Source organism: Lissotriton vulgaris, chromosome 9 (genome assembly GCF_964263255.1).
Source record: "Lissotriton vulgaris chromosome 9, aLisVul1.2, whole genome shotgun sequence".
NCBI classification, from domain to species: Eukaryota; Metazoa; Chordata; class Amphibia; order Caudata; family Salamandridae; genus Lissotriton; species Lissotriton vulgaris.
Genome location: NC_141697.1, coordinates 664246768 through 664390946, shown reverse-complemented (window position 1 = coordinate 664390946; position 144179 = coordinate 664246768). Strand labels below are relative to the sequence as shown.

The following is a 144179-nucleotide window of genomic DNA, read 5'->3' as shown; positions in this document are numbered from 1 at the left end:
CCACCTCTAAGGCAAGGGGTCACAAAGGCAGTGTCAGGTTCGCAAGGGCAAGCTAGGTGTCGCAATTGTGATCTCTATTGACCACAAAATACATTTATTTTAGGGGTGTTCTTCCACTAAGGGGGGGGATATCAAAGCCAGCAGACTTAAAGCGAATGAATCATGGGAATACTAATAACATAGCTTTATCAGGGATATCAGAGACAAGAAGGAAGTTAAATGGAATCCAAACGGAAAAAAATTAAGCATTTTGGGTTTCCCATCATAAGTTATATGGATCAAATCCTTCTAGCACTGGCTAGAAGCTAGTATTTATCCCTTTCTCGACTCCTTTATGGTAGAGGCTTTATGGGACAAAATCACACTTCCTGGGCCAAAATTAGAATAAACGGACTACATTAGGGGGCACAGATATCTGGGGGACACACACTAAGGCTGCCCCTCACACCTCTACTTTAACACCCACCCTGAAGCCCCTGCTACAAAAACAAGCATTGGTAAAGCCAATTTGCAATGTATTTTTGACATCTCGTACACCAGTGTGGCATCTGTTGAGCATGGCTGAAAGTTAGTGGAATAGAGTGTCCTAGAGTGGAGTGGGGGGGGGCAGAGTGGGGGGAGTAGTGTAGTAGACTGGATTTGTTGGAATTGAGTTTTGTAGAGTGAAGTAGGGAGAGTAGAGAATCAGAGTTGGGTAGAAAGGAGTAGAGTTCAGTCATTCAGTGGCAGAGCGTGTTGTAGAGTACAGTGGCATAGAGTGGAGTGGTGTAAAGTGGAGTGGCATAGAGTGGAGGAATGGAATAAGGTGGAGTGGGTCGGAGTGAATTAAGGGAGAGGGGTGGATTGGATTGGGGGGATTAGGTTGGGGTACAGTGGGTTGGATTGAGTGGAGTGGGGTGAATTGGAGTAGGTGAACTGGATGGGGCGGATTGGATTTAAATGTGGTTGACTACAATGGAGTGAGGTGTATTGGATTAAGGGAGTTGAAGTGAAATGGATTAGATTAGTTTGGGGTGGGGTGAATTAGGGTGGAGTGGAGAGGGGTTTATTGGACTGGAATTGAGGAGGTGGATTGAAGTGTGGTGGATTGGATTGGAGTGGGGTGGATCGGACTGGGGTGGATTACAGTGCGGTGGGATGGATGGATTGGGGTAGAGTGGGGTAGACTGACCTGGGTTGGGGTAAATTGCATTGGGGTAGAGAGGGGTGGATTGGAGTAGAGTAGGGGGGACCGGAGTACAGTGAGGTTGATTGGACTGTAGTGGAGTAGGGTGGATTGGGTGGATTAGACTGGAGTGGGGTAGATTGGAATAGGGTGTGATAGACTGTAGTGGGGTGCACTGGAGTGGAGCAGAATGGATCAGAGTGGGGAAGATTGGAGTAGGGTAAATTGGATTGGGGTAGATTAGATTGGAGTGAGGTTGATTGGATTGAGTGGGGTGGGTTGTATTTGGGTGGATGGGTGGGGTGAACTGGATTGGGCTGGGATGGTGTGGATTGGATTGAGATGGATGGGGTAGGGTGGACTGGAGTGTGGTGGGGTGGATTGGAGTGGGATATATTGGATTTGGCTGGATTGGATTGTGCAGTGCGGACTGGAATGGAGTGGGATGTATTGGATTGGGCGGGGTGGATTAGATTGGGGTGAGGGGGGTGGACTGGAGTAGGGCAGATTGCAGTGGGGCGAATTGTTTTGGATTGGGCGGATTGTTTTGGGTTGGAGTGGAGCAAATTGGAGTGGGTCAGATAGTTTTCAATTGGAGTGGGGTGGATTGGATTGGAGTGGGTAGATTGAATCAGGTTGCATTAGATTGGTGTGGGGTAGATTGGATTGGAGTGGTGTGGATTATTGTGACTGGAGTGGTGTGAATTGGATTGGGGTGGATGGGATTGGAATGTGGTGAATTGTAGGGGGCAGATTGGAGTGGGCAGACTGGAGTGTGGCAGACTGGAGTGGGGCAAATTGTTTTGGATTGGAGTGAGGAAGATTGGTGTGGGGCAGATTGTTTTGGTTTGGAGCTGGGCAGATTGAAGTGGGCAAAATATTGTGGATTGGAGTAGGCAGATTGCTTTTGATTGGAATTGCGCAGAATATTTTGTATTGGAGTGGGACAGCTTGTTTTGGATTAGAGTGGGGCAGATTGTTTTTCATTGAGTGGGGCACATTGTTTTGGGAGTGGAGTGGAGTAGATTGTTTTGGATTGGAGTGGGCAGATTGCCTAAGATTGGAGTGGGGCAGATTGCTTTGTATTAGAGTGGGGCAGATTGCTTTGCATTGGAGTGGGGTGGATTGGAATGGAACTGACTAGAATAGGGCAGATTGTTTTGGATTGGGGTATATTGAAGTGGGGTGGATTGGAGTGGGCAGATTAGTTTGGATTGGTGTAGGGTGGGGTGGATTGGGGTGGGGCAGATTAGAGTGTGGCACATAGGAGTGGGGTAGATTGTTTTGAATTTGAGTGGGGTGGACTTAAGTGGGGCAGATTGGAGTGGCCGGATTGTTTTAGATTGGAGTGGGGCAGATTGTTTTGGGATGGAGTGAGGCTGATTGGAGTGGGTCAGATAGGAGTGGATTGGAGTGGGGCAGACTGGAGTGGGCAGATTGTTTTCCCTTGCAGTGAGACTGATTGTAGTAGGGCAGATTGTTTTAGATTGTAGTGTGGTTGATTGGAGAGGGAGCGGTGAATTGGATTAGGTTGAGGTGGGCTGGATTGGAGCAGGGTCAATTAGATGGGGCTTGATTGAGGTGGATTGGATTGGTGTGGGGTAGATTGGAGTGGGGTGGGGTGGATTGGATTAGGGAGATTTGGAGTGGGGCGAATTAGAGTGGGGAGGATTAGAGTGGGGGGGATTAGAGTGGGGGGATTGGAGTGGGACGGATTGGAGAGGGGCGGATTGGAGTGGGGCGGATTGGAGTGGGGCGGATTGGAGTGGGGCGTATTGGAGTGGGGCGGTTTGGAGTAGGGTGGATTTGAGAGTCCTACAGTGGAGAAAGGTCGACTGAAGTGGGACAGATTGTTTTAGATTGAAGTGGGTCATATTGTTTTGAGTTGGAGTGAGGAAGATTGGAGTGGGGAAGATTATTTGGGATTGGAGTGGGACCGATTGTTTTGGGAGGGGGGTGAATTGGAGAGGGGCAGATTAGAGAGGGGCAGACTGTATTGGATTGGAATGGATTGGAGTAGGGTGAGATTATATTGGGACAGATTGGAGTGGGGCAAACTGTTTTGAACTGGAGAGGGAAAGAATAGAGTGGGGCAAATTGCTTTGGATTGGAGTGGGGTGTATTGGAGTAGGGTGGATCGGGTGGGATGAATTGGATTGAGTGGAGTAAATTAGATTTGGCTGAATTTGGGTGGATTGGTGTGGGGTGGATTTGATTGGTTTGGGGTGGATTGTGGTGGCTTGGAGTGGGGTGAATTGGATTGGGGTGAAGTACAGAGCAGCAAATTGGAGTGTGGTGGATTGGAGTGGAGAGGATGGTTTTAGATTGGGGTGGGGCCGATTGTTTTGGATTGGAGTTGGGCAGATTGGAGTGGGCAGACTAATCTAGATTGGAGTGGGGTAGATTGGGGTGGGGCATATTTGAGTGGGACAGATTGGAGTAGGGTAGAATACAGTGGGGCTGATTGGAATGGGGTGAATTGAAGTGGGCAGACTGTTTTGGATTGGAGTGAGCAGATTGGGTGGGTTGGATTAGAACGGGGCAGATTAGAATGCAGCAGAATATTTTGGATTGGTGTGGAACGGATTGGAGTGGGGTAGATTGGAGTGGGGAAGGTACCGATTTTGGTACCACTGTTTTAGTTGCCACAGAGAAGTGAACCGCAACCGACCCATCACCAACTCAGTCGCTGGCTCTGTGTCCTGACAGCACCGCAGACCACACCGTATGTATCTCGCACCGCAACCCTGGTCTCACCGACAACCGACGTCACCGCCACCGAGCCGCTGCTTGCACCGTGACCTTGGGGCACCACAGTCCGCACCGCCTCACTTCACTTCACCATCTTTGTCTCACGAGGCTGTCGCTGCTGCTGACGACACCAGTGACCGCACCGTGGTTGGGGGCAATGCTTGTAGAGTTTCACAATGCACCGCCTCATCCCACACAGCCGTCTGGGCCGACCAACGCCAGCTTCTGCAAACTGACTCTGTCGCCTGCACAGCAACCTGCCAGCACCGCATTGAGCACTGTCTCACACTGCACCGTTAGCCTTAGTCTCACGGACGCCGTCTGGATAATCGCCACCGAGCCGCTGCCTGCACCGAATCGAGAGGACACCGCGCCCTGCACTGCTTCCATTTTGCAATGCATTCTCGATGGTTGCCACGACCGGCTCGCACACCCGTGTAAGCCGCAAGGTGAAAGGTACTGTTGCCGTGTCTGTTCATGCTTTCCCTGGCCCGTATCGATGCGGTCGGCTGGAACTGTTAGGCTCTGTTCTTTTCAGCATTGCGATAGCCCAGATGGAGCTACAGACTCATATGAACTGTGCTTTTGAGGTATTTCTGCAGTTTAGAAGACATTGTGCAAAGTACCTATATTTCAAGTACTGTATTGAGGATTCTTTATAGTTTTTGGTCTTGTTTTGAGTATATAAAAATATTGGATATTTTTCTGAAACTGGTGTGGTGTCCTTTTTTGTAGTGCTTCCACGGTGTTACTGTTGGTTATGTGCAAATGCTTTACACACTGCCTCTAAGATAAGCCTGACTGCTTGTGCCAAGCTACCAAGGGGGTTAGCAGGGGTTATTTTTGGAGTGTAACTCCCCGATCCGGACTAGAAGGAAGGGTCCCTACTTGGACAAGGTGCAGGCGATTGCCAACTAGAGACCCCATTTCTAACAACTTGGAATATTGTAGTGTGCAGACTGCTCTGGATTGTAGTGGGGTAGATTTGGGTGGCCAGGTTGAAGAGGGTGTATTGTTTTAGATTGGAGTGGGGCAGATTATTTTGGATCGGAGTGGGGCAGAGTGTTTTGGATTGTAATGGGGCAAAGTGTTGTGGATTGGAGTGGGGAAATGTGCTTTGGATTGGAATGGGCAGATTGTTTTGGATTGGGGCACATTGTTTTGATCTGGAGAGTGTAGATTGGTTTGGATTAGAGTGTGTAAAATTGGAGTGGGGTGGATTACAGTGGGGCAGATTGGAGTAGGGCAGAATGAAGTGGGGCAGATTGGAGTGGGACAGATTATTATGGATTGTAGTGGGATTAATTTGGGAGGCCAGGTTGAAGTGGAGCACTTTGTTTTGGATTGAAGTAGGGCATATTGTTTTGGATTGGAAAGGGCAGATTGGTTTGGATTAGAATAGGGCAGGTTGGAGTGGGGTGGACTGAAGTGGGGCAGATTGGAGTGGGTAGATTGTTTTGGATTGGAGTGGGATAGACTGGAGTGGGGAAAATTGTTTTGGAATGGAGTGAGGCTGATTGGACTGGGCAGATAGGAGGGGATTGGAGTGGGGCAGACTGGAGCGGGCAGATTGTTTTCAATTACAGTGGGACTGATTGGAGAGGGGAAGATTGTTTTAGATTGTAGTGGTGTTGATTGGGGAGAGAGCAGGTAAATTGGATTATATTGAAGTGGACTGCATTGAAGCAGGGTAAAATAGATGGGGCTGGATTGAGATGGATTGGATTGGTGTGGGTTGAATTGGATTGGGGTGGGGTTGATTGGAGTAGAGAGAATTGGATTGGGGTGAGGTGGATTAAATTGGATTAGGGAGACTCGGAGTGGGGCAAATTGGAGTTGGGCGAATTGGATTGGAAGGATTTGAGGGGTACAGTGGTGTAAGGTGGATTTGAGTGGGACAGATTGCTTTAGATTGGAGTGAATCATATGTTTTTGGGTTGGAGTGAGGAAGATTGGAGTGGGAAAGATTATTTTGGATTGGAGTGGGGTAGATTGGTGTTGGCAGATTGTTTCGGATCAGTGTGGGGTGAATTGGAAAGGGGCTGATTAGAGAGGGGCAGACTGTATTGGATTGGAGTGGAGTGGACTGAAGTAGGGCAGATTTCATTGAGACAGATTGGAGTGGGGCAGACTGTTGAATTGGAGAGGGGCAGATTAGAGTGGGGCAGGTTGTTTTGGATTGTAGTGGGGCAGATTATTTTGGATTGCGCTGGGGCTATTTCGAGTGGGGCAGATTGTTTTCAATTTGATTGGGGCTGATTGTAGTGAGGCAGAATAGAGTGAGGCAGATTGTTTTTGATTGGGGTTGGATGGATTCGGATGAGGTGGATTGGATTGAGTGGATTAAATTAGATTTGGCGGATTGGAGTTGGGTGGATTGTGGTGGCTTGGAGTTGGGCGAATTAGATTGCGGGAGGTGGATTGGATTGGGGTGAACTACAGTGGGACAAATTGGAGTGTGGTGGATTGGAGTAGGGAGGATTGTCTTAGATTTGAGTGGGGCCGATTGTTTTGGATTGGGGTGGGGCAGATTGGAGTAGGCAGACTGTTTTGGTTTGGAGTGGGGCGGTTGGGGTGGGGCATATTTGAGTGGGACCGATTGGATTAGGGTGGACTGTTTTGGATTGGAGTGAGCATATTGGGTGTAGTGGATCAGAATGGAGCAGATTAGAATGCTGGAGATTGTTTTGGATTGGTGTAGGATGGATTGGAGTGGGTCAGATTGCAGTGGGGCAGATTGTTTTGTATTGAGTGGGACAGATTCTTTAGGATTGAGTGGTACATATTGTTTTTGTTGGACCCGGCCCATTAGGCAGGTTCACCCCTAGACTTTTTGCGTTTTCCTAGCCTATTTATGGAACCTGGTATTTGTGATTTTAGGCCTCTGCGCACTTTTTCACTGTGGTACAGTGTAAAGTGCTTGAGCTCTCTGTGGATGAATGGTGAGTGACCTGCCCTCCCATAGGAATGAATGGGGAATATGTATGCCCATGGTAGTTCCTGATGCGTGGGGAGTGCAGGGGCGAGTTTGGTATGAGAGAACTCGTGAGAATGAATGCCGCAAAATGATGTATGCGACATGGCTGTGTCTAGTCTAGAAGTCCTACTTTTGGAAGTTGGCATATTTGTGTAAGTTGGTGCTAGCGTGTGATTGGCTGGTGAGCCTGGCCCAGAGTGCATGGGCCTGCTTGTGGATTGACTGTCTGGTTTGAGGATGACAGGGGCTGGAGAGCCCAGGAGGTTGTCTGAGTCAGCCCATGGATGAAAGGCAGCATCTGCTGCCAGGGAAGTGGGAGGAGATGGCACCTGATAGTGAAGGGCTGTTCCTGTGTAACTACAAAGCTGGCTCCACCTCCCGCTGGGCGACTGACACCTCTGTCCCTGATACTGAAGGGGACTTCCCTCTAAACCAGTCCAGCTGGTTCTCACACTGCCTGCTTCAAAGGACTTCAAAGGTTTTGCACTGTATAAAAAGGGGTTGTATCCCCTTCCAAATTGTTCTTGTTCTCAACTTGAATCTGCCAGGGGCTGCTGCTGCTGGAGCTAAGGGGAATCCCTGGCTCTGCCCAGCCCCTGGGCACCTGATGGACTTTCCTGGACTCCTGGGGGACCCCTCTGCCTTGCTGGGCTGATGGGGGGGACTTTGCTTTGCCCCTGAGACTCTCTGAGACCTTTGTGCAGCATGGTGGAGCTGCACTCCTGGAAGGACCTTGGTACTTTGTGTCTAGCGCTTTGGGAGCGCTTTATTGCCCCATAGCGCTTTAGAGCGCTTTATTTTGATTATGGCGCTGAGGAGCGCTTTGCCCGCCTTGGCGAGTGCCCACCTCGCTTATTCTGGACTTTTATTTAATTTCGGCTGCCCACGCCGATATCTTTATTGCCTGCCAGCCTGCCTGACTGAAAACGGGCCGCCGCGCTGCCCGCGGTGACCCGGAAGTGCTTGGCCGGCCGGCCAATCGCAGCGCGGCCGGCCGGAAGTCCCGCCCCCGCAGCCCGAGAGGAGAGAAGCTGCCCGGGGGAGAGAAGAAGGACGAGTGATGGCGGCTGGTCTGCAGGGCTCCCGTGAGCGGAGGGAGCCCTGCAGCGAGAGGAGGCCGGCGAGAGGAGAAGCGACCGAGAACGGCGGAGCGGGCCGGCGGGGCTCCGTGGTGGAAGAGGAGCCCCGCGCTGGCCAGAAGAAGAGCCGCCGTCCGGAGGAGCCGCCCCGAGGCCCGGTGAGTCTGGGCTGGGGTCGGGCGGAGTGGAGCAGAGCAGGGGAGGGGCGCCGGGACACGTTGTCGGTGTCCGCCCCTCCCCCGCTGTAGCGCGAGCTCGCGCTCAAGAGAGAGAAGCCACGAAGGCTTCAAGGGCGGCCCCAGATGGCAGTGGGCCGCCCCAACGTTACACAGGGTGCGAGAAGGAAGCCATGAAGGCTTCATGGGCGGCCCCGGTTGGCAGTGGGTCGCCCCAACGTGCACAGAGCCCGGAGAGGCTCCCCGCCCCATTTTTTTGTATTTCGTGCCCTGAGAGGCGCTGGGGGCATTCTGTGAAGTAAATGGAGAGTCAGGGCGGCCCCGGATGGCAGTGGGTCGCCCCAACGCTGAGAGAGCCTGTGTGGCTCAGAGGGGCCATATGTTTTTAAGAGCCTGTGTGGCTCCAACGTTTGACCAGTGTTGGCCAGAGCCTGTGTGGCTCCAACGTGCACAGTGTATGTGTCCCAGAGCCTGTGTGGCTCCAGCATGGCGCAGTTTGCGCCCAAGGGTCAGTGAGGACCCTGTCGCAGTTTATTTTATTGCGATGCCCAGGTGCCCAGCACTTTGTGGGCACCTGCCACGTTTAGGCTTTTTGAACTTTAAGACTGGCGCTGCATGGCAGCGCAACCCTGACACTGAGACTCAGGGCGTCTGAGCCCCAACAAGGCCCTTGGCCTAGGGACTGCCACAGGTGGTGGCTTATGGGAGTCTGCGCAATGGTATGGTTATTGCACCTCTGAATGTGATCTTTGGCATCATGTGTTATTCCTGCACCTCTGAAGGTTCTTAGGCCTCATGTGATTTTTGCGCTATTGCTTTACTCTTGACACCTCTGAATGTGTTACTGCATCATGTGTCTTCCTTTCCATGCGCTGCACCTCTGAATGTTTAGTCATCATGTGTCTTCTTGCGCTGCACCCCTGAATGTGATTTTATTGCATCATGTGCTCTATTCTTAACACCTCTGAATGTTTAGTCATCATGTGTTTCTCCTTATTACTCCTCTGAATGTGTTCATACATCATGGGTAAGGTGTTCTGGTTTATACCCCTAAATGTGGTTATTCTTAGGTGGTTGTCTTTTCTACTCCTCTGAATGTAGGTTTATTGCATCATGAGTAATGTATTCTTTCTTAGACCCCTAATGCTGTGTGATACTTAGGTGGTTCTTCTTTCTTAGTACAGGTGGTCCTAGTAAGGTCCTGGTCCCTGTTACCAGTGGTTACTGGTTGTTATCTTTGTGATTACCATTTTATGTTTTATTATTTCTTATTCTAGAAAGTGATTTGATATTCTACATTTTATCTAGGAGTTCTATATCTGACTATGACAGTGGCCCTTGTGGCCCTGTCTTGTGTACATAATCCCTGTGAATATTGCCCGTGCCAGTTGGCACCATGTATATGTGTGATTTTATCTGATGTGTTTTTACAATACAAAAGTTATTTTTATAATAACCTTGTGTGGAGTCTCTTCTGTGGTGTGCCTAGTATGTTGTTGCTGTTGTGCGCTGGCGCAAATGCTTTACACATTGCCTCCGAGTTTAGCCTTACTGCTTGTGCCAAGCTACCAAGGGGGTGAGCAGAGGTTATCTTGGCGTGTGACTTCCTTGCCCTGACTAGAATGGTGGTTTCTGCCTGGCTTTGGCGTCAGCCTCAGCCTACCAGAAATAGCCAGTTCTAACATTGTTGGTCAGCGGTGCGGATTTTGGACTTGTGTTTGCGCAGTGCCATAGCGACAACTGGCTACATTACAAAACTCTACAATTGTTTTTTTCAGATAGTCACATGTTTGGGATTATTGTTTTTGATTTTTTTCCTCAAGAGTGTCATTTTCAAATGTGTTTCTGCACTTTATGTTTAGTGGCAGATGAGAGAAAGTGACAGGGCGGGACGCCATTAGAGGGGGGAGGTTCCCATAGATTAGGAATCCCTTGCTGGGTCCCGTGTCCAATCCCAAATCCTGTCCCTGTGTGGGTAGATGGAAGAGAGGGAGTGTGAGGAGAAATGACTAGCTCAGGAGGGTGGTTGTTCCCTGAGTGTAGTGTGTGTGTCTGGATTCCCCAGTGTGGTAGGATCCAGTGGTGGCAGCTTTAATGTGTCCAGTGTGTTAATTCCCATTCCCCGCTCCCAGAGTTTGGTACCTGTGTCACGTGTGGTCAGGTTGAGTGATCAGGGGTGGTAGTAACTGCCTTACCAGTCCGAGGGGGGGGAGTGTGCGATTGAGTGATGTGCTGAACTGGAGGAGTTGGTGTGAGTTTTCTTTTTGTTAAAGAGCTTGCGTGAGAGGTGTACCTCTGGTGGTGTGCAGGAGGTCCTGCAGAGGCACTGGACAGGAAGGTGGATGTCTGGCGGTGTGCTAGATGTCTTGCAGAGGCATTAGGGAGTGGTTCCAAAAGGAGTGGCTTGTGTATCTGATGATCCTGTAAAGGGGAAGAGGTTCATGTGTAACCCAGCGGGGTCCCAGTAGTATGGTAGGGGTGTAGGGGCTCACGCCCTGTCTCAGTGGAGGCGGAGTGAGTGTGGGACGGTGTGTCCCACGTTGGCCTGAAACCCTATCTCAGGGCCTGGAGGGTTCCTTAAGGGAGCGCCAGGTCAGGGGCCTAAGCTGTACATAGGTCATTTGAGGAGGATCTTCCTGTGTCTAGCGGACGGGGAGTGTCTGTAACCAGAACTCCGGCGGTCCTAGTGTTGGGCAGTACCGCTCCTAAGTGGAGGGTGCAGAAGTCCTGGCTCGCTGAGCATTTGACCGTCTAGAGTGCTTGACCATTTGTGGGGCCTCTGGAGGTCGTTCCCCGAGGAGGGGGGAAAGCCAGGTTGGGGTGTGGCCTGACCTGGAAGGAGTAATGGAGGATAATGTGTCGCTGATACGCCGCTGGCGTGTGCTCTGTCTAGCCTGAGACATACTGGAACTGGAAGGGGGTGCAGAGGGACGGTGTCCTTACTTCTGACCCCGGTGTAACCTGAGGGTTTAGATCTTAGGTTGGGAGATTAGGAAACTTCTAGGTCAAGAGGAATCTCTACCAAAGTGGATCAGCTGAAGAGACTGAGGGGGCTGCCCTTGCTGTGTGTTCTGGGGCTCACCTGCAGTTTGTTGTTTCCACCAAGGTAGAGGAAAGGGGGCTTTGCTGTGTGCTGTGTCCCCCCCACCTGCTTGAAGAGGAACTGTGCTGTGTGCTTTGTACCGCAGAAGTGAAATAGTTTCCAGGTGGTAGACCAGTGATGGAGTGAGGTCCTGATCTGGTAGGAGAATTGTGTTCTGGTGAAGTGCTTTTCTGTGAGGGTGCGGAAACCCAGAAGTAGAGGTAGGGTGGGGCATTCTTGCCCGTGACCTCTGGTCAGCCTGAGGGTATGGTCCCTAGGTTGTTGGATCAGTGGTGGTTGTAGCTACACTGAGAGAGAGAGTGGAGCATGGCTATTGTGTGCCAGGGGTTACTACCCCCCACTCTGTGGATTAGTTAGGACCTGTGATTTGGATGGCCTATGGCCTGGTCTTGGCTGTGGATGACTAGTGTGTACCAGTGGGGTACCCTAGTTGAGTCAGAGAGTTATTATTTGGAGGAAACCATGTAGGTTCAGAGTGGCGAAAAACTGGACGGTGTCCCTGCTGTGCAAGGCCGTGTCCGTGGTTTTGTCGCCCAAAGCAGTGAAGCCCATCAGTGGTGTGATTGGTCTACCCTGCGTTTTGGCTGGAAGGGGGTTGTGTTGGACCCGGCCCATTAGGCAGGTTCACCCCTAGACTTTTTGCGTTTTCCTAGCCTATTTATGGAACCTGGTATTTGTGATTTTAGGCCTCTGCGCACTTTTTCACTGTGGTACAGTGTAAAGTGCTTGAGCTCTCTGTGGATGAATGGTGAGTGACCTGCCCTCCCATAGGAATGAATGGGGAATATGTATGCCCATGGTAGTTCCTGATGCGTGGGGAGTGCAGGGGCGAGTTTGGTATGAGAGAACTCGTGAGAATGAATGCCGCAAAATGATGTATGCGACATGGCTGTGTCTAGTCTAGAAGTCCTACTTTTGGAAGTTGGCATATTTGTGTAAGTTGGTGCTAGCGTGTGATTGGCTGGTGAGCCTGGCCCAGAGTGCATGGGCCTGCTTGTGGATTGACTGTCTGGTTTGAGGATGACAGGGGCTGGAGAGCCCAGGAGGTTGTCTGAGTCAGCCCATGGATGAAAGGCAGCATCTGCTGCCAGGGAAGTGGGAGGAGATGGCACCTGATAGTGAAGGGCTGTTCCTGTGTAACTACAAAGCTGGCTCCACCTCCCGCTGGGCGACTGACACCTCTGTCCCTGATACTGAAGGGGACTTCCCTCTAAACCAGTCCAGCTGGTTCTCACACTGCCTGCTTCAAAGGACTTCAAAGGTTTTGCACTGTATAAAAAGGGGTTGTATCCCCTTCCAAATTGTTCTTGTTCTCAACTTGAATCTGCCAGGGGCTGCTGCTGCTGGAGCTAAGGGGAATCCCTGGCTCTGCCCAGCCCCTGGGCACCTGATGGACTTTCCTGGACTCCTGGGGGACCCCTCTGCCTTGCTGGGCTGATGGGGGGGACTTTGCTTTGCCCCTGAGACTCTCTGAGACCTTTGTGCATGGTGGAGCTGCACTCCTGGAAGGACCTTGGTACTTTGTGTCTAGCGCTTTGGGAGCGCTTTATTGCCCCATAGCGCTTTAGAGCGCTTTATTTTGATTATGGCGCTGAGGAGCGCTTTGCCCGCCTTGGCGAGTGCCCACCTCGCTTATTCTGGACTTTTATTTAATTTCGGCTGCCCACGCCGATATCTTTATTGCCTGCCAGCCTGCCTGACTGAAAACGGGCCGCCGCGCTGCCCGCGGTGACCCGGAAGTGCTTGGCCGGCCGGCCAATCGCAGCGCGGCCGGCCGGAAGTCCCGCCCCCGCAGCCCGAGAGGAGAGAAGCTGCCCGGGGGAGAGAAGAAGGACGAGTGATGGCGGCTGGTCTGCAGGGCTCCCGTGAGCGGAGGGAGCCCTGCAGCGAGAGGAGGCCGGCGAGAGGAGAAGCGACCGAGAACGGCGGAGCGGGCCGGCGGGGCTCCGTGGTGGAAGAGGAGCCCCGCGCTGGCCAGAAGAAGAGCCGCCGTCCGGAGGAGCCGCCCCGAGGCCCGGTGAGTCTGGGCTGGGGTCGGGCGGAGTGGAGCAGAGCAGGGGAGGGGCGCCGGGACACGTTGTCGGTGTCCGCCCCTCCCCCGCTGTAGCGCGAGCTCGCGCTCAAGAGAGAGAAGCCACGAAGGCTTCAAGGGCGGCCCCAGATGGCAGTGGGCCGCCCCAACGTTACACAGGGTGCGAGAAGGAAGCCATGAAGGCTTCATGGGCGGCCCCGGTTGGCAGTGGGTCGCCCCAACGTGCACAGAGCCCGGAGAGGCTCCCCGCCCCATTTTTTTGTATTTCGTGCCCTGAGAGGCGCTGGGGGCATTCTGTGAAGTAAATGGAGAGTCAGGGCGGCCCCGGATGGCAGTGGGTCGCCCCAACGCTGAGAGAGCCTGTGTGGCTCAGAGGGGCCATATGTTTTTAAGAGCCTGTGTGGCTCCAACGTTTGACCAGTGTTGGCCAGAGCCTGTGTGGCTCCAACGTGCACAGTGTATGTGTCCCAGAGCCTGTGTGGCTCCAGCATGGCGCAGTTTGCGCCCAAGGGTCAGTGAGGACCCTGTCGCAGTTTATTTTATTGCGATGCCCAGGTGCCCAGCACTTTGTGGGCACCTGCCACGTTTAGGCTTTTTGAACTTTAAGACTGGCGCTGCATGGCAGCGCAACCCTGACACTGAGACTCAGGGCGTCTGAGCCCCAACAAGGCCCTTGGCCTAGGGACTGCCACAGGTGGTGGCTTATGGGAGTCTGCGCAATGGTATGGTTATTGCACCTCTGAATGTGATCTTTGGCATCATGTGTTATTCCTGCACCTCTGAAGGTTCTTAGGCCTCATGTGATTTTTGCGCTATTGCTTTACTCTTGACACCTCTGAATGTGTTACTGCATCATGTGTCTTCCTTTCCATGCGCTGCACCTCTGAATGTTTAGTCATCATGTGTCTTCTTGCGCTGCACCCCTGAATGTGATTTTATTGCATCATGTGCTCTATTCTTAACACCTCTGAATGTTTAGTCATCATGTGTTTCTCCTTATTACTCCTCTGAATGTGTTCATACATCATGGGTAAGGTGTTCTGGTTTATACCCCTAAATGTGGTTATTCTTAGGTGGTTGTCTTTTCTACTCCTCTGAATGTAGGTTTATTGCATCATGAGTAATGTATTCTTTCTTAGACCCCTAATGCTGTGTGATACTTAGGTGGTTCTTCTTTCTTAGTACAGGTGGTCCTAGTAAGGTCCTGGTCCCTGTTACCAGTGGTTACTGGTTGTTATCTTTGTGATTACCATTTTATGTTTTATTATTTCTTATTCTAGAAAGTGATTTGATATTCTACATTTTATCTAGGAGTTCTATATCTGACTATGACAGTGGCCCTTGTGGCCCTGTCTTGTGTACATAATCCCTGTGAATATTGCCCGTGCCAGTTGGCACCATGTATATGTGTGATTTTATCTGATGTGTTTTTACAATACAAAAGTTATTTTTATAATAACCTTGTGTGGAGTCTCTTCTGTGGTGTGCCTAGTATGTTGTTGCTGTTGTGCGCTGGCGCAAATGCTTTACACATTGCCTCCGAGTTTAGCCTTACTGCTTGTGCCAAGCTACCAAGGGGGTGAGCAGAGGTTATCTTGGCGTGTGACTTCCTTGCCCTGACTAGAATGGTGGTTTCTGCCTGGCTTTGGCGTCAGCCTCAGCCTACCAGAAATAGCCAGTTCTAACAGTTTTGTATTGAGTGGGGCAGTTTATTTGGATTGGAGCAGGACAGATTCTTTTGGACTGGAGTGCGGCAGATTGGAGTGGAGTAGATTATTTTGGATTTTAGTACGACAGATTGGAGTGGGGCAGATTATTTTGGTTTGGAGTAGGGAATATTGTAGTGTGCAGACTGCTTTGGATTGGAGTGGGGTAGATTTGGCGGGCCACGGTTGAAGAGGGCTGATGGTTTTAGATTGGAGTGGGGCAGATTATTTTGGATTGGAGTGGGGCAGATTGTTTGGATTGGAATAGGGCAGATTTTTTTGGATTGGAATAGGGCAGATTGTTTTGGATTGGAGTAGGAACATTTGTTTTGGATTGGAGTGGGACACATTGTTTTGAATTGAAGAGAGCAGATTGGTTTGGATTAGAGTGTGGAAGATTGGGGTAGGGTGGATTACAGTGTTGCACATTGGAGAAGGGCAGAATGGAGCGGGCACATTTAAGTGGGACAGACTGTTTTCGATGGTAGTTGGATTGATTTGGGTGGCCAGGTTGAAGTAAAGCACATTTTTGTGGATTGGAGTAGGGTATATTGGTTTGGATTGGAGAGGGCAGATTGGTTTGGATTAGAATGGGGCATATTGTGGTGGGAAAGATTAGAGTGGAGCATATTGGAGTAGAGCAGATTGGAGAGGGGGGTGGACTGGAGTGGGGGCAGATTGGAGTGAGCAGATTGTTTTGTATTGGAGTGAGGCAGATTTAAGAGGGGCAAATTGTTTTGGATTGGAGTGGGGAAAATTGTTTTAGAATGGAATAGGGCAGATTGCTTTGGATTGCAGTGGGCACATTGTTTTGGATTGGAGTGGGGCACATTGTTTTGAATTAGAGAGGGCAAATTGGTTTGGATTAGAGTGTTGAAGATTGGGGTGGGGCAGATTACAGTGGGGTGGATTACAGTGGGGAAGATTGGAGTGGGGCAGACTGTTTTGGATTGTAGTGGGATTGATTTGCGTGGCCAGGATGAAGAGGGGCAGATTGTTTTGGATTGGAGTGGGGCACATTGTTTTGGATTGAAGAAGGGCATATTGTTTTGGATTGGAGAAGGCAGATTTGTTTGGATTAGAATGAGGCAGATTAGGGTGGGGCGGATAAGAGTAGGGCAGATTGGAGTAGGGCCGATTGTTTTAGATGGAGTGAGGTAAATTGGGAGAGTAGGGTGGAATGGGTGTGGTGGATTGCAGTGGAGTGGGGTAAATTAGATTGGGCGGGATTGTGGTGGATTGGATTGGTGTGGGGTGGATCTGATTGGTGTGTGGTGGGTTGGAGTGGGGAGAATTGGATTGGGGTGAGGTTAATTATATTGGAAAGGGGCAACTTGGATAGGGTGAATTGGATGGGGAAAATTGGAGTGGGGATGATTGGAGAAGGGCAGATTGGAATGGGGCAGATTAAAATAGGCCAGATTATTTTGCATTACTGTGGGGCAGATTGTTTTGGATTGGAAAGATTGGAGTGGCTATATTGCTTTGGATTGGACTGGGGTAGACTGGAGGGGGGCATACTGTATTGGATTAGAGTTGGGCAGAATCCATTGAGGCAGATTGCTTTGGAATGGAGTGGTCTAGATTGGAGTGGGGCAGATTGTTTTGGATTGGAGTGGACAGATTGTTTTGGGTTGGAGTGAGGCAGATTGTTTTGGAGAAGGAGTGGAGCAGATTTTGTTCTATTGGGTTGGGGCAGATTGGAGTGGGGCAAAATATTTTGGATTGTAATAGGATTAATTGGAGTGGGGCAAATTGGTGTGGGGCAGATTGCTTTTCATTGGAGCGGAGAGGATTGTAGTGGGGCAGATTGTTTTCAATTGGAATGGGTGGACTGCAGTGGGATGGATAGGTAAGGGAGTGGGATGATTTGGATTAAGGTGAGGTGGATTTGACTGGAGTGAGTAAATTCAGTTCAGAAATCTTTATTCGGTTTAAAAAACACATACAAGATACACATTTATTCATTTCATACATATAAAGTAAACATCAGGAATGCACACACATTTCAGGTGTCAATCTAATTAATTAAAATTTATAGTTGATCAATTATAAATATAAAATATAAAAATGTGGCATACAAGTTATAGTGCTGTTATGTCATTCGATTATAAGTAAGGTATTCATTCAAATAATTTTTAGTTACTAAAGTGCAAGTGGGATAAGGTAGATTATTCAATTGCTAGTATTAATTCAGCCCACATACATATCAAAATACAAAACTAAAATTGGTATTATAATCAGGCAACAATAAATTGAAATGTCATGCCTTTTCCCTTGTGCAATAAGTTTATAGCAAATAAATATCTACTTAAACTAAAAATAATTCTCTGGGATGTATCAGTTTTTAAAAATCTTAAAGCTCCTGACTATGACCCAATTCCCATATTGCGGCAAATGGGTTTAATCCATGTGTTCCTTGGTGTGGCTTACGCTGGACAGAAGAATATTATATAGGAGTAATTTTCTCCATTGTGTGAACATAGGATACAGGTGGCCTCTCTGGCACCACTATTATTGCACAACCATTTGAATGTGTTACTTTTAACCTGTAGGACCTCAAAATTAATGTACAATGACTTAGTGATGAGGCCGATGCTGCCAATTTACGCTGGTCACTCGGGGGTTGACCGCCCAGTCTGCCCAAAATTATCCCTGAAATAGAGGGCTGCCTGTCCTGCAGCTATTTGCGCACCCGTCTGCACTGGATTCAAGGCTTCCATCCCCATCTGGAACTTGCCATTCCCCGTTCCTGCAGTTTCCTCAGGTTTGCATACTAGCTTCTTACCAGGTGGAGCAGGCCGAGCTGGGAGCTTCCCCGCCACCTCTGCCTTCTCCTTTGCTTGTTTAGCTCCCTTCGGCGGCATTCTGGGGCTTCGGGTCCTCGGATGCCTCAGAGTCCAGCAAACACTGCGGAGCCCGCCAGGCACACCCGCTTTCCTCCTGATGACAGTTTGCAGCAGTTGAGGGAGAAAACAGAGCCGGCACCGGAAAAGCAGACTGGTGTGACCAAGCAACGAGGTAGGCACCACCATCGGAGTAAACTCTCTGGGGCGGGAGCAGGGAGCAGCTAATGCAGCATCTAAGCGACCATCTTGCTCCGATCCTGAGCTGATTATACCTGTGGTCACAGGTGATAAAGCAGTGGAAAGGTATAAGAAGGTGGAGGGTCCTAGCTCCTTAAAATGCCCTGCAGAAAAAGGGCCTGAAAATGAATGCAGGAGCAATCTTTCTCAACAGTCGTGATCCTGGGGACTGGAGGGACCGGGATGCAGGGGTTGGAGGCAGCCACGTGGTGTTAAATGAGGTAGGAGCCCAGGGGCAAGATACTAGAAACAAACTAGGCCCCCAGCAATGATATCAAAAAAGTCAAGAGCAAACTGATATAAATCGGAGAGGGGGATCCCCTGCGATGAAATTCTTTTCCTTAACAGATGACTCAGACCTGTCCGGCCTTAGAGAGGTGTTTACAGATGACAACTCTGCTCAAGGATCATCAGGGGATAGTTCAAAGGATGGGAAAGCGAAGCCCTACAGATCACACCCGGCGGGTGATTACCTTATTTGATGTAGCTAAAATCTGAGGGGAGCTCATGGCATTGTTGTCATTGGATACAGAGAAAGCCTTTGATAGGGTTTCTTGGCCCTATCTTTTGTCAATCTTAGACAAGAAGGGATTGGGGCGTGAATTCATTGGGTGGATTAAAATGTTATACATTAACCCTACAGCTGAAATCGCATTAATGGGTGGAGAATCCGAGATAGGAAAAATTCAGCGGGGACAAGGCAGGGGTGCCCCTGCTCTCCCCTGCTTTTTGCTCTTTATATAGATCTTCCGATTTACCAAATTAAGGACAGCACTCTAATCAGGCCAATTTCCACCCTGAGCTGGAAAACTAAAATATTGGCATATGCCGATTTCTTTGCAATTGTTACTCCAGACCCCACTACGGCGGTTGAGCAGATTGAAGCAGAGGCTCGTCGATTTGGCCGAATCTTGAGCTATAAACTGAACCGGGACAAAACCTAGATTCTCATTAATGATATTGTTTGCTATGAGGGTACACGGGTTTTGTCAGATGTTGTCTATCTGGGGGTTAAGATTTCGGCAGACACATAAAATTGTTGAAGGGAATCAGGGACCATTAATAGCTAGAACTAAAACTGATCTACACAGATGGAATACCTTTGGATTAACTTTGTTTGGTAGGAGCAATCTTATAAAAATAATGTGACTCCTTAAAATCTTATATATTTTTAGAGCCATCTCGTTGGAGGTGATTAATACTTGGTTTAAGATGCTGGACAGCATGATGGGGAGGTTCCTATTGGCCTATGCTAGACCACGGAGGGCATTAAAGCTTCTTTCTTTGTCAAGAGAACAGAAGGGGCTGGGCTTTACCAAATTTTAGGTTGTATTATTGGGCCTCCTCTCTTCAACAAATTACTCCAATACTGTTTGATGCAGGTCAGAGAGGGACATGGGCAGTACTATATTATCGTGTTTTGAGCTAATCCTTGGAGAGGCGGCTCGTGGGTCTCTGTTTCAACAGCTTGAACTTAGCTATTTTGAAAAAGTTACATTCAAGACCCTATGATATGCAGCTCAGGTTTGGATTAGTATTCAGAAGAAGTTCAGGATTGGGCGGATCAGTTTTTACACTCCCCTCCAAGATAACCTCCTCCTACCATATATCTTTCACCACTCATACATCAAGCGATGGGGAAGAATAATGGCCTTGTATCCTTAGAGACTTTTTCGATGAAGAGGGTTTTGCCACATTTGATGATGTGAAAAAAAACTTTCTTTAAGAAATAATGAATTTTTCAAATTTTTGCTAATTAGGGACTTTATTGGGAAGAAGAAGGGTGGAGGTGAGGGGGATAAATAAAGTGGAGTTGGTGGAGTTGATGAGAGGAAAAAGACACCCGATTGGGAAGATTTACAAACTGCTAAATAACAGGCTGGGAATGATATTGGGAAACATGTGGCCCATTGGCAGGCAAGTGGTCAGGTTACGGAGAGGGGCAGTCTCCTCTCTTTGTAGCTTTCTCAATCGATGCTGCTATCCGCTAACCTCCAGGTCCAACATTATAAGACCTAATTTAATTTATATTTGACTCCGGAAAAAATCAGCAAATGAGAGCGGGCTGGCGGCACAAATTGTCCCCGCTGTCAAATGTTTAGGGTTGATTTAGTTCATATGCTGGCAGATTGTCCAGGGTTAGCAAGCCTAGGATGGGAGCTAAATGATTTTCCAAGGTCGAATTGAAGATTTCGGTCACATCGCAATTAATTATTTTAGAAGTTAATGAACAAGAAATCTCCTTGGTGGCACACTTGATGCTTTTGTTCATCGTGATGGCAGTGTTCAGATTGTGCTTAACGACAGCTTGGTTGGATCCTGCTCCTCCATCTTTTAATCATTGGCTGGGCCATTTAATCTCAGTGTACCATATTGAAAGGGCTGTTTGCCATCTTTGAGGGAATGGTTGGAATCCCATGGAGATGGCCAATGAACACTTGGCTTAATGCTTCTTTATTTCCTTTTCCTTTCTTGTTCTTGTTTGTTTTTTGTATAAGTCTGTTTCGCTTCATTGCTGCAAGGCTCAACTGCTGTGATTTTGTTTTGGTATAAAGGCTTGGAGCACGGGTGGGGGGAGGGGGGTTTAGGGATAATAATTTGTAAAAAGCTAATAAAGATGGTTAAAAAAAAAAACTTCATCCAAGTATAGTTCAAAAATGGGAAATGGTTTAATTGATAGGAACTGCGATATTAACCTTACTATTTTAGGGCAATGATGGATGCTATTTTGCATATATGTCCAAAATGTATTTTTCACATTTTCTTTTTTGAGAGCGTCTTTAGTGCATTAGGTACATCCCAAAAACAATTTAAGCCTACTTTATAGAACAAACTTTGCATGTGTCAAGCCCATGGAAGTGTTGTCTGGTGATCAAGTGTTGGTATCTCAATGAACCCGTCTTTGCAACTTTAAAGTTCTTCTATGGTCCACAAACGGACCCAGAATAGCAAAGGTCTGAATGTGGCTTGGTGCTCTATATGCCTGCTTTTAATACCCTGGATAGTGGAGATCGTGGGAGTGCATACTGGCAGATGTAGTAACCTCCTTATGAATTTGTTTTCCTCCACTGTAAGCATATTCCGATTGTTAGCCCCCCCAGATTTCTACTCCATAGAGGGTTACAGATTGTGCCCTGTACTTATAAACTTCCATGGCAGGGGACACTACCTTTGACATGCTTTTCTGCTGCCTTTTCTTATTGCCATGGAATTTTGGAGCAGGGTAGCCTTGCATTTGTTTAAGTGTGGTTTCCATGTCAATTCTGTGCCCAGTATACTACCTAGATAAAGTCAGCCACATTAAACCAGCTTTTGTATTTGTGTAGATTTATGGCCATGTATTTAGTTTTGAGTTTATCTTAAGGCTTTTTAAGGCACATAATTCACTAAAGTGGTCTAATAGATTGTGTAGTCCCTTTGGTGTTTGTGATATTAGAATTGTATTGTAAGTGAAAAGCAACTCCGGCACTGGCACCCCTCCTAACTTTGGGGAGTCATGCTTTCACCCGTGGAGATGATTCACAACATAATTTACATTTAGTGAGAAAAGAGTAGGTGCCAGTACACATCCCTGCCATACTCCTCTTTTTATAAGGATTGTCTCCGTAAGTTCACCCCTAGGTGCCCATCTGACTTTTGGGTAGTAGTCTTTATGTAGCCGCAATATCTGGGTCACAAAATAGTCGGGACTCTCTGCGTTTCTAGGGATAAGGTTGAAAGAGGCCTTCAGGTCTATAAATGCTATATACAGATGTCCTCCCTTTAGATTTGTATACTTCCAAGCTACGCATAGTAGTTTAAAGACCTGGTCAATTGTACTTATTCTTACTCTAAACCCAGCTTGATACTGAGACAGGATATAATTTACCTGTATCCAAATATTGAGCTTGGTTAGAATCCGTTTTGCAAAGATCTTTTGTAAGGTGTCTATTAGACTTAATGTCCTGTAATTGGCGAGGTCCTGTCATTTGCCCTTCTTAAAAATAGGAATTATTTCAGCCCCTTTCCATGATCCCGGTATTGGTGCTCCTGCAGCCACAGTGTTACTGAGTAGGGTTACATAAGGTGCCCACACTTTATCATGTCTCAAAAGATCCCCTGGTATCCTATCAGGACCTGGGGCTTTCCCTGGCTTGACAGCTTCCATTGCTGCCATTGCATCATCTGGGCTGAAATAAGGAGCAATATTTGGTTCAGTCAAGCTAATTTCAATGGGGCATATACTCTTCACAAAATTGTCAGATATTGATTGGTTGGCATCAGAATATAATACTGAAAAATGTCTGCTGCAAATGCCTGGAACCCGATAAAGATCCATGCTAGTGTTTCCAGTTTTGTACCCTGGGCTAGTATTTTCCAGAAGCTGCGTGGTCCTTATTTTCAGCGTGGTCAATCAGATCCTTCCAGATGCTGTCATCCCAGTTTTTTTTTAATGTACTAGTAATTTCTTATACTTTGTTCTTCTGTCCCATATTAATACTATATCATTAGGCCTCACAGCCTCTAGCAGTTGAATCTTAGCTTTACGACATTCCTTTGTAAACCAGGGATCGTACGTGGGACATTTGATGGGGTTTGCTAGCTCATGTTCCCGAGGAATTTTATTCAAGAGCAGGTGCAATTTCTCTGCCATAGTGCAATGGATGTCTACAATAGGGATCTCACACAAGTCAGTATGTGTATAAGGAGTTAGAACGTCTGTCAGGATTACCTACAATAGATGACCATTTTAGTGCTCTAAGATTATTACTGATTATCGGTTGGATTACATTTCAGTTGTTGTATTTTATTCCAAGGTCCAAGTTTCGTAGAGGGTGCCCACCAGTTTTAGACACAGTGGAAAGTAACCACTCATCTCTTGCCTCTAAATTTAAATCGATTAAGTTGGCTCATAAATAGGCACTGGATATTATGTAATCATTTCTACTCATAGTAGTGTCTCTTTTGAATGTGTGAGCACTTGGTCTATCCAAGGGCAGCCTGCCTTTACAGACCGTCAGTCCCTGCCCACAGACAAACCGAACCAATTGACCTACTGCAATTGTACAAGAAACAGGGGTATCGGCCTGCAGAGGTAGAATACCACTTGCCATATCCTCATCCTCTACAATAGTTTCCAGGCCCAAAACTGGCTCAAACTGACAATTGAAGTCTCCACTTATAATTACTATTGCCCTAAAGAATTTACAAAGTTATCCAATATGTCTATCACTGGGGATTCCATACTAGCTACTCTTGGTCTAATATAAACATTCAACAGGTATATCTGCTTGTTTTGGGTATTTACTCTCATCACCCCGGCTAAAAACAATGCCTCGTGGAGTGACTTTAGTCCAGTATCTGAATCTACGATCACTAATATCATTACCAAACTCAAACCTTCCTCCCACTCCAAAGATCCTCTTCCCGCACACCTGGTTCAAGAACTTAATTCTATCATCGCACCTATATGGACCAAAATCATCAACTCCTCTCTTTCCACTGGCTGCGTTCCCGCCTCTCTTCAACTTGGTCAAATCACACCTATTCTAAAAAATCCCACGACTGACCCTAATGACCTCAGCAACCTTGTGTCCTACTACAATTAGATAAACACATCATCACCTACAATCTACTTGATGTTTTCCAATCTGGCTTCAGAAAAGGATGTAGTACCGAAACTGCTTTGCAAAACATTACTGACGACATCCATCGCTCACTAGATAGGGGGAATCCTCAATACTAATCCTCCTTGACCTCTCTTCTGCTTTTGATACTGTACACCACCGCACCCTTCTCAACATTCTTAAAGTTCAATTTGGCCTTGAAGGTAATGTTTTAAATTGGCTCTCCTCATTCCTTCATAACAGATCACAACAAATCAAGCTCAACCACTTCCTCTCTAAACCCCAACTTCCACTCGGCGTCCCTCAAGGATCCATCCTCTCCCCAACCCTATTCAATTTGTTCATGGAACCACTCACGCTCATCCTCAAACAAGCCAATATCAGTTACCATCTCTATGCCGATGACACCCAACTATACTACAAGATCAAATCCCACAAAGACATACTTCACCTCAATGACACCTTGACTAAAGTTCAAACCTGGTTCCATCAGAACCATCTCAAACTTAACCCGAAAAAAACTGAAATCATACTGTTCTCCCCCCAAAACAATTCCCTTCCCATCCAACTCTGGCAATGACATCAAAGCTCTTAACTGTTCACTCTCCACTTCTAATTCCGTTAAATCCCTAGGCATCAGTATTGACCAGAACCTCAATCTCATACCCCACATTAAAAATGCAGCAAAAAGTGCCCTTTTCACCCTTCTACAACTCAAGAAAATTAAACCATTTATACCAGCAGTCGACTTCAAGCTTGTTGTACAATCCCTGGTCCTTTATAGGATCGACTATGGTAACGCAACTCTGGCCGGCACACCTAAAATCCACCTTGCTCCGATCAAATCTGTCCTAAATCTAGCTGCAAGACTCATCTCCGACTGTAAAAAATTTGATCACATCTCCCCCACCCTCAAGATCCTCAATTGGCTCCCAATAGAATGAAGATCCACCTATAAAATCGCTTGCATCACACACAAGGCTCTCCACCAAAACACACCTTCTTACCTTTCAAACAAACTACACAAAGCAGGATGCTCCAGGTCCCTGAGAAGCACAAACTCCCTTGTCCTTATCCCTCCTAGACTCAAATATCAAAAGACCCAATCCCGTGCTTTCTCTGGCAACGCTCTTACAATTTGGAACTCTCTCCCCAAAGATCTCCGCTGCAACCCCTCTTTCTCTCTCTTCCACCATGCCGTACCGGCTGCATTAGCTGTTGAAGTGACGTCTTTTCCATCCTGACGTCCCCTTATGCGCTTGTGGCCGTATTTGCACTATTTTCCCAAATATCCCCTTCTCCTTGTACCTCGCCCGGCGGCCGGGACGTTCCCCGCCATCCGGCTGGGTACAGCCTCCCATCTACGTTGCATTCCTTAGGTGCTCCGCCCGGCGGCCGGGTCTAATCTCCGCCATCCGGCTGGGCGGCCTCATTGCTCCCTTAGAGAGTCAGAGTCCTTACCCCATTTCCCTGGTGCTTCGCCCGGCGGCCGGGATTCTCCCTGCCATCCGGCTGGGCACTGCCTGTTTCGTGTTGTATAATAATCCTCACTTGTTGCTGACTTCACCTGTGCACTTCTTCATTCCACCCTCTCCCTGGACCACATATACTTTTTTGGGGGCTCTTGCGTGGACCAGTGTGTGGTGTATATACAAACTCCTCTGCACAGAATCACGGTAACAGCACTGTGCGCTGCCTTTCATTATTCTGTATTTGGCAACCACTTTGTGTGAAGACCTGATTGTAATTATTGCCTGACAGATATTGATGCAAGGTACATGGTAGTGGCTCTCCAACTCGTATCCATATTTACAGAAGAAGTGGATGTTCTCCCAGTGTACTCCAAGGAAATACAGAGTGAGAATTACACCTTAAATACTGGCACTCACCAGCATAGAGTGAGAAAGAGTTATTTACTGTATTTTGTCTTCTTTGCAATAGAAACATGAACACATTATTCTACCCTTCCTATATGTTCTACAGTCCAGACAAACAGTTGTGGTATGTAGTGGTCTTATATGTATTATAGACATGGTGTACATTTATGTCGTGATTAGCAAAGATAGACAATAATACATTTCTTCCTTTCCAGCCTACCTGTTATCAAGCATCCATTCTGAAGTTCACAGCCAAGCTCTATTGTCTTCCCCAACCTTTCCTTGTTTTGTTTCCCTGTTTTCCCCTGGGAGCCATTAGATACTCTAGTTTTTGATAGAGTCGGAAGGCCGTAGGGGAAGGCTGAGGACTACTCTCCGGATTCCTGACGCTCCTGCGGAACCTGCTAGAAACCATTACAGAACGTAAAGCCCACGTGGTGTGTTCTACCCGAGCGTCATGGATCTAGGAGCGGTCTCCCTAGCAGATGTAGCTGGTATGTTGGGAAATTTGCAGGTAGAAACACAGGCTTTGATTACCAGGGTAGATACTTTGCAACGACAACAAACCACAGGGGCTGCGGGTGGAGGGACATCAGTTGTACAGGTCACTACTCCTCCTTCCATTCCTCTAGCACCCCCTGAAAGGTATGCTGGGGATGCAGCTCGATGCGCCGCATTCCTTAGTCAATGCCAGGTGCATTTTTCTTGAAAAGCTAGTTGCTTTCCATCTGATCAGGCTAAAGTAGCGTTTGTAATCTTGTATTCTAAGTGGATCTGCTGCTGATTGGGCCATACCTTTGGTTGACAGAGACGACCCACTATTGCATAGTTACACAGCATTTAAGAGGGAATTCCGTAAACTGTTTGACAGGCACATGTATACCCATTACTCTGATACTGAGTTGTTAAGCCTTAAACAGGGGAATCAAGATCTCGTTGCGTACATAACATCATTCCGCAGATTGGTGGTTGAATTCAACTGGCCTGAAGAGAAACGCAGCGCATTGTTCTACAGGGGTTTGAGAGACGATCTAAAAGATGCCCTCTCACAGATAGTTGACCTACCTACATCCTGTACAGACCTTATTGATTTAGTAGTTAAAATAGAACACCGGATACAAGAAAGGAAGAAAGAGAGAGGAAAGTTCGAAGCCAGATATGTCCCTATTAAGGAGAAAAAGAGTACTTCAGAGAAGACTAGCGATGATAGTGAGCACATGCAGATAGGCATAGTAAGAGGTCCGCTAACACCTGAAGAGAGACAGAGAAGAAGAACACTTAGGCTATGCTTGTATTGTGGCAAAGCAGAACACTTTCTAAAGGAATGTCCTATCAAACCTACACAATCAAAGTACTCAGGAAACTAGGAAGCCTGGGATCTTGTAAGACGAGGATCCCAGGTAGATCTGGCCTTACAGTCTCTTCCTCTGATTATACCACCACCCCCACTAATCATTTATATGTGTCTGCATACCTGACTCATGGAAAGAATGGACTACATGTTTTAGTAATGATAGATTCCGGTGCATCTGGGAACTATATGGATGTGGAGTGGGCAAAAGAAAATATGATACCCTGAGCAAAAAAAGAGATAGTGAGTAAGGTTACCACAATAGATGGCAGCTCTCTTATCTCTGGAGCTGTAACACATCGCACAGTACAAATGCACATGAAGATAGAACCCGATCATCAGGAAGATATCATGTTTGATTTAATCTGTTCTCCACAATTTCCGGTGCTCCTGGGTATTCCTTGGTTGAGGTCCCATAACCCTGATATAAATTGGGAAACTTGTACTATAACGTTTCCCCCTGTTACTTGTCCACATCTCTTAGGGGCAGCAGTTGATGAGGTACCCATCAGCATTAAAAAGAGTGATATCGTCTCGGACTTGCCATCTTGTTATCATGATTTACAGTCAGTTTTTGATGCTAAGGAAGCCGAAGTCCTTCGTCCACATAGGGTCTACGACTGCCGTATTGATCTTGAGACAGGGGCAAGAATTCCATGTAGCAGAGTCTATGCTCTCACAGAAAAAGAGAATGTGTATCTGAGAGACTATTTGGACATCATGCTTGAGAAAGGCTTTATTCGGCCTTCCCGTTCCCCTGCTTCTTCATCTCTGTTTTTCATCCCAAAAAGAGAAGGGGGTCTTCGCTGTTGCATCGACTACAGAAAGCTAAACGATGTCACTATAAAGAACCGTTATCCTCTGCCTCTTATCGCCTCCTTCCTTGACAGAGTAAGCAATTCCCAATTCTTCACCAAGTTGGACTTGCGTGGGGCCTATCATCTTGTACGTGTCAAGGAGGGGGACGAGTGGAAAACTGCCTTCTGTACCAAGTTTGGACTTTTTGAGTACCTTGTGATGCCCTTTGGGCTTTGTAATGCCCTAGCGGCGTTTCAGTTTTTTATAAACGAAGTGCTAAAAGACATGCTTGACGTATATGTGATAGCATATATAGATGATCTACAGATTTTTTCCCCTTCTATGACAGAACATATACATCACATACGTAATGTGTTTGAGCGTTTACTAGAGAACCACTTGTATTGCAAATTAGAAAAGTGCACGTTCCATACTCAAGAGGTCCCCTTTTTGGGTTATGTTGTATCTTCTTGGGGCCTCCGCAAGGATCCCACTAAGGTGGATGCCGTTCTCTAATGGCCTGCTCCTCGTAATGTAAAGGAAATCCAGAGTTTTCTGGGTCTGGCCAATTTTTACAGACGATTTATTCAGAACTTCTCAGCCCTGGTGGCACCCATCACGGCCTTGTTGAAAAAAGGGGTCCCATTCTCATGGTCCACAGAGGCCGATTGTGCCTTTCGGCTGCTTCAGAAGGCCTTTACCAGTGCCCCCATCTTCCGTTATACAGATCCAGCCCTACCCTTTGTGGTGGAGGTGGACGCCTCCCGAGTGGCAGTGGGAGGTGTTCTGTCTCAGGTGAATCCTGTGTCAGGAGAGTGTCATCCAGTAGCCTACTACTCACATAAATGTACCCCTGCTGAATACAACTACGCCGTGGGAGATAAGGAGTTCCTAGCAATCAAAAAAGCATTTGAGGAGTGGAGGCAATACCTACTGGGCGCTAGATATCCTGCTGTAGTGTATACAGACCACCGTAACCTACAATACATCAAGTCAGCTAAAGCTCTGTCCATGAGACAATTACGCTGGTCCCAATTCTTCCGCGAATTCGATGTTTCCGTCCAATACAGACCAGGGAAAAGAAACGGCAAGGCAGATGCCCTACCCGACTGGGTTTCGAACACCCTACAGAACCCATAGAACAGATCTATATCATTCCCAGAGCAAACATCATAGGGGGCATACTGACTGAAGAGGATTTCGTGAATCAGGTCAAGAAAAGTCAGGCCACAGTAGATATGCAAGCTATAGTAGGTGCCCAAGAAACCTCTACTAACGAAGGTTATGTTTGTGTACAGGGGGGAGTGGTATTGCCCTCTCGTGAGTTGCAAGAACAGGTCATGAAGTGGTATCATAATCATCCCGTGGCAGGTCATCCAGGGATCAAGAAAACAACCAAAGCTGTACGTGACCGTTTCTGGTGGCCTACTATGCTTAAAGACATAGAATCCTTTGTCAAAACATGTCATGTGTGTGCTCAGACCAAAGTATCTCACCTTAACCCAGTGGGCCTACTCATGCCTTTAGCTTCCCCGCCAAGCCCTTGGCATACAGTATCTCTTGATTTTATAGTGCAGCTGCCACTCACTAAGATGAAAAATAATACCTTGTTAGTAGTGGTAGATCTATTCACGAAAATGGCTCACTTTGTGCCTTTGGGGGGTTTGCCTACAGCTGTTGAATTGGCATCTGCGTTCATGCAACAGATAGTCCGACTCCATGGTTTCCCTTCCGTCTTGGTTTCCGATAGAGAGGCCCAATTTGTATCGCATTTCTGGAGGTGTTTATGTTCTTTGCTCCAGACAGATGTTAGATTGTCCTCTAGTCACCACCCTCAGTCAGATGGGCAGACGGAGAGAGTCAACTAATGCTTTGAACAGTACATAAGGAATCAGGTTTTGCAGTCCCTAGTAGACCGGGACAAACTTGTATGGTTAGCTGAGATATCATACAACAACAGCCCACACACCTCTATTAATGCCACCCCTTTCTTTTGTTCTTATGGTTACCACCCTAGGATGTTGCCTTTAGGAATCCCTACAGACAGGTCAACTCCCGCAGCAACTGATAGGGTAGAGAGACTACAGAGGGTACATAAGAATACATTAGACAGTTTAGAAATGACGAGGCTGAGATACACGGAAGGGGCAAATTTACACAGGAGGTTTAGAAACTATATACACACCAGGGGGTGAAGTGTGGCTATCCACGAGATACATTGCGCTAGGTGGTCCACGCAAGTTCAACCCCAAATGTATAGGTTCCTATAAGGTGATAAAAATGATTAATCCAGTGGCCATGAAATTGGAATTGCCCCCTTCATTGAACCAGGTACTAGACTGCCTAAGAAACCCGCTCCTATAACCATTCAAGATACTGAGGAATATGAGGTTGAGGCCATACTGGACTCCCGTAGAGTGGGGAAGAACCTCCAGTACTTGATTCATTGGAAGGGTTATGGAGTTGAAGAGCGCACATGGGAACCAGCTTCTAATGTTCATGCACCTCGGCTGGTACGTGTGTATCATCTGAAACATCCTGACAAGCCCAAACCCAGAGGGGTGCATTGTGGGGGGAGTGTGCTGTCATGCCGCAACATCTCTCCGACACTATAGCTTTAAAAGTAGTTCTATATAAGATGCGCAGAACAGCAGAACGGCGCTTTACGTTCTTGCATCTAGCTCCTTCCGTTTTGGGTTCCGTCCCAACTTGTCTTGCCTGACTTCCGGTTTCGTTGATCTGTTTCGCTTCCGTTTGGATTCCTGCCTTCCTTGTGAAGGGGTTTGCTTGCGGCATTTTCCACCGTACCGTTCGGGCTGCATTAGCTGTTGAAGCGACGTCTTTACCATCCTGACATCCTCTTATGCGCTTGTGGCCGTATTTGCACTATTTTCCCAAGTATCCCCCTCTCCTTGTACCTCGCCCGGCGGCCGGACGTTCCCCGCCATCCGGCTGGGTGCAGCTTCCTATCTACATTGCATTCCTTAGGTGCTCCGCCCGGCGGCCGGGTCTAATTTCCGCCATCCAGCTGGTCGCCCTCATTGCTCCCTTAGAGAGTCGGAGTCCTTACCCCATTTCCCTGGTGCTTCGCCTGGCGGCCGGGATTCTCCCCACCATCCGGCTGGGCACTGCCCGTTTCGTATTGTATATTAATCCTCACTTGTTGATGACTTCACCTGTGCACTTCTTCATTCTAACCTCTCCCTGGACCATATATACTTTTTTTGGGGCTCTTGCGTGGACCAGTGTGTGGTGTATATCCAAACTCATCTGCACAGAATCCTGGTAACAGCGCTGTGCGCTGCCTTTCATTATTCTGTATTTGGCAACCACTTTGTGTGAAGACCTGATTGTAATTATTGTCTGACAGATATTGATGCAAGGTACATGGTAGTGGCTCTCCAACTCGTATCCATATTTACAGAAGAAGTGGATGTTCTCACAGTGTACTCCAAGGAAATACAGAGTGAGAATTACACCTTAAATACTGGCACTCACCAGCATAGAGTGAGAAAGAGTTATTTACTGTCTTTTGTCTTCTTTGCAATAGAAACACGAACACATTATTCTACCCTTCCTATATGTTCTACAGTCAAGACGAACAATTGTGGTATGTAGTGGCCTTATATGTATTATAGACATGGTGTACATTTATGTCGTGGTTAGCAAAGATAGACAATAATACATTTCTTCTTTTTCAGCCTACCTGTTATCAAGCCTCCATTTTGAAGTTCACAGCCAAGCTCTATTGTCTTCTCCAACCTTTCCTTGTTTTGTTTCCCTGTTTTCCCCTGGCGAGCCATTCGATACTCTAGTGTTTGATAGAGTCGGAAAGCCGTAGGGGAAGGCTGAGGACTACTCTCCGGATTCCTGACGCTCCTGCGGAACCTGCTTGGAAATCATTACAGTCACTCTACTCGTCTTAATCGTCTTCGGACCCACAACTGGCTGATGAAGGTGAAGACCCAAACCAGTCCACATGAGTTCTTGTCCCTGGACGCTGAAAAAGCATTTGATGCTGTCGACTGGATGTTTCTAGATGCCACTTTGTCCAGATTTAGGTTCGGACTGAAGTTCCGAAGCTGGGTGACACTTCTTTACACCCAACCAGTATCCACAGTGCGTCAATGGCATAGGTTTAATTCCCTTCCCTATAGAGAGAGCGACAAGACAGGGTTGCCCCTACTTTTTGCACTGCCCCTCGAATTCCTGGCCTGCACAGTTAGATCCCATCCATATATCAAGGTATTCCACAGTACTCCCACAGACGTTGAGGAAGAAACAATTTCTCTGTACGCTGACGACATTCTACTAAAGATTTCCCACCCATCCACGACCTTACCGGCCTTGTTTGACATAATAGTTGAATATGGTCAATACTCTGGCAATAAAATCAATTGGAATAAGTCGACGTTCTATTGCTCGAATGACTCCCAGACGGATTGGCCCCTGCCAGGGGAACTGCGAGTTGTTCAACAAGGTTTCCAATACCTGGGCATCTTTGTTACATCACATCCTGACAAGTGCAGGAAGGAGAATCTGGAGGTTATTCTGAATAACTTGAAGTCCGACATTGAAAGATGGAAAGACCTCCCGTACCTTGCTCAGATGGGCAGCACTCTTTAAAATGATCACCCTGCCCCACCTGCTCTACACTCTTCAAAACTCTTACCACCTGCTCCCAGCTGCTACCTTCACTGAAATCGCTAGCAAAACCTGCACCTTATTATGGCAAGGGGGTCATCCTAGAATAGCGTTCAAGACACTATAGCACAATCCATACAATGGAGGGATAGCACTCCCAGGCATGGAAGCCTAATATTGGGACTTTCACTTGATACCAATAAATGAATTGATCCATAAGAGTAGACTCCACCCCACGTACTGCCTCGAATGGACGGAGATAATGCCCCACACCCACCTACATTATCTCTATGGAGGGAAAGGGAGATCCCGACTGCTACCCGCCACTCTAGTGATTTTGCCGGCATGGTCAAGGCGACTAAAACTATGGGCTGGACAGCTCGGGTCACAAAGAGCACACCACTCTGGGAGGGGGCATGGTTCAAGGGGCTCAGAAGGCTGAAAGAATTTGGGACTTGGGATCTCCTAGGGATCTCCACAGTAGGAGATGTCATAGAAAACGGTGAACTCAAGACATTGGCAAAGTGCAAACTGGATTATGAACTGACTGACTACCAATTTCTCAAGTATGTGCTACTGCGCCATGCTTGGCAGAAAGAGACTATTGCGAGTGGCCAACTCCCGGAATACGCTCTTCTGGAAGGTAGGCTTCTGCAAGAGGAATTAGCCCACAAGGCAGTCTCCTTTACTTTTAAAACTATCAACAAGAATATTATGATTGGACTAGTGGTGCTTAGAGCACGCTGGGAGAGGGAGATGGAATTCCTGAAGGACATAGACTGGGAGGCGGAGCTAATGTACCCTAGAGAGGTAGGCATAAATGTGAGGCTTCATTTGACTCAACTTAAGATACTACATCAAACATATTATGATCAAGATCAGCTACACAGAATGGGGCATGCTGACTCACCTTCTTGACTGACTTGCGATGGGGATAACAGCAACTTTATCCATACGGTCTGGGCCTGCCCCGAGATACAATTGTATTGGACGCAGTTACTTAAGCTACTGGGAGACGTCCAAGGGGGACGCTACCCGCAGAGCCCTGTTTTGTGCTACTGGGGATACCAACTGACGTAGTTGTCACTAGAGCACATCTAATCTTCACCTCATTGGGTTTGGTAGTCGCTAAAAGGGATATAGCGCTGATGGGGGTGTGGCAGAACAACCCACCACACAGGAATGGACTTATATATGGCGACCAAACGTACCACAGCAGGGGATATCCCCAAAAATTTCACAGGATCTGGGACCCATGCAGAAGGTACTTTTGGTTGGACATTGAGGATGACACACAACATTCCGTATTGACTACAACACAAGGAACTCCCATGGCTGGGTAGAGTTGAGGACTGATGTATGCAACATCACGAACGGCCTCACAAGGTAGTTTTCAGATCTCACAAACATCCACATGACAGACACGTGGAAATGAGGGTGGTGCTTGTTTTCAAATGTGTACTGGCAGAGGGAAGGGAATGTGGCTATGTTATCAAGGGACTTGCTTCTTATCAAAGACGTATAATTATCACAGACGTATCATGCAATAACTGTATTGTGCTAATTTTTCAGCTAGAAAAATAAAATAGAATGTAATAATCGATGTTGCCTCCTCGCCTCTAGTAAAGCATTTCGGGTCCTCTAGGGTTAGAGCGTTCGTGGTCTGTAACTCTTCTAGGTCGCTGGGGGAGTGGGGGGGGAGGGGGTTGAGGCATAGGTGCGGACTGTGTAATAACTAATTCAGAGGGCAGGTTCTCAATGATTTCTTCTGTTTCGCCTGATCTTGAGATGCTTTCTATCTGAGATCTTTGCTCACATTTTCTATAAAATGCAGTGTTTTCGATTTGTGTTTTCTAGCTGGGTTACATTTATTATTTAGTATCAACTCTACTTCTTCTATCAGCTCGTCAATTTCTTCTAAGGTAAAATTCACTTTTCCTTATTTTGGATGTTTTCCCTTTATCTAGTCCCTCTGTAGCCTTCCGCTTACCCATTTTAGATTGTATTGATAACATTTGGGAGTGGAAATCCTTCTCCTACTCCACCCTGCTGGAGCAGGTTGTAATTTTCCACTTTTTTCCTAGAATATCATAGCGGTGTGAAAAATAGTGCAGGGTTTCAGGGACAATAAGTAGTATTTCTTTTTGGCCAATCACCCAATCCCCTTTTCTATGCGATTATCACTAACAGCAAATAAGGTTTAAACGTTTGCATTCCCCTCAATATATAAAATGTGGGTTTTCATAATGGACTTGCACCACCAATGTTTAAAGGGATCCCAACTATTCCAAATATTCACCCAGCTGCCTCGCATTTAGGTTCCGCGCCGATTTGAATTTTATAAACCAAATAGGTTTCAGTTTAAGATTATAATCCAGGAGTCTTAGTCAATGTCAATGTCAATGTCCGAATTCAGCCGGGAGAGAAACAAGTTAAATGCAGAGTCCTACCAGGCAACTAACTGGTACTGCAAAACGGCAAAGCCAAGGTGGGTGGCCCTGTCCTAACTTCCTGTTGAGGACATGCTCAGGACGGGCCCACCCTTGGCCCAGGCTTTGCACGTGCTTGTCCTGCACTGCGTGACTACAATGCACCTTAAGAGGCGTTGTTGATCCACTTTACCTGTGGAGCACTGCAGGGACTATGGGACTTTGAGTTATCAGTGGCGGTGGTCTCTCCCACAGCAGCTTTGAAAGGTGGACAGGGATACCACACCCTGTAAAACGGCAACAAACTCCAGGTATTTCCATCAGCAGCTAAGTAAATTAAATTGAACTGGAATGAAGTGCATTTCATTCATGTGTGGTGCATTGGACTGCAGTGTGGGGGATTGAAGTGGGGTGAATTAGATTGAGGTGAGGTGAATTGGATTAGATTGGGGTGAATTGGAGTGTAGAGGATTATTTTAGATTGGAGTGGGGCAGATTGTTGGCGGTTGGAGTGGGGAAGATTGGAGTACGGCAGATTGTTTTGGATTGGAGGGGATGGATTGGAGTGGGACAATTCTTTTGGATTGAAATGGGTAGGTTGCTTTGGACTGGAGTGGGGCAGATTGGCGAGGGGTGGATTAGAGAGGGCAGACAGTACTGGATTGGAGTGTGGAAGATTGGTTTGGATTGGAGCAGATTGTTGGAGTGGGGCATATTGAAGTGGGTGGATTGGAGTGGGCAGATTGGTTTGGAATGGAGTGGGATAGACTAGAAAGGGGCGAATTAGAGTAGGGCAGATTGTTTTGGATTAGAGTGAGTCGAACTGGAGTGGGCTGCATTGGAGTGGGGCGGATTAAAGAGGGGAGCATTGAAGAGGGGCGGAGTGATGGACTGAAGTGGGCAGATAGGATTGGGGAAGATTGTTTTGGATTAGACTGGGACATATTGGCGGAGCAAATTGGAGCGGTGGAGGTTAGAGTAGGGAAGATTTGCGTGTGTAGATTGTCAAAACCGATCAATGAAGTGAATGCTTTGAAATGAAACATTTGTATTGTAATCATTTGTTGGTCATGTTTAAATGGTGGTATATCTTTAGCTTTTTAAATTTATTTGTATTACTTAAGCTTGTAAGAAGAAAGCAAAATGAACCTTCACACATCCTGACAACACCAATCTATTGGTTTTGCCAATGCTCGTTATACTTTGAACTATGAACCTAGAATAGCTCATGCAGCTAATGTTATGTTTATGTTATCAGGGTTAGTGGACGAGGCATGTATGTTAGGAGATTACACTATACTGTGACAACAACTTTTGGATAAAACCATTTCTTGGGATGATGAAGAGATTAACGTGTTATTCTTTTCTAACAAAGGACAAATATCCTAAAACAATTGTCTAGAGACACCCAACATTAGCAGCACTAACAATGTTGAATCCTAAAGACTTTTTAATTAAAGTGAGTGTCATCATGCACTGGATATACCACATTTCATCCAGGTTAAATCTGTGCAGGTATACCACGCACTGTGCTCTGTGCTCGCTTCTGTGATTGGCTTCTTTGATTTATTGGGCTAAAAAGCTCATTGAGGTGCACATGTGCTCTGAGAGTGGTATTGAAACCAGAGGAGACTGAGCAGCATTTTAAGCACCCAAAAGGTAAGGTTACTCTCTATTGAAGAAGGACAAATATCCTGAAACAAGTGTCTAGAGATGCCCATCATTGGCCGCACCAACATAAGTGGATACTAGAGATTTTCTGCTAAAGTGAGTGTTATCATGTATTGCAATACTGCAGTTACCACAATGCATCTGGGTGTATTGTGTGTAGGTATGCCAGACAGTGTGCTCGCTGCCCCCTTAATGTGATTAAGGTGCATCTGTCTTCATGATGCTACATGTCACCCACTGGACGTGATATTAGGGGAAGCAAAACCCTCAGATCATGATTGCATACCTTACTCTGCAGTGTACTAAAGAAAAGTAGACTTCAATAACAATTTCAGTAAGAGTAACTAACACGGAGTTCTGACAGAAAATATAACACTACTTTTAAGACCACATTGCCAACAGAAATTAGCATGTTTTAAGAAGTGTGATCACAGTTACACCATTTATTAGGCTTGCATTGAAAACAATACCAAATTCTTAAATAACATTTTTAAGCCGATAAGCAATTGCAGGTTTGGAGAGAAAGGGTAAAAGCAGGCCGTCATGGTTAATGTTTACCCACATTAATTGGAATGAAATTTCTGAACTCAAATAAAAATATTTGCAAATATTAAATATAATTCTATATCTGTATAAAAAAGTTGCATTTGATAGATCTTGACAGTTGTATTCCATCATGTGTGCATGTAAAGAATAGGTTTATCTATTTTTTTTCTTGAATCATTACAATCACTGATAAAAGCACAGGTTAAATCATCAACCTGGCTGATGGCAGTTGCAATAAATCCTATTTGAGGGAAATATATATGTACACACAGATTTCATGTCAGTTACAAAATTACAGTTCAGTGTTCTTAAAATACACATCACAATTTACAGTGTGCTTACAAATGCACCTACATATGTACACAATATAGACACATTTTAGTACATAGGCTCTGTAACATTCATGTTCTTACACATATGACAAAGAGGTGAAGTGGACTTGGAAAAAGATGAATTGCAGAGGATTGCACATTATACTGGGGAAAAGATTGAGCTCCTACACAGTAAGCATAGGGAAGTAAGGATTGCAGACCTGGTCATCAAGGATCCTGCCTATAGTTTCGGTCCTAGTACAGATTTTATATTGACGCAGTCAACTGACCCTATTTGAGAGGCAATATGTCTCTTCTGTGAAGGGAAGGTAAAGTCTTCCTCTCCTTCGCCCACGGTCTCTAGTATTCTGGGGTGTGCTACTCAAAGTAGTAGACAGGGTTCATTCAGCAGTTTTGTCCCCTTTAATAAATCAAATTCAAAAAATTATATTTGGGGAACTGGGCCTCCAGTGCAGTGAGAATACATCAATCTTCTTCTGGACATGATTCTATTATTAGAACTTGCACCAAAGAACCCTTAAAGGGATCGCCCAAAGTTTAGAACTTTGATCAGAAAAGTACCCACTTGTATCTAGATGGCCAAATTATCAGAAAAAAACAAACAAATGGAACCACCGAATAGATTAAATTTGCGGAGGGCTTTTTAAAAGTGTGCCTCCATTGGTGATTTTACATCAAGAGATATTGAGCAAGTGACTTTTTGGAAAAGGATAAATGGCAGAGAATTTAAAAAAGTTACTTTTTACTCTAACTTGGTTGTAAATTTAATACAGAATGCTGAGACAGAACTTAACCATATTTTAACCTATGCGTGAGATTGAGAAATCGTTGGTAAAGAAGTCCCTCTTAAATAATCATTCCGGTTTCAGTGAAGAACAAATTAGTTTGGTTTTAAGAGGGGAAGGTGTCAATGAGGTATATTTGAGGAAGTCTTCAGATGACAGCAGCCAAGAGTACAATAGATAGGTTAGTAAAGACTCCACCACCTAGAAATCATTTTGCATGTTTACGGTCCCTCCAAGAGGATGAGCTCTCTTGGCTGGGACAAGTGGACTAGGCAGTTCGGTCTACAGATAACCTGGGTGTTTACTTCTGGAATGCCCTTGGTGTCGATCGTTTACGTAGGTCTGCTGTTATTACAAAGTTATGAAGAGATAATGAAAAAAATTCCTTCCAGGAGAAATGGTTATCTGGTGAGAAACTGATTCAAAGCTGTTTTATGCAATTCTTGAAAAAGGCATCAATACTGGGAGCTGGGCGCCCATCTGGGGTTCTCTTAACTTTACTTTCTACAAAATGTGTGAGATTTTGCAGGTTCATTCAGACCAGTTGTGATCGGGTGCTGGTTTGTCTGTTAAATTTGTATGATCACTTCCTGCACATAGATCCTTTACTTGTGATTAATGTGTAAACGACCCTTGGTTCGGACTCTAACAATGATAAGCAATGGCAGCACTTTTGCAAAGACTCTGTTTATCTGGAGGGGATTGCCTCAAACCTCTCCCATATTAATTGCAGGGGCCTGTATTGAACGTCTTTCCCCGGTGGCGAAATGCTCGAAGCATATAAAATACCCGAGGCAATAATCCCACATTATTCCCAATCAGGAAAGGTTCAGACGCAGATAAAATATTTAGCAGAATCAGGTTTTGTTTTTTTAAATGGCCACTTTATGGGTAATAAACCTGCAGAACAAACTTATGGATATGGTAATAAGAAGTACCCATTAGATTATATATTTAATCAAGCATGGGTCTTTGACCGGTGCAAGAATTTTAGGGTATTAGAATTCATGGGGAGTCATCATTGGTCGCTAAGAGTAGTACTTTATTCTGTTACCTCACAGAGGCAAACTATGATCGCTTTAGAAATCTCCTTTCTCAAATGTATAACAACACGTATATACGAAAAGTATAAGGTACTATTGGCCAGCTATAAAGAATCCAATGTTTTTTCAATGAAGATTTGGCTGATGTTTCAAAGTGGCATAATCGACCGGTAGTGGAGGTGGTGGACTGCCGACTCTGATGACTGAAGTGTAATGCATCCACCTTAAGAAGGGAGGGCCCTATTCTAAATATTTTTTTTTTTTTAAAGCAACTTTGATTTGGCTGTTAGTGCCAAGAGTTTAAAAAAAGACTTCAGAAATTGAGTCACAATAAAGGGTTCCTAAGTGGCCCTGGGGAGTGGGAAAAGTTTCATAAGGCTAAGATGAAGTTTGTTCCTTGGTAAAAGCAAAAACGCAAGGCTATTATAAAGCAAATTGAGAGGAAATGCTAGGTGTAATTATAACTGCAAAGATAACAAAACATTTTGGAAGTTAGTGCAGCAGGGTTATAAGAAGGAAAGTGGAATATTAAGGAGTATGGTTCCGGAGGAAGTCTGGGAAACATATGTAAGTAATATTTATAAGGCAACTGAAACCCCCGCGTAGAAGTGCAAGGGTTTACCAAGATGATAACCTCCTTAGTTATACGAGTGAATCTTCATTGAGAAAAATAATATCTTTCCTCAATTTGACAAATGAGGCTGTGGAGGAGGAACCTTGTGGCAATTATTTTAAAGTCACTCTGTCTGGTGGGCAGCTTCTACTTGAAGGAATTTACTTTCTATAGGAAAGTGCCTCTTTTTGCACCATTAACCCCCACTTTTTGCCTGGTGTGATTTCGAACTGTATATGCACAAGGCCCCTGATAAGCAGGTTCACAGTGCCAGGTCTCTTTCCCAAACAGTGTACCATGATTGGCACCACTTCAGCTACCCCTGTAAGTCTCTACTAAATGGTACCCCTGTTACCTAGTGCATGGGTACTGAAGCTGGTACTCTGGGACTGCAGCACTGGTTGTGCCACCGCAGGGACCCCTCACCAAGGCTATCCACTCTGGAATTGTAGGCTGCATGTCTGGTGCAGAGGAAAAAGAGTCAGCATGTCACACAGCCCTGTGTGCCATGCCACCCACACACTGCATAATATATTGGTAAGTCACTCCCACTGCAGGCCTTTCGCCCAAAGGCAGGGTGCACTATATCCCATGTGAGGGAATAACAGCATGAACAGATATGCCCCTAAGTCTATTCTGAGATATTGTAAGTGCACAGGGAAGCCATAAGAAGTACATGGACTGGATACTTGTGAAAACGAATTTCCTAGCTCCATGATGGCTTAACTCCTTTCTAGGCTGTTTGGTACGAAACATCTTGACTTAATAAACCCTCACTGATGTCAGTGTTGGATTTGGTAATAAATCCCCACAGGAGACCCTTTTAGAGGGTTTACTTAAAACTGACCAAGCACTGGTGTGGTCTCTGACTTGTTTTCGCCAATCTGCCACCACCAGACATGCTTCTGACCTCATGGGCTGAGAGCCAGCACTTGTGGAGGACAGAGACAAAGCCTGCTAAGGATGGAGGTGGTTCACACCTCCTCCAGGACAGGATGGCCTTCCTGGGTGAGAAACATCCAAAGGCAATGCCTCCTTTAAAATTAAACCCAGGAACCTCCAGATAGTGGGAGAAGCCAGATCCCCTTTCCTGCTCCACTTTTGGTGAAAGGAAAGGCCAGAAAATGAGTTAGAGTAGGAGGAGGGTCCCCACTTAGCCTACACCACCCCTAGGGTGGGGCAGACAATGTGATCCCCTCTCCTGAAAGTCCACCACCTTGGGATGGGGGAGAAACAACCTATCAGGGCTAAGGTATGCCCCTTCCACAGGAAGTGGTTACTAGAGGATGTAGACACCCTAAAGGCAGGCCACCCACTGGCTAACTGTCTCTCCTTGGAAAGCCCCAAAATTCATCAACATCAGATTTGATGTTAAATAGAAGAACAGGACAAAGAAGACCGGCTGCACGAGAACTGAAGTCCTACTGCAGAAAAAAATGGTACCAAACCCTGTCTGTCTGAAGGCCTCGACAATCGCTGCATGCTGTGTCATCCTGACCCTGGAAGGACTCCAAGAACACCAAAGCACATCAAGCCTTCAAGAAATCACAGAGAATCTCCATTGGAGTGAAGATATCACTCCCTGCACAACACAAGCACCGATCAAGTGTTGTCTGGGTTGTCAACTTGCTGCATCCAATGACCTTAAAGCACCTAAGCAAGAAAAGGCACAACAACTTGGAAGGGTCAGTTCTGTCTCCACACCAAGTTTGGAGACACCAGGACCAACCGGAGCAGTGGCGTACCAATACCCAGAGACCAGACCCGCAACGGAATACACCAAGAAGGTCCACACCAGACTCCCAAAATTCCAGAAGAAAGCACCCGTCGAGGGACAACGAAGACACCACCCACTTCCTGAGTGGCCCAGCTGTCTCGAGAGTGCCTATCCTAGTTGCCTGCTCCTCACCACAAGGACTTCAAGAAGCAGGATGCCCAGCTGACCTGTTCGCTCTGCACTTTGCCCCACCGGCCCGACCAACTAGCTGTGTTCCTGTGGTTCCCAAGTCTTTGCAACCTACTCCCTTGAGAGAGCCCCATCAGACTTATTTGTAAGTTCTCCTGTGCAATGTACTTTCAAGTGGCCCCGTTCATCTTTGCGCACTAGCTTCCAAGAACCTCAGCACTGAGCTCCCGGCCGATCCCGGATGCTCCTAAACTTCTCCTGCAGGAACTATGGACCTGGTCCAGACATTGACCTACAACAAGAAGGTGAACTTCGTGAAAATCTTACCTGATTTTATATTCATATTTCTGCTTTTCCCCATTGTTTCAAATGGCGAGTAATTGCACAAAAAATCAAGTTTGCGGTTTTGGGTTAAACTTTGTTGTGCAGATGATTTAAAAATCTCAACCTTTTGCGCATTGGAAATTTCCAATACTGAAATGAAATGGGCCAGAAGTGTCAGAGCCAAAGTATCCAGAATGGCAGTAAGTCTGAATATGGTCAATTATAATGTGGTGGATCCTCAGCTGCTCTCGAGATAAGATTTAATTTAAATATGTGCGAGAGAATCAAGGCTTATAGATCTGCACTATTTGGTTACAAGGAAATCTACCAGTTATCAGTGGCAGCAGGCATCAACTGGGCGGGTGGGGGAGGAGGGTGGATGTGCTCACAAAATTTGAAAAACTTACCTTATGATGTCATGGCTCAGGAGCTCTTCTTACGCTGACACCCACTGGAACTGTATTCTGAAATTCGGCTAACCAATCCTGGCGCTTCTCTCATGCCCTGAAAGCAGTGCCAGGATTAGTGGGAGCGACCTCACTCAGCGCTCCACAGTGCCCTGGAGGCTTGCACTTACTCTAACCCAGCTGTCTCAAGACAGCTGGGCTAGAAGTTTCAAATTTAGGAAAGCCAAAATAGAAACAGTGCTACATTTAAAATGGCGGATCCCACTCAGAGAACCCAAAGAATTCTGGCAACACAACGTCTTGAAGTTTTTGGGCCTCTTGTTTTAGATATGCTGTTTTACCTGAGGCACATGGAGATAATTGGCTTCTCAAAGCCCTATCCTCTTGAATACATCTGGCCTCTTCAGTGAAAATATAATACAATCAATCTATCAATCAAGTGACTTGTATGGTACACAGACAAAATATCGTTTTTTAAATATCGATATACAAAAATATCGAAGTTTAAATATCGATATACAAAAATATCGAAGGTAAGTAATATCGACAGTCTAAATATCGATATTGGGATGATATCAGTAATATCGAAGTTGTAAATATCGATGTCAATAATATCGAAATTAATAACTTTGATGTTACTAATATCAATTTTAAAATAAATTTAGTGTATATTATATTGTATTTATTATGTTTTATTATTTATTTTTAATGTAATTTAATTAAATATTGTCTTTTACTACTGTAGCGGGTTGTGGGTTTATAGGGGAATAGGGTGGGAAGTAATTTAATAATAATTAATTAATTGATATATGTTTGTACATATTTTAATTAATAGGTAATTAATTTCTATTAATTAGTTAATTAATTATTATAATTTTGTACATATTTATAATTATTAATTAGTTGGTAATTAATTATTATTAATTATTTTATTACATTAATTATAGTAATTTTTTATATATTATTTATTGTTATTCTTAATGAATTAATTGGCCAAAATAATATTAATTATTAAATTAATTACAGCAAATGTGCTAATATATTTACTTTATTGTTAATTAATAATTAATTGGTAATTAAATAATATTAATTAATTTTGGGTAAAGGGGTATTTTTAGGGTTCAGGGTCAGTTTTCAGTTCATGGGTAAAGGGGTATTTTTAGGGTTCAGGGTCAGTTTTCAGTTTTTGGGTAAAGGGGTATTTTTAGGGTTCAGGGTCAGTTTTCAGTTCATGGGTAAAGGGGTATTTTTAGGGTTCAGGGTCAGTTTTCAGTTTTTGGGTAAAGGGGTATTTTTAGGGTTTAGGGTCAGTTTTCAGTTTTTAGGTAAAGGGGTATTTTTAGGGTTCAGGGTCAGTTTTCAGTTTTTGGGTAAAGGGGTAATTTTAGGGTTTAGGGTCAGTTTTGGGTTTTTGGGGTACAGGGATATTTTTAGGGTTCAGGGTCAGTTTTGGGTTTTTGGGTAAAGGGGTATTTTTAGGGTTCAGGGTCAGTTTTGGGTTTTTGGGGTACAGTCGTACAGGGTAAAAATAAAATAAATTTAAATTAAATCAATTAAATGAAATTAAAAAATATAAAATTACATTAAATTATTAAGTTTTTAATTTATTTTAAATGTATATGTATTAGTTTTAATTTTTTAATTATGTTTTAATATTTTTATTTAATATTTGAAACATATGTATTTTATAATTATTTTTACATTATTATTAATACATTTAAAAAAACGATATTTTTAATTTCGATATTTTTGTACTACGATATGAATTTTTCGATATTTTTGTACTTACCTTGTTAGGGATAGGATTCCTATATTTTTGACTTCGATATTTTTGTTCCGATATTTTTGTATTTCGATATTTTTGATTTCGATATTTTGTCAGACATTCGTGGAGATTAAGCAAGCTATTGCCCAGAGTTGCAGAGTGGGACTCCATGATTGGAATAGGCACGAGGCGAGAATTATCAGGTCCGTGGAATGTTTGAGCCCAAGACCCGCCGAGGCGGGGAATTGAACCCTGGTCCCGGGCTAGATCTCTGCATCAGGGTCTGCCGCTCTAACCATTGAGCCACGCTTCTCCAGAAATACTCAACCGTATTGACTGTGAAGGGTTAAGAATAAAGATGGTGATTCAGTCTTGTAAATAAATGTATAACTGTTAACCCTTACCAACATCTTCCTAGAGATTCTCTGTTTAATTCCACCTAAAGGTCTTCAAAGAGCAAAAGGGCAAGGCTGGCAGAGAATATACAGAACACCTGAAAAATACAGGGGTGATGGCGGCAATTGAGGGAGCGCCCAATCAACAACAGCTTTAGGTAAGACTCAGCAGGAACGTTTCTCATGTGTTAGAATTAATGCCGACTCCTACTTTTGTGGGTAACTGAGAGCAAACATTTTCAGATGCCTGGTTTTTATTGTTCAAGGGAAAATAAGGGGTCAGGAGCAGGCTATTCAGATCCTGCAGAGCCGCAGACTTTCCCACTGTTTACCATATGGGATGGGAATAGATGAAATGAGCGCAATATGGCATGTGTTGCTCTTTTTGTGCTGCTCTCTAAAGAGAGTTGGAGTTGAAAGAATTCCCTTGGCAAAGTAAGTCATGTTATCCATGTTATTCCATCCATGTTATTCTGGATCTGCGACAGTAGACTGCAGAGTTTAGGTGGATAATGAGAGTTCTGCAGGGTGTTGCTTCCTCAGTGGTTAAAATAATATGGGCTCGTTCCCAAAGCTTTTCTCAGAAGTCCGTAACTAGTGCTGACGAATGCCAGGAATGTGGAATACCCAGGCTGTGAAGCCTTGATTCCATCTCATGCCTCTTTTCATCCGCCATATGCTTCCTGCTTCTTTTTCTCATTTTGCAGGTTTATTTTGATCCCTGCTTTCTCCCTTTTTCACTCTTTTTCCATCTCCTTTTTTCCCCTTTGTGTGTTTTTCTCTCTCTTGCCCTGAGTCAAAGTTTGATAAGGAAAAGTAAGTGTAAGGTCTGGAAAAAATGAGTGTCGGCGCGCCTCACCTGCAACCAACAGCTCAAATTAGGCAAAGTGCTGCCTCTCCTTTGGCCTGATGTTGAACTACAGAATGTGGTAACAGACAGAATGCAAGGGATCATCTTGGAGGTTTACAAGAGAAGAGGGGTTATAGGGCAATCAAAGTATTATTCCTCACATTTCCCTTCTAGGTTTATACAAAGTGACTCCTTTAATAGTGCTGCCCTCAGTTTGATCTCCCAGAATTCACTGTTTTGGAGGGTACGGAAAAAAGATGACTCTTCAGTCTGAAAGTCAGGTCTAGGGACGGTGAACAGATGCACAGATATAACTCATAAAAGCGGAGGCATAGGGCACGGAGAAGGCAGAGTATTCACAAGTAGAAAAACAAAAACATGTCTGTAATAAGTGGAAAAGAGTACATTTCCAAAGTATTGTAAGCAAGAAGTGTTAAAGGCCAGGTTCCATTTCAGCGGCTGAGGAGTATGTGAGTGAGACCTCAAAATCCTGGGTGGAGGAAGGGTTAGGTTTGGGACACCGAAAGATTCAGAATCACACAACATTTTAAGGACTATCGGGCACATGCATCAACGATAATTGCATTCGCAAACGGTGCGAATCGCAATTTTCGGCCATTTGCCAATGCAATTAACAAAATTGGAATGCATCATGTATTTCGCAATTTTAGGAATTGCAATCATGTTGCGATTTCTAAAATTGCGATTGCATTTAAGAAATCGCAATTTCAGATTTCTTAAATGCAATGCATGATCATTTTTAAATTGAAAATTTTCAATTTGGAAGCGGTAAATTAGCATGAGGTTAGACCTCATGCTAATATACCGAAAACCTTCAAACCTGCACAAAAATGCATTTTTGAATGTTGTATTTTACACACACACGTCCTTGGGACATGTGTGTGTGTGTGTAAGTTGCACTTAAGTTTAATTTCAGGGGTGCAGGGAGGGGTTCTTTGGACCCCCCTGCACCCTTGAAATTGCATTTTCAATTTGCGATTCGCAAATTGAAAATTGCAAATTGTAAATGCCTTCCCATTGATTCCTATGGGCCTCTTGGCCCATAGGAATCAATGGGAAGGGTTTTCCTTAATTGCGATTCGCAAATTGTGAATCGCAATTAAGGAAAATTACCGAATCGCAACAAAATTTGCGATTTTTTTTATGCATTGCCGTTTGCGACTTCTAAATTGCGATTCCTTAATTTTCGCAATTTAGGAATCGCAAACGGAACCGTAGATGCATGTAGCCGTATATATATCAACACACTCCTCGAATGTATGGATCTATTTGGAAGAATTTGAGTCAAGAAAACAATGACAATATAATTCGTGTCCTACTCCTAATTCCAGTTTTATCAATCACAGGGTGTCGATACTAATGTAAACACAGTAAACCTGCCCTTCCATCCTGCCACCTTCATCTCTCAAGATCAACTTCACAGCCATTTCTGAAAGAGGGGATAAAGCCTTTCCCCTCTTCAATGGGAAAATGAAAGAAGAGATTGGTTATCTGCTATAACATTGCCCAATCATAAATGGGTTAGTAATCTATGTGCGGTGTTTAAATTTGATACCACTCGGATCTATCCTACTGGGAAATCTAGTGGCTCTGGTGAAGTTAAAAAAAACACACAAAAAACAACAAAAAACATGAATGGGTTCCAATACTGCTTGTAGGGCTGGTGCAGTTGAGGCAAAGAAAATAATTGATGTTCAGAAGGAAGCCGTGCGACTTATAGTGCCCATGGCTCAGTGCGGTCAGGCTGCCTTCCTTGGATAAAGATAAATAAAGGAAGTGGCGTAACAGTAGTCCCCGCAGTGCGGAGAGGACCCCAGCTCCACGGGCCCCCCTATGGCACTCGGGCGGGTCTAAGAGCTCCTCACTGGCTCCAGGGCGTGGGGATCCCATCCATGCACTTTGCAGTGGGGCCTCAACAAGTTTCGTTAAGCGAAAAGAAAGGGTAACGACAATTATTTCTGGAATGCCAAAGGGAAGAAGATGTCAAGCTCACTTTCACCCTTTATCCCAACAAAGAATACATGGCACCAAAAGTGTCTGAACAATAGGAACAATCTAACATTTTGTGCAGATGCTCTTTCACGCGGTGGAGGCTCGTTTCAAATCATAATTAATCTAATCGTAGCTTTTTGAACCTAAATGAATTATTAAATAAGTATTTCAACAAACAGAAAAGGTGGCCAGGGTTCTAAAAGCATCAGATCAAATTACGTTTTTTTCTGTAAAGACGCTCATGGACAAGTTCATAATCGAACACATTTCAAATACAAAAACGGAATTTGCAAGTGCTTCCTAGACATAATGAGATGTATTTTAATTCTTGTGATGCACAGTCAAATGGAGCTGGCGGCAGTGGTGAGGATGGGACCATGAGAACATGATGATGGAAATATATGCAGAGGTTGGCAACGCCTCCTCTATCCATGATTGTTGGAGCAGTGGGAAGTGGTCATACCAGAAGTACATCCGCCGTGCCCTTCACTGGCTAGAGGGAGTCTGCGTTGCTTCACCACTCATTTGGCTTCCGTTTGGCACCTTGAAATCGGCGACTTTTCAGCACTTTCCCACAACAACAAAAAGTCCACCTTTTTTGTTTTTTTCACTTTTAAAGTTTGAGAAACAAAAACAAAAATAAGGAACATAGTCTTGCAGCAGAATGTGAAAATACGAGTTGCTTTTGAACACGCAATTCGCCCACCCATCTGCAGCCCCCTCTTGTCCCTTCTCTTGGGAGTGTGCATTTTTTGGCTCCTAGAAGTGTGTTTGTATGTTATTTTCACAAAGCAAGAAGAGAGGGGGAGTTCAGGGAGTCAGAAGATTGCTCGCTGCTGCTGTTGCGCTGGTGTGTAACGCCACATGTGGATCCCTCTGGGTAGGTGAACACAAACGAAGATGTATATGAAGGGTTAACAGGGTATTGGTCACTCGGCTGTTCACTGTGTGCATAGAAAGAACTAGAAAACGCTACCTCCGTTGCGCCGTGGCCCTGGACTGAGATGCCAAGGTTCTGCTGGAAATGGAGGGGTATGGATGGGTAGCCAGATGACCCAAATGGGTCTTCCTTCTCATGAGCCACCAAGCCCAAGCAGCTCACCTCTGTCGACGTGCTGGGCTGATTCGGGTCGATTGGCTCCTCTTCATATGGAATTTTACAGCTGGGCTTGTGGGTCACCAAGACAAATTCCAAGCGGTCCTTCTCCTTCTGTAGATCAGCGATTTCTGCTTCTAGCTCCGCCTTCTCTTCCTCCAAGAGGTCAGTCTCCTGCCATGTGGGAAGAAACAGACTGCTTAAGGGAGGGAGAGTCAAAGTATGAACAAAATTACACTATTCTGTGGATTTCTTCAATAAAGACTAGGGCAATGCCCTCCATTCATGTTCAATGTGGGATTCCATGAATATTTGTCTCACCTAACCATGCATCATGGGCCTGCGTCGCAGAAAACCTGTACTCATCCCTCCTCAGTTTTCTTCTCTATGCTAATTATATTTAGTACTTTATGTATTTAGCTACAGCCATGGATGGAGAAATAGGAAGCAAGCCTGGGAAAGTTTAATTAGTTCTGGACCAACTACATTTCTGAGATGCCATCTGGGGGAGTTTGCTGTTGATGCTGGGTAAATGAAGTGGTGTCTCACAGTTATCGCTATTTTAATTATTTCAAAATACTTCTTAACAAGTACTGAACAATAACCATAACTATATCAAATTATAATCACAGGGACATTGAGACAAAAGTGTAAGAAGCCTGCCTGTTTGGATAATATTTTATTAATGATTCCCAAGACAACATGCCAACCAGAGAGACAGACAGATATGGCAATATAGGAAGATATACTCCTTATACATTTTATTTATACCACATGTTTATTTTGGTTCAATTGGCAAGGAAACAGTGTGTTTTCAAACTTTGAAAGATTTATTGAAACTAAGTGAAATACTGGATTATCCAGTTTGTCGTAAAAAAAAGAGAGAACCATATTTACTTGCCTAGTTAAGACTACAAGGTTCAGAGAAAAGGTGATTAGCTTTCTTAAAAAAACAGACTACAATATGGCAATAGAAATCAGAGATCTTTGAAGTTATTGCCAGCAAGGGCGACCTAACAAGATGCCCTGATGCCCTGATTCCGAACAGAATATTCAGCTATCATGAATATACTTTTGGTTAAACTATGTGTGGTGGTTATTCTAAGATTTTTTAATTTACTCCTGCAATTGTCATCTAACAAAGGTTTGTGATTGCATTGATACCTTTCTGGATTTAATGCGATTTCTCAAATAGACTTCTAATTAAACAATAGACAGTTGCTAAGTTCAGAGATGTCCTGAATTGTTCAGCTTCCAAAGGCCACTATTGCAATTTTGGAAATTCTGGAAACGCCCCGGGGCGCGTAGCGTAAGCGCGTTGGGTCATGTGACTTGAAAATAACACTTGATTGGTTCACAACAGTTTTGTTTTCCAAATAATGAAAGACCCCACCCTTTTCTAATTTTCATGAAGATTTTACAGATTAACCAGTGGGCAAAGGTGAAGTTCTGCAGAGGCTTAATTTCTATGCTATTTCCACAAAAAAGTTCCTTTATACAGTCCTGGAACTCCAAGGTGACTTGCAACATCCTTTAATGCGTGGCCAATGGATTTTTATTACATAAAGGTCTTATGAGTCGGCATGGTTGCAAATTTGCATAATACAAGCAGCATATTTAGTGCAAATTTAAACCCACAATACACATTTAGTAATTTGTTGCAGAAACATTAAATAGGCAGTTCAATGCAAGCCTCTTTCGAAAAATGCTCTAGTGCATATGTGGTAACACACAGAACAATTCCTTCTTTCATGTAATTAACTATAAGGGTGCGAAAAATAATAATTCTGCAATAAATGAAACCTTTCTGCTAATCTGTTCATTGCTTAAACATCAGTTGTAGTAGTAGTAAATATCTTTTATTTCGGCTACCAAGCCATAAAAGGTTTATAGACATAACATCCAATATCAACAAATATCCTACACCCTTTTTGCACATAGAAAAACAATAAATTAAAATTGGAGATTAGTTATTTTGGTTACAGTTCCTGTCACTACGATATGCAACATTATTTTTAAATGAACTGGATTGACGTCTAGTGCAAATAACAATCACTCAGACATCCGCTAGCACCAGGCTTTTAAAGGGTAAGAACGGAACCAGCATGCTGATGTAAATAACAGCTTTCGTGTTGAGTTACGCATGCCTGACGTGTTTCTGTGCTGCCACACTTCATCAGAGGCTTCAACAGTCTTTCGTGCTGTTCTGACCCATACACACACGGTGGGGAACTTTGGAGCTTTCATTTTTTACGAGGCGTCCCCGGCCGCGAAAGACGCACCACCCGACTAAGGTTAGGGGCCACGGGCTCTGTAGTTCACAACGTGCAACAGCAATATTTACGTGCACCCATTAGGGTACAGTTCGCTGATCCAGAATACAACACCCACAAGTCAATACGCTCAACAGAGCAGCCCATCGAAGGGTGACATTTGTCCTTGTGTGTGTATGGGTCAGAACAGCACGAAAGCCTGTCTAAGCCTCTGATGAAGTGCCGCAGCACAGAAACGCGTCAGGCATGCATAACTCGACACAAAAGCTGTTATTTGCATCGGCATGCCAGTTCCGTTCTTAACGTTTAAAAGCCTGGTGCTAGCGGATGTCTGAGTGCGTCTTTGTTCCGGTGGGGAACTTTAGAGCTTATATATATATATATATATATATATATATATATATATTTCGAATTGGGATCCTGGACTGTGTGGTTATATATATATATATATATATATATATATATATATATACACATATACATATAAATAACTCATCATGCCCAGCAGACGCCGAGCAGCGCCATGCTCCAGCCGCTTCACAATATCGGTTCGTGTATAGGTGGCGAGCCTACAAATACACTCCAATTACCGTCACATCCCAATGGCATCCACTGGTAACAGTAAATACACGAACGCCAACTTGCATATAGGTAGCCTTTTAATTCTCAAAATTCATGGGGCAAAAAATCCACTCTACGCGTTTCGGGAACACGTTCTCTTGCTCCCGAGTATTGTTAGAGGATTTGTGATAGGTTGAAATAAACATGTGACAAGTTCAAATCAAAAACCAGTGAACACAGACTTCCGCTGTTATGAAAGTATAAACCAATGTGAAGAAAGTGTCTGCGGTCATAATATATAAATCAATCACACATCAGGGCAATTTGTGGCAGACAAAGCAATCAGATAAAACTTTTGTTTGGCTCTTAGTTCAAAGTTCGTCATTGTTACGAAATCGATCTTACATTTGGTATGCTCGGCTTGTCTTACGGGTGTGCTTTTTTATCAAACAACTTTATTAACAAATCTCTGCATTTTCAATTGAGACAATTCAGCCCCAGTGGGCAAAAAGATTATCCACCGCTCCAGAAATATATTTGTCACCCTTAATGAACAATCTAATACGGGTGTGTAAAACTGCTTCAGTAATGCAATACCATTCCCGCCCAAGTGGGCTATTCCCTTACGGAAAAAATTAAACAAACTAATTGTTTGAACTAGCCATATAAGGCATAGTGTTTGGCCTGATCACTATCATTGCCACAGATCAAACCAGCACTTTACTACCTTCAACTCCTGAAATGTGACTGCACCTTATTTGTATGCAGTTTTCTGAAATTAGCAATTACTTTCAGGAAAAGTATGGAGGGATAATTATGCTGCTATTGCCGTTAGGTATTTTTAACTTTTTTACCTTGTTATAATTATTTATATTCTTAACATGCTTATTCTGCCTGTTACTCTTGTTATATATTGTTTATGTACATTTTTGTCTCACAAATGAAATGGATGGTCTGATTTTAACTGTATGTTTATGAATTGTGCTTTTATGATTGTAAGATTTACAATCGAAAAAAGTCATTTGTACTTGTACTTGTACATTGCCACAGTGGGCCAAATCCTTTGTGAAATTATGTCATATGAATTAATTACACTGCCAAAACCATGAGGTAGAAGACAACTTTTGCTCTCTAACTTCTCTTCGAAGGCCGCAGCATCTCGCACATTCTAGAAAAAATATAAATCAAACAAAAAAAAAACATATAGACTAAAAGTGATTAATAATTACAGTTAAAATTGAGACATCTACGTGTAATATTGACAAAATATACAATCAAAGCAAATTCTGTGAATTGGAAAAAGACTGAGATAGCTTTATAAACAGACAGTTGTTTTTAATTACATGTCTAAGCTGACCAATGCAAATCCATTCATCGGGAATGCTCATAGTCTGTTCATAGTGTCATATTGGATAGTCTAACCCCAATGGCCTGCAACTTCCTCATCATAGTTATGACCTATGGGGACCAATGTTTTGTACTGTATGATAAGTCTTGAATCCAATCTGCGTGCACATTGCACTCTGTTGCCACCTCTCTCATCGTACGTTATCATATCTAAAACACAGAAACTGAGCAAGTTGGTATTCTGGTTGTGGTGGCTCTGAAAATGTCTAGCAATTGGATATGCTTTATCTCCATTTTTAATTGCGGAAAATGTTCTAATATTCTAATTTTTGCTTTATGGATTGTGCTGCCTATGTATGCCTTTTTTCATGGGCAGAACAGTGCATATACTGCAAATTCTGTGTTACATGATGTGTGTTCCTGTATTTTGAAAGGTTGTGTGCTTGGTGACAATTGGACTTCTTTACGGTTACGGCTATTTTTGCAGGCTTTGCAATTCCTGCAAGTATAGAACCATTGTATTCCTACCATCTTTGTTTTTACAGGTTCTACTGCTCTGCACAGCTGATCTTCAAGTGATCTTGCCCTTTTAAAGGCTACTTGTGGAAAAGTCTCTACATATTTGGCAATATCGGGGTCTGTTTTCAATATTGGCCAGAATTTACCCAAACTTTTCTTGATCATAAATACTTGGTTGCTGTATGTAGTGATGATTCAGAAAAGGGGGTGGTGATGAACAGAGTGTCTCAATTAAGCAGACCACTCTTACCCAGTCCAAAGATCAGGGCTTGATCCATCACCATTATTTATCTCACCCGGGAGCTTGTTTCCTTCCCAGTGTAAGAATTGGCTTTTGTAGTTTGGTTTGCCCTGTTCCCATCATGCACTGGGACAGGAACAGACTAATTTGCATACAGCCAGGTTCTGAAACTGGGATGGTGCAGTGAGCTAAAAAACGGTGTTGGATCTAGCCCTGATCTCTTGACTGGGTGAGAGCTTTCTGCTTAATTCAGAGACTCTGTCCCTCACCACCCCTTGTTGTAAATATTTTTGTCCACCCTAAGCGTGGAAGGGTATTCTCAGATGTGAGACCCTTGCTCATTGCACCATCAGGATTCAAGCAAACCGGTCCGAAGACGGCTGTAATGCCAGAAACCGGTCCCCGGGAGCTTGTTTCCTTCCCAGTGTAAGAATTGGCTTTTGTAGTTTGGTTTGCCCTGTTCCCATCATGCACTGGGACAGGAACAGACTAATTTGCATACAGCCAGGTTCTGAAACTGGGATGGTGCAGTGAGCTAAAAAACGGTGTTGGATCTAGCCCTGATCTCTTGACTGGGTGAGAGCTTTCTGCTTAATTCAGAGACTCTGTCCCTCACCACCCCTTGTTGTAAATATTTTTGTCCACCCTAAGCGTGGAAGGGTATTCTCAGATGTGAGACCCTTGCTCATTGCACCATCAGGATTCAAGCAAACCGGGCCAAAGATGGCTGTAATGCCAGAAACCGGTCCCCGGGAGCTTGTTTCCTTCCCAGTGTAAGAATTGGCTTTTGTAGTTTGGTTTGCCCTGTTCCCATCATGCACTGGGACAGGAACAGACTAATTTGCATACAGCCAGGTTCTGAAACTGGGATGGTGCAGTGAGCTAAAAAACGGTGTTGGATCTAGCCCTGATCTCTTGACTGGGTGAGAGCTTTCTGCTTAATTCAGAACAGTCCAGCCCGAACTGCCAAGCCTGCTCTCTATACAGTAATAACTGAGGACACAGCGCCTCCCGAGACAGCCCTATATTTCCTCCCTATTGAAGAGGCTTTCTGATATAGGGTTGTTTTGCTTTTTTCCAACTGGGGACCCTATGTTTGATGATCGCTTAGCCTGATGCCCAGGTAATCGAAATGTGAAACTTTTTCCATGGAGAACCCTCTAAAGTCACGTTGCCTCTACATGTTCTGTGAGGGTTTACGGTCATCATTTTAGAATTTAGGTAGATTAAATTCTAGTCCTCTTCCATCACAAAAAGTAACAAAGGCATTCAGTTTGGATTACAGCCCCATAGGTGTTCTCAAAATTAGTAGAGTGTCATCCAAACATCAGAATCGGAGTAGACACTATTGCTAATTAAGAGGCATTGTATTTGCATTCCACCAATTTCCACACTACTCTGTTAATGTATAGGCTAAAGAGTGTTGGGGCAAGGACACACCATTGTCTGACCCCTTGCTTCATCTCAATCTTGTCCGTCAGGTTCCCTGCACTAGTCCATCTCACTACATTTGTGAATGTATTTGTATGGAGAACCTTCAGTATTCCTAGTAAGTCTAAAGGGATACCATACCCATCCAATACTTCCCATATTATTTCCTTAAGAACCAGATCAAATGCCGCTCTCAAATCGATGAAAGCGACATATAGATGATCACGCTTCAAGGTGACCTATTTCCAGGGTATCAACTTGAAGCGGAGGACCGGGTTGAGTGTACTTATCTTTGTTCTAAACCCTGTTTGCGCCTCTTCTAAAATGTTGTTCTGCTCCATCTATTTGTTAAGCTTAAACAGCACATGCCTGCAAAATATCTTTTGTGTATTATCTAGCAAGCTTATAGGTATATATTAGAGAGGTTGGTTCTTTCTCCTTTTTTTTACAGATAGGTATGATGGGAGCTCCATGCATTGTTCTCTTTTGAAATGCTGTTAAATACTGCATTCAGGTACAGAGGCCAGATGTTTGGTTGAGACAGGAAGATATTTCCTGGTATTCCGTCCATTTCTGGCGCCTTTTTTTTTCATGTGTTTTACTACTCAATATGTTTTGGCTTAGGAAAAACGGAGATGGGCTATAGGAGTGACAGATTCCAAGTTCTCTTCGTAGGTTTTGATTCACAATTGACCACAATTTCCACCTAGGGAAGGACTTTGTAAATTGTTTTGTTGCTGTGTTTGCCATTATACAAACCACTAAAATGGGTGACCCATGTGTAAGGTTTTATTACTGGGTCTAAATGATTTGCATTGGAAGGATTAACAGATAGTCATTTCCAAAACGTTTTGTGGTCTCCCTTTTCTAAGGCTCCGTCAATTAACAACCATTGATCCTCTTCTCATTCCTTTCTAGCTCTGAGTAATACAGTTTTATAATGACTCCTAGCCTTAGGTAATTTTGTGTCTTAAGCCCTTTTTAATAGCTCTAAGTAAATAGTTTTTTTTCCTAATCGGCAGATTTTAGTATACCGGTAAGAGATTCTTTTTTGGGAAGCACCTCTCCTCTGTTCCCTCACAAAGCATGGCCTTAGTGCAATGTATAGAAAAATGTTAATATTGTGAATATTTGAAAAGTCTACATGGGAGAGTTTATGCTCAAAAAGAATGTATAGAATTGTCATGTTATTTACATAACCAGAGCTGCCCATTTAATGTTTAAGTTATGTGTAATGATTGAGGATGTAGTTACAACAGATTCTAGTTTTCCATCTCTGAAAGGGGCCACAGAAAAAGTTGAGCTTAGCGCCTGGTTGGTCACTATCCGATCTAGGGACAACCTGCATATCATGTAGGCATGGCCATAGATCATTATCCACTAATATGTAATCAATTCTTGATGTGCTTAAGCCTCTTTTAAATGTAGGGCGCAGCAAGCAGTCAGATTTTGTGTTACCATTTGCAATTTTCAGGCCATAATCAACAATTAGTTCTACAATTTGGACACCAACTTTTGATATTTTTGTAATTTTTTTAATAATTATGCAGGGGTGTCAAGGGTGTTTTTATAAATGCCATGTGGTTAGTTTCCAGAGGGTTACGTCTGACAATTGGCGGAATTCGGGTGTTGATATCTCCTGCTACAATTTTTAAAGCTTGATGGGTTGAACTGTCCCTTCAGGTCATCTATTTAATTTACTACAGTGCATTGGGCATTTGGAGGGACTGATCTAATATATATATTCATCAGGGCTATACATCTTGGACCTGTTCAAGTTGTAATTTTGCGGATGAGTAAGACTTTAGAGTTGATAGGGCCAGTTCCTACTACAGGGAACAAGTCCAAACGTAACCAGATCAGGAGTTCTCCTTGTGGGTGCCCTGCCGGAGAACAGATTGAGTTTTCGCTAAAAGACATGAAACATGGCTGAGGTATTGGATTAATAGCCCACGTAATATGATGCGAGTCAACAAACATACCCCACTCTGGATCTTGGAGTTGATTCCCGCAACATTCCACGATAGCATATTTTTAGAGCATAAGCCCACCATGAAGTTTGAACCCTTCTTAGATTTCATCCAAAAACCTAAAGATAGAGCCATTTTCTTAAAAATTAGATATGGGACACTTCCACTCAACAAAATTGTGGAGGGTTGGAAAGGAAGGCGGGCCATGGATGGCACTTGCCCATGTTGCCCATGTAAAAACAAATCCTTACCGCATTTCTTGTTTGGATGTAAAGCATACAAGAATGCGAGAGCAAAATGGTTGAAACCGGTATGCTTGATGTTGGGAGTCAGAGACTTTAGAGTCGCTCTTCGCATCCTCCTAATCGATACAAGTTCTCTAGTTGTTTTATGCGGAGTAGCTAAATATTTATCAAGTGCTTGGTATTTCCGTTCCAAGTCGCTAAACTACAAAAATGCTTGAGCCTATTGGAATTGAATCTTTGTATTGTACCATTGCTAATAATTGAGAGATGCCTAAATACCCTGTTTTTAACTTGTATATATGTGCTTTTTATTGTCTTTTAATTGTGTATTTTTTTACTGCATGAAATAGCTACAAATCTTCCCTTTTAATATTATTGTTTTATTGCCGTAAGTGTATGTCTGTAATTTAATGATATTTATATCGAATGAAATATATTGGATATTAGAGCAATCAGCATTTATTACGTCTTTGATCATCGGGGTGGGATGAATAGGTTCTCCCTGTGTTGTCAAGTGTTCTTCTATATTATTACAAGTATCAGCTCCCCTGGGCCTTGTAATAGAACTTACAGTAGGAGAGACATTAGATAGTGTCCCTGCAACTACAGGAGATGGATATCCTTTTGATTTCATAGGGTGGTCAAGACTGCTGTCACCAAGTCAATCAATAGCTGAGGTGTTCATGGGGCTACAAAATTCCCTAGAATTGGGCAGTCTAGTACATAGAGATGGATTTCGGCTCTTTTTAACTGGTGGGTCCGGCGTAGGGTCTGGAGACCTTAGTTTTAATCTTCTTTGAATTTCATTCTTTGGTCTAAAGCGTAATTCAAGTGCAATTTAACCTTCTGCTAAGGCCTTATCCATAAAAGCCACCCCTATGTAGTACCTCTGTTGATTTCATGCTGTGTACCTTTTGGCATGGAGTATATCCTCCCCCATTCTGGAGCTACAGCCCCTTTTGTAATGTATCCAATGGATTACCTTCTTTACCAATGCCTCGGGCATTGATCATAAAAAGGTCAAATGGTTTGCCATTAATGTTAGCAGGGGTTGCTTTAGTCTTTCCATCTTTATTATTTATAATAATAGGGATATCATTCGGTCTAATGCTCATATCCATCTTTGTAGGTTTACATACATCTTATCTCGCAAAGGAACACAACCATGCCTAGGAAGGATATGAGCCAGCGGACTTTCCTCTCTATTATTTCCCTGGGGCTTCGTATTCACATATTTACATTGTTCTCCATGTAGGTTGTAAACCCCAATGTTTGTCAGATAACCCTGTGTCAGTACCTTCTGTTGATTTCGATGACCCTTTAGCCAGAGCAGTAAGAGTGTCCAGCTTATCGTTTTTTAATGTTGCCATCCAGTCCATATTTTCCCATAAGGTTTTAATTTTGTTCCTTAATTCATTCAATTGTTCATCCAAACCCGTAGTATTCTCAATTACATGTGTCCTTGTGGTGTCTTCCCCCCTGAAGGGATATGAGGAGTTGTTTTCCATGTTCTGCACCACCAAGAAGACAACATTCAAAGAACGACTGGACAACAACACCCACAACAGCAAAGAACTCTTCAGCATAGTTAAAGAGCTCTCCAACTACAGCGCCTGCAACAACGACATCACACCCTCGCAAGACCTCTGCGACTCACTCGCCTCGTTCTTTCATCGCAAGATCGCCGACATACACAACAGCTTCGGCGCACAGACCATGCACCCAACCACCGAACCAACGCCCCCACCACCACCCTCAACACCTGGACCCCTATCAGCACCGAAGATACCACCCGCCTGATGAACACCATCCACTCCGGCTCCCCTACCGACCCCTGCCCACACCACATCTTCAACAAAGCCGACTCCATCATCGCACCCCAACGCCGGAACATCATCAACAGCTCCTTCGCATCCGCCACCTTCTCGGACAGCTGGAAATATGCCGAGCTGAGCGCCCTCCTGAAGAAACCCACCGCGGACCCCACGGACCTCAAGACCTTCTGCCCCATCTCGCTCCTCCCCTTTCCAGCCAAAGTCATCGAGAAGACCGTCAACAGACCACTCTCTCCGCCTTCCTCGAGACCAACGGATCCCTCGACCCCTCACAGTCCGGCTCCCGAGCAAACCACAGCACCGAGACCGCCCTCATCGCAGCCACCGACGACATGAGGTCCCTGCTCGACAACGGGGAAACTGCTGCCCTCATCCCAAATAAGGAATTTTGTATGGGACTGGTCTAGTCATAATATGGTAACTGGGTATATTTGAAATTGGTTCAAAAGTCATGGAACACTGTAGGTAAGATATGCAGCTGTTTGAAGAGTTTCAAGCAGTCAACAACCTTGTTGACTGAGGCTTGCTTTTGATAGCTTTCTACTATAGCAGATAGCGGACTATTTTACAGTTATTATATGCAGATACCTCAACATAAGTGTAATTCCCTGCCATTGTTAATGCAAAACTAAGATTCCCCCTCAAAAACCAGGCAGGAATGTGTCTTTGCTCTTCTACATTATTGCTTCTTCCTACTGGACTTACAGGAATTTGTAGTAAAGACAGCTGGCTTTTCCTGTGGTTTGGGTTCAATCTGATTAGTACCTAAGTGTAAAGTGATTAGCTGGTGCTTCTTGGCTTCATTCCTCTAGAATTCCAATGGAATGTTAAAATGTTAGACGGGAAAAAAAATATCCCAAGGTTAAGGCAGTGAAATCTTATGCAAATCTTGGGATAGTTTTCAATAGGTCCTTAACGGCTCCTTAATTTGGAGAAACCAACATGAGGTTTCTTTAGCTCAGGTAGCAGACTTAAATGCACAGATTAAGCTGATTTAATAAACTATAAAAAAAATGTGAATATTGTGGAAAGTTGGTTTCTGCTTTGACATAGGGTTGCCTATTTATTATGATTGATAGTGGATTGCAATATAACTGAAAAGAAGGTGCAGGTTTCAAGGCTCGGCAAACATTTTCCTGAGGTTTCAGTAATTTAGACTCACAGGCAAATTTTGTTACTAAGAGATTCTGGGGGCACATCTACCCTGACATTTCTTATTAGACTCGTGTCCTCCAATAATTCCCATTGCAGTAGTACTGGATGCATTTGGATATTAGCTAGCCTCTTAATGATGGTTGCACAAGCACAGGATTAACAACAAGGATTGTGACATATTGGGTAAGCCTCCATGAAGATGATCGAGGAACAATATAAGAATAAAAGTCTGGTAATCATCACAAGGAGAAAAACCTATCATATGACATTGACTTGTGTAGCGTAGAGCACGAGTGTGATCTCGAGCTTTGCTTATGCTTATAAAATGACAGGCGTGAACACAAGAGTGATCAAAAGCTATGTTTATTATTTGTAAATGCATTTCTTGTATTGAGCACACACCCTGTATTCCTTCTCCATGGTATCCACAGCTTTCATACACGGTTTGAGTTCCTTGAGATCGGAACTGTGGGAAGTTGGTTCCTGCTTTCTACACACCAAACCTCAACTGTAAAGAACATTTTGCCGGCTCTTGGTGGTACTTACACTCACGACATACTTGGAGGCGAGAGGGGTGACCGGCAGGAGCCTGCCCTTCACTTTTTCAAAGTTTGACCTTCAACAACATTGTGCCAGGATTATGCTATTGCCTCGCTGATTAGCAGCATTTGAGCATTCATCAGCCGCTTCAGCAGTCATGAGTAAGCGATTGGGGCTATCCCTTAGCCAGCACTCCGAAGTCGCACACGCTTGTGATACCTACTTCTTGCTTGAGCGTGGCATGAAGTCTGCAACTTGACCTTGCTGCTGCGCATCCTTAAAATATGCGGCCATCTTGGGTTGGACTGTTTTCTCTACTGGCATATTGCCCTAATAATGTATTTTATAGTGTCCATTGTACCTTTGTAGTTGTAATTGTAAATGTTAAATTGTTTAAAGTGTGCTTTTATGGATTTTTGAAATCCGAATAAAGATTTTGAAATTGAATTGAATTACTGGCATATTGATGTTGTTACTTTCTAAACAGGAAAATAATACGACGAACGATCACAAAGTGAATCTGAAGCTGCACTCGCTATTTAGCTTTACTGCTTGAGTGTGGATTCCTGAAAATATGGTGAATAAAGTAGAATATTTCAAGTGCTACAGAGGTCCATTTTATATTACTTATTCTAAAGCGAAAACGGTCTGTTTGTCAACAGTTTGTACAAATACAGCCCTTTCCACAGAATCCTGGCAAACCACCACAACATTGGGAGGAAAGGTACAATGCTTTTGAGAATTTCCTAGGTGCAATTAACACTGAAGAATGTAATGCTAAAAGGAAAAAAAAATATTTTATATAGTAATTTAAGTGGAGAAGGGCAACCAATTTTTTATAACCTTCCCATCATCACACTCTCTGGAGAAGGCGAAGGCTGGAATGTGTATATAGAAGCGGTCACAAGGTTGAAGAGAAATTCACAGAACAGCCAAGTGTTTTATTAGAGAGGTCCAACTTTATTAGAAGGAAACAATCTACAGAGGAAACTGCTGAAGAGTACATATTTGCACTGCAGATCCTTCCCTCAAAATGATCCAACTTTAATTTAAGTCTTATATATGACTTAAGCAATAGAACTATAAACTATATGACTAAAGCAATAGAACTATAGAACTATCAATAATGCCTAGTATATGTAATTTGTCTGATGATATGACACAACCTGTTAAAGCATTAATTGAATCTGAAATTTGCACAGTATTATCTTTCGGGGCTAAAAACAACAATGTAAACAGAAAAAGGGTGTGTCTTTTTGCTATAGATGTGATTCAAAAACTAATTTCAGCAATAAACCTGCATGTCCTGCCAATTGTAAAAGATGCACTAAATGTCACAAAATGGGTCACTTCCAGGGCGTTTGCAGGAATGGCGGAGATATCTCTAATGTTGACTCTGTGGACATAGCCTCTGTTACAGAGGACTGCTTACAGGATCGCTCTAGGGTTGTCCTGACACTTGATGTAGATGCAGTGGAAGTCAATTCTGTTAAAGGACCCATTTGTGACGTTTACATTGGATCTACCAAACTTGATATGATGGTGGATTCAGGGGTAACCATTACGATTACATCAGACACCTTATATGAGCAGGTATGGAGTGCACTTAAACCCTTGCAGAAACCAGATTTGCTTCCCAAAGCTTAAGGCGATCAGGACATCGACATGCTTGGTTTCTTCATGAAAAGAGTTAAATGCTTACTCAGGGAAACTAGCACTAAAGTATATGTAGCTTATTCTAGGTTGGGTAGATTTGGCAAAGTTAGGATTGATGCTTGTCCCTGGGTCTTCAAATTCAGTTGGAGTGTTTGATATAGATGTAGCTTCAACACAAAATCCCGAAGATAACATTTTTCAGAAGTGATGCATTTGTTTCCAGACATTTTCACTAATAAAATTGGCATGATTCACAAATTTGAACATGATTGTTTTTTTAAATGCCATCCAAATATCACATAAAGTCAGGGTGGTACCTTTAGCTGTGAGATCTGAACTTAAGGTTTTACTTGATCAACTAGTCAAAGTTTAAGTAATTGTGCAAACTGATTCTTCAGAATGGGTCAGTACCATCGCTGTAGTTCATAATAAAATATGGAGATATAAGGGTATGTTCAGACTTACGCACTTTGAATAAGAGTATTCTGATTGATCGTCACACTCTACCTAAAATCAGTGATTTACCGTCTAACATCAGCGGAGCCAGGTTTTCTCTTTATTAGATCTGCACTTCGCTTATCAGATTCATCTCGCTGTGAATTCCAAGCTCTTACAATATTTATCCCTCCTTTTGGAGCGTATAACTTTAAGGGTTCTGTTGATATTGCTTCTGCAGTGAGTGCTTTTCAAAAACTAATGGACTCCTTACTATCCCAAATTTCAGGTGCACAAGCCTATCAGGATGATGTCCTGATATTTTCAAGAACTGAGCTGGAACATAAACACATTTTTTTTTAAAGTGTTGGAAATTTTCAAGGATGTAGGCATCACACTTAAGATTGAAAAATGTAGATTACTCAAAATGTAGTTGGAATATTTAGGGCATAATATTTCTGAAACTGGTATACATCCCAAATGTGCTCCTCCCAAAGATAAAGATACATTGAAATCTTTTCTTGGGATGAGCGAGTATTATTAAAAAAAAAATTCAAGGGTACACTAGGATTGTGCAATCTCTTAGGAATCTGTTAAGAAACAAATGTTGCTTTCTTAGGGAAGAGGCAGTTGACCAAGCATTTACCACAGTCAAAAATGTCATACCGAATGCTCCTGCCCTTTTAGCAATTTGACCAAATACTAAATGCATTGGGACGGTTGATGCAAGTCAAATTGGTGTTGGTGCTGTACTATTGCAATGTTATGACAATAATGAACACACAGTAGCTTTTGCTTCACAATCTCCTAAAACTTCAATGTATCATTACAGCACTATTGAGAAGCATTAGCCTTCTCTTGGCCTATTGAAAAGTTCCCAACTTATCTCTGGGATATGAGTTTTGTTCTTTTGACTGATAATAAACTGTTAATTCACTTACTTAATGGAAATTACAATTTCAGAATGGATTGTATTCCTGGTAACAGAAACTCTAGAGCCGATTTTGATCCATGATTTCAATTCAGGTAGTTGACTCCACTGAGGAATGTGAAGAAGTCAAATCAGTAGTAGCAACCTTAGATGAACTCATTTCTCACGAAGAATGATTGGCCGCCATTTCGAAGATAATATTTTATCCTTGGTTACGGAATTTGTTCAAAAAGGCTGCCAGAAGGAAAGATCTCTGTATGCCCCCTCAGACCATTCTCAAGAGTGACTTGTGGGTTATCTATTGTTGATGGTCTGCTTTTTCGGAATTATGTTACTATTACCCCAGCTGCCATAAGAGCCAAACTATTCCAGGCTTCTCATCAAGGTCATTTGGAGGTTGGGGCAAAAGCTAAGTATTTGAAACAATACGTTTGGTGGCTCTCTCATGATTCCCAGAAGGCTAACTGGATATCTTCCTGCAGTACGTGTCTGCTATAAGACAAACATTGGCTTACTCACAACACTCCATTACATGTAGTCCTTTACCCTGAAGAAGCTTGGTCAAACGTAGCCTTAGATTTTGCAGGACCATTTCATATTATCGCCAGACAAAAGATTCCTAATAGTTCTTGTGGATTATTTTTCAAAATGGATATATTTTTTTTCCCGGTAGTAAATACCATGTCTGTAGTAAAGTTTTAAGCAAAGTTTTTGAAAACGAAGGTTATTGGTAATGGCACACACTATATTTCTTCACACATGAAAGAATTTGTACAAAAACAACACATCCGACATCTCAAGGTGGTTTTATACTCACCAACTTCTAATGGTCTGGTAGAGCGAGTCAATACGTCTTCAAAAGAAGGTGTAAAGTCTGCATTTGCAAGTGAGGTGCCGTGGAAAGTTCTTAAAACAAAAAGTATGAGCTTTCCACAAAACCTCACATTCTATCACTGGCATTTCCTTTTTTTTACTGCTAAGGAAAAGGCAACACAAATCAGATGCATGTCCAGATTGGGTAAAGTACACAATGCCCAAAATTAAAGTTTGTCATTGCCGCATTGCCAAATTGGTAAATCAAAGAGTGGATGTTGCACAGAGAAAACACAAAAATATTATGATGCCACTCATGGTGTAAAAAGTGTGGAATTCAGGGAGAATGACTGGGTTCTACTCATGGAACCTAATAGGGTTAAAAAAGGGGAACCCATGTATTCTAAACCAGTTCAGTTTCAGAAGATTTCAAAAGGTGCAGCCTTGTTGAAATGTAAAGGTTGGTGGAGCAAAAAAGCCTTAGTTAGATTGACTCTTGAGCAAGTAGTTGATATTGGTAAGCACAAATGTCAAGAGCCTGACAATTGGCTTCTTTTAGAAGATAGTATTTCCTCTCCTGACAGGTATCAGCCACAAGCTTCTTCTTCTAATACAACTTTAGACATCACTGAAGGAGTTATTGCAAATTTGACAAAGGAATGGTTTTTCAGATGTTACTAATGATCTAGTTAACTTTTCTTCCACTGGGCTTGGCACCAATGCTCAGATACAGTGTAGAAGATTAAATATTTCCATGTCTATTAAGTAGAAGCACTTTTTTATGCATTACACTTTTATTTTGTTCTTCTCTCTGTAAGGGGTAGATGATGTAGCGTAGATCACAAGCGTTTTGCTTATGAAATGACTGGGTGATCACAATAGTGATCACGAGCAATGTTTATATTTGTAAATGCATGTCTTGAATTGAGCGCATGCCCCGCATTCTTTCTCCATGGTATCCACAACAGAGATTTCATACACAGTTTGGATTTCCTGGAAATCCGACCTGGGGGAAATGGGCGCCTGCTATCTACACAATATACTTCACCCGTAAAGAACATTTTGCCGGCTCTTGGTGTTACTTACACCCATGAAAACTTGTTACCATAAAAATGGACGAACTAGATAAACCAAATCCAGAAAGGCACTCACTGTTTGCAGCCGGTCTGTCAACTCCTTTCGTCGGTTTCGACACTTAGCAGCTGCCATCTTGTTCCTCTCCCGGCGAAGCCTTCTCTTTTCTTCCTCCTCTGGCGTTAGCTACAAGAAAGCAGCAGCTAGTTATTAGGAGTTGTAGGATTTGTTTTAATGAAGAAGATTAGTGGTAAGTGTGGTGAAATAATACGATTTATAGTATATGTTTTTGTTTAGTACGTTATTGCATGAGCTTATAAACTATTATTTTGTTGGAAATGGCCATTTTTGCAGGTTTAACCCAAACGTTTTGCCTTTCTCCTCCTTGTTTGCTTAACTCTTTTTGTTGGCCTTAGGACTCTGAGCACTTTACCACTGCTAACCAGTGCTACAGTGCATGTGCTTCTCACCTAAACATAGTGACATTGGTGTATATCGGATTGGCATATTTAGTTTACTTATAAGTTCCTTGCAAAATGGTATACCAAATACCCAGGACCTAAAATCTAAATGCTACTAGTGGGCTTGCAGCGCCGCTTGTGCCACCCACACAAGTAGCCTTTCAAACATGTCTCAGGCCTGCCATTGCAAGGCCTGTGTGTGCAGTTTACTGCCACTTTAACTTGGCATTTAAGACCACTTGCCAAGCATTAAACTCTCATTTTATTGGACATAGGCCACCCCTAAGGGCAGGGTGTTTTGCAAGTAGAACGTAGGACATGTAGATTTAGGTTTTACATGTCCTGGTAGTGACAAACAGCTACATTCATTTGTCGCTACAGCGAGACCTACCCCTCTCGTAGGATAGCATTGGGAATTCCTTCATTTTTAAGCATTATTTCCTGATCAGAGAGGAGTAGCTTTTTGATATTTCATATGTTTGGAATGGTATTGACAAATCCTACTTACTGGTGAGGTTAGATTAAAATTTAATATTTTAGAAATGGCATTTTTAGAAAGTAAACATTTCTCGGCTCTTAACTCTGCTCTGTGTGCCTGCAGCCTGCCACCAATACACATCTGGGCTGTGTGATGATTACACTTTGTGTATTTCCTCTAGACAGCCACAAACACAGGAAGCGTTACACGAAACAGGGTTAAACCCACTAAAGTCGGAAGGACCTGGGTAATTATGTAGTACAAAGGAAGGGGTTCCCAGACAAAGAACAGGTAATTCAAAAGTGATTTAAATGAAAAAAATATATACAATTATTTCAAGAAACAAAATTACTAGATGCAAAAGAGTTTAATTCAAATTTGCACATGTTACCTTGCATTGGTTAGAACACATCATAATATTTCAGCAAACTTTTTTTGTATATGTGCCCACATACACAACGGGGAAGGGAGTGAAGTGAGGGAAAGTGTCAAGGATAAAGTAGGATGGGGGGATAGTCTGAATCACTCAGTGACGAATATTGTTCACAATTCAAAGACTAAGTACATGTGGTTCCTTGTGACAAGGGCCACAATATATAAGGCTCATAAAGAGTCCTGACAGAGCCAATGTAGACAGCCTAACTCGCCTTCAGCCGCTAAAGTCTAGCTTGGGGTAGGAGTTGGTGATAGTTGTGTGGTCTACGTTTCGACCCAAAAAATATGTAGGATGGTAGTCCTTACAAAGCGGGTCTTCTTCAGGACGACGTAGTTGTGGGTGGGCGACCTCCTAAGGGCAATTAAAAAGAAATCAATTAACACACAACCATCCTGTTGCTTAATACAAGGAAGGCGGATTTGTAGAGATGTATCAGTTAAAAAACGCGTTGTCAATTTACAAATGACACTAAACACATGGTTCTAATATTGCAGGGAATTGCAATCCAGATATATAAATTCAAGTATTGGCTCACCTATCGCGGAGGGCGAGAGGGACAGAGTAACCAGGGGGTGATGATATCTCCCGGACCTCGTGATAGGGTTTCTGCATAAAAATTGCAAGGAAAGGCATTGTTATCTATTGATCTGTCAGACAGACACCACCATTGTCATCTTGTTACATAGACGCCATTGGATTGCCCAGAAGGGCTTCACCAGACTCCAGGTTACAGGATGAATACCAGAATCTCAGTTCCCTGGATATCCTAGCCCCCCCCCCCCAACTACTGTATCATTAGACTTGACAGGCCTAAAAAGACAGGCGGGGGAATTGCCTGTATCTACAGAAGCAACCTCTCAGTTACTAAAGCGTCCGCCCCCTCTCTTACTTCCTGTGAATACTTCTGCCTTGATGTCATCAGCGAAAGCAAACCGGTCTGCTCACTTCACATCATATACCACCCACCTGGGGACAACCTCTCCTTCTGCCAACAACTCATGGACACAATATCATCCAATTCAGGACGGCAAAACACCCACATTTTTCTTGGCGACTGCAATCTTCATTGGAATGACAGCAGCGACAAAGTGGTAAATAGCCTCAAAAGCTTCCTCAATGCCCTTGATCTCACCCAAATATGTAACAGCCCGACCCATGTGAAAGGCTCTATCCTCGACCTTATCATCTCCAAAGAAGACACTATTCAACTGGAGTCAATCCAACCTTGTGACTGGTCAGATCATATTGTCTCCTTCCTTATCAAAGAAAAAGTCAAATTTAACGCAGTGCAACCCGCCAAGCCCAAAGTCTGGAAAAGGGACATGAAGAAACTCAACCCAAACTCCTTACCGCCTAACAGCTGCAATCTCCTACTTCCCCCGTCCGGCGCTTCGGACGTTCAACACCTGACTGACCATTATCTAAATGCTATGTCCACAATAATCAATGAGGCTGCACCCTTGCAACTGAAAAGAGTCTCGTCCAGGATCTCCAACGCCTGGTATGATGGGAGCCTCAATGAAGATAGACGGGCCATGCGACTGGCAGAGCGCACTTGGAGGTCAGCCCCCTCTGCACTGCACCTAAAAAGCCTGAAGAAACAGAGAAACGCCTACTTCAGAAAAATAAAACGCTCAAAAAGAGATTTCTTCAGCCTCCAGCTCGCCCAAGCAAAAAACCGCCCAAGGAAACTGTTTGAGTTAATCAGAACACAATCCAAATAACAACCCCAGACAATCAGCACCATGAGCATCACACCTTCCTGTGAAGACTTCTCTGCTTTCTTTAACCAAAAAACTGACAACATAAGAAGCGATCTCCTCAATGACGCAATCCTTTACTCCAACCCCCAACTCACAGCAGCGCCTGGACCAAAGAACAACGCTACATGGTCATCCTTTGGCACCTACTCCGAAGAAGAAATTGGCAGATTGCTCAGCACCCTGAAACCTTCCAATCACCTCACTGACCCCCTTCCTGCAAACGCGGTAAAAGATTTTACCCCTCTGCTCCTCCCACTCAGGACTAAAATCATCAATAGCTCTCTTCAACAAGGATCCATCCCTGACGCCCTCAAAGTCGGACAAGTCACACCTCTACTAAAAAAACCAACTGCAGACCCCACTGATCTAAACAACTACCGCCCTATTACAAATATTCCCACCCTCGCTAAACTGTTGGAAAAATGCGTCCAGCTACAACTGACTAAACACATAGACAAGTTTGATCTCCTCAATGCTCATCAGTCAGGCTTCCGTGCAGGGCACAGTACCGAAACAGCCATGACTCACATTGTGGACGACGCCCTCCAAATCCTAGACCAAAATGATACCTGCCTCCTCATACTTCTGGATCTCTCCTCAGCATTCGACACAGTTAAACACGAGAACTTACTCGAACTGCTAAACACAAGAATGGGCATATCAGGGACTGTTCTCAAGTGGTTCACCTCCTTTCTACATAACCGCTCACAAAGATTCAAAAGCAACAACCTGATGTCCTCTCCGGTACCTGTATCGCTAGGCGTCCCCCAAGGATCCTCCCTCTCCCCAACACTGTTCAACCTAGTTATGGAACCGCTCACTACTCTGTTACAGACATCCAACGTTTACTTTCACATGTATGCCGACGACACACAACTCTATCTCAAAATACAATCCCCCAAGGACATCGTGCTACTGAACACCACGATGAGAAACACCCAATCCTGGCTTGCAGAGAATCACCTCAAACTCAATGCTCTGAAGACTGAGTTCCTCCTAATCTCACCTCCTACAAAAATCTCTACGGCTCAAGCATGGCTTAAGCACTTAACGGCTTTAAATGTACAACCTACCGTCGTAGACTCAGCAAAATCCTTAGGCATAACACTTGACGCCAATCTCAACATGCAGCAGCACATCAGCAAGGCAACCAAAGGAGCGAACTTCCAAATCAATACCTTGAGAAAACTTAAAGCCTTCCTTCCAGCCAAAGACTTCCAAACTGCAGTACAAGCTATAGTCATACCGCACATAGAATACGGAAGCACCGCCCTCTGCGGGCTCCCCCTAACTACAACGGCACCCCTAAGAGCGTCCCTTAACGCTGCAGCAAGACTCATCACTGGCTCAAAAAAACACTCGCATATTTCCCCTGACTTTAAATCCCTGAACTGGCTACCTTTTGAAGCCAGAATACATCGGAAAATCGCCTGCATGACTCACAAGGCTGTACACATGAACTCACCCGCCTACCTCACTCAAAAGCTGACTATCTCGGGTGGCTCTAGAACTACTAGAAGCACAAACAATCCTTTGCTGAAACCTCGAAGATTCAGGAAGGAAAAAACCTATAAACGGTCCTTCTCAGGAATGGCACCCAGGATCTGGAACTCACTCCCTCTCCTCCAACAAACTGTTTAAGAAAGAAGTAAAAGCGATCCTCATGGCTAAATACACATGATCTATTATCCTGTAGCGCTCATAAATCCGCTCCGTAATACCTGCCTGACCCCTTGGTCTACCGGTACTACTTGTATCATGACTTATTTGATTGTATATGTTCCCTCTTTGTATTTTGATGTATTGTTAATGCACCTGTCTGACCTTGCACACTGTACCTACACCTCCTCAACCATCCCTATTTTTTGTACTACTGATGCACCTCAACCTTCCCTACTTTTGTACTACTGATGCACCTGTGTGACTTTACATCCTGCACGCATCTACCTCAACTATGCCCACCTTGATGTTATCTCCAAAAAACACTTGTAGCACGCTTAAACAAGTATATGCTTATTTTTGTACTTTTATATTATTGCCGCAACTGTTTGACTATGCACCCTGTACTACCTCACCTATTATCTACCTCCGGTTTTTTGACCTACTTATGTAACTATGCACCTTGTACCTAACTACCTCAACTATTACATGCTATTACTCTATACCCTACCTTGTAAAGCGCTCTGATATCTGCAAAGATCTTGTTTGCGCTATATAAAACTTTCAAAATAAAAATAAATAAATATGATACAAGTGCACCAATTTCACATTCCACCCACCTGGGGCTCAAAAACTGACGTACCTTACGGACACTTGTGGGTTATTTAGAAGCACATATAATTCATGTGGCAAGGACCTGAGGGCCGTCTCTCTGCAACCAATTATAAGGCATACATTAGGTACACCCATCTCTAGTTCAACACTAAAAGGTATATTACACTCCTAGAGTACATTCAGCCAAAGACGGCTTTTAAAGAAGTCTCTCCCCAAAGATTAAAAAAAGAGCATACCTCACAAACGCTTCTATAATATCTGGAAGCGCGTATATTCCTTATATAGTATAGACCTGAATGTTGTCTCTCTGCAATCAATAGGGAGGCATATATTAGGTTTACCGGTCCCTAGTTCTACATTAAAACATAATGCATTTCATTTGTAAGGACCATACCTTGAGACCCTAAGTTACTTGGTATTATCGACTCGTTGGGGGTGGAAAGAAACGCCTGTGTAAGGGAGACAAAATCAGAAAAATGGTTCTATCTTTGCAGGACATTTGAGCACATTTATGTGTGCCTCGTTGTGAACAAAATTCTAAACATACCTCTGAACACAAAGGGGGTCTGGAGGCGTCTCTCCCAAAAATTATTTATTAGTCCAGAACTCTTCTGCCTATAGATAGGGAGGAGGGCATTTAAGTATGGAAACCGTATGGAAACTAGTTTACACTCAAAATGTACGTTTTTTTTTAAAAAATGGAGCTTACCTCAACATCTATACTGTAGCGGTGGAGTGGGTCGTATTTAATCAGTAACCACTATCATCTGCGCGTTTTGTTGATTATATTTGTGCAGCCAAACGTGGTCCGCTCTATATCAAAACACCCGGAGCCTTAGGACTTACTGGTTGGATGGAGGGAAAATGGAGGACAGTTGGTATAGAGGCCGTATTAAAACAAATATACTTCAGACGGCACGTTTATAACAAACGTCGGGCTTACCTCAAGGGCTATGTTATGACGGCATAGTAGAGCGTATTGGTCCAGCAGAACCCTTCTGTAAAGAAACGGAAACACCGAAGGGTTTAATGTATATTCGGTCTCAATGTGCCACGTTGTCTTGTAGTACCCTAAAACGAAGGGCAGGGTATAGTCGAAGCGCTTACCATCACCGCTGGGACATAAGCCGGGTAATTTTTAGCAAACGAACACCGCTCTGGTCACCGTCCAATTCCAAGGGCTGTGTAAACTTCCTGGTTGGAAGGGAAGGGTGGAGCCTAACACCGGGGCGCGATGGAGGTAGTAGAAAGACTACTCCTCCCGGGCTCGCCCGGGTAATGTTTATCGATTCAGTATCCACCAATTTTTTGAAAAATCACCTAATGCGGAAAGGTTTTTTTGGGGCTTAATTTTAGATTTTGAAGAAATTAATAAAGTGATTTTTATGTGGTCTGGATAGAATCCACAAAATAATATACAGAAGCATGACTTCTCTACTCCCATAGGGACAGTTCTAAAAAAGTTCACTAATTGGTGCACGCATATTATGGGCAAATAGTGGCTCAGAGCTTATTCTGAGCACATGGCAAATAATGGATCTCTGCACATGGAGCTGTATTAATTCATGTTGAAGGCCCATAGTAACGGATAATTGTTCAAACAATTATTCGGACACACATTATAAAATATTACCATTCCAACGTGGCACATTGAGACCGAATACACATTAAACCCTTCGGTGTTTCCGTTTCTTTACAGAAGGGTTCTGCTGGACCAATACGCTCTACTATGCCGTCATAACATAGCCCTTGAGGTAAGCCCGACCTTTGTTATAAACGTGCCGTCTGAAGTATATTTGTTTTAATACGGCCTCTATACCAACTGCCCTCCATTTTCCCTCCATCCAACCAGTAAGTCCTAAGGCTCCGGGTGTTTTGATATAGAGCGGACCACGTTTGGCTGCACAAATATAATCAACAAAACGCGCAGAAGATAGTGGTTACTGATTAAATATGACCCACTCCACCGCTACAGTATAGATGTTGAGGTAAGCTCCATTTTTTTAAAAAAACGTACATTTTGAGTGTAAACTAGTTTCCATACGGTTTCCATACTTAAATGCCCTCCTCCCTATCTATAGGCAGAAGAGTTCTGGACTAACAAATAATTTTTGGGAGAGACGCCTCCAGACCCCCCTTTGTGTTCAGAGGTATGTTTAGAATTTTGTTCACAACGAGGCACACATAAATGTGCTCAAATGTCCTGCAAAGATAGAACCATTTTTCTTATTTTGTCTCCCTTACACAGGCATTTCTTTCCACCCCCAACGAGTCGATAATACCAAGTAACTTAGGGTCTCAAGGTATGGTCCTTACAAATGAAATGCATTATGTTTTAATGTTGAACTAGGGACCGGTAAACCTAATATATGCCTCCCTATTGGTTGCAGAGAGACAACAATCAGGTCTATACTATATAAGGAATATACGCGCTTCCAGATATTATAGAAGCGTTTGTGAGGTATGCTCTTTTTTGAATCTTTGGGGAGAGACTTCTTTAAAAGCCGTCTTTGGCTGAATGTACTCTAGGAGTGTAATATACCTTTTAGTGTTGAACTAGAGATGGGTGTACCTAATGTATGCCTTATAATTGGTTGCAGAGAGACAGCCCTCAGGTCCTTGCCACATATGAATTATACGTGCTTCTAAATAACCCACAAGTGCCCGTAAGGTACATCAGTTTTTGAGCCCCAGGTGGGTGGAATGTGAAATTGGTGCACTTGTATCATATACATTTGAACTGAGATTCTGGTATTTATCCTGTAACCTGGAGTCTGGTGAAGCCCTTCTGGGCAATCCAATGGCGTCTATGTAACAAGATGACAATGGTGGTGTCTGTCTGTCAGATCAATAGATAACAATGCCTTTCCTTGCAATTTTTATGCAGAAACCCTATCACGAGGTCCGGGAGATTTCATCACCCCCTGGTTACTTTTTCCCTCTCGCCCTCCGCGATAGGTGAGCCAATACTTGAATTTATATATCTGGATTGCAATTCCCTGCAATATTAGAACCATGCGTTTAGTGTCATTTGTAAATTGACAACGCGTTTTTTAACTGATACATCTCTACAAATCCGCCTTCCTTGTATTAAGTAACAGGATGGTTGTGTGATAATTGATTTCTTTTTAATTGCCCTTAGGAGGTCGCCCACCCACAACTATTTCGTCCTGAAGAAGACCTGCTTTGTAAGGACTACCATCCTACATATTTTTTGGGTCGAAACGTAGACCACACAACTATCACCAACTCCTACCCCAAGCTAGACTTTAGTGGCTGAAGGCGAGTTAGGCTGTCTACATTGGCTCTGTCAGGACTCTTTATGAGCCTTATATATTGTGGCCCTTGTCACAAGGAACCACATGTACTTAGTCTTTGAATTGTGAACAATATTTGTCACTGAGTGATTCAGACTATCCCCCCATCCTACTTTATCCTTGACACTTTCCCTCACTTCAATCCCTTCCCCGTTGTGTATGTGGGCACATATACAAAAAAAGTTTGCTGAAGTATTATGATGTGTTCTAACCAATGCAAGGTAACATGTGCAAATTTGAATTAAACTCTTTTGCATCTAGTAATTTTGTTTCTTGAAATAATTGTATATATTTTTTTCATTTAAATCACTTTTGAATTACCTGTTTTGTCTGGGACCCCCTTCCTTTGTACTACAAACACAGGAAGGGCTGGGCTGGGGCAGAAAGGGGGAGATGTAGCTAACACTTAAATCTGAATATGCTGTGTCCTTTCCTCACACCGAGGGCTGATTGCCCCCAAAAATAGCCTACAGTAAGGATTGAAAGGGATTCTTGTGCACTTCCAATTACTCTTTTGAAGTCACCCCACATCAAAGGTACTTTTGGGTATAAGTACTGGGTCTCCGACCCCCATACATTCAGACACCTCATTGGAACTGTAACCAGACACTACTGGTTCTACATCTGCACATTGCTTGAAGGACTGCTGTCTTTTCATGAGGGACTGCCACTTTACCAACTGCTCTGCTGTGTCGTCCTGCTACTTGCTGAGCTGCAGAAGTGACTGCAACTTTGTGACCTGCCTTGCTGTGGTAGGCTGCAACGTTTGTGCTTTGCTGAACTACAAGAGTTCTCTAAGGGCTTGCTGGCTTGTCCCCTGTTCAGGAGGTCTCAGGATCATAAAATACCTCACACCCTCCCACTGCCGTGGGATTCTGTTACTGGCTAGTCGAGTGAATGGGTTTTGACACGGATCCCCTTGTGAGCCGATCGCCACCTTGATCTTAGCACAAAGACCTACAAAATGGGACCAGCGCTTCCTCTTTGCTGAGGTCTCATCGCTCCGCTTTTCTACAACCTGTGTTGCCTATGAGGCTCAAGTTGTTCCAGCTGTTTGTGTGCATATCTAAGTCATGGCCACACTCCCAGCGGCTGCAGTGCCTTCAAGCGTGGCTCTACTGCGACATGTTGTCCAGGGGACCATCAGTGTGTCCAAGGGCACGAGGTTCACCAGCCATCGACGCGCACGCTGTTGAGACCCAGATCAGCAGATGACATGGGCCCCGTTCACAAGGCCAGCTGACAATTCAATTGAGAGGTACTGTACAGATGAGTTGGAACCCTAAGGTTCCTGGCACAGACCGGTACATTCGTGGGAGGTTCACCTTTTGTTGAATTTCCCCAGTCCAGAGGGGCCTGTAAAACAATTACCTTCTGGTTCCATGTGGCACACTGCTTTGCCCTGCCAGGGCAAGGACCACTCCTGATTAACCAAACAATCGAGGTTTACCCTAATGACTGCAAAACGTGTACTCTTTAGTAATGGGATTACAGTGGGAATTTAATGTAATACCTTGAAAAGTATACATTTATTTTTATAGTTTTGGACTTGTTTTGTTTATAATACAATAACCTATTTATATAACCTGTGTGGAGTCTTTTTGTGGTGTATTAATTCTATTACTGTGTGTGTGTTGCACAAATACTTTACAAATTGTCTCTTTAGATAAGCCTCACTGCTCGGTGCCAAGCTACCGAAGGGTGAGCACAGGTAATCTTAGTTGTGTATCTAGATTTCCGTGACTAGAATTGATTCTGCCTGGCCGGGGGGATACTTTAGCCAACCATAATCCCCATTTCTAAAAGTATGAATACAGCATGTGTCTTTACTTAGTATATTTTATGGAGTAAATGTTAAGTTAGTTTGAGTTATGGGTAGGTGCTCTTAGTATGATTTATGGCACATGTCTTCATTTAGTGTAAACCATTATAAAGGCTTTTAGTTTGTCTGAGTTATTGTATTTTTACTGCGCATAAAATGTAGTCTTTGTTTTTTAACACCTATTAACACACAAATGGAAATTGAGTTTTGAGGCAAACACTGCACCACTGCAGTTTTTCTCCAGATAAATTTCACCAGATCAGACCTGCCGATATTTACAAGGCAAAAAATGCCTAGGAAAGAATTCTGTGGTGAGCACCAAAATGTATGTATGTCCCATTTTTGCGTAAAACTCGGAAAAGGCAATGATTATCACACCCAATAAATTCTGAACAGCGTGTAATTTAGTGCATCGAGGCAGTACGAGCGATGCTCTGTGTCTGTTGGTGGTAATTGTGATATGTATTTAAGTAGCATGAGCCATGGTATGTGTATTATTTAATATTAGTTTTGTTATGTGTCTTTGGCTTGTAAACATTTACATTTTTACCTTCAGTTAGAATGTGTTATGATTAGGGTCCTTAGCTAATACAATAGATGGGATATATATATTTATTTAGAACAGTTTGTAAAATAGGTTTTTAGTTAGTATCAGTTATGGCAAATGTCTATCACTTGCATCATATGTTGCATGTGTTTTCACTAAGCATTATCTGTGGAGTGCGTCTCAAGCTGGCATAAGTTGAGCTGTATATCTTTAGTGTAAGTTGTGTTATATGTCTTTGCATTGTATCAGTTGGTGCACATATTTAGTTGCTATGATAAGTGCAGTAGGTATTAGGAGATCTGGTGTATGTATACTACTGTACAGGTCTGGATATGCCCACTAGGGTCAAATAAGCGGTTACGTGTATCTTCAATAAATACCGGATGGGCTCCGATTTGTGCTTCTAGGTTGTAATAGTTGTGGGATTTGTACGCTCATGTGAGAAGCTAAGAGATTCATGGTGTTAAAGGAAGCCATAGAGATCAATGTTTTAAGATGCAGTTTTTATCATCATAGCTTTGTGCCACTTCTTATTGTTTGTTTCACTTACTGCTTCCTCGCGTTGTCTCTTAGACCGAGTCCGAGTAGGCTTGCTGGATGTTGAGGTCTCAGCAGATGTGGTTTCTGCTGAGCCAGGGTAAGTGCTCATCCCTGGGGTGGAATAGCTTGTCCCTGGGAGATCGTACAGGTCAATAGTAGGCTGTGGTTGAGATAGTGGTTTCCCCTGAGACTGTGCCATGGAAGAAATCAGGGTTGGTTGAACAAGCCACTGCAAATCCTGGCTTGTGGTTATAGCAGTTACCGTTGGCACAAAGGATCCTGGCATGTCACTAAGACCAGAGCACTCCTGAAATTCACAAAAATGCCATCACAAACGTCTTTTGAAGCTTTAATATTATGAGATTTTAAAAACCATTCTATAGCACCGCAAAAAAAACAATGTTAATATTAGCCAACTCATGGAAACAATATACACACACACAATACAAAAGTACTCTAATGTCTTGAAATATGTTTTCAATTGTTGCCAATGTTTATCGATTTATAAAGGATTTTGTATCTCTGGTGGTGTCACAACCTAAGAAGGATTATGAAGCCGTTTTAGTCAGACTTAACATTTTCCACTACAGCATTCCTGTATGGTACTCTTCAAGCTTTATGAAATCACTATTTTTGTGGAAAAAATTCACCTGCTAAAACTTCGGTGTTCACTCACCTACAGAGCAGTGTATCAAGAAGATAAGGAATTGGTATACCAGTGGAAAATTTGACTCAATGTAATGTTTGCATTGGGACAACCAATAAGGATGCATTAATAATTGTGTAATACTCCAAGGACCTCTCAGTCACAATATACAAATGCTATACAACATGTTCAGCATAAGCAGACCAATTCACAATAGCTCTACTGTCTACTCTATTTTGGTATACTTAGGCATATGGATTTATATTGAGGAGGAAGACTCAGCTTTAAAGCTCCACTCCACAACTGCAGATATGTGTTCCTCACAACAGCTATGTACGGAAAAGGGCATACACTGGCCGTCTCCAAATCATAACTCCATCAATTTAGAATCTGCCACACTAATTATGTGGTAAGGTTAAAGCTTCCATCAGAAGAATAAAACTACTACCCATTACCAAATGCTCAGATGCATCAACCAATACATCTTTATTAATACCCGTTAGACCTGGCACCGTGGGCGTGGGTCTCCCTTCTATTTTTTCGCTGTTGCCTCCTATGTTTTGCTGGTCTAGATGCTTTGGGCACTTTGCCACTGCTGTTCAGTGCCAAAGTATAAGTGCTCCCTATTGTAAATAGTTGTAATGGATTAGTGACTCCATGATTGACTTATTTGATTTACTTGTCAGACCCTAGTACAGTGTACTAGGAGTGCCCAGGGCCTGTAAATCAAATGCTGCTGGTGAGCTTGCAGCACTGATTGTGCCACCCACAGAATCAGCATGTTAAATATGTCTCAGGCCTGCCATTGCAGAGCATGTGTGTAGACTGGTACTGCCATGTTGACTTGGCAAGTGGACACACTTGCCAGGTACCCTAAACCTTCCCTTTTCTACATGTTAGTCACCCCTAAGGTAGGCTCAAGGTACCCCTATGTGCAGGGTGCATTGTATGTGAAAGGTAGGACATGCCCTGGTGTGTGTGGCATGTCCTGATAGTTAATTACAGCCAATTTCGTTTTTCACTATGCAAGGCTACCTGTTCCCATAGGCCAGAATGGGCAGTTTGTTTATAACATTTTATAATCCTAACTCACCCAGGGAACAAGGTAGAATAACAAGTTTAGTATGCCTAAACTCAGAATGTTAAAATTCATCTTTTAGTTTGGGTGATTTTTACATTCTGTGTTTGAAAATACCACTTTTAGAAAGTAGGTATTTTCTTGCCTAACCATCCAGTATGCCTCTGCTAGGTTTGTGTATTACATGTCTGGTTTGTGAGTGACATGGAGCTGGAGAGGGCTTTGGCTCCAGCAGTCTGATGAGTCAGGGCTGGTCGGAATAGGACCTGGGTTGAATAGAGAGTGGGGAGGAGGAGATTTCCTGTCACTTGCCTGAGCCTACATTGAAGCGAGAGTAGGGGGAGGAGATTTCTTTTCAGCTACCTGGTCCAGGTCTGTTTCAACAATGCTGTCTCCACCTCCTGCCAGGAAGCTGCACCAGGGAGGACAGAACTGGTTTGGGCTGGGTACAGACACTTTCTGCCTTCAGAGAACAAAGATATTGTGTGTATAAAAAGAGGGGCCCAGACTCCAGAACTTTAGATCACTTCTGGGAATCAAGATGAACCTTTGCCAAGAAGAGAAACCAAGGAAGCTGAAGGAGGAGACTGCCCCAGTGCTGGTTACTGTTTGGGGTTGGTCTGCGGTGATTACCTATTGCCAAGTAAAGGAGAAAAGGAACTTTGTATGTACTTTATCATCTTGAGGAAGATCTCCAAGGGCTTGAAGCTGAGCTTGCCTCCTGTTCTGAAGTCTCAGGGACACAAAGACTTCACCACCAGCTACCCCTGAATTTCCTTGATGAGAATTCCAGCTGTAGAGAGGTGCCTGCTGTTGTTCTAGGACCTCTAGAGACTGTGTTGCTGTGAGCGTGACACAACGAGGAAGAACGTGTCGCCACTGCAGCTGTTGCCATCGCATCGCCAAAGAAGCGTGCCGCTGTCGCAGAGGTTGCCGTCGCATCAACGGAGAAGCCCTCCTTATCGCTGCGCATACCCATAGGCTGAAAGTGCAGGGATGCACGGAAGAGAAGAGCCACCCCCCTGTGTTTCATGGAGGCGGATGACCTATAAATAAGGGGGAAATGTCTATGCCGAAGGCGGAGCTCATCTCTCCTGGAGGCCCACTACATCTAGCTGGTGATCAGTCACATACTTCCAGACCTTCTGACGTTTCTGCGGGGAATTCAGGCCTTTCACATTCCACGTTCCAATGCTAAGAGGCATTACAAAGTAGTGACCCCACCTCCGCTATCTTCGCACCACCCCATCCCTCCCTCCAACACCTGGGTTCAAGTAAAATTGGGCTCAGGAACGCATCTCTCAAGGAAAATACAAACAACGAAAGGGCTGAAACAGGGCTGCGTGCTGGCCCCCATGCTATTCAACCTATTCATGGCAGACTTAACCCTGGCACTTAACAACTGCAACTCGCACCCACCCAGGTTAGGGGGTTCCCCAATATCTAATCTACTCTATGCGGACGACGTTGTCCTACTCAGATACACGGCAGTGGGCCTGCAACATCTCTTGAATTGTTTAGAGGTCTATGCAAAAGAAAATTGTCTCTCAATAAACTTAAATAAAACAAGGACCATGACAATAAACAAGAAACGAAAAAAGCCCTACCAGTGGCGCCTGGGTAATAAACACGTCGAGTCAGCAGAGGCTTACAAATATCTGGGTATATATATAGACAAAGATGGTCTAACCAACAGCCAGCAACAGGAGATCAAAACGAAAGGGATGATTCTTGCACTCTCTCTGAAGGGAGTCTCAGTCAAATTACTGGGCCCTAGTCTGAATCCACTTTTGATGGTAGCCCGGGCCAAAATATTGCCTTCTATTACTTACGGCACTGAGGCACTGTGTGGGAGAGCCAGCAATCTGCTGGACAAAACAGTTGTTAAAGCATATAGAACATTGTTCAGCCTCCCGACCTACACTTCACCAGCACAAATTCGTCTGGAATTTGGCCTTATAAAGCAAACTTGGGCTAGCTACGGCGCTTTCATTAACTTCTGGCACAAGATTAGGTCAGCAAACCCGAACACATTAAACTACCTCCTCTGGCAAGAGATTCAACAGAGGCCGAAATCACCCGCAGGCCAATATCTTGAGGAGGCTTTGACGATCACAGGCCTCTCCCCCTTATGGGACACACACTGCCTCCATTCGGCGTTCAAAAAAACGGTGCGGAAAACGCTGAAGACACTCTCCTTGCTAGAGGATAAGGCGACCTTCTCGCTTAGAGCGCATGCCTGGATGACCTTGGCCACATATAAGCACTTAGCCCCACAACATTACTTTAATCTGGGATATTCAAAAATACTAAAACAAAATTTTTTAAAGTTCAGACTTGGAGTGTTACCAACTACGCAGCAGCTCCCACCTTGGAAAAGGGAGCAGGCTTTTACTCTCTGTAGTCTGTGCAACAAGGATCTGGGCGACATCATTCATACAATCTGCACCTGCACGGAGCTGTGTCAAGAAAGGAGACAGCTGCTAAAAACTCCCCTCAATCAAAGAGGTATCAGGACAAGGAGACAAGCTGTCCTGGCATGCTTTGATCCCTCATCACCACAACTGAACACTAGGTTAGTTAAATTTCTCGAAGCAGCTCGCTTAAAAATGCCAAACTGATCGTCACTTTGTAGACTATTGCGCTATGGGGGAAATTTCACTAAGTGACTGGATAAATCTTACAGCGGACTACACCCTTTCACAGGCAGTAAAGACAAAAACATCTGGGACATTTAAACTGTATTGACATTGAAACGTCTTTTGCAGCTCATGTTGCGACGCTCATGAGGGAGCATTCACTTTTAAATATGGAACATTTTAATATGGTTGTATTAATTGTATGCATTGCAATGGTTTTAAGTAACTATGCAAATAAAGTTTTACCTTACCCTCCCTAGGTCGCCAACGGGCTACCCGAGCTGGTGTACCACAGTAAGGATAATCAAGAAAGCCCCATGACAGGAACCACATTTCAGTCCATCACCCTTCACCCCTATAGTGCGCCAGGGTTCCACCCCAAGCAGCCACAAAATCCATCCCTCCTCCCCATTCTCTGGCACAACAGGGGTGGCCCCAAGAATAAGACACATTTTGTTCACGCAAGTAGGTGGTCACAGGGCGAAATTCACATCTCTTCTGAAGCGTCGATGCTGCCAAATCCTGAAACAGCTGGAGGCGGTGGGTTCGGAATTGCAAGGACGGGGTCTCCCGGGCCCTCCGAAGTATGCGCTCTTTTAGTTGGAAGTTGTGGACGCAGACCAGAATGTCAGGGGGAGGGGCCCCTCCTCGCCTCGGCAGTCCGACTCTGTGGACCCTGTCCATCTTGATCTCGCTGATGTTCTCGTTGCCCAGGACCTGCAAGAAGAGTGCTTCTACATATCCCTTGAGATCTCCAGCCTCCCCATCCCAGGGCACTGCACGGATGCGGATCTTGTTCCGGTGGGACCGGTTCTCCAAATCCTCTGCATGGGTCTGGAGGTCTACGTTCTGCTCAGTGAGCCTGATCACATCTTCCTGTAGTTGGTGCACATCGTTCGCCACACTCAGGTCGTGATCCTCCAGGGTAGCTACCCGCTCTCCGATGCTATCCACATCCCTCCCCACCTCACGAAGGTCCGAAGCCAGCTGAGAACGGAGTTCAGAGATGTCCTCCTTAATGGAAGCAAAAAGTTCCACCATAAAGGCCTTAGTGGCGGACGCTTGATCGTCTGTCAGGTAAGGCGAGCTGGGACCGGGAGACGCCGCCTGCTGGGTCCCCTTCAAGGGGCCATCCTTACCGGGCTTCTCCATGTGCTGTCTGTTAGACATTCCGTCGGTACCGACTGTTCCTCTTCCCAATGGCGTGTTAGAGATAGCTCCAAATCGCAGGGGTGGGCCGCCGCAAATTGTCTCAGGGAGCTCCGCCGCTGCAGTAGTTGGTACCAGGCTCAAGGGGTCACCTTGCGCCTCACAAGTCACACATCTCAGGGCCAAGCGCCTCACTGACTTCCCCCAAAGCTGCCCAGCCAGCGCCACCGGTCCTCCTCTTAACCCAGGCCGCCTCTGGACTTCACTCCAAGCTCCGTTGGGAGACCACGCCACCGGTCTCAGACCTAGGAATCAAGCCTCCTGAGGCCACAGCAAAGCCCTCACCCAATAGCGTCTCTGATGGTGCAGCTAGTCCGTGCTGTCCTAGTGTTACGCACGAGTTTCAGGGATAAGTATCGGGGTTAAGGGGCCACTGTCCGCCACCCCCGTCGCGCGTGCAGTCCAATCCTCTCTCCTTCCCCTCACACTTCCAGGCCAGGGTGCCAAGCCGAAGAGTTCAGCAGTCATCCGTTTGATATCAGGCTCCCCACGTGGCACAGGCTGTCTGCTACTCCACCACACCTCCGGGTCATCTAGACCTTCACGCTGGAATCGGCCCATGCACGGCACTCCAGGAGAATCTGGGAAATACGTCGCCCGAGGGGCGACAGTCAGGCGGGGCCCCCCTTTCAAAACCAGCTGCTCCAAGGGCCCGGGTCCGACGCCCCTCCGTAGCCACCCGCAGCCAGTGCTCACCGTTTAGTGATTCGGCTGGTGCTCCTTCGCTCACTGGTCCTCCGGGCCACGCCACCCCAGGCACGCCGTCGGGCAGGCAGCCACGAGGCGCAGGTCACCAGGGATCGCCTCCAGCTCCGGTAAGGCCTCGTCACCTCCACAGTGGTCCGGGGGCCTACCAGCCGACCCCCATGGAGGCTTGGCTCTCACAGGCCTAGGGACACTTCAGTTGAGGCCCACTGCGGCAGGCCCGACCTCCCGCCAAACCAGCTCAGCGATCGTTGATGGGGGAGGGGCACTCGGCAGCATCTCCGGTCATCCTCAACAGGCCGCCAATCCCGGAGCTGTCCCATCGCCAGCCGTCCCACAGCGCCTCACTTGTCTGGATGCACCCCGCAGCAGCCCCGGGGGGGGGCGAGTCTACTGACAGGAGGTACGCCGGCGCGAGGCTCCCTGCCGGCGCCCGCTCTGCTCGGCAGCGCTCGGATCTCCGCTGCTCCTCCTAATTTAGGTCGGGATCTCGGGGCCTCTCCGCGCCGCAGTGCGCACGGCGAACCACAGCCGCTTCAGCTCACCCGGGAGTCAAACTCCGCCGCCGGACCCTGCCCCTCTGCCTTGGGACTCACAGTGGGCAGGAAGGGCGCCAAAATGGTGTCGCTCCGGGGGCTGTAACAAGGCTATGCTGGTGGCGGCACCGGAGGGACAGTGTAGCACGTCTTACACCATCGCCATCTTGGCCACCTTCCTTTATTTCTGCTTTTGATAAGATAGACTACCGTGTTCTCCTGGAATGGCTGATCAGGGTGTTACAAGCACTCCAGGCCACTACTACTTGTCATGGTATTTGCATTTGTAGAGCGCACTTTCAACAGCAAGGGTATCCTGGAGCTGAGCAGGTATGTGTGCTGCACTTTGCCTAGGGCCAGGTGGCTAGTCAAATAGCCAGGTCTTTAGTTTCTTGAACAGTTCAAGAAGAGAGGAGGATGATGATCTTATGTGAAATGGGAGGCTGTTCCACTCTTTAGGAGCGATGTAAGAGAAGGCCCAGCCTCTGGATCTGGTTCTGTGTATGAATGGAATGTGTGCGAGTAGGTTTGTGGTTGCAGATACTCCTGGCCAAGTAGGCTGGTCTATTTTGTTTTCTGGCTTGAATGTGTGAGTGAGGAATTTGAACTAAACGCATTTGTGTATTGGGTTCCAGTGGAGCCCCTGACATGTGGTGTACTGCGAGTTCTATGTGGGAGGTTGAGGATGAGTCTGGTTGTTGAGTTCTGGATGGTTTGCAGTCGTCTGGTAAGTTACTTGGTGATTCCAGCATGGAGAGTGCTGCTGTGGTCTAACTTGCTAGTCAAAAAGGCGCCTGTTATGGTTTTCTGGTGTTGCTTGAGAGTCATTTGAAGATCTTTGTCGACATCTTCAGGGTGAGGAAGCAGAATGCAGTGATGGGGATGACTTCTGTAGTAATGATCCAGAGGTTCCTGGCGTGAATGGTGGGTTCAGTCAGCCACCAGTTGGACGCCCCTGGTATAGTGTTCTTGCGAATATATGTCTTTACTACGTAGGGGGCGTGCTGGACTTAGGAATAGACTATTCTGCTATTCCTACTCCAGCTTTTCCAACAGCAGGGGAGGTGTTAAATTTTCAATCCAACACCTTCTGCCCCCTACAGCAAGTCGTTGTAACGACTTGCGGTATAATGGTTTGTGATGTAACAACAATGTTGTTATAGTAATGACCGAAGTTGTAAAGGCATTTGATGTAAAGCGTGCGTAGTGAACGCTGTTTCCCGTTCTTGCTCAAGATCACTACTTCTGTGTTGTAGGTATTAAAGCTTCAGACAGTTGGATTTCATCCAGTCAGAGACTTCGGTCACGCAGGCAGTGAACTGATTTCTTGCATTGGGGGTCTTGTCCGAGAGGGAGAGTAGGAGTTTTGTTTGACTTTTTCTATTAAAAAGGCAGCAGTTGCTTAAAGGGATCCTTTCACTTCCGTCCCTAAGCTTTTTGGTGCTCCTCAGGATTCCTCTGTCTGGTCATACTAGTTGATAAACTAAGCCATTAAATGTTGTGATACAATCTAATGCTAAAAACACTGAGTCACACATTCAAATGAATGAATGGCATTTCTAGAGTGCATGGTTACCTGGGGCATCCCAGCACTAATAGCGGTGCAACTTCAACTTCGAACGGAGTTAGGGAAACAAATGGGTTTTTAACTGCTTATGAAATGACAGGTAATTTGGTTCAAGGCAGATACAGGGGGGCAAGATATTCCATAATTTAGTGGCATTGTGCGCGAAGCGACGCCCTCCGCTTCGTGTTTTTCTTATTTTTGGAACTGCCTCCAGTTGTTTATTATCTGACCTTAAAAACCTGTTAGACCGATAGGGTTGAATAATGGACCTCTTGATAGGTGGGCCCTTGCCTGAGAGTGCTTTATTTGTAATAAACAAAGCCTTGAACTGGATTTTCTCTTGAATAGGGAGCCAATGAAGCGATGCAAGCGCCGGCTTAGCTGAGAGGTGTTTAGAAGTATTCGTAAACAGACGTGCTGCGCAATTTTACACAATCTGCAATTTTTTTATGGTAGTGAGTGGGTCTCCCAGATATAGGGCGTTAGCGCAATCAAGGACAGACAAGATCAACGCTTGGACCAGCACTCTTCTTGCAGAAAAAGGTAGCAAGGGGAGGATCTTTCTTAAAATCCCATAACAAGATGCAACTTTGTGTGCTTGCTCCTTAAAATAAAGATTGCGGTCCAGCCATACACCCAGACTCTTACATTGTTCTTTGGGGGGGGGGGGTGGTAGCCCCAAGCAGCTAGGCCAGAAAGAGCCTATGCTCAATGTGGTGGGATTACCCAAAAGCATCAGCTCTGGTTTAGCTCTATTAAGTTTGAAACAGAAGCTGTCCATCCAACTCAACACATTTTCAAGGCATAAGGCCAATCCCGAGCCTGAATAGACATTAAATAGACTGGGGCTCAGCCAAGATCCCTGAGGAACCCCACATCTAAGGGGCATTCGCTTTGAGGTGCTTTCATCTTAAAAGATTACAAAAGATCTGTCTTCTAAAAAGGACTGTAGCCACTTTAACGCTGTTCCGGCAACTCCTGCATTCCTAAGTCTTTGAATTAACAAAAGCTATGGTTCACCGTATTGAAGGCTGCGCTGAGATCTCATAAAATAAGAGCAGCACAGCACCCTCCATCCAGAATTTTAATTTATTCTTCCACCACTGTCACAAGTGCAGTTTCTGTGCCTTGCTGTGGTCTGAACTCAGTCTGTGAGGAATGAAGACAATTATTATTTTCCAGAAAGGTTGGGAGAGTATGATTTACGTGCTTCTCATCTATTTTACCAATTCCTGGTAATAGTGAGATAGGGTGGTAGTTTGCCAACATGTCAGGATCTAGGTGAGGTTTTTTTAAGAGGGCTCTACCAATTGCTGTTTCCAGCGGGAGGGCACTAGTCCTGTTACCAGTGAAGCGTTTATCACATCCAAGATCACTGGGGATACAGTCTCAGAGATTACATTTAAAATGCTAGGGGGGGCAACATCTGTAGGTGTTCCAGATTTAAGTTGACTCAAAATCCCTCGAAGGGAGATTAAGTTCAAAGGGGGATTTCCACCCGCAGACAGTCCCCACACTGGGTTGTCAAGTCAGGTGAAGATAAGGTTTGTGTGGCCGCCGCCAGAGGAAAGGACTTCTAGATTGCTTGTATTTTGTCAAAGAAAAATTCAGCAATTTGATTGCAGCGTAGAGGGATATCAGCAAAGACAATACGGGTTTGAGGGGGGGTCAAGAGTGACTTTGCAATCCTATAGATTTCATGGGGCAGTTTGGCGCCAAAGTGATTCTCTCTTCATAATAGAGAGTTTTGGCAGCTTTTATTTCAAATTTATAGATCCTTATCGCCTCTCTGCATTTAATTTTGTTAGTTGCTGAGGGGTCCTTATAATCAAGTTACCACTCTAGCCATCTATTAAGTTTATAATTTGGCAGTGACCTGGTTAGTACCAAGGGTGGGAATGGTGTCTTCCAAAATAGTCACCCGCGATTTTATTGGCAATTTTGACCAAACGCGTACTTGTCTAATGCTTCTCACAGCCGGAATAGTGACATCCTGCGATATCCATATGAATGGAATTAGAGAGTGGTACGACCAAGGCCACGTAATAGGATCCTTGACCAGGAGATTTGGAATGTTTGAAAAAAATGGGGTAAAGTAAATGGGCTTTGCAGTGGGTGGGACTGCCAACTAATTGAGTAAGTTGAAGCGTCACCAGCCCCTCTACTAATTCTAATATAGGTGGGAGTGAGATATCATCAAAATGGAGGTTGAAGTTGCCTAGTAGGCTAAAATTGGGAAGAGAACTAGCCATATTGGCTACAATATCGGGAAGATCCTTACAGAAGTTGCCTAAAGGGCCTGGAGGGAGATATACCAGAACATTTGAATCACTAAAGATTCAGCTATTTTAAATAAGCAAAAGACTAACTGAAAGCAGCACAGGATTGGAGATCTTTTAGTTGTGTGTAGCTGTATAGTGCAAGAGATCATTTTCTATTGGACAAAAAAAGAATAGTTTACCTTATTGGGATTTCTCACAGAGCTTCTCCTGAAGTGAAATAATTAGAATTAAATTTAGATGCAGATATGATCCTGATTCTCATGCTCTGCATAATTTTTCAAATTAAAAACTCCTACATCTGGTCCCTCATATGGATACAGCCCAGATAACTAGTTATAGACAGCGCAATATATCCATGTTAAGTTTATGCACTATATGCTGGTGTGCCAGCTAGTGCTAAATAATATATATATATATATTATATATATATATATATCCTGCTCCGTTGTACGCCAATAAGCGGGGCACTCAGTGGGCGTACCGCAAAATAATATCAAGTCCCTGCACGTTCATGCAGAAGAAAGACAGCACTCGTAGGGCTTCGTTTTACAGCAGCAGTTTATTCCAAAAACAAATGCGTTTCGGAAAGTTTTCCTTCGTCAGTATTTGTACATTTCAACTGGCGGTCGCCATTTTTAAAGGAAAGCATATCAATTCTTTGGAACATAGAATTGACTTACGTGCTATCAACTATTGCCGAGCGCCATCTTAGTAGAGAGAAATCTCCAATTTAAACGACAATTCATAGCACAAGAATTCATCTCAGGAAAAAACAAAATAAAACCTGATATTCTTACATTTACATTATGCAATTCATAGTGCACCAGATCTAGCTGTGGATCGGCATTTGCAACCTCTTTTTAGCCGGTTGCTGGCATTTCACCCTCAGTTCCATACATTCAAGGCCGTGTATCAGCTTATGATCAATGCTTCCAATAAACAAATTGCAAAAAGAAAAACACCAATTTAAAAAGATCTGAATGAACCAACATTATTCAATCATTACCACTGTGAACTGTCAATTCCTCCCCACTATTTAATCCATTTGGGGATTTAGTACCCAAGTCTATGATGTAATGAGACTCTAATCTCCTCAATTTCAGCACTCTATCCCCTCCTCTCCCATGTGAGGGTATGCAGTCGATACTGAAATACTGTAAAAGATCCCTGTTACTATTGTGTTTAATGGAGAAGTGGCGTGCCACAGGGTAACTAAAATCCTTTTTTGTTATTGCACGCATGTGCTCGAACACTCTAAGTTTCACCATATGTATAGTGCTCCCTATGTAGTTTAATCCACAGGGGCACTTAAGGCAATATACTGCATGAGTAGCCTGGCATGCCATAAATTTGTTGATCATTTTGTCTCCCTTCAAGCCCTTGATTTTATATGTTAGGACCCTTTTGCTGGAGGCATAAGCCTTGCACCTCCCACAGGGGTAGAAGCCTTTCATGTCTTTTAGGGTTCCTTGTTTAGGCAGAATACTTTCTAAATGACTATGAAGACTATCTTTTAAAGAGAGGGCCTTCCTATAGGTGATTAATGGCCCTGCTGGGATGTCAGTTGCAATGATGGTATCGGTTTTCAGTATATGCCAATTTTTCTTCATGATGTTCCTGAGTGTATTTGCATCATCTGAATAGGTGGTAATCATTCTAAACTTCCCATTTTTTTCCTTCTTCTTTAGATGTTTTTTGTTTCAGTAGCTCTTTCCTAGACAGTATTTTCCCTTTGGTAAGAGTGCTTTCTAGGAGTCCTACATCATATCCCCTGGCTAGAAATCGATCAATGCTTCCACTGACTGACTTCTCAAAATCACAATCCCTCGAGCAGTTTCTTTTTAATCTTAAAAACTCTCCGTAGGGAATGCTATTTTTTTGTTTCTGGGGATGACCACTAGATGCATGAAGCGTACGGTTTCCAGCGGTCAGCTTCCTAAAGAGGGAGGTGGTGATTTTGCCATCTAAAATCTCCAGTCTTAGGTCCAGATAGTTTGCTGCCACCAAACTAATCTCTCCCGAAAAGTGGAGATTAACCTCATTACTATTGAGCAATTTTATATACTCTATTGCTTCACTTTCTGAGCCATTCCACACTACAAACAGGTCATCGATATAACTGTGCCATGCCACTATTTTTTTTGGTCCATTCCTCATTGTCAGGAGACAAGGCCACCTGCTCCTCTCACCAGCCCACAAATAAGTTTGCATAGCTGGGGGTGAAGTAGGTGCCCATTGCGGCCCCGATGTCTGCCTATATAGATCACCCAGAAAAGTGAAAATATTACATAGGGAAAGTTCAAATGAGTTCAAGTAGCATGATATTGTGAGTGCCAAATTTCAGTGGTATCTTTTGTAAAAAGTAATTGCATTGAGACCATGTGTGTGGTTGATGCATGTGTATAGACTTGTAATATCAAATACTTCCAGACAATAAGATAACTGCCACTCTAGCATTTATATGTGGTCTATAAAGTCTGTAGTGTCCTTGATATAAGATTTTAATTCGAGGACAGTATTGAACAAAAAATGGTCCAAGAATTTTGAAAGGTTTTCAGTCAAGCTTCCCAATGAGGAGACTATCGGTCTACCCGGTGGTTTAGTTTCATTTTTATGCACCTTGGGCAGGTGATAAAAAGTGGGTAGAGTAGGATTAGTGGTCCTCAAAAACAAGTGTTCATCAGTATCCAGCATTTGCTTGTCATGCCACTTTTTTATGAGGACATGAAATTGTTGTATGCTGTCCTGGTATGTTGTTATGGTGGTCAACTCATAGCATTCTGAATTCTTCAGTTGTCTAATGCGGTGAGAAAAGTACGAATCCGAGACACAGGACACGGGAGTCAAACCGCTACGAAAAATAGTAAGCCCTGTGTATTGTCTTGTATGAATCTGGTTCAGTTGCAGGGCGAAGGGCTCGAAATCGGTGGCAAACAAATTCCGAAGCAAGCAAGCTCCGGGACTGTAGTTTTGAGAATTGCATGAAATTAAAATGTTTAGCGCCACAGAACACGAGGCGGCTGCCAGTATGTTAACAAATAAATAAAACAGACTATAAACCAATGAAAGCCAGCATTACAAAGAACATTTCTAATGATCTGTCTATACAATATACAAAGCTTGAGAGACTATGTGAGAGAGAAGTAAGGAAGTGGTGAGAAGCCACTTCTTTACACAACTACATTGAAGCGGAAAGAGTGCCTAGAGGGTTGATGATATACACAGTCCCAGCTTATGAAAATCCAGACCCCAAACTTCTGGAAGCATGGTCAGCCCACACAGCACAGTCATGCTAGGCATGCTTGAGATCCTGGTGCAATTCGCTTGGAGCGATCGAGAAAAAGCCCTAAAAGAAATTGAGCTTTTGAAAGAAGAGTTGCAAAAGAATCCGGAGAGGGAGTTGCAAGAACTGAGGGAGGCCATGAAAAAACGCCTCTCAAGATATGAGAATAAGGTCAAGCAAAGAAAGGAAGAGAAATTCGACCGGGGCGAAAGACTATGCTATGGGGCACATTTCAACATTTGCTAAAAAATATGATCAATTGTGTAAAAAGGTGCTAAACAAAAACAGGGCTGCTACCAAAAAAACACCACAGAGAGTAGAAACATCAGAATCTGATGTAACTGAAAATGACCAATCTAAAGAAGAATCAGCAGGCCCGTCTGGGAGATCACAAAGAACCCCTTTTCAACAGGAGTTCAATATCATCCGCCAATCATGGCTAAGAGGAGGCAGGACCAAGCCCCCAAGGAAGAAGAAAAACAAGAAGGGGTGGCACTAAAAGGTCAGGCAAAGCCCACTCAAACGAACAGTCACAAGGAGCAAGAGGGGAAGCAGATGGTAGAGGACATTGACAAACTAACCATTATCAATTTATCAACGAAGGTCCTAACAAAGACAGAAGAATCTGTACTTAGATTGGGACTGACCTTTTGCCCACGAACTCGGATGGAATATACACAGATGAGGACTGAATTATTCATGTTCATTCGAAAACTCAAACTCCACTTTTTTTTTTAAATTAAGACCCACGGTAAAGGAAGCCAGATTCCTCAAAACCCAGAGCAGTGACATCGATCTTTTAACTGTCAATGAATTGACTGCCTTGGAAATCTTGGAAGATCTGCATCAAGGTGAATTTAAGGGGGGAGATCAGGCGGGGCAAACATTAAGTCAACTGATTAGGTCCGTAGGTGCAGAACAAGATGCACCGTCAAGTGGCTTAAAATCTCCATCACAATTCCTTCCACAGACGCCGCAAGATGCCATAGATGTTTTTTTCTGAAGCAGTCAACACTAGAGGAAGTAATGAGCTTAGCAAACTCGGACACTCAGTAGTAGATGGCACAGTGTAAGAGGTGACCATTGTCAGGTTGAGAATTGCTAGCTGTAAGGATCAGTCTAGGGTTAACCAAGTATACAAAGGGCATTATATAGAATTTTTTATGGATTTTGTAGGATATAAAGAAATAAAAAGCAGGGCAAATGGGGGGGGGGTCTTTGGGTCCAGTTGTGAGCAGTGACATAGTTGAAACATAGTAGGAAAGGTGGTTTAGGTCATGCCCAAATCATCCTAAGCATGCACATACAAAGCCGATCTATGTGAAACACCACCACAGGTGCAGATAAATTACATGTGTAAGCATTTTCTCCCCAGTTTCCATTAACATGAGCTTATGGTTTACAATGAAAGGTATGATCCCATCTGTGAGGAGGAAAAGGTATTAAGTGAGGGTAAGAGGCCTACATTCTTTTTGGGCTGATTTAGGGCAATGAGGGAAGGGGGAAAAATGACAGCAAAAAGGGTGAATGGGGCTTTAAGGAACAACGGTAAGGTGTCAGATACGGGTAAATAATACTACGGATTTGGTGTTGCTAACAGTACCGGATACAAAGATGTGTGCTAAACATTTATTGAAGGGTATGGCAGGTATGGTTTGGTCATATGTCAAAGTAATGACATTAACAGGTAGACAGATAGTGGTGAGTAGGAGTAAGCAAAAACATTATGGTGAGCGGAGATTGAAAACAAGCATCACATACCTGGGACAGCAGGGTAAACCAATATGGTGGTGAAGTAGAAGGTCACAGTATGGTACAAAAGGGCTGATTGCACCATAGTTGAGAAATTCGGTAAGTGGGAAATGACAGTGGGTTTGAGGAACAGACATTAAGAAGGTATCTGCCAAATGGAATAGGTAGTACTGTTTTTCAGTTTTATTTGATCACCCCTAGTAGGCCAGATGTTAAGGCTGTTGGGGGCACTTACTAAATAATAGAATTGTTGAGACTATTGGAATGGGACATCCATGAACAGGACAGGCATATGTATGGCAGCTGTAAAGAAGTAAGCTACTCAGTGAAGGAGGTGGAGCTGTGAGGTACCAACATGGAATAGGTCCACAGAAAAGCTGTGGGCACAATGAAGGGTTTGGTTGATTAATTGTGAGAGCTGGTCTGCTTGTTACAAATGCGTGTCAGAAGTAAGCAGCAAGGAAACTTTTGCATAGGAATTGGAGCAAGTGGTCAAAACAGCACAGCATATTTGGATGCATTATTAGCAGTTGCCTTTATTGAAATCCTCCAGTATTGGGTAGGTACACAATTGCCAGTTAAATGTGTGTTTCAGAAAGCACTGGAGAGCAATAGATGGTTGGTGGGGCTTTAGTCTGGAGGTTTATTAGCTACAATGGCCAATGCCATCTAATATACAACACAGGAGAAGAAGAAATCCCGATTGTGATCGGATACAATGAGGGTTAGAGTGGATATGATACAATACAGTATTGGTCAGTCTTAGGAAGGCCAAGTATGCAGATGCATACAATTTGAAGGCAGGGGGCTAGGGTGGTTGGAATAGGCATGCTAAGTGAGACAAGCTAGTTGGATTGCCCAACATTTTTCTTCTCAGCAGTGGTCATAGGTGTGTCTAGGTACAAGCTGTGGGCTTTGGTGCTTAAGGAAGGATGTGGGAAAGTGGGGGTCGGGGGAAGGGACTCAAAGTTGCCATTTCTATTGTGATCAAGGTCAAATAATGTTACATGGGTATTGTTATAGTTGGGCCTTGGGATATCCCTAAATAACCATTACTGAAGACTAGATTGAGGTAGAACAGGGTTTTGTTTCAGTTTGAATGCAAACGTGAGTTTTTGTAAGCTGAAAAGGAGATATAGAATGGCCTTAAATTGATCAATAGGCATGCCCATGATATCTACGAAGGCCCAAAATAGTAAGAAATAAGCAGCTATTTATGGAGAGTTTTGGCTTGATCGGAAATTCAATTGGATAGTTGCCAAACATTGGTCGAAGGGTTAGTCAAAAATGTTCATGTGGATTGTAGAGCCACCATGCTTGAGGCTAGTCTGAAATTCTACAAGCCTAAAGAGTTTTATGGAAAGGATACTGAATGGGACATGGCAGAAAATGGTTTCCACACTTATAGGCAAGAGGGTGATTTTTTTACACTGAGGGGGACTAGGTAATCTAGCCATGAACAGGCCAAGCAGATAGACTGATCCAATTGCATTTCCCTATATATTTTGGGAATAAAGTCATGGCATACGCTTCAGACTGTCTATTAAGGAATTTCATAAGCACTTACCTAGATGTTGGAGACTTGCACCTTAATGACAACAAACCTACATGTATAATATAGTTGTCTCCATAGCATTTATTGTGCTAATGCACATATTAAGTGTAGGATGTTTATTAGCATTCACTGCCAGAGTGGGAGGGAGGTGGCCCTGCCCATGGTGAAGGTGTGATTTTTTTTTTACCTTACTAGGTATATGTGAGACACAGCCGCTAGTGTGTACGGTGCAATATAATGGATTATATATTCCCCAATTGATTGTGGATATATCTGGCATGTTGAAATATAGTCACAGTACAAACTTTTGCACAGCTTTGACCGGGTTGTGTACATTTTCCAGGGTATGACACTCCCAACACTGTATGTATGCATTATTTGTCAGAGTGAGACTCACAGGAAGGGTTTACTTGATTCACTGACAGGGATGAAAACACGAAATGTTTTTCTGTACGAAACTTTTTTATGCTCCTATATGACAAGTGGCACCCTGCACCAGAATCCGAGCCCCTCGTGTACAGGATATTACCTTAACCAACCAATAGAGAGAGATATGCATTAAGAGGGACAAAACCAGAGCAAAACTTGAATATATCATGTGGTCTATGGGTAAGTAGGGGATGTCGCAAGATATGGATACTTTGGGAATAATAATGAGACATGCTGGAAAGGTGGTCTAAATGTTATTTTTGTAGTGTATTAGAGCAGGAAAGAATGACATAGGATAATTGGTGTTCAAAGTACAGAATCGCTAGTGGTACATCTAAAATTGAGAGGGTGAAAATGAGAGCTGGGATTGCCGCAAATCGGTCATCAAACACTGTGTTGTTGGGCGTTAACTGCTGTGCGTTTGCCACTGAACAGGATAATAGTGCATGGTGAGTATGAAGCCTCTTGAAGCCCTTAGTGGAAGGGAAGCTCTTAGTGGAAGGGGAGAGGCAAGTGCACCCCGTGACCTCTATAAGGAATTGTTATGAAGGGGAGGTTTTAGAGCAAACTATCTGATGTTTACCTAGTATTAGGGACACAATAGTATAGGACAGTGTTTCTATCCGAAGGATGAACATAAAGTCAGATTACCTCAGGGCGTATAGCAAAACAAGATCAGTTTCTACAGGAACTATTTTTTAATTGCGCAGTAAAAAAAATTGGGGAACAAGTAATCCCAGGCACACAACTTTCAATTTGTAACTATTGAATAGTTCAAGCAATTGTAACTTAATACACAAGGTATGCATATTAGCCCACTTAAATTCGATGCACCAGTTTGGTCTCAATAAATCATAATTGAATGGATTTTCAGTGCTCAAAATACCGTACGCAGTGCTCACTGGTGACAGTGGTTGCTTTTGTCCACATCATCTACATGTTTACGTAGTGATATACACTCTTAACACACAATACTATATATCATTTGCATAGCTGGACCTTGGGCATTTGAATTGTATTTTGTCTTGATAATGACCCCTGACAATCATATTAAGTGAAAATGCTGTTCACTAATCTACAAATGTACCTGGGACTCGGTTTTGCAATCTGATCAGTAACATTGGTTTGTAAAAGACATAATGCACACCAACGTTTTTTCTGGTCCTATGTATTTACACTTTCACGCTTTACTGAGGTCTGTGTTCCACGTGTTTAATACCGCATACCCAATCACTTGTTGTGGATTGCTGAGACCATAATGACCTAACTGTGATACATCGCATTGACGTTGGCTGCTATATATGCACCTTGTACATTATTTATGATTGCTCGAAGTTTTGAATACTTAAAAGCACTTCCTTAAAAAATAGCTCATTGTCTAAAATACCTTGCACGCCCCAAGAATAACTCACTGTTCCAAATGCAAGTCCTCTCCAAACTCACTGCCTAACAGCTTTTCATTTCCCAATAATTGCTTACCCCAAAACGACTCACTGCCCCAGAGTAAGTTAATGGCACGAAACAAGTCACTACCAAGAACAATGATATGCCTGAAACAGTTCAGATGTACACACATCTACTAATCACCAAAAATGTGTGCTGAGCCAAACCAGTGTGTAAAACAAGCACGAAAGCAGGATGTAGAGGATGTTTAAACTTATGAACGGCGATGGTCATCAAAACGACGGGCAGATGGGTAGGCGTGAAGATGCGCTCACATCGTACCTTTACCCTCCTACAGCCACGAGAGCAGTCTGCCCAGGCCCATTAACTCAGCCTCAACCTTTTTCCCGATTGCCATACCCCTATGACAATTGTCACTTGCCTGCACTGGTCATTGGCCAAGAGGTGTTTCACGAGGTGGCAAGGAATATGGGACATTAAAACACGTACTAATACATACATGTCATTACAATGCAGGTATTACTATGCCAATGCCATTACAACAAACTACCACTACAACAGAATATTTTACTATGCATATGCCTTTACCACACATGCAATTAAAAGGCAAAAGCATGTGTGGTAAGGGCATTCTCTTGGCAAAAGCGGTGAATGTAGGTAATCTATACTACTATTATAAAGAGAGAACAGAAACCTTTTGGCAAGGTAAACTCGGGAACCACAGCGCCAATCCACACACCCAATACATTGTTGTAATCCTCAGGGTGTGTAGATGGACATAGGCTGCATAAAATTTAAAAAAAACGTAAATTAAAAAATTTAACTTTAAAAACAAAGTAGTCCCCAAAACTAGCGCCAGCCGCAACGTAGCGCTGACCGCAACCTACACCTGCGTGATGACGACAGGCGGGGAAGAGCGGTGACGAGCGGTGAGGAGTGGCGCGGCAGCTCAGGTAAGGCGAGGCGGGAGGCGGTCCGGGCAATGTCGGGGCGGGCGGGGGCCCGGGAGTGGCGGTGAGCGCGGCTGAGGTAAGGCAGAGGCGGGAGGCAGGTGGGCGGGAGGCAGGCGGGCGGGAGGCAGGCGGGCGGGCAGGCGGGCGGGGGCCGGTATAGGCAATGTTGGGGCGGGCGGAGGCCGGTATAGGCAATGTCGGGGCGGGCGGGTGTGCGGGCGTGGGCCTGGCCGGGACTAAACAAAAGCACAAAATGCTGCCCCCAGCCCCCTTCTGCCCCCGGGCAACGCCGGGGCAGGCTGCTAGTAACTATATATGTTAATATACACACACATTTGTATATGTATATATATATTACACTTAAAATATATATATTTAACCTCATCCCACCCCAAAATCCCAACCCACCCTAAAATGACACTCCCCACCCCAAAATCCAAACCCACCCGATGCGATGGTCTCTGAGGAACTCAGAAATAGTTTTATTAACTTGTTTCCTGGCTTTGTCAATCTGTGGACAGAATTGATTTGACCGGTGCCGCTCGTAACCGCTTTTTGGTGCCAGTTGTTTGTTGATCCAGAGGAGGTGTGGGGGGCTACAGAGACCAGCAGCCCCATAACGACGCTCACCTGGGCTCTAATCCTGCCCACAGCGCTACTTCACGGCTCGCGGCCCCCGCTTTGCGGGTGCAGCCCGGGCCAAGGGCGGGCCCGTCTGAGCCCGTCCAAGCACGAACGAGGACGGGACGGGTCCCTTTCTTTAATCCTGCATCTGAGCAAGATACGAAGGTTAGTACGCACTTGCTGGACTATTAAGATCGTCCTTCGCTCTCTTTATTTTCTGTACGCTTTTTGTTACAAATTTTTGGAACAGCTGCACTGTAACAAAAGTTGAAAATGGCCTCGGCCAAGGGGAGAAAGTCGCTATCGGACGGATCTATTGTGGGTACACTTTATACATTTTTAACCAGGGCATCTTCTGTGCTACAACATGAAATTGAAATGCCGGAAAAGAGGCTATCTATGGAGCCGATCTTCGATAAGCGGTCGTCATGGGTAGGCTGGCCCAGGCATCCTCACAAGTGCCTCAATTGAAAGTTGATATCGTGCACTCTGGTCAAACTAGTGAGGGCAATCAGTCATTAAAAGTAGTTGGTAGCTTGTCAAGTTCTCCAGCTACTGTGGACTTGGTAGTAGCTGTTCCAGCCATCCCCCCACAAAACCAGGAACCTTCAGGAGCAACCAGATCGAGATTGCTTACCCAGTCTGCATCTAGTTCTAAATTGGGGACTAATTATCAGGCGCCAGACCCAGCAGTCGAAAGAAAGCGTGATGGAGTTACACTGAAGAATAAAAAAGCAAAAATCCAGAAATTTGGCAACTTGGGGACAAATCCGATAATAGGATCTGTAGTTGAACTTGATATACCCCAGCCTGCTGTACATGGGTCTTCGACCTCACTAAGTAATGGCAACATCTTTTCCACCGAGTCCAGGGAAGACTTTTGGACTAAATTTGGAACATATATTTACTGAGACCTGTCTTCCTATCTATGACAGATTGAACTCCATTGAACATAGACTCTCACATCTTGAATCATTGTTTATCCCTGTACAGACAGAGGGTGGTATGCGGGCTGAAGTTGGTACCGGTAATATGGAGGGGTTGCCTGGGACAACGAATGCAGTTTACCAACATGTAACCCAGCTGGCCACAAATGACCTAGTGGATGTATCTGCCCCAATTGCTTTACCCGATAAACACCCCATTCAATCTAATGATCTTGTTGTGTCCAATGATCCTGCAAATCCTACTAATGCGGAGGGTGGGGGGGGGGGGACACAGGGGCAGTAAGCTAGGATCGACCAGTAAACATGGTTGAGACCTCTGATGTACAAAAGAGTGTGTTACCACGTATAGATCTCCCTCCTGAATCTATGCCTTATGTGGTGGTTCTAGCAGGGGTTCCTGTTTTAAGCCAGGGAAAACAAGAGGTCTATAGTGAGCTGAAAAAACAAATGTATCCACTGGCTAAATTACAACAGGCCTCTCCCTAACCATGTGTCTAGTGAAATTCTTTTTGTTAGACGCGTGGACTGGGTGGGGCACCGGACTAAAAACATTGGGGGTGACGGTGTTGCAATTAACTTCAGGAATAGATGGGCCATCGAGCACATCTGTAATTGGGTAGCAGGTAGCTCAGCAACGCAAATAAAATCTTTTCCCCTAACCTATTTCTACCCGGCTGCGCCTACTAACTTACATATTGATTCTATTAGAAGAAGGCAGCCTTGGGGGGATAGGGAAAATCTGGGTTATAATTCTCAGCCAGAATATACTAACTGAAAGGGTCCCCAAAACTGTTCCCCGGGACTGGCTATGTTCCATCACAATAACAGATTTAGCATTATGGATCAAATAGACTGACGGTCGAGGTACAGTTCGTCCCCACTCGCCAAAGTTGATAAAATGAGTTCTTTAGCAGCTGGAGATGGCCCTGAAATGGAACGTGGCATTTCTGAACATGGTCCTTCGTGGGGTGAGAGTACCTTGGTGGCATTTAGATGTAACGATAGGAGGGTCATACTGGCAAGCATGCTGGTACCCAGTCTTCAGTAACCCCGTACCCAGTAATCCAGGAGGGTGTAAGTAGTAAGAGAATTAGTATAATTATGGGAGGGGCTTGAGACAGAGCACCGAGGGAGATGGCGCCCGACCTGGGGATGGGGGGGATTGCAAATGGATGACTTACCACCTGGAGGAGCTAGCTGTAGCAGGACACATAAGAATCCCAAAGTACAGGAGGGAAACAGTAACATTAAAATTCTCTCATGGAATCTGGCAGGGATCAAGAATAAATTATCATGTCCAGATTGGGGCCAGTTTGTAGAAAAACACGATATCTGCTTAATGCAGGAGACGTGGGCCCTGGATAATAATCAATGGAGAGGTTTTGCCACTTTTAGAATACCAGCCACAACGAGGGGCAGGGGCAGACCTTCGGGGGGGCTAAGCATCTGGGTGGGTACACACCTGGGCGCTAAAGCAAAGCAGCTGCAAACTAATTCCCATGATATACAATGTGTCCTCCTATCCCTCCCAGCTAACAAACAAATTGCCCTAATCAATATCTATTCAAGGCCAACGCAGAGTTGGCAAGAGTCTAGAGTCATTAAAGAGTTGAGAGACTTTATATTGACTCTCAACCCAGAGATCATTCTAATAATAGGGGGTGATTTTAATTGTCAGTTTGAGCCCCTTGCTAATGTGAACCTAGATGATTCAGAAAACATCCCGGAACCCCTGATCTCACCCGTTAGAGTATGGCCACTGTTCGTTCTCCAATTAAATTTGCTTATCCTCTCTCTTTAGCTGAGGGCTTGTAATGGGAGTTTAAAATCGGACAGACCGGGCCTACCAACATTTAATAGAGAAGGGCAAACTTTGACCATAGACTACATTATGGTTGAATCCAGATCTTGGGATATGGTCTTGGATTTCCAGATTTATCAGCGGAAAGACAGTGATCACAATGCTCTGGTGATGATACCAAAGCCAGGGAGTTGGGGCCTGTCCAACTTCTCAGAAGTGCCCACTTTAGTTCAACAACCTCTCCTGCTACATAACAGGCGGAGAGTAAAATGGCCCTACATACTGGGTTCCCCAAACAAGTTAGCACACATATACCGGCAGGTTGTGCCGTATCTTAGTGAAAGGGCTGGGGTTGGGCCATTGGGCACTCAAGTAGGGCAGGATGATAGGCCGGTAGAAATACACAATCATTTGATCTCCGAGATGCTTGGGGTGTTCTATCCCAAAGTAAGCATTAAGGAAAAGCAGGTCCTATCTCATCCCTGTCATAATGCCTCCTGCCGCAAAACGAAAAGAGATTTATTAGAAGCTATAAAGGCTAAGGGCAAGCCGAGGATAAAGGTACTTTGTTGCAGTACAAGCGGGTTATTCAATCTGAGAAGAAGGCCTGGGAAGCAAATAAATGGGAGGATTTGAGAACTGCTCTTCAGTATAAGGACTTGAAATCCTTCTGGGCAATAGCTAGTGATGGTGGGAGGGACGGTGGATCAGCGATAGTACCAAACATAACACCAGCAGTATGGGAAGCCCATTTCGGAACCCTGTATGCATATTCGGGCAATGACGATTTAGCACCTTCAACTTTAGGCCCCCTCCATGAGTATCGATTGGGGGGGTACAGGAGATCACTATTGTTGAAGTTGAATCTGCTATCGCCAAGTTATTACCTAACAAAGCACCCGGTCTTGATAAGCTCCCAGGGGACCTATTTCGGTCGGAACCAAAAATATGGGCCCCTTATCTCTTGTACCTCAGACACCTGGCGAGGCACAGAGATAGTTCCCATTCACAAAAAAGGTTTCCCTCTACTACCGTCCAAATACAGGCCCATCAGCCTGATAGATAATACCCAGAAGCTGATGGGACGAATAATCCTGGAAAGAGTCCAGGCCTGGGTCGAGGAAAACAAGATCTTGAGTACTCTCCAGGCCGGCTTCAGGACGAGCACGTCAACTATCGACCAGATATTCAGGCTTCAGGTCCTGTATTGGAAAACAGTGAGTGTGGAGGGTGGCAGCCTCTACCTCATTTTTGTGGACCTGAGGTCTGCTTTGGATCTGTCCCTAGGGGACAATTGTGGAGCGTTCTTTTAGATATTGGCATCCCAATATACCTCCTGGACGTTTTAATGAGGCTCCATACAGAAAACTATGCCCAAGTTAGATGCGGGACGCATGGAGAATTGTCAGCCCGCTTCCCGGTAAAAAAAGGGGGTGCGCCAGGGGTGTGTCCTGGCGCCTACCCTTTTTAGTCTATACATAAATGGGCTCATAGATCATTTATTGGGCATAAAGGATATTGATGCCCCAAGGTTAGCCACAGGCCGGGTACCCGCATTGATGTTCGCGGACGACACTTTGTTGTTGTCCAAGACATCAATGGGTATCCAAAGTACTTTGCGCGGCTTCGCCGATTAAATCTGAAAACTAAATTTATGAATTTTAACCCACCCAGGCAGACCCGCCCAAATCCAGTATTGAATGGCATACCTTTGGAACGAGTAAAAACTTTTGAGTATTTGGGCATCATTCTTGTGGAACATTTGGAATGGGATGCCCAAGTAGCAAAGGCTGCCCTAAAGTTGACTCAAATGGTGGGTGGGATATCTAAAATGCATAGAGTATCTGTGTATAAGCCTGCTGCTCCAGTTATAGAAATCTATAAAGTACAAGCTACAGCGGCATCTATGTACGGGGCGGAGCTCTGGGGGCACTATAGGCCAACAAGCCTTTCAAGGGTGGAGCATTCATTCATGAGGAACCTGATGGGACTGCCAGTTAGCACTCCGTTAGTACCTCTTCGACTGGACCTAGGGCTCCTCCCTATTGAGGAAGAAGTGGCCTTAAGACCACTTACTTACTGGAGAAGACTATGGTCAGTTCCTGAACTAGCTCCTTTCAGAAATTAGTTCATGGATGTGTGGGCTGAAATTAGAACCAAGAAAATCCCGTGGTTAACTCATATTAAGGAACTTTGCAGTAGGATTGGCTTACCTGAGCTTTGGAGTAGACCAGAATTAGCGTCCCGGGTAATATCCAGGGCTGATCTGGTATATCACTATAGGCACTACAATCTTTTGTCCCTTCATGTGAGCTCTACTGTTGGTAGACTGACATAACAGTTCCTCCAAGTAAAAGAGGATTACAAAAAGGAGGACTTCCTTGACCTGATTTACCCAGCTTCGGCAAGGAAACTGTACATGCAATTTAGGATGGGTAGTCTGCCGCTCATGTCATTTACTAGTAAATGGGACCCGAATAAAATTACTGAGTGCCCAGCATGTAAATATCATCTGGAAAATGAGATCCATGTCCCTTTTGTTTTGTCCTAAATACCAGATGGTACGCTATCGCTGAATGAAACCAATCTGTAGGAACCTTGGCTTCAGAGAATGGTATAAGGCCTTGAGTATTAAAATATGATACGCACCCTCCTATCGTTTTCATCGTCTCTTGCTTTTTAAACGGGATGTGGCTTAAACGCAGGAATCTTTTAATCAAATAAATTGTCGATTTATGTATCTGTGGGAAATTTAATGTATACTTCCGATAACTTTTTTCAAAGGTTTAATTTGATTTTAATAGATGGTCGTAAATTTGTAATGTAGGTGTACATATATGATTGTGATTGTCTTGGTTTGTTTCATGTTATTTATTCCCTGAATATATTGTTTCTATGTATTTTGCTATGAACTTTTATGGTCCATTGTGGCCGAAATAAAGTTATCGAAAGATTTGACCACTTCCATTTCGGTTTTGGGCATACATTAGAGTACACCAAGAGAGTGTGAGAGAAATAAGACATCAGTTCTGAAATGGTTTCTTTCATTATGATTTCCAGACCTACCCTAGTCAATATGCCTAGGTCATTGCCACCACAGTGCACAATCATAAGGTGAGGAGCTTGGACAATCCACAATGGATTTAACCAAAGCCAGCAATTGAGGAAACTTTAACCCTCTCGGTTCAAAGCAAGTAATCTGCAAATTTGACAAACCCATGTCCCTGTCAATACCTCTCTTGTTTGCAGCCTCTTTAGCCCAATAGATATAGTTGTGACCACAATCCATACTCTAAGCATTTTGAAGTGAAGGAGCAATAGTAGTCAGGAGAAGGCTGGAGCTGAATGGGGTAATTTTCAAAAGGAAAAGCAGTTAAAATGGAGGTCTTTAATATATATATATATATATATATATATATATATATATATATATATATATATATATATATATCATTGAATGCTGTCAGAATGAAAGCGAAAAAAATAGGTAGTGTCTTGGGTGCTTTAGAAAGAAGTCTTATTATTGGCTGTTGTTTAAAAAAAGAAATGTAATACAGATATGGAAATGATTTTGAATCTGGAGTAAAGCACACCTGCTCCATCCTATTTAGAAGCCAGATTTTCCTTCTAGAATGTAGTGTGACCTTATGACCTACTGGTTCCACTTGGTTGCTAGGTACACTGAGCTGAGTGTACTGGGAGGAAAGGTGCTAAAGAGACAAAACATTTTTTTTAAGTTGAGGATTGATGACACAATTTAAGTGATGGCAAATTTAATTTCAACTCAGGACTATGTAATAAACTGTTGGGTAGTATTTAAATTTCAGAAAAATTAACCTAGATATAGGTTTGAGCACCTGTTTCTTTTTCATGATTATTCTGCAATCGCGAAAACCTCACAAAAACCTGTCAACAGGAATCTCGTTTTGAAAGAAAGTACAAGGGTTAATAGATGATAACCACTCACAAGTGGAGATGCAGTAATCTAAAACGAAAGACGATTTCATTTGCTGCCTTTCTCATTATGATAGAGTGGAAAGTTGAAGAGTTTGCCATATTAGAGTTGCTTTGCATGAGAGTTGTGTACCATTCTTGTGTTGAGTACATAACGGTTTAATCCTTTAAAAAAACTACATTAGAAATGAAGATGTATATGAGATTAACTATGTCTATTACAGGCTGTTATAGAAATAAAACCAGCGGACAAGGGAGGAAATTTTGTTATCCAGAATAAAACTGATTATGTGGAAGAAGCCAATCGACAACTATAAAATGCAACGATCTACAGACTATTACAACAAAATCCAACATCAGCAATGACTAGAATTTTACACAACCAAATTGAGACATGGCAAGAAAAAGGATTGATCAGCAAGGAAGAAAACAACTACTTGATTGTGTCACATCCCATAATGCCAACAATATATTTTCTGCCCAAAATTCATAAAACTCTGATTAAACCACCTGCACGTCCAATAATATCTAGTTGTGGATCTTTGTGTGAGAATGTTGCATCGTATGTAGACTACTTTTTGGCCCCAATAGTACCAACTCTCAGCTCATTCATCAAAGATACTGGTGACTTTTTAAGAATCATCATGGGGATGGCATGGCAATCTGAGTATTGGTTAGCCACTATAGACGTTGCATCACTGTATACTTCGATACAGTATGACATTGGATTGAAAGAAATAAAATACTTTTTGAATCAAAGACCACTATCAGAATTAAGGCATACCAATATGCTACTGGACATAACCTTCTGCTTAAAGAACAAGGTCTTCACCTTCAATAAAAACATCTACAGTCAAGTATGTGGTTGTGCCATGGGTGCTTCCTTCTCTCCAAGCTATGCTAACCTCACCATGGGTTGGTGGGAGAAAAGCATAGCTTGGAGAGAAGAAAACGAGCCATACACCACGGATGTGGTGTTATGGCTTAGGTTCATTGATGATTTGTTCCTTTTATGGAAGGGTTCGAAACAAAAATTGACTGAAAACATGGACATCTTGAATGATAATGAGGTGGGATTGAAATTCACCTCAAATATCCCAAAAAAAGAAATAGAATTCCTGGACACAAAAGTCTATGTAAAAAATAACAAAATGGAAACTACGGTATTCAGAAAGAAAACATCAACAAACAGTGAATGGATGAATAAAACTTTATTTGGTTACTCAAAACCATTAAAGAAGACAAACTTTGGTAGGCATTATTTTCATGTCAGAAATAAAATAGTGAAAAAGAAGAGAGGAAGGAAACAAAAACTTAAAAATGAGTAAAAGCATGGTTAAAAGAGCTGTATTCATTAGTCCATTTCATCATAGGCTGAAATGTCTCATATCAGTTGACGGCCGCAGGCCTAATTTAGGTTGGGCCATCAGCTTCCCATGTATCTGTTGTATATATTTACTGAACACAGCCATATCTTTCACTATATCCATTGTGAATAGGTAGTTCACCGCCTCCTTTGTCGTTCTAATTCCTTGTCTGAGTAGAATTGGCTTTAGATAGCGGTTACGCTCGACAATCAGCCCCGGGCAGCAAAACAGGATGTGAGAGAAGCTCTCTTGTTTATATTTGCATAAGCGGCATTCAGAATGTGTTATCTCAATTCTATTCGTGGCGTAAAGCTCTTTAAGGGGCAGCTGGTGTAGTCGAAACTCTAAAATCCTATTGACTGCCACCTTGCCCACAGCTTGGATAAGGTGCTGTTTCGAGGACTGTGCCCGCGGCGGGAGTGTTAGCGATTCGTGTAAGCCCCTTAACTCCAATGCTTCCAGGTCAGTGATGCGCGAGCAGAGCCGGACTTGTCGTTTCTTTGCGCTTCTAATGGCGGCATAGTTAAGTAACAAACAAACAGTGTACTTCATGGAACTAGTTTCCACCCAGCCTCACTGAAAAAAAGCATCCCATACGGCGAGTTCCTATGTATGAAACTTAACTGTTCTGAAGAAAAAGAAATGGAAAATAAATTCGCAGAAACTAAAGATCGCTTTTCCAAACGTGGATATAAACATGTAGACATAACAAGAGGTGAACAAAGAGCAAGAGCTAAGTCAAGAGCAGAAACATTGATACCTAAAGATAAAACTGAAAAAACCACGGATGAGGACAAACCAAGACTGATTCTTACCTATTCCAAGGAAAGTTATAAGATACAACAAATTCTGATCAAATATTGGAACGTGCTGAAAAAAGATGCAGAAATAGGCCCGCTCATTGGAGACAGACCACTAATATCCTATCGTAAAGCTCCTTCCATTAAGGACACCCTAGTCAACAGTCATTTTAAAATAGGTAAATCCTTATCATGGCTAGAAAAACAGCAACTAGGTTTCAGCAAATGTCTATCCTGCAAAGCGTGCAAAATTGGCCAAAACATGAAAACCATAAAAGACCCGAAAGGCAGGATTTTTGAAATAAAGGACAAAATAACGTGTGAATCACAATTTGTGGTCTATCAGATACAATGTTTCTGTGGTAGGAAATATATTGGCTCAACAGTTTGTCCGCTCAAAAAAAGAATACTGGAGCATACAAGAGCTATGCAAAACAATGACTTCAGTTACGCAACAGCGAAACATCTTAAAACTCATCCAGGCAAAACCTGGAAAGATATGAAATATGCAGGAATTGCCATGGTGAATGAAAATGAAAGAGGAGGTGACCGTGCTAGAAAATTGAGACGCCTGGAATCAAAACTTATAATAAGATTCAAAATGAGAAATCTTTGGGGTTTAAACGGCGATGAAGAACTTTATGTGAACCTGTGAAATTTATGAACTTTATCATTAAGTTTCAATACTGCATACAGTGTTAATTTTGTTATGAAATGGACTTAGACAGATCAGAAAAAACTTTGTATATGTGGCAAAAAAGAAAATCAAAAAAATCATAAGAAAAACATGTGGCGTAGATAAAAAGTGAATTTATTAACAATTCATGGTACTGCTAGGCTGTACTTGGTGCACCAATGACATATTTTGATTAAGGCACTTAGCCAATATATCTCTACAGGCAGTCCAGCCTGGTTAATAAAATCCTGCGCATATCAAATAGCGATAAATTGCTAGTGGGACTGTCAACTAACTGATTGTCCCAAAATGAGCGCAAACTAAACAACAACAATGATAAATCAAATATCGATCTATGTCATAAAATGTAGTAGGTTGGTCATAAACAGTACCATAAAAAGCGTAAAAGCAAATCTAACTACAGAGCTATTGCATGAGAGTTGTGTACCATTCTTGTGTTGAGTACATAACGGTTTAATCCTTTAAAAAAACTACATTAGAAATGAAGATGTATATGAGATTAACTATGTCTATTACAGGGTATGTATTTAAGAGGTTAGTGGTGAATGTTTTGGGAAGTAAGAGAAACATTAATTCGTGCCTCTTTATTACATTGTGTAATTTATTGAAAAATAACAGTCCGTGGAAAGTTGTAATGAGGAACTAAGAAGGTTTAAAATGTCTAAACATGTGTTGAATAGATGCATCGGTTATTTGCGTTCTGGGAGTTGTAGTACTTTTAGTAACATTATTAAACAGTAAAAGTTTAATGAGAAATGAAAGATGAGAATATGTTGTCCACCTGTGTATGATTTAGAAAGAAGTAATACTTGTTAGGATGCATTGGGAAGTGTTTGTCAATGTGGTTTTTAACTTATATGGCGTCAAGACCTTCACCGGGGGCCTGCGGGTGACTGGAACTACCTTGCCCGGCAGTACCCACGGCAGGAAAGGCCGCTGATGTGTCGCTATCATGCCTGGATACGCAGAAAAGGGCTGCCACACTCCAGCAGCGTGGGACGAGCGCGGGCGAAGCCCAGGCCAAGGGCGGGCTCGTCTGGGCCTGTCAGAGACTGGGCTGGGCCACTCCTCTTGGTTTTGACTACTGTTATCTGGACTAATAAATAAAGCGGTCAGCCCACATAAGGTTAGTGCCCGCAAGTACTGTAGGAGAGTAGGGTCTGCTTCCTATGGTTACCCCCACTTTTTGCTGTGATTCTCTGGTTTTTTGACTTTAGTATGGCTGGGGTCCTGCTAATCAGGCCCACAGCCTAGCTGTTCTCTCTATAAATTGATACCATGTACTTTAGTTACATACCAGATTGGTTACTGGGTCACCCTTGTTACCCCTTGTATAGTGTACCCTAGGTACCCAGGGCATAGGTGCACCCTAGGCCTACCAGGGACTGCAGCATGTCTTGTGCCACCCCTGGTTTGCCTTCCAAACTGACACCACAGGTCTGTTCTTACAGCCTGGGTAAGGTGGTGTAATCACCCCTTACTTAGATATAGTATACCTATATCTATATACCTACATAGACACATATACACCTATAAGCCACTCCTAAGGCAGACCTCGACAATCCTGGAGGTAGAGTGCTTGGTTTTATGTGAGTGGTGTGCAGCGGATGGGATAAGAGCTTGCATGGTTTTACCCAAAAATCTTGAAAATATCATTTGAAAAATCACATCAAGGTACCTGTAGGTACATATCAATCAAGTCTTATAATACATAAGTTCTACTGAACTTAGCAGTTGTAGGTGGTAAGGGCTTAGCACACCTCGACTACAACTTCTAGAGAGGTTCCAGTAGGTAACAAGTAGTGTAGGTAGGTGCACACACCACACCACAATAGTCATGGCTTTAAAAGCAGGAGCTAGTGCATCTCTGCCAGATGTCAGCCAAGAGCAGACATCTAAATATGACACCTTCACTTTCCAAGAGTTAAGAGGTTTGTGTGGCATAAGAAAATTAAAGCAAGGACAGAGTCCAACCGCCCAGCACCTGGTAAATCTCTTAGTGGCAGATGACTTGGAAAAAGCATCAGACCCAGAATCAGATGGTAGCAGGGAGGGGGCCATCCTTCATCAGAAGAGGATCCTAGTGGGTGAGCCCCACTGGTCTCTGAAGATGACGAGGATGCAGGCCAGGATGAGGTTAATGAACCTGACCTGGAAAACACAGGACTACCTGAGGGTGGGGATGGCCTAGGAAGGCCTCCCTCTATTCCTCCATGTAGGCCTAATGGTGTACCCAGAAGGCATAGGTCTCTCTCAGGAGAGTCTGGGCATTCTGGTTCATCAGTAGGGTCCTCTGCCTCAGCTCACAGGAGAGAAAACATCCCCCGAGAGAAGAGAGCATGAAGCTAGAATGAGAGAAGACAAGCTTAGGATCAAGAGGCAAGAAGTTGCCCTTGCAAAAGAGACCCTAGCGCTTGAAAGAGAGAGGAAATTGTATGGGCTAGAGCCCACTGGTGGCAGCAACATCCCTAGTGGTAGGGATAGGTCTCATGACCATAGAAACCTGAACAAGATTGTCCCTCCTTATCAGATTGGGGATGAGATCCACAAGTGGATAACTGCTTTGGAGAGGGCCTGCAAAGCACAGCAGATACCCCAGAGTCAGTGGGCAGCAATCTTGTGGCTCTCCTTTGCAGACAAAGGTAGAGACAAGCTCCTCACTGTTAGAGAAGAGGATGCTGACAATTACAATGTCCTGAAGAGTGCTCTGATAGATGGGTTTGGCCTAACCGGAACACAGTCAAAATATCGAGTTAGAAATATCGATGTACCAAAATATCGTGTCAATAATATCGAAGGTGCAGAATATCTTAGACAAGAACATCGTTGGACAGAATATCGACCCTAAGGTAAGTAATATCGAAGTTAGTAATATCGATAGCATATATATCGATGTTACTAATTTCGATTACACTAATATCGATATTTGTATTATTTCTGTTGTTTTTTATTATGTATGTGTTATATGTTTTACTTAAGTAATTAAAATAAGTACTATTATATGTGTATTATATATATATATATATATATATATATTAATAAATGTATTTATAAGTTAATTATATGTTTTAATACCGGAACGGGTTGTGGGTTTATAGGGGAATAGGGTGGGAAGTAATTTAATTATGTTAAATTGATTAATAATTAGTAGTTAATATTAATTATTTATAAATAATTGGTAATTAAATTTAATTAATTGGTTAATCATTTTAATTAATTGATTAATTGATAAATAGGTTTTATAGCGGGTTGTGGGTTCATAGGGGAATAGGGTGGGAAGTTATTTATTTATGTATAATTAATTATTTATTAGTAGGAATTATAAATTAAATTTAAATAATTGGTAATTATTTTTAATTAATCGGTAATTAATTTTAATTGATTGGTAAATAATTTCAATTAATTCATAAATAGATCAATGTGTTCTGTTGTGGGTAGTGGGTTTATAGGGGAATATGGTGGAAGTAATGTAAATGTAATTAAGTAAAAAAAATGTAAATGATTGTTTTGTAAATAATATAATTGTTAAATAATTAGTAATTGGTAATTACATATTATAACATGGTATTTTTAAATATTTATTTTTGCTTAAATATATTTAGGTAATCATGTTTTTTATAATTATGTATAGGTATTGTATATGGTTTAAATTTTTTCAATACTTTATATCATTATTTAAATAAAAAGATTTTATTTATAAGTATGTTATTTTAACCCCTACGCTATCCAACATTTTCCCTACTGTTGCATTCTCTGGAGTTGGAATAGTAATTGTTACCCCTATGCTATCCAACACTTTCCCTACTGTTGCACTCTCTGGTGTGGGAATAGTAATTCATACTCCCACGCTATCCAACGCTTTCTCTACTGATGCACTCTCTGGAGTGGGAATAGTAATTTTTAATCCTACCCTATCCAACGCTTCCCTACTGTTGCACTCTCTGGAGTGGGAATAGTAATTTTTACCTCTACCCTATCCAACGCTTTCACTACTGTTGCACTCTCTGGAGTGGGAATAGTAATTTTTACCCCTACGCTATCCAATGCTTTCCCTACTGTTGCGCTCTCTGGAGTGGGAATAGTAATTTTTAACCCCACGCTATCCAACGCTTTCCCTACTGTTGCACTCTCTGGAGTGGGAATAGTAATTTATACTCCTACGCTATCCAACGCTTTCCCTACTGTTGCACTCTCTGGAGTTGGAATAGTAATTGTTACCCCTACGCTATCCAACGCTTTCCCTACTGTTGTACTCTCTGGAGTGGGAATAGTAATTTTTACCCCTACGCTATCCAACGCTTTCCCTACTGTTGCACTCTCTGGAGTGGGAATAGTAATTTTTACCCCTACGCTATCCAACGCTTTCCCTACTGATGCACTCTCTGGAGTGGGAATAGTAATTTTTACTCCTACCCTATCCAACGCTTCCCTACTGTTGCACTCTCTGGAGTGGGAATAGTAATTTTTACCTCTACCCTATCCAACGCTTTCACTACTGTTGCACTCTCTGGAGTGGGAATAGTAATTTTTACCCCTACGCTATCCAATGCTTTCCCTACTGTTGCGCTCTCTGGAGTGGGAATAGTAATTTTTAACCCCACGCTATCCAACGCTTTCCCTACTGTTGCACTCTCTGGAGTGGGAATAGTAATTTATACTCCTATGCTATCCAACGCTTTCCCTACTGTTGCACTCTCTGGAGTTGGAATAGTAATTGTTACCCCTACGCTATCCAACGCTTTCCCTACTGTTGTACTCTCTGGAGTGGGAATAGTAATTTTTACCCCTACGCTATCCAACGCTTTCCCTACTGTTGCACTCTCTGGAGTGGGAATAGTAATTTTTACTCCTACGCTATCCAATGCTTTCCCTACTGTTGCACTCTCTGGAGTGGGAATAGTAATTTTTACCCCTACGCTATCCAACGCTTTCCCTACTGTTGCACTCTCTGGAGTGGGAATAGTAATTTTTACCCCTATGCTATCCAACGCTTACCCTACTGTTGCACTCTCTGGAGTGGGAATAGTAATTTTGACCACTACGCTATCCAACGCTTTCCCTACTGTTGCACTCTCTGGAGTGGGAATAGAAATTTTTACCCCTATGCTATCCAATGCTTTCCCTACTTTTGCACTCTCTGGAGTGGGAATAGTAATTTTTACTCCTACGCTATCCAACGCTTTTCCTACTGTTGCACTCTCTGGAGTGGGAATAGTAATTTATATTCCTACGCTATCCAACGCTTTCCCTACTGTTGCATTATCTGGAGTGGGAATAGTAATTTTTACCTCTACGCTATCCAAAGCTTTCCCTACTGTTGCACTCTCTGGAGTGGGAATAGTAATTTTTACCCCTACGCTATCCAACATTTTATATAATTAATTGTAAAAATATTAAAAGTATATTTAATTTTTTATGTTTTGTACATTTTATTTATGTTATTGTTTTATGTTTGTAAATGTATTAGTAAATTAGAATATATTTTAATAATTTATACGTTATTAAAATAATTATTACAACATATTGTTCAGAACATATATATTATATATTTACAGTATATATTTAAATATATTATTATTATATATGTATTATTTATTAAGTTTAAACATTATTAGATACTTATAACTATGTATATTATATTTATTAGTGTTATTTAATTTATTTTACAATTATATTTTAAAAGAAAAAAAAACGATATTTTTAACATCGATATTTTTAACATCTATATTATTTTTTCGATATTTTTGTACTTACCATGTTGTAGATAGGATGTCGATATTCTTGCCCTCGATATTTTAGACTCAATATTTCTGTAGGTCGATATTTTGGAGGTCGCAGTTTTGTCAGTGATTCGGCCTAACCACTGAGCAGTACAGGTTGCTGTTCAGAGACACCCAGAAGACAGACTCAGGACTGAACAGACTTTGTAGATTGTGCTAGTAAGGCTCTGGAAGGCTGGTTACTGGGCAGTAAAGTAAGTGAATATACAGGATTGTATAACCTTATAATGAAAGAACAGATTCTTAATAATTGTCAGAACCAGTTATTGCATCAACAACTGATGGACACTGATTTGACCTCTCCACAAGAATTGGGTAAGAGGGCAGACAAATGGGTCAGAACCAGGGTAAAGCAGAAGGTACAGAACCAAGGTGGTGAGACCAAAAGGGCGGGGAGAAAGCAAAATACCAGAAGTGTTCTCAAGGTCCCCAAAAAACTTCTAATGGTGGGGGTTCCCAACAATCCAAAAAGAAAGAAGGTCCAAAGAAACCCTGGTGCAAGATTTTTAAAGTTAGTTCTCACTGGACCAGTGATTGCACCAAGAAGGAGACAGCTCCAACCACCATTGCCCCTAAGGCAACTGTTCCCCCCCCCCTAGTTAAGCTCCAAGTGGTGGGGTGTAGTAGGGTTAACCCTGGGAACTGAGATGGACTCTGGCCTAGTAAGAGTACCAACTCAAGCTGTTTTGATATGTGATGGAGGCATGGATATGTTCTTCTCTGTGAGTCCCAATAACTTGGGCAAGTACAGACAAACTCCTTTAGTCAATGAGAAAGAGGCTCAGGCCTACAGGGACACAGGGGCTAGTGTTGTCATGGGGATACCCGACTTTGTGGACCCTGGGCAGATCATACTAGGGGAAACATACCTAGTGAACAATGCTAGCAATGTCACTACCACACACAGTATGGCAGTTGTTAATTTATCCTGGGGAGGGGTAACCAGCCTTAAGAAGGTTGTTGTTAGCTCAGACCTCCCTGTAGAATGTTTGCTTAGCAATGACCTAGAGACTTCAGCCTGGTCTGAAGTGGAGTTTAGGACACATGCAGAAAGGCTGGGCATCTCAGCACATGTTCTTGCTGTGACTAGGTCACAGGTCAAAAATTGTAACACTGAACAGGCACTGGATTCTTGAATAATGGGCCAGTTGCCTACCACGAAAAGGAGCAGTAGGGTAAAGGCAGTGCCTCCCACCCTGCCTCAGGATGAGGATCAGCCTTCTGAGGAATCAGATTGTGAGCCTGAAGAAGAAACTTCCTAGAAGAGCTTGAGCCTGATCAGGTTGAGTTTCTTGGAACAGGGGGACCTTCCAGGGCAGGAGCAGTTTGACTGTCCCCTATTTCAGAACGTTAGGATCTCCTTTTTAAAACCATTATTTCTCAAGTATGGAGTTTAAAATGTGGAGGATGCTATGTGTTTGTTATATAACTTGGACCACCCCGACGTATGTTTTTATACTGCCAGTTTTATATGTAAATCGATGGCTTTTAGGAAAAGTATGAGTTTTTAATCATGTTTGTATTTTTAATTCTGTTGCCTGTTTGCTATGCTTTTGTGGTCATTTTTACTATGTACCGAATAAAGCTTCATGAACTGAACTGACTGCCCTTCTCTTGACCCCTCACACAGCAAGCTGTTGCCTGTTTGCTATGCTTTTGTGGTCATTTTTACTATGTACCGAATAAAGCTTCATGAACTGAACTGACTGCCCTTCTCTTGACCCCTCACACAGCAAGCTGTTGCTGAGGCTGCAGGGAATGCTAGTGGAACCCATAAAGTTTATTGGGATGAAGAGCTCCTGTATTCAGAGGCTAGAGACCCCAAGCCTGGTGCTTCCAGGAGGTTGGTTATACCTTTGGCATTCAGGGGCTTCCTTTTGACACTAGCCCATGACATCTTGGCCAGAACAAAACTTGGGACAGGCTTGTCCCTCACTTTCACTGGCCTCACATGTCAGAAGACACCAAGGAGTGTTGTCACTCCTGTGTGACCTGCCAAGCCAGTGGCAAAGCAGGTGGCATTACAGAGGCCCCCCCTTATACCACTACCTGTGGTGGGGTTCCCTTTGAAAGAGTTGGGATTGACATTGTTGGATCCCCTGTTGTGGCAAGAGCCCTCTTGAGAATTTTCTCAAGAGTGTGTTTCCCTAAGGAGGTAGTATCAGACAGAGGTGCAAACTTCATGTCTAGTTACTGGACTGCAATGTGAAAAGAGTGTGGAGTGAACTATACGTTCAGCACACCCTATCACCCACAATGCAATGGTCTAGTTGAACGATTCAACAAGACCATAAAGGGCATGATTAAGGGTCTCCCTGAAGATGGGATATCCTACTGCCCTGCCTTGCATTTGCCTACAGAGAGGTCCCACAGAAGGGGGTTGGCTACAGCCCTTTTGAACTTTTTTTTGGGCATCCTGTAAGAGGACCCCTTTGTCTGGTGAAGGAAGGCTGGGAGTTACCTCTCAAACAAGACATTGTGGACTATGTACTTGGTCTCCGCTCCAGGATGGCAGATTACATGAAAAAGGCATCCAAAAACCTTGAGGCTAGTCAGGAATTGCAAAAGGCCTGGCATGACCAAAAGGCTATACTGATGGTTTACCAGCCAGGACAGAAAGTGTGGGTGTTGGAGCCTGTGGCCCCAGCAGCTCTCCAAGACAATTGGAGTAGACCCCACACTATTGTTGAACAGAAGGGAGTAGTCACCCATCTGGTTGACCTTGGAACTCCAAGGAGCCCCCAGAGGGTGCTTCATGTCAACAGACTGAAACCATGTGTTGACAGGGCAGACATGGGCTTGCTCATGGCTACTGATAAAGGACAGGAGGAAGAGAGTGACCCTGTCCCAGACCTGCTCTCTCAGAACCCTGACAATTGAGTAGTTGATGGTGTAGCCTTGGCAGGCAGCCTCGCTGATCAGCAGTAGAGTGACTGTAGACAGGTTCTGCAGGCCTACAGACGTATGTTTTCACTGACTCCAAGTTAGACTACCTGGTGCACTCATGAAGTGGACACTGGGGACAGTCTACCTTTTAAAAGTAAGATTTACAGGCAACCTGATCATGTCAGGTACTGTATCAGAACAGAAGTCAAGAAGATGTTGTAATTGGGAGTCGTTGAACCCTCAGAGAGCCCTTGGGCCAGTCCAGTAGTCCTTATGCCTAAACCTCAAACCCAAGATGGTTGGAGATGAGGTTTTGTGTGGATTACAGAGGTCTCAATGCTGTCACTAGGACAGATGCCCATCCAATACCCAGGGCAGATGAGCTCATTGACAGTTTGTCAGCTGCCAATTTTCTGAGCACATTTGACCTGACAGCTGGCTACTGGCAGATCAGACAAGCTGATGATGCAAAGCCAAAGACAGAATTTGCAACCCCTGGTGGACATTATCAAAGTGGGGTAATTCCCTTTGGTCTGAAAAATGCACCTGCCACATTTCAAAGGTTGGTGAACCAAGTCCTCTCAGGCCTGGATGACTACTGTGCAGCGTATCTAGATGATATTGCTGTCTATAGCTCCACCTTGGGAGAACACCTGATCCACCTGAAAAATGTTTTGGGGGCCCTGCAAAAGGCAGGCCTAACTATCAAGGCTACAAAGTGCCAGATATGGCAGAATCAGGGTGTGTACCTGGGCCACCTTGTAGGTAGAGGCCAGGTTCAACCATTGCAGAGCAAAATCCAGACCATAATGGACTCGACTGCTCCAACCACCCAGATTCAGGTCAGAGCTTTCTTGGGCCTGAATGGGTATTACAGGAAATTTGTCAAGGGGTATGGTTCCATTGTGACACCCCTTAATGACTTAACTTCCAAGAAAATGCCTAAGAAAGTTCAGTGGACAGTCAACTGTCAAAAGGCATTTGATGACCGGAAGCAGGCCATGTGCGCTGCACTAATTCTGCAAAGTCCAGACTACTCTAAAGAATTCATTGTTCAAACAGATGCTTCTGAGTTGGGCGAAGGGGCGGTGCTATCACAATTGAATAAAGATGGTCAAGACCAGCAGTAGCTTTTATAAGCAGAAGGCTGACCCCTAGAGAAAAGTTGGTCAGCTATTGAGAGGGAGGCCTTCGCTGTGGTTTGGGCACTGAAGACACTGAGGCCATACTTGTTTGGTACTCACTTCAAAGTTCAGACAGACCATAAGCCCCTATTGTGGCTAAAACAGATGATGGGTGAAAATCCCAAACTGCTCAGGTGGTCCATTTCCCTACAGGGGCTGAACTATACAGTGGAACATAGACCTGGGAGTAACCATGCACATGCAGATGGACTCTCCAGATATTTCCACTTAGAACATGAAGACTCAACTGGTCAAGGTTAGTTTAATGTCCCTGCGTTGGGGAGGAGGGTTGTGTAGGAGAGTAGGGTCCTATGGTTACCCCCACTTTTTGCTGTAATTCTCTGGTTTTTCGACTTTAGTCTGGCTGTGGCCCTGCTAATCAGGCACTCAGCCTAGCTGTCCTCTCTCTCTAAATTGATACCATGTACATACCAGATTGGTTATTGGGTCACCCTTGTGAGCCCCTGTATAGTGTACCCTAGGTACCCAGGGCATAGGTGCACCCTAGGCCCACCAGGGGCTGCAGCATTTATTGTACCACCCCTGGTTTTGCCTTCCAAACTGACACCACAGGTCTGTTCACACAGCCTGGGTAAGGTGGTATAATCACCCCTTACTTAGCTATAGTATACCTATGTCTATATACATATATAGACACATATACACCTATAAGTCACTCCTATGGCAGACCTCGATAATCCTGGAGGTAGAGTGCTTGGTTTTATGTGAGAGGGTGCCCTAGCATGAGCTGAGTCCCTCTGCAGCTTTCGGGACCATCTCCTTATAGCTGTTTTATGATATAGCCATACCATATACTCTTAAGTGCATTATAATCCTCGCGGTTAATGCTAACTTTGGTTTGGATTTATCAAAACATGTCGTGTAACGTGTCAAACACTTTGGAATACTACCCCCCCCCCGCCAGTCCTGGCAGTGGGTGTAGCATTCCACCCTTCTAGAGGGAGAAGACATGTAGTTACTGGTAAACCCGGTTCAAGTTAAACCGAGCATCAGCATCACAAAATGAAAAGCTGTAGCCACAGACACGAGTCTGCCCTCTTGCTGCTGGACGAAACTCCGGCAGGCGAGGCCTGGACAATAGGTTTCCTGTCCAAGGAGGTGCTGGCACCTCCCCAGACAGGCTTTTGTGTATTGGGGCAGGGAGGGCTGCATTCAGTGAATGCTTTCCAGACACTGCCTGGGGCACACTAGGTGCTCCATGCATTTCCCAGTTCAAACCGGTTGCTGGGGCACTCTGCCCCAGCTCTGGCGTGAAACTGGACAAACGGAAAGGGGTGTAACTACCCCCTTCCCAGGTCTACCCACAGGAGGGACCTTAAAGGTAGTCCAGCCTCTAAACTTAGTACAAGTATAGGATCCCAATCCCAAGGACTTTAGATTACCCTGGAAGAAACTCTGAAACATAAATCCTGGACCTTCGACATTCCATTTCGACTGGAAGACAAAATACATCTCCCTTGTGGTCAAGGAGTGACCACACTGTTCAAACAGGCACCAACAGCATCGTTGACGGTCTGCATTTTCGAGGCTCCCGCCGGATCCCACAGAATCTGCAACACAGGACATGGACTTCCAGACATCTCTGACCCGACCTACGCTCACAACAAAGCTGAGACCCGTGGCGGACAGGAGAGATGTGAGACCGGAACGCCTGGACATCCTGCATTTTGCTAACTGCATCGACTCCAGAGGTATCTCGCAGTTGTGCATTGGGGTACTTGAAGCCCCAGCCCGAGCACCATTTGCACCGAAGCGCAGGCACCCACACTCCACGAGTGTCCCGTGGACCCCGCTTTTGCGTTTTCAGATCAATGCGTCTTTGCGGTTCCTTGCCCGTTGGCTAGTGAGCCCCTCAAAGACTTTGTTTTAAATCTAACTTACTTTTCTGGTTGTTCCAGGGTTGCTCCAGCTTCCCTACAAAGGAGAAGCGCCACAGACCTTGCTGGCCTGCACCAAAGCCAATCTCAACATCATGCGTGGATTGCGTTTGCCAAGGGTTGTTGGATCAAATCCGGATACCGACACTGCCGTCCACTAGATTCTTTGTGGGACAGCTCGAATCCAGCTCCTGGTTGTCGTCGACGCCTCCTAGACCTCGTGGCTGAAGAGACAAACTTCACCTTTTCATCTGAAATCACCCGACATTGGCTGGCAGCTTTCTATCGTAATCCTGGTCACTGGCAAGTGACCCAGACTCTGTCCCTTCTGCTTTCAGGTTCTTCAGATCTTCGATCCACCCGGACACTTTTCCTCTGGTCGCCTGGTCTAGCACGCCGAGCATCTGCTCCACCACCCGATATCCTTGCCTTTCTGCCCGACTACCCCCTCAAGGAGCGTATCCTGAAAGTGGTGCACCAAAAGCAACCCCTCCACTTCCAGGGTCACAAGGTAGAGCTCTTTCAGGACCCGTCTGCGATTACTCTACAAAAGAGAAAGGCCTTCAAAGTGGCAACGACCTTCCTGCGTGACAACGGAATCGCATACTCCTGGGGGCATCCTTTTGGACTCATCTTCAAATGGAAAGGGTCCCTCTAATAGCTCAGGTCCCTCCGGGAGAGGTGCAATCAGCTGGGCATTGCCGCCGAGGGGGACCCCACAGAAGCCCTTCCAACCGAAGTCCCCGCGGACGACGAGAGATGGTTGGCAGACGGTACGACGCGGGCGTCCGTCCAAGTAGGGACTTAAGCCGGACCCCGAGACAATGGCGATGGAACACGCAGCAGCGATACAGGAAGCCTCCAGAGACACAAGCGAGGGGCCCTGAGGGGGCACAGATGGGGGTGTTGTTGCACTCCAATTCAGCTCCATGGGACCATGAGGGAGGCCTCAGGGTCGCCACTGCCACTTTTTTCCCTCCTTCGAGACTCTACCACAGGCCTGGACTGTGACTAAACAGGCCTGGGACAATGTTCACAAGTTGGGGACTCATCGTTGGGATGGTTGGGGGGGAGGGGTTGTTGCGGGGTGGGTTCCCCCTGTTCACCTACTACTAGGGCCTTCTGTTTTTTCCCTTTTGTCCTTGGTACATCACACACAGCTTCAGACGCCACTTTGAGGCCCGATGCCACGTACCACGTTTAAAATTCTCTCCTTGAATGTGAGGGGCCTCAACAATCTCATTAAGCGCCGGGCAGTTTTGTCCCTTTTAGAGCACTCAGCAGCGGACATTTGCCTCCTACAGGAGACACATCTCCTTCCCAGAGACCAGCTTCGCCTTCAATGCAGCGCCTTCCCTACTAAGCTTTTTTCATCCTCCTCCAAGAAAGTTGCAGGGATGGCGATATTGGTGTCCAGGTCATTCCCGGGCAAGGTTTTACAGCGGGAGGCTGAACTTAAGGGAAGACTGTTGGTACATCGCTTCTTACTAGCAGGTCAGACGTTGATAGTGGGTTCAATTTATGCACCCAACAAAGGGCAGGAAGTGTTTCTAAGGATGGCACTAGCAGCAGCCATAGCTAACAGAGCGCCGGCTCCTATTGGGGGGCGACCTTAATCTAGTACTTCACAACACAGCGGACCGTTCCTGCCAATGATGGGGCCAGGTCGGGGCCCTCTCTAAGGCCGGACAAGCTTACCTCCAGAACCTCGGCCTTACTGACCTATGGAGACATGCCCACCCACACAGTACCGCCTACACCTACCACTCCGGGGCCCACAAGTTATATGCTAGGCTGGACTACCGATTATGCACCTCCCCACTGGTAGCGCAAGCACTGGATGTGGACATCTTGCCGGCTTCGCTCTCTGACCACTCCCCGGTGGTGGCCACGTTCCTCTTCCCCGCGACGCCCCCTCAGAGGCGACACTGGCGCCTCAGAGAGGCCCTGCTTCATACTCCCTCCACGGTGGAGCGGATTAAAGCCGCTATAACTCAATACCTGACCCACAACAACAACACAGACACCTCACGGGCCACTCAGTGGGCGACGTTGAAAGCAGTCCTGCACGGCAAATTTATTTCTGTAGCCGTGGCCGACAATAGGGAAAGAGCGCAAAAGCGGGCAGACCTTACGCAAAGAGTGTTGGAACTGGAGCAGTTGCACCAGCGAACCAGGGCAGCGCGAGCATGGCAGCAATTGTGCGCCGAAAGGAAAATGCAGGCTGCTCTGGATCAGGACGCTGCGGGATATGCTGCCTTACGCCTCAAGCAGGTGTATTACACTGGAGGGGACCACTGTGGGCGACTCTTGGCAAGCAGACTGCGGGGGAAAATCTCCCATCCCTGACTCTGGCTCAAGCGGAGTTCCTTGACAGGCCCATCGGCTTGGAGGAGGTGATATCAGCGATCTCCCGCTTGAAACCTGGAAAATCCCCGGGCCCAGATGGCTACCCGGCCAGCTTCTACAAGACGTTCTGCCACCAACTGGCCCCCCTCCTACGGGACCTTTTCAATTCCTTTGATGAGGATGGCGCCATCCCCGCAGAACTCCTGGAGGCGTCGATCTCTGTCATCCCAAAGCCGGGTAGGGACACAACCCGCTGCGGATCATATCGCCCGATCTCGCTGCTGAATGTCGACTTCAAACTCTTTACGGGCATAATAACGAGCAGACTGACCCCCTATATGCAACAGCTAGTGGGGCCGGATCAAGCGGGGTTCATTCCCCAGCGACAGACCAGTGATGTATAGGCATTTATATAGCGCACTACTTACCCGTAGGGTCCCAAGGCGCTTCGACCGCTGCGAAACCCTTCCTGGCTTCCCTGAGAGTTGGTCCCTTAATGGGTATCTCCAGGGTGAGACCAGGCATCCCCGGCGGTCTGGTGGGGCCGTTAGTGAAGATGAGGCAAGCTAATGCCCAGAGTTGCCGAGTGTGATCGCTGATCAGAGTGGGCACCGAGGCGAGAGAATTATCGAGTCCGCTGACCCTGGTCCAGAAACCTGCCGCGCCGGGAATCGAACCCTGGTCCCGGGCCATCCTCTGCTCTCGGGTCTGCCGCCTCTAACCAGTGAGCCACACTACTTCATCTGGTGATAACACCAGACGTGTACTTCACCTCATCGAGGCAGGGTCCAGCGCTCGGCCGGACTGAATGCTACTCACAATCGACGCTGAAAAAGCATTTGATAGAGTGCACTGGCCCTACCTAGCACAGGCCCTACAGCAATTTTGCTTTTGGAAAGTCCTCTGCACCCGCATTTCGAACTGCTACAAGCAGCCTAACGCCGCGGTACGAGTTAATGGACACACCTCCACGCGAATTTCGATTGGACGGGGGACCAGGCAGGGATGCCCCCTTTCCCCCATTCTGTTCGCCCTCTACATGGAACCGCTAGCGCGCCGGATTCCGCAGGACGCCCTTATCAAGGGCATCAAGTTTGGTGGCGATATCCACAAAATTAGTCTCTACGCAGACGACGTTCTGCTCTCTCTTACCGAACCGGTACAATCGCTACGGGCGCTTTTTATCGAACTGCATAGCTTTGCGCTTGCCTCAGGATTCAAAATCAACGCGGAGAAATCGATCGCCCTTAGCATCTCTTTATCGCCTGACACCCTCTCCGAAGTGCAGGACGAGCACGATGTGCAGTTGTCCAGCTCCACAGTCCCCTACTTGGGTGTCTTCCTGGGCACCACCATCCCAGCTATGGTGGATGCGAACTATTCCAAACTCCGCACACGGCTCCGGGAGGAAGACAGATTGACTTACTTATACCCCGGAGGCTTTGCAGAGAATATTACCTGAACGTGAGAATAAATGTTTTAGATGCAAAACTAGGGGTCAGGGAGGTTGGTATCATATTTTTTTCTCCTGCCCTAAGCTAGAATCTTTCTGGAAAGGGATTTTCGCACATATGGAGCTGGCAATTGGGAAAATACTACTACCAGAAGCAGAGGTGGCCCTTTTTGGTATCTGTAAAGAAAGGAATAGGTTCAATAAATCAGAAGTATTTATTTTTATTGCCACTGTTGTAGCACGGTCCTTGATCTTACAAAATTGGAAATCTGCGGTGATCCCATGTCAATTAAAATGGTTTAATAAAATGAGAAGAACATGTAATTTTGAGAGAGCTTATGCAGGTAGGGTGGGAGCGATTGCAAGATTTGAAAGGAATTGGAAATATTTTGAGAAGCTGGAATCGATAAAAGGAAGCTGATGCTTTACTATTGCTTTATTTTAGTCCATTTTTACATGTTTTTGCATTGGCACTTTAAAAATTTGTAGTATATACTTGCTGTATTATATCGGCAGTTTGTACACTTTATCGTATATACTAGCCAATTGTGCACGATACTGCATTAGCACTTGAAAAATTGCAATACTATTTTTGCTGCTTTAAATCGGTGGCTTTTGCACTTTATTGCACTTGCACTTTATGAATCGTATAGTAATCTTGATGCTTTATATCAGTTTTCTTTTTATATTAGCCTATGTTGCACGATACTGCAAAAGCACTTTAAGAATTGCAATAATACTTTTGCTGCTCTAAAACCGGCGGTTCTTGCATTTTATAGCATTAGCACTTTATGAACCGTATAGTAATCTTGATGGTTTTTTTTCTTTTATCAGTTGTTTTTATATTAGCCAACTTTGCACATTTTTGTATTAGCATTTTAAGAACGGCAATGATATCCTCGTCGCGTTATATTGGCTGTTTTCTTTTGTATAAATTACAATAGGAATGTCGATGTATTATATCAGTCTGTTTTCCTTGCACTATCTTGCACTATCACTTTAATATCGGTACGCTTAGTCGTACGCTATTGCAGTTTTTGCACTTTTCGCAGTGGTATTGCATATTCTAGGGTTGTCTCTTGTATATTGTTTGAAATTTTTGTCTAATTATGAAGAGTTTAATGTGCCAATGTCTTCCTACTGTCTTGTTCAATAAAAAAAAAAAAGAGAAATCGCATACATGTTTACATGGTGATCTATGTTCAGTAAGGCTGATAAAAAGGTAATTTATATTGTGAGGGTAGTGTTTTTTCTATAGACATGGTTTGGTTAAAATAGAGGAGCATTAATAGTGTAGAATGCCTCGAGAGTTCTTGTGCTTGGTTCCTTTCGAGTGTATCTTTTGTTTGAGATATGCTGAATATATGTTTTAGAAGCAGAAGAAATATTGGAGAAATTATGTAGTTATACCATGTGCAAAAGATGATGCACTTTGAAAAATTTCAAAATGTTGTTTTCCATTTTAGAAACTTATTGATGCATGTGCATGCTCAGTAACAAAGCAATGTATGGTTCTAGAGAGCCATGTGTGCAATTATATATCAAGTGTGATACCTAGACTTTACTCACACATCTCAGAAGAAAAGCATATATACAGTAAGATACCGACAGAAGGAGATACCAATGAGTCAGAGTTTTTTTGACAACTGTTATATATCTAGCAGTAATCAAGGTACTTTCACAGTCAGTCAGGCAGTATTCAAGCATTCATGCAATCACCCAGCCACCAGTCAGGTAGTCATAAAATTAGTGATTCACTATCCATGAAGTTATTTAATTACCCAGACACTCTTGCAATCGGGCAGGCAAAGATTATGTAGTCTTTGCACTATGCAGGCACTACCCATACATTAATCTAATCATCTAGGTACTAACTATTTACTTGTGCGATCAACAAGGCTGTAACTATGCAATCATTATAACATTTGCGAATAACCTATTCAGCCATCTAAACAACCACTTACATCCCACACAGTCAATGAATTTCTGAGGCACACATGTGCACTGATGAAAAACTCAAGCACACTCATTTACTCATCTAATTACGTAGAGAGTACCATTGTAGTAAAGCTATCACCCATTCAGTACCTATGCAGTCATTTAATTACTGAGGCAATTGTCTTGCACTAATACAATCACCCCAGCAGTACACTTACTTTCAACTAATCGCTCAAGCGTTAGCAATGGACGCATGCAGATACTCAGACACTAGTCATGCACTCATCTAATTAGCCAGGCACTACTGGTGCACTTATTCAAGTATCCAGGCACTCCCCATGTAGTTATCTAAAGACTCAGGCACTACCTGCTGGCTCAACCAAAAACAAATGGGCAGCATCCAATCGCTGTAAACACTATTAATGCACTCATCCAATAGGCTAGGTGCTATGCATAGTCTTAAACCATGTATGCACTATCCATGCACTCTATAATTCGCCTATATATTATGTATGCACTCTTGCAATCATCCAGGCACTAGAGTTGCACTCATTTAATCATCCCACTAGTATCTATGCATATATTGAATTATTGAAGCATTAGTCACACACTTGTCTAATCTTTCAGGCTCTGCTCATGCACTCATCCAAACACCTAGATACTAGTGGTATAATCATGCAAACACACAGGCAGTAAGTATGCAGATATGGAATGACTCATGAAGTTATGACATAGTCAGGGAATCATCTAGGCACTACCTGTATCCTCAGGGAATCACCTAGGCACAACCTATGCACTCATTCAATCATCCAGGGAGTATTGATGTATTCAACCACCAACCCATGTATTTACATGTGTTACTGAGGAATATGTAGACTTTTAGAACCATGTGGGAAATTATAAATGCAACCTGTCGCACACTCTTTGCAAGTACTTGGAAGAATCAGTAAGCTATATGGTTGGATATAGATTAATGTGCAGATTTTTATACGCAGTGTTTCCTAAAATTGAAATCTGATAAAGTACTAGGGGCCATATGTATCAAGCAAATTCCCATTCGCAAAGGCCGAAATTCACAGAATTTCAGCCTTTGCAAATGCGAATTTGCTAAATGGTATGTATAAACTAAAATCTGGTGCAAAATAAGGAATCGCAAAATTTGTGATTCCTTATTTTGCGATTCCTCAAATGCAATGTATGAAGCAAAAAAAATGTGCAAAATGTCCTGAAGGAATCGCAAATTACCACCAACTTCTAGTTGGTGGTAAGTTGCGAATTCCATGAAAAATGCTAATTTTTGCATTTTTGAAAGTGCCATGTGACGCACATACATGCCCTTAGGGTATGTATGTCCGCCACATGTGCACCCATGCATATTTCAGGGGTGCAACAGGGTTTCCTTTGGATACCCCTGCACCCTTGAAATTATTTGCAATTTGCGATTAGCAAATTGCGAATCGCAAACTGAGAATAATTTCCCATTCATTCCTATGGGCCAGGAGGCCCATAGAAATAAATGGGAAAGTATTCCTTAATTGCGATTCGCAATTTGCAAATCGCAATTAAGGAAGTTTAAGAAATCGCAAAAAAAATGCGATTTTGTACATACATACCTATATGCGACTCTCAAATCGCGATTTCTTAATTATCGCTATTTGAGAATCGCAAAACTGGATGATGATACATATGGCCCTAAGATACTCAATACACCAGAGACACGGTGGTAGAGAGGCACACAAACAGCTCTTATGGTGTGTTTTTGGATTCACAGTGTTGAGATACTGTATGTACTTCTACACTTGGGAAATTTGGCAGCGCGGTGCTGCATTACTTTCAAAGCACTGGGATGTATCATATTTACATCAATATGATGGATCCCTGTGCGCTCCCCTGCGCTGGCACACAACTGGCTGTCATGCTCCAATTTAGGCACCCTTGTACCATGGTGCAAGTCGGGCTGTGTTGTAGGGTTTTTTTTGTGTGCAGGAATGCACACCTTCCTGCACAAAAACCATCACGAGGTGTTTTCCTTTTTCTAGGTCTGCTGAAGAATGCAGCACACATTGAAAGAGGAAATAATGAGGAGAAATAAAAGCATGTCTTCTTCTTGTGCCCCCAAAACCTCCCATGATTTGATTATGATTAATTCCCAGGTGTACGAATCGTTTTAAATCTGGGAATGTGGCAAAACGCATTAGTGTTGCATGGGAACACCCACAGCAACACCCATGGCCCGCTCCTTTCATGCAAAGTGCTGCATGAAAAGGGCCCGTATCTACATGGCCACGAAAAGCCACGCAGAGTGGCAATACATGGCCTTGTAAACATGAAGCATTACACTATGCTAATGATGTGTCAAAAAAGTGATGCTTTGGCACATGGGGCATGTAAATACACTCCCTTGGCTTGATGTTCATGTTGATATTTACTTTAGAAGGTATAAACTGGTCTTTCACCATGTATAAGTTAGAAGTGAGATATAGTTCAGCTGTGTTGTACGACATGGTGCTAAAATGTTGAGGTAACCAATAAATACAGTTTTGTATTTTGTTTTGGGTTTGATATATTGAAGCAAGTGCACGTAGTAGTACAGCTAGGTTCAGCTGTAGATTGAAAACTGCAACATACCATTAAAACTGTTTTTGTATTACGTGTAAATAGGTCGCAAAGTAGTTTGTACGTTGGCTTGGGTAATATTTAAAATATTGTTTTTTTATAGAACAAGACATACATACCTACACACAGTTAAAATGCCTACAAAAGCTCAGACGAAAAAGCAGCAGAAGTAACTACAGTAACTCTGCAGAAATTAGGTACAAAAGGGCAAAATGCAGAAATAGTGCTGAAATAAATAAGGGTCTATTGGTAAGAGGAGAAAGTCATTTATTTAAAATATATGTGGACAGTTGCTAAGATTACAAAATAAAGGAAACACAATTATGACTATGAGAAACAACAAGAGTGGGCAAAGTGTACATTGGAAGAAGAGACAAGATTGTAACAAACATGGATACAACATAACCAGGGGACAGAAGCAGTTTGAGGAAATCAGAGCCAGGATGTTTTGTAGTAGAGTGGTTGTAAATTTAGTGAGAAATGTTTTAAAGTGTAGAAGGAGAGATGCAGTGAAACAGAAAGAACAAGTTGAGAGAGTAGATGATAAGGCCTTTGATTTGAAGAGGAAGCTTTTCTTCATTCAGATTCTAAATAGAATGAAGACGCCTGACAAAATAGTGTTGTGCATGAGGAGACAAAACCAGAAGAAAAGATTAGTGAATAGAAGTCACTAGTGTACCGTTTTTAGTGGAGAATGGATACATACTTCAAGTGGACCTGCAAGCTGCCTTTGATCTAGTCCAGTGGAAAAAAGTGTGGATAGCCTTACACATAATAGGGGTCCAGTTATTTACTAGAGTCCATTATTAGACTACACAGGGATGATTATGCCCAAGTGAGTTGGGGGAAGAATGGTAAATTGACCGATAGGATAAGTGTGAGCAGGAGAATGCGACAAGGATGTGTACTGGTACCTACTCTGTTCACCCTATATATCAATGGATTAATTGAAACACTGTCTGATTGTAGAGGTGACCGTACCAAATTAGCTGGCCAAAGAGTGGTATCTCTGCTTTTTCCTGATGGCACCCTACTCATTTCTAGGCCGCTGATGAGGCTCCAAAATGTAATCTTTTATTAGTAATGTGCAGGAAATTTGGGCTGGAAATGGTTATAACAAAAAACAAATGTATGGCCTTTAATCCTCAAAAGTCATATAGGGAGATGGTCAAAAGGGGGGAAACCCCATTGGAGCGGGTGATGCAATTCGACTACCTGTGGATCAGGTTGATGAACTCCTTAATATGGGCCCCGCAAGTTGCAAAGAGCCATCTAGCACTCCAACTTGCAAGTTCTAGACTTTAAAAAAAAAATGAAACTGTCAGCTTTTAGGCCTGTTGCCCCAGTTACCAAAGTTTATCAAGCCAAGGCCATTGGAGCCACAGCTATTGGGTCACACCAAGGCTGGGGTGATTGAAAAAACCAAGAACGTTTTTATAAGATCAGTCCTGGATCTTCCCTAAAATGCCCCCCGACTCCCAATAGCTTGGACTTGGGGCTAAAAAATGTAGTACATATGATTGGCTTTTGGCTCCTCGTTTTTTGGATTCGAGTTTGATCAAACAATTCCCCACTCTCCCTGAGACAATCACTGCTTGCTGTTATAGCATTAGACACAAAAGGGAGTATCTGGTGGCTAAAGGATGCTCAAATTGGGTAAGAGTGAGTTCTGGACAAAGCCGGAGAGTATTGAGAGCAGATCTGACATATCTAAAATAGAGATACTGGGACCACATCATCAATTTATGGATAAATGGGGGAAGAACCGGGCCCACACAAGGAGGATTGGGGATTTTAAAGATCATATGTATCAAGAGGAGTTTTTAAACACCATAGAACCTCCGCTAGCGAAATCCCTGTTCTTAAAATTTAAATATGTCATCTTGCCAGTCAGTGAATTCTGCAGTCACCGGAATGGTGCTAACATCTCACCCACCTGTCCCGCCTACTTGGCTGCCCATGAAAATGAAACACATCTTTTGTTTTTTTTGCCCTGAATACATTGCAATAAGACTAACCTGTCTATTCCCTATTTGTTACATTCTTTAGCTGAACCACTTAAAAGACATGATTCAAATTCTTTGAACTGCTCGCACTGAATGGTTAGTCTTTACCCTGCCCAGATACCTGTAGTACACCTGGAGGCTTAGGATTAGGAAGATGAAACTGCCCTCAAAATAATGTTAATGATTATGTAATGTACTGTTAATGGAATATGAATCCCCACCAGGATTCATATTACATTAACCATAGCAATCTCATATCTTACCGGGATATCTGTTACAGGTTAGTTTACTGAGATAAACACTAGCGCCTAAGAGGCTAGCTACCAAATGCTGCGGATATGAATTAGATAATATGCTTTTTTAGTTGATTTTAATTGTTCTGGGAGTTTTATCTAGTAGAACTGTATATTTTATAGGATCATTATTTTTTACCACTCCTAAAGTATAGGTTTTTACATGTTGTTATGAATGAATTCATTTAGTACATTATTGTATAGGTTTGTGATATTGATGAGCTTTTATGATTTTTGTATAAACTGAATAAATATATATTTCTACTAGTACAGAGCCTTTATTTAATGAAGAAAGCTATGTCCAGGATAACAGATTAGTTCATGCTATTGATGAAAGAGTGCAAAGTTATGAAATGAAGAATGGTACTCCAATATCAAGGTGATGGTACCTAGAAACGTAGAAGTTATTGCAGAAGAGGTACAAGGAAGGCATAGTCAGGGTACAGTATACAAATGGAATTGAAGTAGTGTTTGTAGTATTAGACAGCAATCCATTGATATATTAAGAAAGTTCCTACATAGCTTTCCAAGGTAAAGTTTAAAAACACAAAATAAGTTATACCACTCGACAATGTGAACTTTAGTTAGGAGGCTGTGCTACGTGAAAACTCCTGCTTCATGTTTAGGAGAAATTAATAGAACATTTTTGTATTGTAGTGTGGCAGACAGAGAAAAGGTTTGTGATGATGTATAGTTTCATTTCTTAGGTCCTAAGAAGAATTCTAGGTAAAATGAAGAGTTGCTAAGAGGAGGAGTTGCAGAACAGGACACATACATATTACAGCTGATCGTTTTAAAGAGATTACAAAATTTAACACAGTGTTGTCTATAAAACAGAGTATGTTTGGGTATGTTGTCGATGAACTTACTAGAAGATTTAAACACAGACTGTGAAAAAGTAAATAATGATAACTGGCAAAAGTTAGCTATGTATTTATTTGTAGATGGACAGTTTGATTGGTCTATACGACAAGTTATATGTAAGTAGTGTTACAATAACTTACAAGATAATAAAATGAACAACACAGATATTAGATACCCATTTTGTAAGATAATACAATGCCTGCTAATGTAGGAAAACTATGAAGGGACAATTTTTTTTAGAAAAATCAACATTTATTATTATTTGCAGCATTGCTGAGGGCCGCTATGGACTGCTCTCCAGCAGTCACTATAACTCCACAATCCGGTATGATGCCATTGGGTAAAACTGTAAAGCCAAATCTTTAAGTTGAGATTGGACTTTGGAATGACTGGCTTCGATGTTGTTGTGGCTGCTACTGAAGGTTGAGGGTCCTTCAGCCTTTCGTTGGCTTCTTGCTGATCACTATAAACTCCTCTTAAAGAATGTTCTAGATACATAAATGGGTGTGTTCTTAATCTTTTAGTTGAAAAAGAATATTATCCAATGATATTCCTTTATTTCCTGGTGACATGATTTTCTGTTTTGTACTTTATTTTTTTAAGTGGTTTTGTAAAGTAGTAAAGATTTTTTGTTCTTTTTTATGGAATCAAAAATGGCATGTGGGACAGGAAGAATTTGAAAAATGCGCACTGAGAAATGTGCAAAAAATAAATTAGTATGTATGATTTTTTGCAGCATTGTGAATAGCTGTACCACACGGCTCACAGAAGTCATAACAGTACACTCCATGTAATACGTGGCCATTCTTGAAAACTCAGGAGCCATATCTGTTACAGTAGTCTGCACCTCTGAAGGGACGTTCTTGCCAAGAATTGTTGCTGGTGCCACTGATGTAGATGGTCCTCCAGCTTCCCTCTACTTGATTGCCAGTTAGAGATGTTTTCTATGTTAGTGGACGTCCTCCCAACATGAATATTTTTGATTTGTCTCTCTAGAGTGGATCTTTTCAAAGAGTGTGCATTGTACTAGTTTTGGAGCAGTTTTTGATTCCTGTTGAGTTTGGGTAAGAATGGGTAGTTTTATGGGTGTTTTGTAGTTCTGTTCTATGTGTGAGTTGAGATGTTAAAAGTTATGTTTTTTAAACAGTTTAGGAGCAACTAAATTCAACAAGATTCCAGGAGTGAACTCAAGTTTTTCGATGATAAGGGTACACAGAAAAGAGCATCCTTCCACCTTGCCCCATATTTTGGCTTCAGTGAGATCCAGTTTGATGCTTAGGCATTCTAGGCAGCAGGCCAGTGATTGCAGTATGTTGATTTGAAGCTCAATTTTTGATACCTGCCAGAACAAAGCTATGGCCATTGGATATTGAGAGGCACCAATAGAGACCATGAACGGATATACAGATTGAGAAAGCTTAAAGGATTCATGCTTTGTTGCGTCAAGTACTTTGAATGGCTTTAGGGTGAGCTCTGTTTTTTCCAATTTGTGTTTCAATATTGGGGAGATAAGTTGTTGAGAGATTGTCTAAATCGTAGTTAAACTCTGTCTTACTGTCTGTGTTTAAATGTTACAGACTCATCATGTACGGTCAGAAGAATCAGGTCGATTTCTGCGGATTAGACACACTGTTTTCCTTTCCTGTTTTTCTGTGGATGATTGTCTTGTGTGGATTTCTTTGGTGGTTTTATTCCTGTCAGCTATGTAATTCTTGGACGGAAGTGTTAACCCTTCTTTACAACATTCTTTATAACTAAGCCTTCAAATTCGTCAGTACTCGCACAGGTTTGTGAGGAGCGCTGGTTTGAGCAACTGGTTAGTGTGCCTTGGGCAAGAATGAGTCCAGCACCTCTCAGTTGTGTAGAGGCTCAGTGCTGGTGCATTGTTCAGACATATTGAGAGATTCAGCACTTTTATTTCATACTGTGAGTCTAAGAAATGCTGGGTGATGAGTCAAGAGGAAGTTGGAGGCACCAGGAGGGCATGCGGACCCATTGGTCACTTTATGCAGCTCTTTATTAGTTCTAGGGACTCTTAACTATCAGAATGGTTTATAGGTATAACTTTTCCCACTGCTAATCCCTAAACTCCAGCCTTTCTGCAGCTTGGTGACTTCCTTCTAGGCATTTTGATAGTGCAAGTGACCTGGTCGTTGTGCTGCAGCTGGTTAACAAGAGGACGGTGTTTCTAAGTGAGGAAAAAAGATGGAACAGGCAGCTCAGCGCTATGATAAGCAGTGGTCAAAGTGCAATAACAAAAGAATGGTAAATGTGATGCTGTGCGCGAAGGGGGCACGGTTAATGAGTGTGACCAAAAAACACACAGTCTGCAACTTTTCTCGGTCTTTCAACTACAGGTAACTACATTAAATAAGGCACAGCTTAAATGAAAAATAAATGCAAGTCAAGGTAATCAGTGGGAAATGCATTATTGTATATTATGAAGCCGCTATCATTTAATGCACTCCATAGGCCTGTTCCAACAAACCAGAGAGCCCCAGATTTCAATCCTGTTGGGAGCAGTGGAGAATAGTGACGTGTATGTTTAGTGCTATGAGGTCACAGTTTGAGACATAATGCACTGTGAATATGTAATTCATTATTTTAATCTTGCATTATAAGATAGGCCGTTATACAATGTGCAAGAAGATTTCATAAAAAGTGCTACCAAAATATAGATTTTAGGCATACCCAAACTATACATAGTGATTTTGCTTTCTTAACTTCCATTAAAAGCCCATGTTAACTCTCTTGCAATGCCACTCAAAAAGAATACACCTGTGTCATCAGGAATCTTCAAGTGATTCATTCCATCAATTAGAAGCAATACCTGCTTTCAGGCATCCTTTAAATTTGCAGATTAACCAGTTGCACACATTTACTTTTCTTTCAATTAAGCAGGCACCCAGGCAAGAAGGCCAGTCTGCCCTTCCCTCGGTTTCAAAGCACAGGAGTCTCTCTGCCTTACACTTCAGCTGAAGCATTTCAACTCTTGAAATTTACCGTCCTGGGACAGTTATCTTTTCAACAAGTAGGGTACTGTATTTTCTTAAATTAGAAAAGTATGGGCATGCCGTGCCCCTCAGATCCCACCCACTTCAACCGCGGATAACATGGTACGCCTACTGTGTCTTTTTAGAGTGAAAATTAGGCATTTAACGCCCATGTGACGTATCCTTGGATAGGTTGTTCAACAACGTGCGCCTCTTCAGTAAGAAGTGCTTTGTAAATACCATTTACATATAACAAATGGGCTAATTATCCAAAAACCTGAGACTGCTAGGGGCACGAGAAGCAATAGAAAGCACAAAGGTTCCTTTACCAATAAATTAACTTTGAATGATATGCGGAAAGTTTTGCCTACGGTTGGCCTTGAGGTCCAAGACCAGCGCACACACCAACTAGAACTTCTGAGAATTAGAAGCTGCAACAGCCCGGGCTACGGCACACGTCCGAGGGAGGAAGGGTTAAAGTTCTTTTTTACCCCATCGGCGATGCGCGCCTTAAAATAAGCAATACGCAACAGACATTTTGCGCAGGAATACTATTGGCATGATTTCAAACAGTCTGCGATAGTACCTGAATTTTCAATATATCTTATATACTTTGACACTGATGAAGTACTGGCAATTTCCAACGTAAAGCAAGGGTAGACGGACAACATATTTTCAAATTAGCCCCCTTGTTTAGTAAACAATGCGAGCAGTTTACACTTGTGAGCCAGGAACAGAGTTAGAGAAGCTTCCTTTAGCGCGTATCAGTGCAATTCTAAGAGTCCCGTGCAATTCTAAGAGTCCCGTTCTCCCCCACCTTTTGACTAATGTTATCATAGCTCAGCCCTACTCCTAAACGCGCTCTGTTACGGTTGCTGTAGCAACTAGGACCGTGGTCCAAATAAAACGCACTACGTCACGGCGCAGTGGCGCGCACTGTGCGTGCCGCCGTCACCTGGAGACTTCCAGCACGTCAGCCATTACGCATAGCTCCCACATTCCGCACAGTCTCTCGAGTCCCGAGCGGCAAAACATGAATAAATCCGGTAGCTTTGACCAAAGAGGTGCAGCTTGGTCGGCTACCGGGAGTCCACGTAGCCGAACAGAACCTTAATCTCCGTCACCATAAGTGCGCTGCGTAAAAATTCTGGGTAGTTCTCACCGGAATTGTAGTCGGCTGAACAGAACGATTACAAGTGACAGAGGTAAAACTTAACAGTGTATCATATTCTTAACTGTGCAGAGAAGCTGCCTGCTACTATACAGTTCGAAAGGATGAGAGATGAACTGCCCCTTTACGTTGGAATTAGTGACCTGGGGGATAGTTTAGACATGTATACAACAGGGATTGTAGTGCGACCAATGTCTGCAATCTAAGCTTGAGCATAGCATGTCTGCCATATGATGCACACAGTTTTTTTCTCACTACACAATTTATGCTAGAAACGATTGTGTACATTCAGAGTAGTAAACTTTCTCTCAGACCGTAGCCCAATGGAGCCACAGATCGTAGCCCAATGGAGCCAGGGTGCACCACACGCTCCTCTACTAAATTTTCTTCTGTCTTACCTGTGACGCAACGGTGGCGGTGGGGCTTCCGAAAGAGTCCACTGAGGAGAGGTACTGGGACTCGGCTGAGGGTGATGAGCTGCAGCGGGAAGGAGAGTCGTAGTCTCCGGAAAGTCCTTGATACATGTCCCCAGGTGGCGGGGGCGCCTGCCGGAAGCCAACTCTGTAGAAGTGTTGGGGTGGACCCCTTGCCGATGGTAGAATGGGGTTTTCAGAGCGAGATACCCCCTTGCACGGATCTGCCTGAGTTTCTTGCCATGCAATGCACAAATCCCAGGTATACCAGCTGCCGATGAATCCAAGGGTACAGCACCTGCCTCCTAGAAGTAACGATATGAACCACTTCCAAAGATCACAGTCCAATTTTTACAGTTATCATTTTCTCTCCAGCTGTCAACATTAAATACAAAAGGTCCTTATGTATCCTGTATTAGTTTCGAAGTGCCTGATGACTTGGGGGAGGATATTTTTTTGGTGACCGAGAGATCTAAGCGGCGTCTTGATTATACTAGATTTGTTATAAGGATTTGTTATCACTTTAAGACTACCGATATATAGAGGAAATATTATGTAAGTTCTTCACACCTTCTCTTTAATCCTCTTTGAGCAGTACCCTTTACTAAGCAGAAGCGTTTCTCGTACCTCAAAGAGCGTATTTCTTATATCTTGGATGGCAAACCACTCTGTTTTGCAACGTCTGAGCCAACATCGATCATTTTTTTTATTAGATAATTCTTGGTTTTCTCTCTGTCTGGGGCACCTTGATTAGCTTCCAGTTGGATGTGCTTAATATGTAAAGCCAAGAAGTCCACTTTCACTCCTGTCTCTTGGAGTAATTTCTTTTGCACAAGGCAGCTACTAACATATATGTACTTCCACCCTTTTCCTACAGCTTGCGAGTCGATTGGATAGTCGAGTAGTGGCACTCCTAACCCCAAGGATACAGTACACAGTTCATTCCATGCTCTAAAGTGTATCCACGTAGGTCATGTATCCAGACTAAGTGCAGGAAGTAGTGATCAGCGGTTTCTGCTGCCCAAATCGGACGCCCTCCAGCGTCCTACAAACGGCTCGTTGATCCACTTGCTCAGCCTCACAGTACAGATCCGATAAACTGAAAAATCCCGACCAAAAAAGGTATGTCAAATCCAGGTGCAGTCCACGATAGCCAAAGTCAGATCCGTATTCTGCGGAGACCATCAGCCTTGGAAGAGGTGGAGGCTGAAGCTTGGATTGCGTATTCTAGGAGGGGACTCCCCGGTGCCTCTTAGTAGTATTTTGTATCTGATGTCATTACGCGTGCGCCTCGTCTCTTCTCTGCAAAGTTATGAATGAATTTTGCCGGCGCTCCTGGGTTTATATACACTGCTAAACACGCCCCTTGTTACGTCAAGCACATTTTTCGTACTCCCTGATCCTTGTAGAACCCGAGGAAACGGAATATGACGCTTCTTGGGTATAGCAAACATACGATGTCCGTGCGCGCACCACACACAAACCGGGCTTTCACTTTGGTAGAAATGCACTATTTACGGTATCCTCTTGCTTTGGTGAGATAGAAGGCGCGCCCGAGTAGGGATCCCCGTCCCCGCCCACTGTTGGAGTTCCTGTGACGCAGATAGCCATATATGGTGCTGTCTCTGCTGTGTGTTTGTTTGGTAACCAAGCAAGACGTCAGAGGGAATCCCTCTCAGGTCTGGCTCTGAGAGTACCCTACATTATTAATAGTAGCAGCTCCTACTACCGAGCCATCCGGGGAAGGAGGCGGGAAGCGACGCTGTGATTAGGAGAGGGCTGCACAGACGGAGCTAGAAATAATACGGTCCGATAGCAACTGCACTGCTTGGTGACAATTGCACAGATACGGGCTCACTACCGCATTAAGCAAGCGTATTCACGCAGTTAAAAAAATACAGCGCAAGTAGGAAACGTATTTTTTTTGCATATTTATATAGAGCGAACTCACCTGAAAGTATTGGAGCGCTTTACATGAACAACAAATCAATGGACCAAAATGTTATTGATTTAGATCTCTTATAGGATCAACAATTTAAATAAAATACACTGTGTCATGCTTTTTATAAACAAGCATTGGAAATGCAATAGGTCTCGCATTAGGAAAGTTTGAGCGATTGGTATTGTAAATGACACTTTTTTATTTATGTGTTGGTTTTGAAAATAGCAAAATTAATAGCTTTGTCAGTTACAATGTCAATAGTTTTAACTTTCGCAAATGTGACACCTATAGCATTTGTAATGCAATGTGTGTTGTATTTACGTGACTTAGATGTATTGATATTACAAATAACAATGGCTTTTAATTTTGTAAATAATTAATACTTTAATAAAAGTTATTGTGATTTATAATGGCAATACCTTAAACGTTTGTAAATAACTTTTGTGAAGATTATGTTCAGTGTATTTTATTGTGACGAAAATCCAAGAACATTGCATTTGCACCTACACACACACAGAGCCACACGCACACACACACACACACATATAGATGTGGTGGTGGTGGATCTGGGGGATATGGTGGTGGTGGATGTGGTGGTGGATGCAGTGGTGGATGTGGTGGTGGCCATGGATGTGGTGTTGGTGGATGCAGTGGTGGTGGATGCGGTGGTGGATGTGGTGGTGGTGGTGGATGTGGTGGTGGTGGATGCGGTGGATGTGGATGTGGTGGATATGGTGGTGGATGTGGCAGTGGATGTCATGGTGGATGTTGAGGTGATGGTGGATGTGGTGGTGGTGGATGCGGTGGTGGAAGTGGTGGTGGTGGAGGTAGTGGTGGATGTGTTGGATGTGGTGGTGGTGGTGGATGCGGTGGTGGTGGATGCGGTGGATGTGGTGGTGGTGCATGCGGTGGATGTGGCGGTGGATGTGGTGGTGGATGTGGTGGTGATGGTGGATGTGGTGGTGGATGCGGTGGATGTGGTGGTGGTGGATGCGGTGTTGGTGGTGGATGCGGTGGTGGTGGTGGTGGATGGGGTGGTGGATGTAGTGGTGGTGGGTGTGGTGGATGTGGTGGTGGTGGGTGTGGTGGATGTGGCGGTGGATGTGGCTGTGGATGTGGAGGTGGTTGTGGATGTGGCAGTGGATGTGGTGGTGCATGTGGAGGTGGATTTGGAGTTGATGGTGGATGTGGTGGTGGTGGATGTGGTGGTGGAGATGGTGGATGCGGTGGTGGTGGTGGATGGGGTGGTGGTGGATGGGGTGGTGGATGTAGTGGTGGCGGGTGTCATGGATGTGGTGGTGGTGGGTGTGGTGGATGTGGCTGTGGATGTGGCGGTGGATGTGGCGGTGGATGTCGATGTGATGGTGGATGTGATGGTGGATGTGGTGGTGGTGGATGCGGTGGTGGATGTAGTGGTGGTGGGTGTCATGGATGTGGTGGTGGTGGGTGTGGTGGATGTGGCGGTGGATGTGGCGGTGGATGTCGATGTGATGGTGGATGTGATGGTGGATGTGATGGTGGATGTGGTGGTGGTGGATGCGGTGGATGTGGTGGTGGTGGATGTGGTGGTGGAGATGGTGGATGTGATGGTGGATGTGGTGGTGGTGGATGTGGTGGTGGTGGATGCGGTGGATGTGGTGGTGGTGGATGTGGTGGTGGAGATGGTGGATGTGGTGGTGGAGATGGTGGATGCGGTGGTGGTGGTGGATGGGGTGGTGGTGGATGGGGTGGTGGATGTAGTGGTGGTGGGTGTCATGGATGTGGTGGATGTGGTGGTGGTGGGTGTGGTGGATGTGGTGGTGGATGTGGCTGTGGATGTGGCGGTGGATGTGGCGGTGGATGTCGATGTGATGGTGGATGTGATGGTGGATGTGGTGGTGGATGTGGTGTTGGATGTGGTGGTGGATGTGGTGGTGGAGGTGGATTTGGAGGTGATGGTGGATGGATGCACACATGGATGGATGCAAATGTGAATGGGTGGGTGAATGGATGCATGGATACGTTTATAGTTGAAGACTAAGCCAAGGCTGTGTCACTGAAAACTATCGAAGCCGAATTGTGACGAGCCCATCAGAAGCTATCAGATCATTTTCATCAACACCTGCCGCTCCCCACCTCCAACTGGGCAATGAGGGCGTGTTTGGTGATGCAAGCAGGAGGAAAAGGTTCAGCTACCTGCGGAACTGTAAACAACACCCATTTGAACAACAGACTAGACAGAGCCGAACACGAATCAAATACAGCCCACGAAGTCCATATATTACAGTAAAAACACAGTTGAAGGCAAGCAGACATGGGCTGCAGTCTCCAAGGTTGCTTACCCGTAGAAAAAACACAGCTCTACACGGGGTAAAATTAGACATTCAGAATAAAAAGAAACAAGACGGAGGGCATTGCTGTAGGGAGGGGGGAGGAGAAATGCGTCTCGGCTGCAGCAGGGGGCGGAGCAGGGAGAGCGGCCTTTGAAGTGCACTTTACACGGCCGGCCTCCAACTGGGCATTGAGGGCGTGTTTGGTGATGCAAGCAGGAGGAAAAGGTTCAGCTACCTGCGGAACCGTAAACAACACCCATTTGAACAACAGACTGTCATTATGGAGCACCACGCCACACTTCTTTTGAAATTAAAATTTGATCCATTTGCGCTAGCAATACCTTTTTAGTTGAAATTTAAAAATGACGCAGAAGGTGGTAGATATTTGGAAAGTGCAGAAATGTGGCTGCAGAATAGCATAATTCCAGTCAAGCTTAACATTGCGTACCATATCCTATATGCTATTGTCAATTCGCACTTGCAGCATAGCACTATTACTCTTTTCAAGTGTCTCATCTTTCAACAATATCCGACCCACTGAACATGAATATTAAAGAGACCCCGTCTCCCATGCACAAGGCATGCACTAGACATCTGCACCAGAATGAGAAGTACAGAGGCTAAGGACCATTTATTAAATGAAGAGCGGAAGGTGCATATCTGAAAGGGTGCAGTGGCACAACAGAGGAGAACAACATGCTGCTCTGTGTTTTCTTTCGACGCTCAGCAGCACCCAACAGTGATCAGACTGGTCAATTTAAACGCAGATAGGGACATAGAGACCAATTATTTTCTAAATAGCACTAAACAAATAAATAAACCTGTGCAAACTGGACAATGTATCCGAGGACAGTAGCGGTTGGTGGTGGCAGTAGCTGCCGAGCGGTGATGTGCAGAGGGGAAGGGTGGGGGGGTAGTAATTATGGATTACGGAGGATTACAGGTAAGTAAACATATAAATAAATAAAACGAATTTCTTTGCGTGCACTGCATCGCATTTGGGGATGCAGTGTGCGCAACGAAATTTGTTTTATTTATGTATATGTTTACTTACATGTAAACCTCCAAAATCCATAGATTTCTACCCCCCACCCTGCCCCTCCCCACATCACCGCCCGGTAGCTACTCCCACCACCGACCGCTACTGACCGAGGATAATAGATGAAGATTTCGGTATGCTCTGGGCTGGGACTGCAGAATTGAAAATACTGCAAGTCCGTATATTGCATTGCCAGTGAACATGGCCAGTGTTGAAAACTATCAATGACTCATTTTCACGATAGGTGGGATTCACATGAACACAAAGCGGTACAATAAGTATGTAAAATGTATCAGCTGGTTTGACAAGAACGTTGTTACTTATGAAAAACCGATTTAGGACATGATTTCCCAACACTTGCAGCTCAAATCCAGAATGATAAAGGGATAGGAGACAAATTTTTGCAATCATGCAGAAAAAAAATAACATAGAAACTGAAGTTCTTTATTATCTGAAATAAGGCACAGCAACATCGAACATAAAAACTCGGACGCATGTCTTATTTCCCAAGGTGCCCTATTAGAAGTATATTTTTCAGAGAGCGTGAGTCTATGCTGTCAGGAACACAATAATGTATCTGCCCAGCATGTGGAGGCTCAAAACTAATCAACGTGCGGGTCTTAAACCTGTTCAAAGATTGCACACGGGCTTTGTGAAAAAACGAGCAAAGTGAAAAACGAATAATAAATAATCAATGAGTGGAAAAAAAATCATTTGGCTATTTCTTAGGGAATTTACTGGACTTTCTCAATATGTGGATGAAATGCATTTTTCAGTTGATATTATCATAATTTGCAGGCAAAACGGAGTTATGTGGTAATAAAATCTGAGATAAGAATGGGTGCTCTAGATTTTTCGAACAAATGCCCATTATTTTCAGTAAATACACGGAGTATGGAGAGAAAAATTGGTTAGCTTCAGAGGTCAAAATAGGTGAGATCTGTGTGAAAAGATGTTTCACATGCTTTGTTAATTTTATGAAAACAGCCCCCAAGAAATTTGTTTAAAAAACAAGCCTCCCATAATAGTTAAAGCCGACCTTCAGGTGCGTCTGCCTTAAAGCAACAAGGTGGGGGGTCTTTGTGCTGTGAAGCCAAGCAAGGGTCAGAGTATTAAAAATGAAAAACAAGCAGTATAAAAATTGCAACAACAAACAAGGAAGAGGGAAAGAAAGGATGGAGGCTGACGGGCCAAAAGAAGGAAAGGAAAGAACGAAGGAAGAAAGGGAGCAGGGTGAACAGGGCACGCTGAAAGGCGAGGGAGGCGAGGGAGGGAGGAGAAATGCGAGAAACGTGTGAAGCAGGGGGCGGGCGTAGTGGATACCTTTGAAGTGAAGCTAAGCTTCACTTCAAAGGCTTGTTGGCACAGCGCACGCTGGGGAATGACTGTGGGAGGGAGGCTGGTGTCTGTGCACGCGCCTTTAATGGCAATGCACATGCGCATTGAGCAAGCTTTCACGGGCACTTCATGGAATCGCCCGATCTCGGTAAGCTCTGTTTAAGCCCCTTTATATCGAGGTCCCGCTCAATGCGCATGCGCATTGAGATAGGTCGCTCGACCTAAAAACGTATTCTACACATCTAAAAAATACAGGAATAAAACAGATTTCATAATGTATATAATTTATCGCAAATAAATTAATTAGGTGGATATTTAAAAAAAAACAATCATGTCAGTAGGAGAGGAAATGTTATATCTAATAACAATAGGTTTTATAAAAAAAGTTGCTAACCTGTACTATCTCCTTATTCGAACATTGATCTAAGATACATATTAAATTAAATCCTGGATTCCATTATTACATTTGTCACATACACCAATATTTTCTTCTCGGTCACTCCCTTTTCTTGTGTAGGGCTTGAAAGGGTGTATATGTAGTAGGAGCATTTTGATACATCTCCCAACACTATACTCCAGAGTAAATCTCATATACTATTGCGGGGGTATTAAACTCTATAGTATGGGTAAAAAGTTTATAATGTGATAACTGAAGACAATGCGCCTTATCAAGCTCGTAGCTTAACGTGGGTCATATTTTTTAAAAAAACGCTACAAGTGTGCTGGAGACCAAGATTGGAGAATGTTTTCAGTACATTGGAAGTATTCTAGGGCAGTCTTAAGATTTACCTTAGAAGTGTCTTGTTTTTTCCCTGGCTTTAAAGTTTCGAATTTCAATAAGGCTCTTAAAGAGCATTCCTTAGCATACAAGAGTTTAAAAGCCCATCTTATTACGTTGGCTAAAGATATTGAAAATGTGCTTACTGTTGCGAGCTCAAGGCGAAGGGTCTGTACCGGGATGGCCTGGCTCAACAATATTATTTTACATAATAATTTGCCTTCGCAAGTATACAGTTTGCTCCATCTTGCTATCGGAATATTCTCAATGACATAGGTTATGGTTGGTGGAATTGTAGCCCTATATATTTCTAAAAGAGCATGGGAATGCCTCTTGCCTTAAGAGCAATAGAATTTCCGAAGAGTTACCTATACATATCAACACCAGTTACCTTACACAAGGACACATTTTGGGTAGGCACGGGAAGATTACGTGATTTCTCCAGATTCACAGGATGCCGAGCCGATGCCAAGGCTCAAAGCTGGTTCCCCAGCTCCAAAATTGGCAGCTCTGGCCGTAAGGCCACACCCTCTCCCCATTGAAGGAGTTGTACATACTGTACGAACAGTTAATACTGAGTTAAATGTGAAAGGATCAACAAAGGCTTGCATTTAGGGAACAAAGACTCAAGTTCAAGTTTAAGTTTATTATGTTTTTGGCTCTCAAAAGAGGGCCACCTAAAACAATCACATAGTTATACACCACTACATACAATAAAAATCACAATAAAAGCCGAATAAAAAATCACATCTTTAACACTAGCCGAACAATCATCAAACAACATCTCTAGGTATCATTAATAAATATCTAAAAAACCCTTAAAAAAGTTAAAAATTTTGAAGCAAAACGTTTCATTAGGTGGACAATAAAGGGCATGGAAGAAAGTATTTACATTAAGGATTCCTAATTGTAAACAAATAGATTTTAACCATTTAGAGCGCAATGGACGTAATGCAGGACAAATAAACAAAACATGATTTCGGTCCTGCACTGCCTTATTACAAAGGTTACATACTGGAGATGTCCCATACCACTTTGCTAAAAGTGAATTTAGAGGAAGCAAATCATGTCTTAAAAGGTACCATAGCCTACGGACTCTATGAGGGATATTTCAAGAAACGTACTGCTGGGCCTGCTTTACTGAGTACGTGCTTAAAAGTAAATCACCACCCTTCTTTTCGTGTAAAGCCGTCATATCCAATTTAAAACAGAGTTCCCAAGATGCGTATTTCAGCTGAGACTTTAGTTGAGTAGGAGAAAGTAGGAACAAAGTACTTGCATCCAACTCTAACATTGTTACCTCTTTTCTAAAGTTTTTTACTATTAGTGAAAACTCGTTTAAATTGCCCAGTAGTTCATTTTTAATATATGCCCGTAAGGAACCCGATTTACCTCTGGCCAAACAGGCCACCCACCTTACCAGGGCAATCAACCCCTGTACCCAACAGCTCCGAAGGCCAAATTCCAGCCTGCATGCAGACACGGAGCAAGCTGTATTAAGGGAAGAA

At 43.8% G+C, this 144179-nt stretch overlaps 1 protein-coding gene across 1 annotated transcript; it reads right to left on the bottom strand.

Moving 5' to 3' along the window:
• Positions 1 to 46701: 46701 nt before the first annotated feature.
• On the bottom strand, positions 46702 to 136580 carry FOSB (FosB proto-oncogene, AP-1 transcription factor subunit). The gene is made up of 4 exons (XM_086936732.1): positions 135248 to 136580; positions 77201 to 77497; positions 65631 to 65738; positions 46702 to 48700 (listed from the first exon to the last, which is right to left on the bottom strand). The coding sequence occupies exons 1-4, from the start codon at positions 135371 to 135373 to the stop codon at positions 48215 to 48217; spliced, it is 1017 nt and encodes a 338-aa protein (XP_086792858.1). The 5' UTR covers positions 135374 to 136580; the 3' UTR covers positions 46702 to 48214.
• Positions 136581 to 144179: the final 7599 nt, after the last annotated feature.

Coding starts and splice junctions, on each gene's coding strand:
- FOSB (XM_086936732.1), bottom strand. CDS start 135,373: ATGTATCAAGGACTTTCCGGAGACTACGACTCTCCTTCCCGCTGCAGC. Junction 77,498..135,247: donor CCGCCACCGTTGCGTCACAG/GTAAGACAGAAG, acceptor TGTGAATTTCAG/GAGTGCTCTGGTCTTAGTGA. Junction 65,739..77,200: donor AGAGACAACGCGAGGAAGCA/GTAAGTGAAACA, acceptor GCTTTCTTGTAG/CTAACGCCAGAGGAGGAAGA.